We start from the raw sequence: 122997 nt of genomic DNA on the forward strand, positions 1-122997 counted from the left end.
AAGAAGGAAAAACGAAGCAAAACACTTTACAAACTAACAAAACAACAAACGACCGTGAAGCTATAAACGTTAGTGCACACAAAAAGCAACAAACGTTCAACATAGACAATTACCCACCAACACCTAAAGCCTATGGCTACCTTAAATATGGCTCCCAATCAGAGACAACAATAACCAGCTGTCTCTGATTGAGAACCAAATCAGGCAACCATAGACTTTCCTAAACACCTACACTCAACCATAGACATACCTAGACACATACACTCAACACAAACCCATACACTACAACCAACACCCCCTATACCATATAATCACCCAAAACACACACATACCCCATGTCACACCCTGACCTAACTAAAATAATAAAGAAAACAAATAATACTAAGGCCAGGGCGTGACACACTGAGAAAAGACACCCTGAATGGTAAGGCCCCCATCAGTCCCTTGTCCTCTTGACTCACTTATAAGGCTTGCTCTTGTATGTCCTGTATGACATTGACTCTATTGCCTCTTGATAACATATTATTCAAGTTTCCTATCTTTCTTCATCTTTGGTCATTGCAATACAATCAGAACTTGCGCACAATTCTGTCTGAGGAATGTCACACTGTATTCATAGATATTCCTCTCTCCACAAACACTCCAAAGCTCCATAACTCAGGGAACTCACATACAGGGAATCATTTCCCAAAACCATCTAGGATGCTCTTCCCCTGTTATTATTGTCAAGTCACGGCATTGCCTGTTGACGAGACTCACTCAGTCGTATGGGAACTGGTCCGTACAGATAACGAAAAATAAACAGTGCATTTCCAGAACGAAGACACTCAAATGGAGAACCAACAATGCATGTTGTGTTGCTTCCCAACTTTTCATGTACAGATGGACTAAGTGGAAATTTGGAGGACCTCGAACAGTTCAAAGAACAGCGAGCATGTTTTCCTATTTGTTACTTGTGAAGGGTGTTATTGAAACTCCGGCGGAGATGGATAAAGAGGACAGTCGGGGGAACACGTTATCAGTATTTATAATAGAAAGTACATTCCCTGCCCGGAGATGAACATATAGATCCATCCATAATTGATCTGGGGAGTAAGTGAGGGGTCCTGTGTAGTCTGTGGCGGGCCCTCCTATTCACCAACTCTTGTAATGTGATGATGGATGCTCCGCTGGAGCCAGAGATAACACGGAATCACCCAAGAGAGGAAAGACTGAAGCACGGAGATAGTCTGGGAGAGGGAGACCAGCTACTGTAGACAGTGCTAAGAAGCAGAAACAGTGATAAGGAAATAGCTTCATATCTCAGAAAATCCTAAACAATAAGAGGCTTGCAGAGGGAGAGCAGGTCTCACAGCTCTGGTAAGCAGTCCTTCACAGAGTGGGGTGGGCTCTCCATTGTATCAGCAGTGATGGGGTTCCATAAAGGACCCAAAGCATTCCCCAAATGGAAGGCTTCAAAGCAAGAGATATGAATACCCCAATGATGTTAGATTAATGTTGAGCATAATAAGGAATGGAATGGTGAGAGGGATTTCGATGAGAAACAACAAAGAAGGAATTCTGGACACACAAAGAGAGGTCTCCGCAGTCTGCACGTGTGTCATATCTCACACCAGGCCAGAGCAAAAGCCTGACTGCAAAAAAACAAAACACTCCAAGCTCATCCATGAGATTTACCGTCAAAATCCACCTGACAAAGACATCATATAGCTTCCAGTCCCAGCACAGTTCAGAGATCTCAGCAGACCATTGATACCACAGACAGATATTACACGTACCTGTTTGTTCCCAACAGAAAGCTCTACAGATGGTAGAAGGATTTACACACAATCCCTAGTGGGATTTAGGGGAAGGATCAGACTCCAGAAACACAGGAAGCATTGGCGCAAAGTCTTAGTATGGCTGCTAGGTAAACTGCCACCACAAAACATCTAACACTTTTTGGTCTAACTCCTTGTTAAGTCCTGTGTTTCTCTGGCATGAATTATTAATCACAGATAGAATTTGGAAACAGAAAATGGAAAAACAAAGTAGAACCACGATGGGCAAAAAGTACACTGTATGACCCGTCTCTGTTGAAACGCCTAAAGCCGTTATCTGAGACAAAATGCCCTTGGTTTGTATCCTCTCCTCAAAAACCCCTTTAACCTTGTCACGATCGTCATAATGATTGGACCAAGATGCAGCGTGGTGTGTTTCCATCCCTTTTATTAGGAATAGAAAACTCAAAGAACAAAAACAATAACGCGAACCGTGAAGCTCAAAATAGTGCTAACAGGCAACTATACATAGTTAAGATCCCACAAATCACAATGGGGAAATGGCTACCTAAATATGATCCCCAATCAGAGACAACGATAAACAGCTGCCTCTGATTGGGAACCATATCAGGCCAACATAGCTTTATAATTCCCCTAGATAACCCACCCTTAATCACACCCCGACCTAACCAACATAGAGAATAAACAGCTCTCTATGGTCAGGGCGTGACGAACCTCTGTGTTTCTTTATAGCTGGTGTGTATATACACAATTTAAAGAAATGGATTCCTACTCAGAAGGCACGGGGCTGGGCAGAACAAAAAACTTGTGTATCAGTGCTTAGCAGAAATGAGACGCGCAAGACCAAAAAGCTGTTCTGTCTGTTGCTGCTCTTTAGCAGTTCCATTAAGAAGCCATTCATCAGATAATGCATTCCCAGGACGCACAGCTTTCCCTTTCGCCAGTCCCAGTGACTGTGAATTCATCCCGTGGGGGTCATCGCTAATTGAAATGTCATTATGGCTCCGCACTTACATAGCAAAGAGTAGAGTATACCAGTCAAGAGTATACCAGTCAAGATGAAGTGAGGACATGAAATGCAGATACTAAGGGAATATGAGGGGGCTAGTAAGGTTATTGCAGCAGGCATCTTTATGGTCTTTTTGACCATTGTTGACTTCATATTTTCCAGAATCTAACTTGGCAGTCCTTGATGCAATTCAAAAAGCTAACACAGTGTCATGACGTTGGCCTGTGGGTAAGCTTTATGACTCCCCCCATAAATACCTTTCTCCCTTCCCTCTCTCTCTTGAATAGCCTTTGTTAAACATAGAGAGTCTGGGAACATCAAACAAGTGGAGGGAAAGGAACCATATTTCGGTAATAGAACCAGTTGAAAATATGCGTTGGTACTTAATGAATATGATGTCAGTTCGGTTGTCATCTGAGACATTATGACTGATGACAGGACGACATAAACTGTATCTGGGAAAGTCTACACATTATAGTTATCAGATTCACATGGAATTGTTGTGCAATTTAAATCCAATTTAAATGAAACTATTTGTGAAAAGATGAAATGTAATTTTAGCTTCCAAATGAGAGAATTGGGTTATCATAAGATTAGAGCTCTGCTCAATCAGTGGCCCTGTGAAGAGACATGGGTTATAAACTATGAAGCACACCCTTCTCTCCCTCCACTATATAAGCCCTTGACGTAAATGTAACCTCCTGTTCCGGGTACATTAGGATGATGGTCCGATGTCAGAAGGATTCAGATAATAACTACCAAACGAAGCCAACCTCAGCGTGAGCTTTGGTTGCGAATGGTATAAACTTTGAACTCTTATTCGCTACAGAAGTGATACCTCCTAGCTGTTGAGTTAGCAGCGGCCGCTGTAAATGTGGTCTAGGAGAGGACAGACAAAGTATCCCGTCTACCACACAACGACGACACTACAACGTATCCCGTTCACCACCAAAGACACTCTTCAAAGGACAAAGGACTCTGTTGGGCAACACGGCCTTCCATCTACCACCAACCTATTGAAGCGCAGCTCCGAGTAAATATTTATTGCATTTTCCTTTTCCAAATGGGTGGTAATCTAGAATGCATAAGATTCTGTATTTACGATAGAGTAGCTGCCTACGGCCGGATAGAGACATCGCTTCTCCCTTTGTTCTTCAGTCTTCCCGCTCTTTCACTCAAACCCAACCCCCGTTCTTTGTGTAACCAGGTGTCATATCTGTTCCGTCCGCTAGGGACGTTTTCCTTTATGACATAATTTGTAATCAAAGTATGATTCATTCTGTGTATATGTAATTCTGTGTGATTAGTTAGGTAGTTAGTAAATAAATAATTAAACCCAATTTTGTATTGCTGATTCAACTTGTTAGCCAGGGTTCGTGAAGATAACAAAGAATTTACAACTTTCAGATGAGACTGAAATAAAATGACGATTAATATTGACTGCTATTGATGTAAAATATTACTAGGTCTTTAAGAGTTTATTCGGAAGATAACTGCTCTATAAATATTATTTTGTGGTGCCCCAACTTTCTAGTTAATTACATTTACATGATTAGCTCAATCAGGTAATATTAATTACAGAGAAAAGATTTTATAGAATAGCATGTCATATCACTTAATCCGGCATAGCCAAAGACACGACAACAGGCTTGGTGTGGAACACCGATTTTATGATCAGTTAGACAAATGAATAGTGCCCAGTGATCGTTCCCTGTGGCATGCTGTTGTTAAAGGGCCCATAAGAGGACAACTTTACAAACAAGTTGCTTCTCCACTTTAGTGGTCAGTGCTGTAAAACGTGAATGGCCCTGAAAAGAAGCAAGTTGAAATAATGACTTTGTGAGTGTGAGGATGTGTAAAAAATAGTATGAAACATTCTAATCAAAGCTAGGGAAGCAGACGAACCTTGAAGAAATGTAATCCTGGTCTGCATGCTAAAAACACTTTTGCCTTAAGAGCGACTAAACCAACTTGTATGGTTAAAAACGGCCTATGTGGCATCAATACGTCAGAAACATTTATTCTAGTGTAAAAATTGAATGCAAAGTGTAAATAGGATAGTTTTTTGTCATAAATTCAGTATATTTTGTGATATTTGTGTAACTGAGGATGCCACAACTTGCATGAGGGTTAGGTTTTCATTTCAATCCTGCCCACACAGGGCCACCGCGGCTTAATTCACACAGGCAGCCCAATTCTGATATTTTTTCTACAAATTTTGACCAAACACATACAATCTTTTCACATCAGATCTTTTTCTGAGCTGATCTGATTGGTCAAAAGACCAATTAGTGAAAAGAATATATCAGAATTGGGCTGCCTGTCTAAACGCAGCCTGCCTGGCAGTCTAATCACAATTGGCAGTAATCAAATAATCCGGTGCACGCTATCCAATCGCTCACCAGAATCAACCTATAACCAACCATTTATTTACAGACAGCCAAACTAACCATTAGCACGGAGCGCCTCTGACTTGTTAGACAACAAACAAGAAGACGTCGTCGCAAATGTCATGTTGAAAGAACAATAGTTTTTTTTAAATGGCTTGTGTTTATTCCAACTCAAACATTCTCACATTTGTGAACTAACATTTGCATCACAAACACAGCTGTCATCAAAGATAGGCTACTACCCTAAAAACAAGCTGCTACTCTAGAAACAGCTACTACTATAGAAACAAGCAAGGTTAACTGCCTTGTTCAGGGCCAGTAACCGAAAGGTTATCGAATCCCCAAGCTGACAAGGTAAAAATCTGTCGCTCTGCCCCTGAACAAGGCAGTTAACCCACTGTTCCTAGGCCGTTATTGTAAATAAGAATTTAATCTTAACTGACTTGCCTAGTTAAATAAAGGTTACATAAAAGTAAACAAATAAAATATTCTAGAAACAAGCATCTACTCCAAGAACAAACTACTACTCTAGAAACAAGCATCTACTCCAGAAACAAGCTACTACTCTAGAAACAAGCTGCTACTCTAGAAACAAGCTACTAGGTCTAGAAACACGTTTCTACTCTAGAAACAAGCTACTATTCTAGAAACTACAATGTACTCTAGAAACAAGCTACTACTCTAGAAACAAGCTACTAGGTCTAGAAACAAGCATCTACTCCAGAAACAAGCTACTACTCTAGAAACAAGCTGCTACTCTAGAAACAAGCTACTAGGTCTAGAAACACGTTTCTACTCTAGAAACAAGCTACTAGGTCTAGAAACAAGCTACTACTCTAGAAACAAGCTGCTACTCTAGAAACAAGCTACTAGGTCTAGAAACAAGCTACTACTCTAGAAACAAGCTGCTACTCTAGAAACAAGCTACTAGGTCTAGAAACACGCTTCTACTCTAGAAACAAGCTACTATTCTAGAAACTACAATGTACTCTAGAAACAAGCTACTACTCTAGAAACAAGCTACTAGGTCTAGAAACAAGCTACTACTCTAGAAACAAGCTACTACTCTAGAAACAAGCTACTAGGTCTAGAAACAAGCTACTACTCTAGAAACAAGCTGCTACTCTAGAAACAAGCTACTAGGTCTAGAAACAAGCTACTACTCTAGAAACAAGCTGCTACTCTAGAAACAAGCTACTAGGTCTAGAAACACGCTTCTACTCTAGAAACAAGCTACTATTCTAGAAACTACAATGTACTCTAGAAACAAGCTACTACTCTAGAAACAAGCTACTACTCTAAAAACAAGCTTCTATTCTAGAAACTATAATCTACTCTAGAAACAAGCTACTACTCTAGAAACAAGCTGCTTCTCTAGAAACAAGCTACTACTCTAGAAACAAGCTACTATTCTAGAAACAAACTTCTACTCTAGGAACAAGCTACTATTCTAGAAACAAACTTCTACTCTAGGAACAAGCTACTACTCCAGAAACAAGATACTACTCTAGAAACAAGCTGCTTCTCTAGAAACAAGGTACTACTCTAGAAACATTCTACTACGCTAGAAACAAGCTATTACTCTAGAGACAAGCTGCTACTCTAGAGACATTCTACTACTCTAGAAACAAGCTATTACTCTAGAGACAAGCTGCTACTCTAGAGACATTCTACTACTCTAGAAACAAGCTACTACTCTAGAGACAAGCTAATGTTCTAGAAACAAGCTACTGTTCTAGAAACTAGATTCTACTCTAGAAACAAGCTTCTACTTTAAAAGCAAGCTACTATTCTAGAATCAAGCTACTATTCTAGAAACAAGCTAATCTTCTGGAAACAAGCTTCAACTCTAGAAACAAGCTATTACTCCAGAAACAAGCTACTACTCTATAAGCAAGTTGCTTCTCTATATACAAGCTACTACTCTAGAAACAAGTTACTACTCCAGAAACAAACTACTACTCTAGAAACAAGCTGCTTCTCTAGAAACAAGATTCTACTCTAGAAACAAGCTACTATTCTAGAAACTATATTATACTCTAGAAACAAGCTACTACTCTAGAAACAAGCTTCTACTCTAGAAACAAGCTACTATTCTAGAAACAAGGAACCAATCACGTTCACGTTGTCACATGGTTGGTACGGTGGCTGTTTGGGATATCACACACGCAAACACCTCTCGCTCATGGCTTCTTGCATTTCGTAATGAGCAAGCTAAATAGCCAGGCCAAGTCAGTGAGTTCAGCCCCTCCTTAATATAATTTCTGTCTCTAACAGCCAACATAGGATTAATTCATCTAATGTCTGCTGAAAGCGATCTAATGCTAAGGGGACTGCTATTGGCTTTGCTTTGGTAGAGTGCCATAATAAGAACCTTTTCATGAGTGTTGTTGTGCTGAAGTGGGGATTGCACCTGTAGCTACTCCATTGAGTTGGTGCTGGAGAGCATTACACAATGAAGAGGCTGACCCTGTCATTTAAACCCAGCCACTGCACAACGCTCTGTTTGCTTACCTTTCGTCTCTGTCCCCTTTCTTTTCCATATTCAGCATCAATGGTGGCTGTTGTGGCTGATAGTTGTCGCCCATTATCTTTGAACGAGATTAATAGAATTTGCGGTGTGGCCCGCTTTCATGGCGGTAAATCGGAGATGTGAACTGCCATCAATTTCATTAGGGGCTGAAATGCTTCCTCTCAGTTTTTCCATAATTTTCTTCAGAACCTGCCACACTCTAAGCTTTGCTTGTCATCATCGCTTTTGACATTTCTCCTGCTTTATATTAATTTGTCTGCAGTAAATAGGAACATCTCTCAATGTTCTCCTTCAATTCCAGAGGTGTCTGATTGTATTATGTCATTTGGCATTTATTTTCTCCCACACTGCTCTCTTAATAGATATTTAGCCCTTGTTGTAGTTTTATACACAGTATCCAGTGGCGTTGATTGACCGTATGATGACATGTACACTACCAGTCAAAGGTTTTAGAACAGAGTACTCATTCAAGTGTTTTTCTTTATTTTTACTTTTGTATACATTGTAGAATAATAGTGAAGACATCAACACTATGAAATAACACATATGGAATCATGTAGTAACCCAAAAAGTGTTAAACAAATCAAAATATATTTTATATTCGAGATTCTTCAAATAGCCACCCTTTGCCTTGATGACGGTTTTGCACATGCTTGGCATTCTCTCAACCAGCCTCATGAGGTAGTCACCTGGAATGCATTTCAATTAACAGGTGTGCCTTCTTAAAGTTAATTTGTGAAATTTCTTTCCTTCTTAATGTGTTTGAGCCAATCAGTTGTCTTGTGACAAGGTGTGTGTGTGTGTGTGTGTGTGTGTGTGTGTGTGTGTGTGTGTGTGTGTGTGTGTGTGTGTGTGTGTGTGTGTGGGGGGGGGGGGGGGGGTACACAGAAGATAGCCCTATTTGGTAAAAGACCAAGTTCATATTATGGCAAGAACAGCTCAAATAAGCAAAGAGAAACGACAGTCCATCATTACTTTAAGACATGAAAGTCAGTCAAAAACCACGAAGCGCTATGATGAAACTGGCTCTCATGAGGACTGCCACAGGAAACAAAGGCCCAGAGTTTCCTCTGCTGCAGAACATGTATTCATTTGACTTACCAGCCCCAGAAATTGCAGCCCAAATAAATGCTTCACAGAGTTCAAGTAACAGACACATCTCAACATTAACTGTTCAGAGGAGACTGTGTGAATCAGGCCTTCATGGTCGAATTGCTTCAAAGAAACCACTACTAAAGGACACCAAAAAGAAGAAGAGACTTCCTTGGGCCAAGAAACACGAGCAATGGACATTAGACCGGTGGGAATTTGTCCTTTGATCTGGAGTCCAAATTGGAGATTTTTGGTTCCAATCGCTGTGTCTTTGTGAGACGTGGTGTGGGTGAACGGATGTGTGATCTCCGCATGTGTATTTCCCACCGTAAAGCATGGAGGAGGTGTAATGGTTTGGGTGTGCTTTGCTGGTGACACTGTCTGTGATTTATTTAAAATTCAAGGCACACGTAACCAGCATGGCTACCACAGCATTCTGCAGCGATACGCCATCCCTTCTGGTTTCGGCTTAGTGGTACTATTGTTTGTTTTTCAACAGGACAAAGACCCAACACACCTATGCCCGGATTTAATTACTTTTCATGAGAGTGCCATAACAATAACAAGTTATACATTGCATATTGCAAGAAAGATAAAAATCTCACCTTTCTGGTAATTTTTTATTTTTTATTGATGAGATGTACTGAGGTTTGAAGACACAAGCTCAAGTAGATATTACAAATATGATGAAAATATGAAATATCACATATGATTAACTTCCTATTCATGAAAAATGGGTGAATAGGGCTTGAGCTTTGAGGGAGATAATCTACATACAGTACATTTACGATCAACTTTACAAATGACATCCTATAAGATTTCAGCTGCCTTATTACTGTAATAATTAATCATAAAACTAGTGGGTAGGGAAGATTTTCCTTATTTTTGTGGCACAGCTTTCAGTCATTCCTCTCCCTCCCCTTGTGAAACACACCGTGAGTTGGCTAGTGACTCTACAAATTCATTACGATCTCAGCTTTCATGTCCTATAAAAGTTATACATCTGAAATGAACATAAAGTTGTTTTGTTTCACATCTACAAATAATGTTTTATTTTAAAATATTCTAATTCAATATAAAACCTTGTGTGTTTGTTAGGGGCACAACTTTCACTTGCACTAGCATTTTTGTCCCACCCAGTTTTATCATTGGAATGTGATACAAAACGAGGCAACGGTGTGCTTTAGGACCATGCGGACGCCTCCAACCTGTTGTGTAGGCTGTTTGGAGTGTTTATCCAACTGTATAAAAATGTTTTTTTAAAGTTGTGTCGCCCCCACTTCTAAAACTAAAGTTGCACCCCTGGTGATTGTCATAGAACGATGGGATTAATTCCTATCGATGTGTGAGACTCTCAGCTTCCCAATGCTATGCAGCTTGTGATGTACCCTTCCACCACAAATTGACAGACAGTCGGACGAGCTAATGAAAATTTAGGCGGGACTTCCCAGCCTCCAATGGCTGTGGATATGTAACCTTAGAGTCTTCAGAGGTGAACTCAATTGAAACTGGGAAGCGGGGCTATCAGTCAAAACTGTCACAGAGCGAAGTCCTCAAGGCCTGTTGCCTCCTAGGTGGCCTTTCTTATACAGTAAATGTAAGGGCCGACGCCGGAGATGAGAAGCAGGTACGGGGAGTCAACATTTAACAGACATGAAACGAGACAGGCACAGCGTCAGCACACGGGCAAAACAACGACATTCGACAAACAATGCTGAAGCGGCGAACAGACAGATATATGGGAGGTAATGATAGAGGTGATTGAGTCCAGGTGAGTCCAATAATCGCTGATGCGCGTGACGGGGAAGGAAGGTGTTCGTACTGATGTTGGCAAGAGTGTGTAATGCTGGGCGAGCCTGGCGCCCTCGAGCGCCAGGGGGGAAGAGCGGGAGCAGGCGTGACAGTAAATTTGTTCAATTAGCTACCAATTAAGACCTGTGGAAAAACTGCTACCTCAATCTATACGTGTTATAGTCAAAGCCTATTGAATAGAGGAAGGCACTGAGGAGCATAAAGAAACTGCATTAAATATGCACTAAACCATCTGTACATGGTGGCATACGAGGAAACACCAGCTGAAAACCAGATCAACTGATCGATATGCAATGAAAACATTATCACTATTTGAAGGCCTAGTTATGTAGAAGCAACAATATTGCTATTTATGGCCCTAGCATGTTATATATTTTTCTGACCTTCTGACAGCTGCTGAATTACATGACCTTAAAGCTAATAATTTTTGAGACTATGACAATTTTACTTCCTGGTGCGAGAGTGACAGAGACCACCAACAATCCTGTTTAATAATACATGTTTAAATGAGTGAGCTAACCTGGAAGCCTGCCATCCATCTAAATGTAGCATGTGGTGCCCTTGTGGGCCACCAAGGTTCAGGGCAGCTCTGCCTTGAGTTGATGGTGGTGACTTGTAGTGAGCAGGAATTTCCCTGTGTTCATTCAGGCTGCTTGTATAAATCTAAGCCTACATCACTGGGGCCAGGCCTCTAAGTCAACCTCCACTCTGATGCACAGGTAAACACAACACAATTATGTCTCCATCGAATATTCATCAGGACATCTGAGTAGTGCTCCCATGTTGCCCCCATTGAATCGGGCACTTGTATAATTTGATACTCAGCCTGAGTCCCAGACCTATCGAGCGGACCTGGGTGTTCCTGCTGGGGCAGCATTTTCACAGATAAATTTGAGGAGCTTCATATTCTCATACATAATTTGCCACTGAAGTGATCAAGTGAAGTGATCGGAGACGTTATCAGGGAATGAAATTTGAAATCGATCACCTGTATAGGACACACACACACACACACACACACACACACACACACACACACACACACACACACACACACACACACACACACACACACACACACACACACACACACACACACACACACACACACACACACACACACACACACACACACACACACACACACACACAATACAATACAAATTCATACAGTTGTGTACACACCCTAACATAATTTACTTCATGAGGACATAATTGAGTATAAAGTGTTTAATTGTCATCAAACATCAACAGGGCAAGATTAGGCCGATCGATCAAACATTAAAATGGACATTACCACATGGCTGTTACATTAGACGGTCCATTACAACAATGATATTGCATGTATTCCACATATAGTACTGTGTGAAAACAACAAATGCCATCTTTTCCCTCTAAAGCAATCACTATTATTATTGTCTTGCCTTGTGCTCGTTTGTTTTCATTATTCTCAACTAATGAGACAAGCATATTCTTTGAGACAAGCATATTCTCCTCTGCAAGGCACCAAGAGTACACATCATTAATCAACAGCTATGCTTTAATCGTGCGGCTGCCGCCTGGGTTTGTCTGCTACTGTGATAGCAGCTGTCACAATGGAACAATGTGCTTTGGTGCTTTTCCATCAACTCAGACCTCAAACCACACTCAAGTCATGGGGAAGGACCCCTTCCTGCTTCAGCATCTTCAATCAGCTTGTCGTTGAGGTCAATACAGTAGGCTGCTGAATAAAACAATGATGTGGAGAGTCATGATTTATGAAAGTAGACTGAGGTCAGTGCTTCCCTGAATTCTGTGAGAATAAAGGGGCGCTTAAAAGTCTTAATTGACTGCAGTACTCTCTGTCTACCCACAAGCCCTTGCTTCTGAAGCCGCTGCAGGAAGCCGGTTAGGTTGAGCGCGGCGGGGCCACGGGGGACCCAGTCACAGCTGATTGGTATGCAAACGTACAGTATGTTCCCTCCATTCTTTATTGTCCTTCACGGAGAGTTGCTGTGGCACAATAAAAAGTGAGACTGCATTAATCTGCTATTTATTATCCGTCCTCCGACAGGAAACAGAGGAGGGAGAGACACAAACCTGATATTACCATATCGTAATCCAACCGAATGGGCTTAGAGTAATTTAATCATGTATTACGCCGTGTGTACACAGGGTTGACTTGGACGCTTGTAAAAAAATCCCTGTAATGCTTTGGATCAATGTCAATGCTTTCAATGCAGGCAGATTGGTGACCCATTGGATGCTATTGGACAAGGTTAAATAGGTGAAACAGTTTAATTATTTTATGAACTGCAGTCAAGAGCTATAGAGACAAGATTTCAGTAACTCCTCCTAGATGTTTATTATACATTAAATCAATAAGAGCAAATATTTGCCATTTCCTGACTGTGTGATGTGCCCTGCGTTATCACTTAACCTTCATGTAGGGAAGAGCTCGAGTGGTCACTTCCTCTTGCATAATAAATACAGCCACGGCAATCAAAGAATGTGTTGTATTAAAAGCCTGAAAAGTTAAGACCAAAGGATTTTTTATCTGTCCGGGAACACGCTGTCGTTTTCCCATTTTATTCAGCCAAAGCAGCGCTATTGATGTAAAACCAGTAACCCTGGGCAGTAATTACTCTGTGCATTCTTATCGCCGGAAACTAGGAGGGAGGAAAAGACGGGCAAGAATGAGAAAAAAAGGCTTTGGCTGAGGAACTTTTCATCTGGCCTGTCAATCAGGTGGATTGATGCTTCCGGACCACTGTAGTTAACACGTTTTTTACAAGATTAGCTTAAAGAAAAACATATCTCTATGTTTATTTTCTCTTTCACGACTTACAGACAGTTGTTTTGCATCATCTCTTGTTTTGTTGCTTCTCTTTTATGTTTCTTTTAAAAGTATCTTAATTCCATATTTAATAGTCTACGTATATGTTAGTATTATATAGTGTTATTATATATTATTATATACCACCTAACCACTATCAGAAACAACGTTGGTGGGTTTTGACTAGATGGGATACAGCTTTTGTCAGATTTGACTTATCGTAGCAGTTTAGGAGAACTTACGCAGCAGGTTAGGAGAATTAACATAGGGGAATTAGGTTAAGGTTAGGAAAAGGGTTAGGTAAAATGCAGAAATTTTACAAAAGCTGTTATCCTTCTACCCATGAACACGTTGGTGGGGGCAGACAAGTAGTGATATTCCGTATTAGCCACCATAGCCCAGTTGTCTCATAAAGGATACTGTTCTGTACCAGCAGCAAGAGCTACTGTTGTAGGTTACTGTATTTCCTTGATCCCTCTTTCCCTTCAATCCCCAAACAAGTATAAATGCTACAGTTCTGTAGTGCAGGTCAAATATAGATCAGAGATCAGAGCCAGGACCATTGTAGTGGCATTCTAGTGGCTCACTGTTGATCATACAGATGTATGAACTTCATTTCAGCCATTTTGCTACAGCAGGAAAATAACCCTGCAGCAACAGGACATTTGAAAATGTATACGGTTTCTAGTTAATGGAAATCTTTATAGGTGTTGATACATTTTTCCTAAGTGGAAAATACAAACTTTCAGAAGCCTTTTTAAACCTCAATTACATAACAAGTTTTACATTTCTGGCATTGCAGGATCAAATCAAATGTATGTATAAAGCCCTTTTTTACATCAGCAGATGTCACAAAGTGCTTACACAGAAACCCAGCCTAAAACAGCAAGCAATGCAGATGCAGAAGAATGGCGGGTAGAAAATACTCCCTAGAAAGGCAGGAACTCAGAGAGAAAGAGAGAGAGAGAGAGAGAGAGGCCACAGGCAGAAAAGTTGACACTGGAGCAGCACCACAACAAGGTAGCACGTCTGCAGAACAGGTCAGGGTTCCATAGCCACAGGCAAAACAGCAGGAACTGGATCAGCAGCACGACTGGGGACGGGGACAGCCAGGAGTCATCAGGCCAGGTAGTCCTGAGGCATCATCCTAGGGCTCAGAGAGGGGACAGAATTAGATTCAGAGGGAGCATACTTAAGTTCACACAGGACATCAGATAAGACAGGGGAATTTCACTAGATACAACAGACTGACCCTAGCCCCCCGGCAAATAGACTATTTAATCAGGAAAAGTTCTCATGCAACAGGCTGATCAAATTATGATCCTACGTCTGTAGCCATTTACTCATTCTGCAATTCCATCTACAGACTGTCTTCTATGAGGGCAGAGGGGGATATGGAGAGTGAGTCGACAGAGATGGAGTTCAGATAAGACCTGAAGTTGACTCATGATTTTCTTCACATTCTTATTTTAAGTTTCCTGTTGTCTCTCTATCTCTCTCCTCTTACAGATAGACCTGGTGCAAGCCAAACCAAGCATACCCTAGCCATTACCTAAGCATTCCACAGGAAGAGAACCATAAGAAATGAAGTATCCATACTAACTGGGTTAATCAGGTAATTACGCAGAAGACTTGAGGTAGGAGAATGGATCAATGTTCACCAGGTAAGATGTTTATCTTATCTGGTGAAGAGCAGGCTGGGTATTCTCTGCTGTAGCTACATCAACTACCCAGAATCAACGTAAGTGGTGACAATACATTTGTTGACTTCATTTAAATATCCAATATTTGCATTCATGCAGCAGATTATGAGACTGCAAAAAGGCTCTGCTGCTTACTGAGCATGATTAGTACCAACTTCTAGTGCTGCTAAGAACTCCATGTTCTGTTCAGAGGCCAGGGGTATACCACAAAGCAGGATAGAGGAGTTTGCTAGCTAACTTTGGTCAATTCTGAGTTCAACTCGGGATAACCGTTGACACAAAGGTGGCTCATGTTTTAGCCAGGTACATTTCTATGGCAACGAATCCTAAACTCTAACATGCTTCAGGGACGGCTAACGTCATTTAATCCTGAATGAAGTGTCTGAACTGCGAGTTGAGGACCAATGAAATCATATTCCCTCCCCCTCGCAAAGATTGAGTCATCAAACCCTTCATTTGATGAAATCTTTTATTATTCAAATGTTTTATGTGTTAAAAAGAATAATATTAAAATATGTATCACACTGCACACATTTAGTAATAACGGGACACATTTGCAACTCCACACGCAGGAACTTCAGTTCCACTATAAACAATGATTTTATCGATAGTAGTGGAAAAAAAGGGGTTCTCCTTCATTGATAAAACACACCAAAGCACACCAAAGACGGCATCAATGATACGCTTAATAAAACATATCTCCCACCATAGATTAAATTACTTCTCTTTCATTTATTTCATCAAAAATGAAAATGTGGCACTGACTCGCCCATGGATAGCTGTTTCAACATTGTCTCATTGAAGAGTTCGGCTTTCGACTCGTTGGCCAATCCATGTGTGACGTGCACGCGCAGTTACAAGCCTGGCTTGAGTTGGCGGCAGGTGCAGGATCAATATCCACCTTCGTAACACGGATGAAGCCTGAGTTAGACAAACAGGGACACACACAATACACACATGCAGACACACACACACACACACACAATTGCACATCCATACACACACGCATGCACACACAGAGTCAGGGTGGGCCATAATTTCTTTGGAGGAATTGACTTGGTGTACACTAAACAACAAAGGTGTACATGGAAATCCATACATATGATTTATGACAATCCCACCATCTCACGTCCCATTTTTCATCTGCTTTCTCAGTTTTTCTCTACATCCTTTTACAGCATGATGTATACAGTGGGTTTTTCATATGAGTCAACAAACAGAAATACCAATATCTCTTGCACAAACTGGTTGATCTTCAGCATTGCGTAGGACAGAAATAGAGACCTAAACTGAAGTGCTTCCAACAATTCACTGCCAAACAATTTGTCAGACTCAAATTGTAGATAATACATATTTTGTCAATGCAGTTGACTTAGGTGACAAAACATGTCACTTATGCAGTTACGGTCAGCGCATTCAGAGGAGAAAAATGGAAAAGGAATTATATCCTTTGAACCTGAAGGTGAGAAATAGATGTATCAGACTGAGCAGACAGTCTAGACAGTGGTCTACTACTCAGCTACATTATTTCCACCTTTCAGTATTGACTAATGTACAATGCGAAACTCGACCAGGATTCACACAGTAATATTGATCCAACAGCTCGACATCACACATCATTCATTAAAAATAGTTTCAGATCCTCTCTCTTACCATTGCATCTTCTTCTCACCAAGCGTGAAGTTGATCGACTCCTGATAGTTGTTCAACTACTCAAAGAATCTCACCGACTTTACTTTTTCAACTACACATTTCCTGGAGGAGGTGGGTTTATTCAAGGCTCTGTATGGTTATCTGCTCAGGGCCGATAGCAAACACAAGCCCAATATAATGTTTACGGCCATCTTAAACATTGATGTTAGGGGTCCCCTCATGCCAGGGACTGTCACTATACAAGGACATTAAGAGGCACTGTTGCTGGTTGCGTTACTGCAGAGTGATTGTTTCCCCCCGTCTATAGCCTGCATCACTTCACTACTCCTTTCTCTGTACTGTCGTATCACACATCTACAAGTTATTCTCAAAGTATAACAGTGAGGTTATACCGCTGTGCCAATCTGAAGGGATCCCCTTCACTCTCGAGCACTCTATCTGAATGTCCTGAGTGCTGGCCAAACTATTGGGGTAGAGAGAATTCCTAAAGATGTTGGACGGAGGGGAGTGGCAGGGAGGAACAGTGGTGCAGAGTGAGTCTCTCCCTGGTCGCTGCAGGACTCTGCTGGCCTGGCTGGCTTCCCTTTTTTTCCACCTTTATTTAACCAGGTAGGCCAGTTGAGAACAAGTTCTCATTTACAACTGCAACCTGGCCAAGATAAAGCAAAGCAGTGCGACAAAAAACAACAACACAGAGTTACACATGGGATAAACAAAAGTCGGTAACACTATAGAAAAATCTATATACAGTGTGTGCAAATGGGGTAAGGAGGTAAGGCAATAAATAGGCCATAGTAGCGAAGTAATTACAATTTAGCAAACTAACACTGGAGTGATAGATGTGCAGATGATGATGTGCCAGTAGAAATACTGGTGTGCAAAAGAGCAAAAAAGGAAATAAAAACAATATGGGGGTGAGGTAGGTAGTTGGGTGGGCTGTTTACAGATGGGCTGTGTACAGATGCAGCGATCGGTAAGCTGCTCAGATAGCTGATGCTTAAAGTTAGTGAGGGAGATATAAGTCTCCAACTTCAGCAATTTTTGCAATTCGTTCCAGTCATTGGCAGCAGAGAACTGGAAAGAAAGGTGGCCAAAGTAGGTGTTGGCTTTGGGGATGACCAGTGAGATATACCTGCTGGAGCGCATGCTACGGGTGGGTGTTATTATGGTAACCAGTGAGCTGAGATAAGGCGGAGCTTTACCTCGCAAAGAATTATAGATGACCTGGAGCCAGTGGGTCTGGCGACGAATATGTAGCGAGGGCCAGCCGACGAGAGCATACAGGTCGCAGTGGTGGGTGGTATATGGGGCTTTGGTGACAAAACGGATGGCACTGTGATAGACTGCATCCAGTTTGCTGAGTAGAGTGTTGGAGCCTATTTTGTAAATGACATTGCCGAAGTCGAGGATTGGTAAGATAGTCAGTTTTACAAGGGTATGTTTGGCAGAGTGAGTGAAGGAGGCTTTGTTACGAAATAGGAAGCCACTTCTATATTTAATTTTGGATTGGAGATGCCTAATGTGAGTCTGGAAGGAGAGTTTACAGTCTAGCCAGTCACCTAGGTATTTGTAGTTGTCCACGTATCTAAGTCAGAACCGTCCAGAGTAGTGATGCTAGTCGGATGGGCGGTTGCGGGCAGCGATCGGTTGAAGAGCATGCATTTAGTTTTACTAGCGTTTAAGAGCAGTTCCTCCAGACAGCCCAGAGATCCACCCAACTAGCTGTCAGGAACGGAGGGGTCCTGGCACTCATTGGGAATGAGCAATCAGCTATTCACCATGCCCATTAACCATCCCAGTAACCAGACTCAGGGACTTTGAGATTGTAATGGAGAGAGAGAGAGGGCTCTGTTCACAAACACAAACAGACCCCACAGAGACCCAGGACAGCAACACAATTATACCCAACCAAGAGAAAACAAAAAGATAATTACTTGAAACATTGGAAAGAATTTACCAAAAAACAGAGCAAACTAGAATGCTATTTGGCCCTAAACGGAGAGTACACAGTGGCAGAATACCTGACCACTGTGACAGACCCAAAATTAAGGATATCTTTGACTATGTACAGACTCAGTGAGCATAGCTTTGCTATTGAGAAAGGCCGCTGAAGGCAGACCTGGCTCTCAAGAGAAGACAGGCTAAGTGCACACTGCCCACAAAATGAGGTGGAAACTGAGCTGCAATTCCTAACCTCCTGCCAAATGTAGGACCATATTAGAGAAACATATTTCCCTCAGATTACACAGACCCACAAAGAATTCGAAAACAAATCCAATTTTGATAAACTCCCATATATATGGGGTGAAATACCACAGTGTACAATCACAGCAGCAAGATTTGTGACCTGTTGCCACAAGAAAAGGGCAACCAGTGAAGAAATACACCATTGTAAATACAACCTATATTTATGTTTATTTATTTTCCCTTTCGTACTTTAACTATTTGCACGTCATTACATCACTGTATATATACATAATATGACATTTGAAATGTCTTTATTATTTTTGAACTTTTGGAAGTGTAATGTTTACTGTACATTTTTTATTGTTTATTTCACTTTTGTTTATTATCTATTTCACTTGCTTTGGCAATGTAAACATATTTATTGGCATGGGAAACCATGCCAATAAAGCCCTTAAATTGAATTGAGAGAGAGAGAAAGAGAGAGAGAGAGGAAGAAGTGTGAAGGAGAGAGAGAAGGAAGTGTGAAGGAGAGAGAGAAGGAAGAAGTGAAGGAGAGAGGGAGGGAAAGAGGATGAAAGGGGAGAGAAGATATGGTGGGGAAGGAGAGGCAGGAAGAGATACTGCAGGGACTAGAAATAGCGGTGAAGAAATGGAATCTGGAAATGGGAACTGTACATAAATGTACATAAATCAACAAGTCTAATGTCTGTCTGGTGTACTAAAAGCCTGCATGACGTAATAAAATCCTGCATTGTTTGTCATGTGTCTGGCTATGTCTATGTCTGTGTGTGCATTTCTGCAGTATACACATCTAGCAGCAACTACAGCCTGTTTGTCACTTACAATAACATTAAGATGTCATCAGTGTAAAAAATAAATACTTTTGAACATATCTTGAGGGATATTGTATGTACAAAGAATGGATGCCGTATGATGAGTAATGATGGAATTTGTCAGCCTGTGGCAGAAGGATCGAAGGCATTACCATACTTATGAGGTTCATGTGAGATGACACCAGAAAACGGTTTGACAAAATGCGGTGCAGTCTCATTACTTTCTCCTGCACAAACGTAGGCTATTTTATACCCAAATGTGACTGTTATCTGGCTTTGATTTAGAGTAAACAGACCAGCACAAATCTAACTGCTCCTAAATGCCAAATGAGATACAGTCCAGACCACGGGAGGCTGGTGACACCCTTAATTGGGGAGGATGGGCTCGTGGTAATGGCTGGAGCGGAATAAGTGGAATGGTATCAAAAACATCAATGTTTCAATGCCTTTCCATTTACTCTATTCCAGCCATTATTATGAGCCATCCTCCCCTCAGCAGCCTCCACTGGTCCAGACAGGTAAATACTACTCGGCGCAGCTCAGAGGAGCAGCACCGATGCCCCAGCCACACGAAATACACACAAAATAACTGCAATTAGACACAGCATTCAGGGCCAAGACGCTCAGGGGTTTCATAGAAAGGAAGATAAATATGTGATGGTTCCTCATTAGATCTCCATCCCTCCTCACCCTTGAGATAGCCTGGCCTAGGGCTTGTCAGGACTGCCTAGGAAACTCCTCTGTTCTCCAAGAAGAGGAGAATGGACTGCTAACCTCCGTGATCGTTAAACCAAGGGGGTTATAAACGGATACAAAAGCCGTAGCTAAAAACCGGACCATAAGTAGAAAATGGCAAACTCGACCAACTCCCTGATTCCCAATTAATTGTGATGCATGATTTCCCTTTAGATTCTCTCGAAGTGCTTAACATGCTTAATTTTACCACCACTCAAATGTACAGCATCATTAGTGGAATATAAAGGGCCCTGCCATCCCTCTTCCCATCTCCAGTGGTTTGTTATTGCCCTCATCACGCCAAGTGATTTAAACTCATGGCCAAGCACCATCTCTTTTACACCTCCACTGTCCATATTGCTAAACTTTAACAATGGTTGTACAAATGCAACACACTTCTCTGTACATGAGCGGTGAGGCACATCATAAAAGGACATCTTTTTTTTTACATTGGTGTTGATGTGGTGGTGACAGAAAAAGCCTATTACAGCAATGATTTAGTTTTTGCTTAATTGATCATGGAAGAATGACAAACCACATCATAAATGGAACACGTTACAGAATATTTTGTTCTTTCTAAATTGAGAAATGATCTGTATTGAGTTAGTGAGTATAGATTATAGTAATCCATATTGTTTGTGATGGGAAGCCTGGTTTTGGATTTCAACCCAGAGAAAGGCTGATGACAATGGGTTTCTAAGGAGATGGTTCTATGGCTCCTGTTCAGTCATGCCTACTGCCGAGACCAGAGCTGCCTGATGAATGTGTCTCTTCCTGTCTGGGAACAACTGCTACATGCACAGGGAATCATTTTCTATTTCCTTATACCTGTCTTGCTCCACTTGGCACGATTGATTGTTACTTCTCATTTAGATTTGAGACAAAGAGACCCCAGGTTGGGCTGAAACTATTTCATCTATCCCCGCCCGCCTCAGAAATCAAGTTGTATTTGTCACATGCACCGAATACAACAGGTATAGACGTATATACAAGGAGTAGCGGTAGCGAGTTAACGTGCAGGGGTAATTGAGGTAATATGCACATCTAGGAAGGGGTAAAAGTGACTATGCAATCAGGATAGATAATTAACAGACTAGCAGAAGTACATGTGGAGAGTGTGTGTGTGTGTGTGTGTGTGTGTGTGTGTGTGTGTGTGTGTGTGTGTGTGTGTGTGTGTGTGTGTGTGTGTGTGTGTGTGTGTGTGTGTGTGTGTGTGTGTGTGTGTGTGTGGGGGGGGGGGGGGGGGGGAGGGAGTCCAGTGTGTGCATAGAGCCAGTGCAAAAATGTCAGTGCAAGAAAAAGGGGGTCAATGCAAATAGTCTGGGTAGCATTTTAAAAAAAGTACACATACATCGGATAGGTGATTAACTGTTCAGCAGTCTTATGGAGTGGGGGTAGAATCTGTTCAGGAGCCTTTTGGTCCAAGACTTGGCGCTCCGTTACCGCTTTCCGACTTGAGTGGCAGGAGTCTTTTTTTAGGGCCTTCCTCTGACACTGTCTGGTATAGAGGTCGTCGATGGCAGGGAGCTCGGCTCACTTGGGCCGTACGCACTACCCTCTGTAACCCCTTGCGGTCAGATACCAAGCACATGCCATAACAAGCAGGGATGCAGCCTGTCAAGATGCTCTCAATGGTGCAGCTTTAGAACATTTTGAGGATCTGAGGACCCATGACAAATCTTTTCAGCCTCCTGAGGGTAAAGAGGCATTGTCGTGTCCTCTTCACGACTGTGTTGGTGTGTTTGCTCGGTGTGGATGTTGCCTGTAATCCATGGCTTCTGGTTGGCATATGTACAACGCCGTCGTCAATGCACTTATTAATGAAGCCAGTGACGGATGTGATAAATTCCTCAATGTCATTGGATGAATCCCAGAACATATTCCAGTCTGTGCAAGCGAAACAGTCCTGTAGCTTAGCATCCACTTCATGTAACCACTTCCGTATTGAGCTGATACTTCCTGTTTGAGTTTTTGCTTGTAAGCAAGAATCAGGAGGATAAGGTTATGGTCAGATTTGCCAAATGGAAGGCGAGGGAGAGCTTTTTATGAGTCTTTGTGTGTGTACTAAAGGAGATCTAGAGCTTTGTATGAGTCTCTGTGTGTGTAGTAAAGGAGATCTAGAGCTTTGTATGAGTCTCTGTGTTTGTACTAAAGGAGATCTAGAGCTTTTTATGAGTCTCTCTGGGTGTAGTAAAGGAAATCTAGAGCTTTGTATGAGTCTCTGTGTGTGTCGTAAAGGAGATCTAGAGCTTTGTATGAGTCTCTGTGTGTGTAGTAAAGGAGATCTAGAGATTTGTATTAGTCTCTGTGTGAGTACTAAAGGAGATCTAGAGCCTTGTATGAGTCTCTGTGTGTGTAGTAAAGGAGATCTAGAGATTTGTATTAGTCTCTGTGTGTGTACTAAAGGATATCTAGAGCCTTGTATGAGTCTCTGTGTGTGTAGTAAAGGAGATCTAGAGATTTGTATTAGTCTCTGTGTGTGTAGTAAAGGAGATCTAGAGCTTTATATGAGTCTCTGTGTGTGTAGTAAAGGAGCTCTAGAGTTTTGTATTAGTCTCTGTGTGAGTAGTAAAGGAAATCTTTACTTTTAAGAGTTTTTTCACCTCTAGTTGCACAGGTGACATGCTGGTAGAAATTAGGTAAAACTGATTTAAGTTTTCCTGCATTAAAATCACCGGCAACTAGGAGAGACGCCTCTGGGTGAGCATTTTGTGGTTTGTTTATGGCCGTATACAGCTTGTTGAGTGCCGTCTTAGTGCCAGCATCGGTTTGTGGTGGTAAATAGACAGCTACGAAAAATATAAATACTTTTCTTTTGGTAAATAGAATGGTCTACAGCTTATAATAAGGTATTCTAACTAAGTTGAGCAGAACCTCGATACTTCCTTCATTTTAAAGATTGCGAAACAGCTGTTGTTAACAAATATACATACACCCCCTCCCCTGAGGTTCCCTAATGCTGCCCTTCTGTTTTGCCGATGTATAGAAAAAACAGCTAGATTTATATTATACACGTACTTGTTCAGCCACGACTGAGAAACATAGGATATTAAAGTTCTTCAGGTCACGTTGATAGGATAGTCTCGAACGGAGCTCGTCCAGTTTATTCTCCAGTGACTGCACGTTCGCCAGTAGAACGGAGGGTAGAGTCGGTTTATCCACTTTCCGACGTAGTCTCATCGGGTATCCCGCACGCTGGCCTCTATAGCGCCGCCTCCTCCTCCAAGTGTCGGAGATTTGGACCTCCCCCGGGATAATCAATAAATGATGTCATTCGCCTCCGACTCATTGAAGTAGAAGACCTCATCCAAGGTTAGTGATAGCTGTTCTGATATCCAGCAGCTCTTTTCGGTCATAGGAAACGATGGCGGAAACATTATGGATAAGATCAGCGGGAGAGAAAAAATTGCGCAATAGCACATAAAAAGGCTGCTATTCCCTCAAGCTGCATTTTTGATGCAATCCTCAGCCCCTGTTTGTCACAAATAACCTGCACTCGTGTTTGACTGTGACTGTTGGTTGTCCCCTCCTTTCTCTCTCATTCTCCGATCCAAAATTATACCTATAGTGTGGTTGCCAGGCCTGACTTGGCCCCAAATTAAATCCCATCTTCCTAACACTGATATGCACAATTTGGCACAACGGGATAGTGCCCATTCCCATTTCCTGTGAGTTGTTGTCCAAGTGACAATATGAGCGGATGCAGGACAGCATTTCTCATAACAGAACATTTGCATTTTTATGAGTCTGTTATGTGTGTCTGCCGTTTCCTATGAAGTCGGTCAAAGAGAATGTCATCACTGAATGATACATAATCTGTAGCGAGAAACACATGTTTATGAAGCAACTGTCCTTTTGCTGACAAGTACTATTGGCCGATAGTTGTTAACCCTATCAGTCCTAAGACCCCAGCAAAAATTGGCTTTTCATTTCTGATACTTGTATTTATCTGTATGTCCAGCCCTCATATTTAGCCTCGCAATTAAGTGTTTTACCATTTTCTTTTAAGGAACACCAGGGCTACAAGCAGAATGCAATTTGACATAAACAGTTGCATTCCTAAGTTTTATTGACAAATTTCAACAACAACTAAAAATATCAGCCAAAGCAAAAACCTGATAAAAATGAATTTAGATGAATGCTGTAAGAAAATAAAGTGTTTGCTTAGTGGGAAATGACTAACTAGTCAGTGACAACTGTGTGGAGTTTGTGACAGCAACTATGTGAGCTTATTACAGTATTATAGACACTATGTCCAGGGATTTCCTATGACCTTCTATGTAGAAGAACCTCTTCTAACAACTCTTGTAAAGCTTGTGAGCATCATAAAGCAAAATAGCTTTTCATAGATAGCTTTTAATAGTTTGCAGCACAAACTATTCTGACTCTACCGACGTTTTTGTAAAAAAGACCTGGCCCCGGGCCCCTTCGGGATCCGCCCTTGTCTCACAGACACTACTCTAGCTCATCCTCTGTTAATCACACAATGGTTGGTGCAAAATAAATAGGCAAATCCAATGGCACAACCCAGAAGTCTGTAGCTCAAACACACAATGTTTAAAAGCGGTAGAAGTCTAAAATCATGCTGGGGCGACGGTGGGACTCATTGGGTTAAATTAAGTTAATTTTCAAACTTTTTAATAAGGATATGCTGTCTTTGGAGAGCATGACATACAGATCCGGTTCTGTATCAATGGACACAGTGTATTTCAGAGATTTTTATTCAAGTCAGCATGCCATTACTATCCTCACAACTATGCCGCAGAGTGTTTTTAAACTGCTGCTCTAACTAGTAATTAGGGCAGTGTCCTTGTCATGGTAAGTACACCAGAGATATTCTAGTACGGCTCTCTCACTTCCTGATTTCTTCACTGATTCTGGGCTTGTAGTCATTTCTGTTCATCTTCGCAGTCTGCAGTGAAATGGCATAGCCTTCTGCTGTGGTTGATTTTAAAAGACAGGGAGTTTTTACTTTTAAATATCCCCCCGTCTGCGTGCACGGACACACTTTTCATTGTGCACACAAGATGTTTTACCACTGCAGTGAATGTTTTATATTCTTCAGATAATAGGTTAGTCTAAGACGGGTAAGCCGCGGCAGAAACATCACTAAGCTCGGAGGCGAGCAAAGGCCAAATTGGCTCTTACGTGCAGTGTATCGCGGCAACTGTCTCAATAAGTCGCCTCTAAGAGTTTCCAGAACATACACATAAGGTGTATTAACCAGGCTCAGACTAAATGACCTCAACAGTAACACCACGATACAGACTTTAACTTCTCTTTTGTAAATAGTCACAGACAGAGAGCGCTGCACTGCTAAGTGTCATTGTTCAAACAACTTGACTATATTGAATATGACAGACCAATCCGATCCCAATATAGCCTTATGATCCAAAGTAGCAAATACAGATACGGATCTCCTTCCATTTGTTCGTGAACAGAAAGTGAACAGAAAAACCAGAGGTACAGCACGCGTGCACTTGGGGTATGAACACAAATTCATATTTTTATTTAATTTTTTATTTCGCAATTATTTAACCAGGTTAGTTCTCATTTACAACTGCGACCTGGACAAGATAAAGCAAAGCAGTGCGACAAAAAACAACACAGAGTTACACATAGGATAAACAAAAGTACAGTCAATAACACTATAGAAAAAATATATATACAGTGTGTGCAAATGGAGTAAGGAGGTAAGGCAATAAATAGGCCATAGTAGCGAGGTAATTACAATTTAGCAAATTAACACTGAAGTGATAGATGTGAAGATGATGATGTGCAAGCAGAAATACTGCTGTGCAAAGGAGCAAAAAAGTAAATAAAAACAATATGGGGATGAGGTAGGTAGTTAGGTGGGCTGTTTACAGATGGGCTATGTACAGCTGCAGCGATCGGTAAGCTGCTCAGATAGCTGATGCTTAAAGTTAGTGAGGGAGTTATAAGTCTCCAACTCCAGCGATTTTTGCAATTCGTTCCAGTCATTGGCAGCAGAGAACTGGAAGGAAAGGCGGAAAAAGTGGGTGTTAGCTTTGGGGATGACCAGTGAGCTGAGATAAGGCGGAGCTTTACCTAGCAACGAATTATAGATGACCTGGAGCCAGTGGGTCTAGCGACGAATATGTAGCAAGGGCCAGCCGACGAGAGCATACAGGTCGCAGTGGTGGGTGGTATATGGGGCTTTGGTTACAAAACGGATGGCACTGTGATAGACTGCATCCAGTTTGCTGAGTAGAGTGTTGAAGGCTATTTTGTAAATGACATCGCCGAAGTCGAGGATCACTAGGATAGTCAGTTTTACGAGGGTATGTTTGGCATCGTGAGTGAAGAAGGCTTTGTTGCGAAAGAGGAAGCCGATTCTAGATTTCATTTTGGATGGGAGGTGCTTAATATGAGTCTGGAAGGAGAGTTTACAGTCTAGCCAGACACCTAGGTATTTGTAGTTGTCCACATATTCTAAGTCAGAACCGTCCAGAGTAGTGGTGCTAGTCGGATGGGTGGGTGCGGGCAGCGATCGGTTGAAGAGCATGCATTTAGGAAGGAGTAATTTAACGGCATTTAAGCTCATTTGGAGGTTTGTTAACACAGTGTCCAAAGAAGGGCCAGATGTATACAGAATGGTGTCATCTGCGTAGAGGTGGATCAAGGTATCACCCGCAGCAACAGCGACATCATTCATTATATACAGAGAAAATGGTCGGCCCGAGAATTGAACCCTGTGGTACCCCCATATGACAGTCATATGAGGTGAACAGTGACAATAAACAGGCTGATGGTTGTCTATTCTTCTATTCGTCTCACTGACTGCAAGACTGTTTGTGACGACACCCATTTGTCTCTATTGTGAAAACGTTCCATTTAATTATCGATACAGTAGCTTTGGTAAAAAGTGAAATGTTCCAGATATGTAGATCTTCCTGTCCTCTAGCAATCTCAAACAATAGAATAAAGATTTGAGGGCTTCTTTCCTGAGCGGTCACCATTAGCGACAGATCCATGGTTCATCTACTCGGGCAGATTTCAGTGCTTTGTCCAACCTACCATCGCTATCACTTCAATTAATTACTCTCAATTAAGATGCTATAAACCAGCCCTCAATCTAAAGAATTGCTAATAAGCTAATTTAGGGACATTGAAGAATGAAACAGAGATGGTGAATGGAAGATAATGAACCCTAAGCTTGTTGTCAGCCCTGTCTGCCGCTCGTCTCCTCACTATGCGACGGGAGGGATTCAATGATTGACATAAAATCAATCAAGACTTTAAGGTGGAAACTGGAAATATGGAAGATGGACGGACACCTCTACAAAATGGCCAACAAGACAACAAAAGGAGCCATGAAGACAGAGATGCAGAGGTTTAGAACATACTGTTGAAAACAGCTACAAATCGAGCCCGTGTTGTCTAAAACATATACCGTAGGACGACAGCTGTAGAAAATATGATACTGTAAGGGGTGCGTACTGGCGGCAGAGAAGTCAGACGCAGGAGAGCAAAAACTGTGTTTCCAACGGCGCAGTTTAATAACAAAAACCCAACGGAAACCAGAACAATAAATAAATGGGTACAAAACCCGACGCACACCAGACATAACGTGCACAAGCACTTACAATAAACAATACCGGACAAGGACATGTGGGGTACAGAGGGTTAAATACACAACATATAATTGATGGAATTGAAACCAGGTGTGAGGGAAGACAAGACAAAACCAATGGAAAATCAAAGGTGGATCGGCGATGGCTAGAAGGCCGGTGACATCGACCGCCGAACGCCGCCCGAACTAGGAGAGGGACCGACTTCGGCGGGAAGTCGTGACAGATACGAATATTTACAGCATTATGTACTGTAAACACACTATACATTATAGGCATGTCTTATTGCTGAAGCTGAGAGCATGTTAATGGGGCCATGGGCCCTGGGTGGGAAACCAGACAAAGAACACAAAGGCCAACAACTGATCCTTACACAGCTCAGACAAACATAGCGCAAACATAGTGCAAAGAGTGGCTACCAGGTCACCTGACTGACACCAAAATACACCTATTATGGGCTGATGTGATCTCCCGGGTGGCGCAGTGGTCTAGGGCACTGCATCGCAGTGCTAGCTGCGCCACCAGAGTCTCTGGGTTCGCGCCCAGGCTCTGTCGCAGCCGGCCGCAACCGGGAGATCCGTGGGGCGACGCACAATTGGCATAGCGTCGTCCGGGTTAGGGAGGGTTTGGCCGGTAGGGAGGGTTTGGCCGGTAGGGATATCCTTGTCTCAGTATGTAAAAATGTAATAAAATGTATGCACTCTACTGTAAGTCGCTCTGGATAAGAGCGTCTGCTCTTGGCCGGTAGGGATATCCTTGTCTCAGTATGTAAAAAAAAATGTAATAAAATGTATGCACTCTACTGTAAGTCGCTCTGGATAAGAGCGTCTGCTAAATGACTAAAATGTAAATGTAAAATGATGCTAACAAAACGTTACATACACTCATTACTGTCACCCACCAGTCAGAAATCTGAGTGAGACCATTAGGGAATGCTGGAACTAAAGAACATTGCACCTTATTTCTGAAGAAAGCAATGTTCGTCCATGTTGCAACAGCAATACGTTCATGCTAATATGTGTTGTAATTGCATGATAGTCAGGCCCCATTTGTAAACAAGCGCTGTTCAGCAGAGTGCTTATTAGCTGGCGGGAGACTTCGAGAAATGTGATTGGTCATGCTTCAAGCAGCAAGAGCTGTATAACCAATGGAATTGGGTGAATAATTTCAACATCTCATCCCCTTCGCTTTATGTGATGTTTTGCACCTAACTATATTATATTACATGTTTGATTTGGTTATAAACCAAAACAAATGTCCTTCCTTTTCACTGGTGGGTAAAACCAATGAGTAACCTAACAGAACAAATTGTGTGAGATGCTTGTCCCTGGCTTCCATGTAAATGTCTTCCACCTGCCTCTTCATTGATTTGTGCATATTTTGTGAGATGTAGCATTTCACTCTCTCTCTCTCTTTCTCCCTTCACACCTCTCGTCGCCAAGGTCCCAGGTGGATTCAGAGCAGCCCAATTTGTCATTGACTTGTCAGGCCTGAATAAGACAAACTGCTCCATGCTCATTTATCTGTTATAACACCATACCCTGAGGATTCTGGGTCAGGGGCTCACTGAGGGGATACGTACGTTACAATGTATTGCTGATGTTAGAGGTTCATGTAAAAAGATATGATAGTACCATAATATCATGTGTATTCTCTAGGATGTACTGCCCAACAATATTGTAGTGCTCTTCATGTAATGGCTTTCGTCGGTAGAAGGAGAGGAGGACCAAAGCGCAGCGTGGTATGTATCCATATTTATTAGAATACTTCTTCAATACAAACAAAACAATAAACAGACGAAAACCAACGAAGCTACAGTCCTGAACTAGAGGACATAGAACACATGAACGCACGAACAGGAACAATCACCCACAAACAAACAGTGAAAACAGGCTAACTTAATATGGTTCCCAATCAGAGACAACGTAAAACACCTGCCTCTGATTGAGAACCATATCAGGCCAAATGACAACCTAAACATAGAAACACATAACATAGACTACACCCACCCAGCTCACGTCCTGACCAACTAAACAAAGACTAAACAAAGGAAATAAGGTCAGGAACGTGACAGTAACCCCCCCCCCCCCCCAAGGTGCGGACTCCGGCCGCAAAACCTGAACCTATAGGGGAGGGTCTGGGTGGGCATCTGTCCACGGTGGCGGCTCTGGCGCTGGACGTGGCCCCCACCCCACCATAGCTAATCCCCGCTTCCGTGGCCTCCTCGGAATGGCGACCCTCCGAAATAACCCCACTGTACTGATGGGCGCCTCTGGACAGAGGGGCAGCTCCGGACTGAGGTGCAGCTCCGGACTGAGGGGCAGCTCCGGACTGAGGGGCAGCTCCGGACTGAGGGGCAGCTCCGGACTGAGGGGCAGCTCATGACTGAGGGGTAGCTCATGACTGAGGGGTAGCTCATGATTGAAGGGCAGCTCATGACTGAGGGGTAGCTCATGACTGAGGGGTATCTCATGACTGAGAGGTAGCTCATGACTGAGGGGTAGCTCATGATTTAAGGGCAGCTCATGACTGAGGGGTAGCTCATGGCTGAAGGGCAGCTCAGGCAGCTCCTGACTGGCGGGCGGCTCTGGCAGCTCCTGACTGGCGGGCGGCTCTGGCAGCTCCTGACTGGCGGGCGGCTGTGGCAGCTCCTGACTGGCTGGCGGCTCTGGCAACTCCTGACTGGCGGGCGGCTCTGGCAACTCCTGACTGGCGGGCGGCTCTGGCAGCTCCTGACTGGCGGGCGGCTGTGGCAGCTCCTGACTGGCGGGCGGCTCTGGCAACTCCTGACTGGCGGGCGGCTCTGGCAACTCCTGACTGACGGACGGCTCTAGCGGCTCCTGACTGACGGACGGCTCTAGCGGCTCCTGACTGACGGACGGCTCTGAAGGCTCAGGACAGACGGGCGGCTTTGAAGGCTCAGGACAGACGGGCGGCTTTGAAGGCTCAGGACAGACGGGCGGCTCAGAGGGCGCTGGGCAGACGGGCAGCTCAGACGGCGCTGGGCAGACGGGCAGCAGAGGCGGCGCTGGGCAGACGGGCAGCGCAGGCGGCAGCTCAGACGGCGCTGGGCAGACGGGCGACGCTGGGCAGACAGGCAGCGCAGGCGGCGCTGGAGAGACGGCAGACTCTGGCATGCTGAGGCGCACAGTAGGCCTGGTGCGTGGTGCCGGAACTGGTGGTACCGGGCTAAGGACACGCACCTCAAGGCTAGTGCGGGGAGCAGCAACAGGGCGTACAGGGCTCTGGAGACGCACAGGAAGCTTAGTGCGTGGTGCCGGAACTGGTGGTACCGGGCTGGAGACACGCACCACAGGGCGAGTGCGTGGAGGAGGAACAGGGCTCTGGAGACGCACTGGAAGCCTGGTGCGTGGTGTTGGCACTGGTGGTACTGGGCTGGGGAGAGGAGAGGAGGTGGCACCGGATAGACCGGACTGTGAAGGCGTACTGGAGCTCTTGAGCACCGAGCCTGCCCAACCTTACCTGGTTGAATGCTCCCCGTAGCCAGGCCAGTGCGGGGAGGTGGAATAACCCGCACTGGGCTGTGCTGGCGAACCGGGGACACCATGCGTAAGGCTGGTGCCATGTACACCTGCCCGAGGAGACGCACTGGAGACCAGATGCGTTGAGCCAGCTTCATGGCACCTGGCTCGATGCCCACTCTAGCCCGGCCGATACGAGGAGCTGGGATGTACCGCACCGGGCTATGCACACGTACAGGAGACACCGTGCGCTCTTCCGCATAACACGGTATCTGCCCTCTGGGAGGACCAAAGCGCAGCGTGGTATGTATCCATATTTATTAGAATACTTCTTCAATACAAACAAAACAATAAACAGACGAAAACCAACGAAGCTACAGTCCTGAACTAGAGAACATAGAACACATGAACGCACGAACAGGAACAATCACCCACAAACAAACAGTGAAAACAGGCTACCTTAATATGGTTCCCAATCAGAGACAACGTAAAACACCTGCCTCTGATTGAGAACCATATCAGGCCAAATGACAACCTAAACATAGAAACACATAACATAGACTACACCCACCCAGCTCACGTCCTGACCAATTTAACAAAGACTAAACAAAGGAAATAAGGTCAGGAACATGACACTTCAGCCCTGCCCCCGATGGGCCACAGTATGTGTATGGTTATCACATCTGCTTTAGCTGGTCAAGGTCCGGATGATCTGTTGAAAAGTAGAAATAGGTGTTTTGGCACTAGGTTGGGTCAAATGGCTGCATACATCGCAGCCCTCCAGGATATGTATTGATACTGGAGCAGGGAAAAGGGAAAACATATGTTGCTATCCTTCCCCAAAGGGATACGGTACTGTGACTCTGTCTGAACAGCCCAAGGGCATGGTGTCCAGCGGAAGAGAAAATGACAACATATTCCATATTTCCAGTGACATTCTTGAAACCTTGCTAGAATGTTGCATACAGCATTAGTTGAGATGAATCACATTTAGGCCATTATTACTGTAGTTTTTAACTGGTCAATGTGAGACTACAAAGACACATTCATTAAGTTGTATTTAATTGTGATGAATGATAAGAAGGCCCAAAGAGTTCCACCTGACATGTAAGTTACACTGCTGTTAAGAAATTGAACTGATCTGTATTGCCTCTCATCTCCTTGAGAGAGCATTGCTTTGGGGTCTGCTGTAAGTGCAACTCCCTCCATTCTCTCTGGGGGAATTTATTGACGGCTACAGATACAGGATCTTACAGTTTTTTTTACAATCGCTAAGATCCATTTCTCAATACGTAGGTCACTTTTTCAAAACTCTTCACACAGTTCTCCTAACCAACTTTCAGTTTGGCACAGCAGTTCGTTTCACATCCAAAATACACTAAAACTACCAAAACACTTCATACACGTCTCAAATCAACTCATTCTTCCATAACACTAGCAAACGTTGTCACCCAACACGCACACTTTGTCACTCATAAAACAATGACCTAAAAAACACTAACAACCGGTAGCATTACACAATGTTTTCTTTTGTAAAATGTCTTTACAAAACAAGAATGACACCACTCTACCGTTTAGTCATCCAGCATTCATTGCGGCAGGTAGCCTAGTGATTAGAGTGTTGGACCAGTAACTGAAAGGTTGCAAGATCGAATCCCTGAGCTGTCAAGGTAAAAATCTGTCGTTCTGCCCCTGAACAAGGCAGTTAACCCACTGTTCCTAGGCCGTCATTGTAAATAAGAATTTGTTCTAGTTGTCTAGTTAAATAAATAAAATATATATAACATTTAAAAACTTGAAAAATTGTGTCTAGGAGGGACATTTGATCATGTGGATGGTGGTCATAAACCTTCCACCTCCATGAGGAAAATGATTCCTCTATGGGGTTAAGGAATGGAGAGTAAGGTGGGAGGAAATGTGACACCATCCTGGGATGGGCTGCAAACCACTCTGTGACTGCATGGGAGTGGTGAAATGCACACTGTCCCATACAATTTCAAACGTTGGCCGATTTCGCCTCACTGCAACTCTTTCCTCACCTGGCACAACATAGAGGTCACCCAGGAATGAAATGAGACGCTCTGTGTTGTATGGCCCAATTAGTGGTTTGTGTAACCACAATCCATCAGAGGATATTGCTGCACACATTGTGATGTTGGCACCCCTCTGGCCCAGGATATCCACTGTGGCTCTTTTCCCAATCACATTCCTTCCTCGCCGCTGTGTTTTGGCCAAGTTAAAACCAGCCTCATCCACAAAGATGAATATGTAGGATGTTTGCCTGGCTTCAATGTAGGATGACTCTCTAAAATGAATCCACAAGGCAACATAAGTGTTAGCCTATTACGGTAGCTTACATTATAACTAAAAACATGCCATTGTGTTCTCAAAGGAAAGAGTCTACAACTGTTTCAGGAATCTAGAAATAGTTGTTATGCTTACATTGTGAATATTTCCAAATGTAATGTTGTCTGCCAACACTCTGTCCTGAATCTCTGTGAGTTTTATGCCATAGTGTCTGATGACCATATCAACGATTGCAGTTTTCTGAACAGCAGTGAAAATCCTACCTCTCCTGCCTGTGGGAGGCAACCGTTGGGTCCTAAGCAGAAATACAAAAGCAATTACACACAAGTGGGTTTGGAGGCTTTGCTCAATTTACTTCTGTAATGTGCAGTTCAGTCAGATGCCCTTGCAGAATGCACATCTTACCTGTTGTTTTGCCGGAAATTTCTCACAATAAATGCCACTGTTGAGAGTTCCAGATTTGGCTGCACTCTCAGACCAGCCTCTCTCATTGATAGACCATGATTTATTACATTATAAATCATAGTAGCCCTAATCTCATCTGAGACTACAGCTCTTGATCTTCTTCTCAGTCTTCTTCCACCATGCGTACGTACTCCTCTCCCTCTCCCTCTCCCAGCCACTCTTCTTCCTCTTTCAGCCACTTCTCCAGCTCTGGCTGGGTCCATGTTTACATTACAGTACAGCATTATTCCTAAGATGTCCCCTTTTGTATAGATGGTAATGAAATTGAAAGACTAACACCTGGGTGTTCAGCTACAATGGGAATCAGCTGTGGTTGGTCTAATTGTTTAGATAGTATTTCATTTTTTAGATTTGGAATATATTTCAACACGGTATTACTGTAGAAATGTAGCAAATTGCTGTCTTATTCAATGTTGTGTTATGTTAGGTTTTGAACTTAAGTTTAACATTTTTTAAAAGAGTATGTAAACATGTGCAAATTGTCCTGTTGGTACATAGAGTTTTTGTGGTGGCTGTGTCTGAGTGAGAAAATAATTCATGACATTTGAAAGATGTAGTCATTGAATGCATTTTGTGCCAAAGCAATGAAAAATTATCCACAGTTTATCCCACATAGACTGCTGTTGTGCTCACTGTGTGAAGAGTTTAGGAAAAGTGACCTAAGTATTGAGAAATGGGTCCTAGCGATTGTAAAAAAAAACTGTAACTTGATCACTCTTTTGTTGCTGACAATTTTCCTGCACCCCAATGCAGATGAGCTTCCTGATTTAAATAAATTAGCTGAAAACCCACACTAACATACGGTTATATTAACAGTATTGCACTTTTCATGTAACCTACTTTTGGCCAGCTAATAGCCTAACCACCAATCAAGCAACATTATAGACAAAAAATTACAATAGTGTTGCTGCAGGATTATTTGGCTATCACAATATAGGTCAAATTAAGATCCTCTGAGCCCCAGGATTAATGAGTGTCCAGTAACTCCAACACACTGTGTCAACCAGGGGAGCACTTGGACATGAGTATTTGAAGAGGGCCATATTGATATCCTGATGTCAATCATGACACGGCTGCAGACAGGGCTCTAGGGTTCCATTGGGACGCCCCACTATACTCCACCTCCCAAAGGCCTGCTCTTGGGAAAGAAGAGCATTACGGGGTTATTACACCGGACTGGATTGATGGAAGAAAGTTTTCACTCACATGATCCTCTGTATTTCACAACACCGTGCTTGAGAACGTACAGTATGGCTCTGAATACATACATAGTGGAAGAATAGCCCCTTATTTAATATTTTTGGTTCACGTGCGTGTCTTTAACACATCTTAATTTGATGAAAGACAGTCCATTAACAGAAGACACTCTCTCCATCTACCCTCTAATTGAGGCCAACCTTTCAGCTGTCTCTAGTGTGCCACTTCAATATGCTGTTCTTGATCATTCTCCCCTCTTTTAATCCACCTGTTTGAGGTGACACTCTTTACATACGCGTGTAAGACACTGTTTGTGTGGAGGGAGCATGCATCTGAGTATGTGTGGAGGGAGCATGCGTGTGTGGAGGGAGCATGTCTCTGTGTGTGTGTGTGTGTGTGTGTGTGTGTGTGTGTGTGTGTGTGTGTGTGTGTGTGTGTGTGTGTGTGTGTGTGTGTGTGTGTGTGTGTGTGTGTGTGTGTGTGTGTGTGTGTGTGTGTGTGTGTGTGTGTGTGTGTGTGCGTGCGTGCAGTATGCATCAGACTGTTGTCTTATGTTTCCTGGTTCTTGTCAGACTTGATTAATAACACATCTCCCGTAAACAAGAGCATTAACACCAGCTTTTTGTTTGTCTTCCTAATTCACGGTGTTGGGAGATGCTTAGTGCTGACAGTTGTATTTATGATGAAAATATAAACTGTCACTTCACATCTCCAGAAAAAAGCTGACCTCCATGGCTTTATTCGGTTCATGTTTCTTTTCCTCACAGACCCCCCTCTACTTCACATTATGTAAAGTATATTATATGCAGGCATTCCATCCACTTACCGCTAGCCAATTTAACAAACGCTACTTTGCTACACGGTAAGACAGCATTCTTATTTAATGCAGGAGTATATTTTGCAAAAGCCAAAACACCATTACAGTCCACTGTCTTAATTGACAGCTACAGTTAGAACTGCTTCTATCCATACAGTGTCTACTAACCCCTTTCCCAATTTGGCAACTAGCAATAGTCTAACAATAATGGCTTAAAAACTGAAAATTGCTTTTCTTGGAGTAATGGCTTTGTCAAGTTGAAGAGAAAGGAGAGCTGGAAAGAGGCAGTTTTGGGGCAGGTGGGTCTGTTCATGACACTGGGCTGCTTTTCAAATTCCCTCTCTGTCTGTCAATCTTTTACAGGACTTTAAGACAGTCAATGTCTACATTGTAAGTCGCTTGCATTAAAATGTCTCCATAGTGTTGTGATATAGTATACTCCTATATACAATGTTCTCTATCATATATAACACAGCTGATATGGAGGTGTTGTGTGTTGGGAGGAGCACACAGCAGGACTCAGAGAGGCTTCCCCAGTAGATGTCAGTAGAACATTCCGAGCCCAAATGTTTCAACTCCACCGTTTGCTTTGGAATGACCCCCAGAATAACCAATGCCAAGCCTTGTGAAAGGAAGTGAATGGGAATAATAATGAACAATATCATGAGGGAAACAAACAGACAAACACACTGAGAGCTTGCGAACGATAACATCCCTCTTATACAAGATCTAATCGTAGAAAATAATTATTTCCAGACGTCGCTTAGATCATTGTCTCATAATAAAAAGATCCCATCAGCTTCACAATGAATTTGAACAACAAGAGAAGGACTGTACATCTCAAGAGGCCAGAAGAGGCCATTACAAACAATCCTTTGCACCGTGCCTTGTGCTGAAACAACAGCCAGTAAGAATTTTGAGGTTGAGAGGGCGGGATATAGGAGATGACAGTGTAAAGTGTAAAGTACATGCATGTGTCTGTGTGATGGGCTGTACATGTAAACAAAGGCCGGCTGCTGCTCGGTAACCGAGGTGCATGAGCAGTCAGGGTCGTCATGCACCCCAAAATTATGAGGTGGCACAAAGTACAGTGCCTTGGGAAAGTATTCAGGCCCCTTCCCTTTTTCCACATTTTGTTACTTTACAGACTTATTCTAAAATGTATTAAATATTTTTTTCTCTAATCAATCTACACACAATACCCCATAATGACAAAGCGAAAAGAGGTTTTTAGAAATGTTTGAAAATGTATTACAAATAAAAAACAGAAATACCTTATTTACATAAGTATTCAGACCCTTTGCTATGAGACTCGAAATTGAGCTCAGGTGCATCCTGTTTCCATTGATCATCCTTGAGATGTTTCTACAACTTGATTGGAGTCCACCTGTGGTAAATTCAATTGATTGGACATGATTTGGAAGGGCATACAGTACACCTGTCTATATAAGGTCCCACAGTTGACAGTGCATGTCATGAAGTCGAATAAATTGTCCGTTGAACTCCAAGACAGGATTGTGTCGAGGTACAGATCTGGAGAAGGGTACCAAAAGGGCCTTAGTCTGGGAGGTGACCAAGAACCCGATGGTCACTCTGACAGAGCTCTAGAGTTCCTTTGTGGAAATGGGAGAACCTTCCAGAAGGGCAACCATCTCTGCAGCACTCCACCAATCAGTCCTTTATGGTGGAGCAGCCAGACGGAAGCCACTCCTCAGTAAAAGGCACATGACAGCCCGCTTGGAGTTTCCAAAAGGCACCTAAAGACTCACAGACCATGAGAAACAAGATTCTCTGGTCTGATGAAACCTAAATGTTATTATTTTGCCTGAAATCCAAGCGTCACGTCTGGAGTAAACCTGGGACCATCCCTACAGTGAAGCATGGTGGTGGTAGCACCATACTGTGGAGATGTTTTTCAGCGGCAGGGACTGGGAGAATAGTCAGGATCGAGGGAAAGATGAATGGAGCAAAGTACAGAGAGATCATTGAAGAAAACCTGCTCGAGAGTACTCACGACCTCAGACTGTGATGAAGGTTCACCTTCCAACAGGACAACGACCATAAGCACACAGCCAAGACAACTCAGGAGTTGCTTCGGGACAAGTCTCTTAATGTCCTTGAGTGGCCCAGCCAGAGCCTGGACTTGAACCGATCTAACATCTCTGGAGAGACCTGAAAATATCTGTGCAGCAACGCTCCCCATCCAACCTGACAGAGCTTGAGAGGATCTGCAAAGAAGAATGTGATAAACTCCCCAAATAAAGGTGTGCTAAGCTTGTAGCATCATACCCAAAGGTACTGAGTAAAGGCTCTGAATACTTCTAAGAAGTATTTGCTTTGTCATTATGGGGTATTATGTGAAGATTGATGAGGGGAGAATAATTTTTATTTTTATTTTTTTAGAAAAGGCTGTAACATAACAAAATGTGGAACAATTCAAGGGGTCTGAATACACTCCGAATGCACTGTACATGAGGGTGGCTGGGTGCTGGTTGGGGCATTTTGCACTTTTCAAGCACCTGAAACAGCCTTTTCCTGCAATCTAGACCCATAATCATTATGTTTAATTATATGTCAAAATGTGTCTATTTTTCTGCATGTCTAAACATACCTCTTGTGCTTTCTGTATCCTCCTGACTGGTGGTTCTTTTGTTAAAGAAACTAAATATGCTTCTCTGCATCTCTGCTAAAATCTGGGTAAAGATTGAAATGAATGTGAGTCTTATTCAGTACATTTAGTAATTGCTTGTTTTTCTAAAGTGTACCAACCTTGTCAGAAATCATGCCAGCTAAGATAGTTAGACAAGCTAGCTACTCTAACTTGATTGATAGCCTGTATGCCATCAAAATTGCTTGGTGACTAGTAAGTAGTATTACAAAGAAACAACAACAATAAATAAAAAATGAAACGACAAATCTGAGGACGCCCATGTGCTCCCTATGATCTTGACGCCTCTGTGCGCAGTCAATGCTGTGCTCATAGAGCATGAGGAGGCATTGTTCTGGGGTAGGTTAAGTCGTTTTAACCAGCGGCTAAACAAATCTCATATCACTGAGAGTGGTGTGCAGTTCAGCACGTACGGTCAAATGGCTAAACTCCTTTTAATCCTCCTCTGCATAGGTGTGTTTTGAAGACGATCAGCCAGCAGCTTTACCTTCTTCTTGACTTTCTCCCCCAGTTTTCTTGCTCACGCGTCGTGTGCGCTCTCCATGGTGCTGAAAGGCATCCACGTAATCCGCTCAAACAAACAGCCTTGGCTACCCAGACGACATTTCACAAGTAATGCAAATCAATTTTAGGCACATTCAGCGCACAAACAATGCAACCATGAATGGACATATATCATTTGTGTAGTATATAATATAATTATCACGCAGTTTGCAACTCTGCATACAATCAGTGCATAACATCACCGTCGGTTTTGTTCGTCAAAAAGCAAGACAGGTACGCAGTGGATTTCACCGGCAACAAATATTCTATGAAATTCTGCACTGTGCACCGCCCCCCTCTAACTCTCCAACTCTCTCTCTCTCTGTCTCTCACATACGCTCTCTCCTCCCTCGCCACTTTCTCCAGCCAAGAAGCCAGCTTTGCCTCCCCAGCTTTACTCTACAAGCATGTCCTCAGACGTGCAGCCGTGTGATGAAGCGAACCAACTAACTTCCAGAGAGCACCGGATGAAGGAAACCCGCTGCACGAGTAGCAGAAAAGCCTGAGAGCAGGTAATTAACTCAACAACATATGTCCCGCAAATCTTAAGGATGTTTGGTTAGAGAATGGAGAGAAATGCGCACGATAAAAATTCGCTCAGTCAGTGTACCGGCGCATAACATTCATGTGTAATGTAATCGTGCAATCTTTATAGTAGACTGTACCTTTGGAAGTGTTTATATCAATTTACTTGGGATACATGTATAATGTATCAACATCAGTCGTGGCAGGATACTGACAGAACTTTGTGCGCAACAAGCAAGGTTCGACTTGACCTATGGTATATGAGGGTCTTTCTTGGGCATTCACTACATTATACTGAATCAACCGATGCTATACAATACACAATGTCGTATAGGAGTCATATTTCCTATCGGAGGATGTAATACACGTGTTTATCAGTGACATGGGAGTGGAGATGGTTTGCGCTTTAGATATAGTCATCTGCATATTGTGCCATGCCATGATGCGGAATGGAATTGTCACATTGCGCAATGAAATTCAGCTTAGCAAGTAAATAAATTATCATAGTGCTATGGATTGCTTTCTATTACCTCCTGTTGTCGTCAATATTGGAAAGATTCTCTTTTATTTTGGAAAAGTAAAAAGTATTTTATTCTCATATGATCCATATCTTCTTTTCAGTGGATTGTTTCTGCATCCAACAAAAAATGAAACGATATATACAAGGGTATACAATGTTACGATAATAAATCTTTAATTCGTTGTCTTAATAATTACAATGATCATACATGGAATATTATATTTTCCACCATTTGCATGTCTGTTGCCGATCCATCCATGGAACGATTCCTTTCTCTATAGGAATGGTATTGCGCATCCCCGTGCCAGGCACCTCTCCAGGAAGACAGCAAGCATTTCGTGAGAGTTGGCTAATTGTTTTTCAAAGCAAGTTCAACAGTATCGAATTTCCCGCTTGGGCTAGTACAACTGTATTGCGTTAAGATGTTATTCTATTGTGCAACACAAAGAGTGTATACCATTTAAATTGCATTGATTTGTGTTTTGTATATGTTAATGTGTTTATATATTTAAAATAAAAATATAAAATAATCGTAGTCATTTTGCAGTGAAGTATGAAGCATCCGGAAGTTGACGCATGATTTTGACTCGATGTCCTTGATTTGGAGACCTTCATACCTCGTGTGCAAATACGATTCTGTCCATACAGAATGGTATTGCTGTGTCCCCTACCCCACAAAGGAAGACAGGGAATAGTTTGTCGATTTCGTCGTCAGCTACCATTAATTTATGCATCCCACCATCATAACGATAAATGGACAGCACGCTGCATGAACATACGTGCTGGAATATGTTAAAGAGAGGATCTTCAATTATTTCACCCAATGCGCAATGAGTTTACTCGTGGTTGTTTTGCAGTGGTGGTGAGAGAAGGGTTACGATTTAGTGACAAACAACAGGGTTTGTTCGACTGTGATGAAGCTGCATGTCTCACTGAATGTGCGCGTAAAAGCGCGCTTGGCACTGCGTGAGCAACCCCGAAGGATGCGTTTGGAATATGGCTGGTGTATGTTGACACAGATTAGCAGATTGTATGATTGTATAACTGACAGCATTAACAGGATTGAAATCAGTGAGTGACTCCAGATTTCTCAACAGATCAGATAAGGGGGCTTGCCTCATTATCTAGGTTGCATGACGTGTTCCCGAAATTGCGTCAAAGTGTTCCCGAAACTTGCGTCAAGTTTTGAAATGAGCCACTGCTTTTGTGTTTTGAGGTCGCTGGAAGCTGGTGCAATTCCTCACGATACCGTCACAGTCGTGTCAAGCTTTTTGAGGTTGGAAAATAAGAATGTGCTTTGCATCGATTACCATCTCCATGTGATGTATGGGTCCCTGTGATCTCCAATAAAAAAACTCTGGTCACGCAGTGGGAGAATAAATGTGCCTGGCTATTCATAAATAGCCCCATAGACACAGATAAGGATATGCATTTATCAGATCAGGTTAAGGACAGACTGTCTCGACTGTCCCATCTGTAACCTGTGAAATATGATTGTTTCTGATCGAGTTGATAGGTGATGAGAAAAAAACATTCTTTATTTTATAGGTGAAGAATCTGTGCTGCATTACTTATTGGTCTCCCAAGTCTAAATGACGTTGGCCATTTAACAGATTGGATAGGGGGTGAACCCTTTGAAGACGGATGCAAATGTACCTCTTGCTAATGTGTCTGGTGTGTTTGATTAATTAGTGCACTTGATGCATTTGAGGTCCAGGTGCAGGTTGAAAAACGTGGTCATCATTTATAACAAAAAGGCATGGACTCTGCACTCTCTCTTTTACTTGCGTAAGTGCGCTGGTAATTATTAGGAACAATGTTACCCTGAATTCATTGTTGAAATTAATTGGTTTTGTGACATAAAGACTGCGCAGACAACACTAGACCAATTGAATACTGAATAATTGTTGGTAGTGGTTTGGTTCTTGCAAAGTGTATTTGGTTCTGGTACAGCTTGGCTGATAGGGTGCATTCTGGTGCTCACAATTAAGAGCTTTTAACAGAATGGTTATTTGCATTGCCTTTGCGCAATATTCGCAAAATAACATGCACGAGTAACCTAAAGTCAGCAAAAAAAGAAACGTCTCTTTTTCAGGACCCTGTCTTTCAAAGATAATTCGTAAAAATCCAAATAACTTCACAGATCTTCATTGTAAAGGGTTTAAACACTGTTTTACATGCTTGTTCAATGCCCCATAAACAATGAATGAACATGCACCTGTGGAACGGTCGTTAAGACACTAAACTTAGGACACTAAAGAGGCCTTTCTACTGACTCTGAAAAACACCAAAAGAAAGATGCCCAGGGTCCCTGCTCATCTGCGTGAACGTGCCTTAGGCATGCTGCAAGGAGGTATAAGGACTGCAGATGTGGCCAGGGCAATAAATTGCAATGTCCTCACTGTGAGACGCCTAAGACAGCGCTACAGGGAGACAGGATGGACAGCTGATTGTCCACGCAGTGGCAGACCACGTGTAACAACACTTGCACAGGATCGTACATCTGAACATCACACCTGCGGGACAGGTACAGGATGGCAACAACAACTGCCCGAGTTACACCAGGAACGCACAATCCCTCCATCAGTGCTCAAACTGTCTGCAATAGGCTGAGAGAGGCTGGACTGAGGGATGGTAGGCCTGTAGTAAGGCAGACATCACCGGCAACAACGTTGCCTATGGGCACAAACCCACCGTCGCTGGACCAGACAGGACTGGCAAAAAGTGCTCTTCACTGACAAGCCGCGGTTTTGTCTCACCAGGGGAAATGGTCGGATTCACGTTTATTGTTGAAGGAATGAGCGTTACACCGAGGCCTGTACTCTGGAGCGGGATCGATTTGGAGGTGGAGGGTCCGTCATGGTCTGGGGCGATGTGTCACAGCATCATCGGACTGAGCTTGTTGTCATTCTAGGCAATCTCAATGCTGTGCATTACAGGGAAGACATCCTCCTCCCTCATGTGGTACCCTTCCTGCAGGCTCATCCTGACATGACTTTCCAGCATGACAATGCCACCAGCCATACTGCTCTTTCTGTGTGTGATTTCCTGCAAGACAGGAATGTCAGAGTTCTGCCATGCCAGAGAAGAGCCCGGATCTCAATCCCATTGAGCACGTCTGGGACCTGTTGGATCGGAGGGTGAGGGTGGAAGAGTGGGGTAAAATCTCACAGCAAGAACTGGAAAATCTGGTGCAGTCCATGAGGGGGAGATGCACTGCAGGACTTAATGCAGCTGGTTGCCACACCAGATACTTACTGTTACTTTTGATTTTGACCCCCCCTTTGTTCAGTGACACATTATTCCATTTCTGTTTGTCACATGTCTGTGGAACTTGATCAGTTTATGTCTCAGTTGTTGAATCTTGTTATGTTCATACAAATACTTACACGTAAAGTTTGCTGAAAATAAATGCAGTTGACAGTGAGAGGACGTTTCTTTTTTTGCTGAGTTTAGTTCAATTTCCAGACGAAAATATGATTGTTTTTTGTACAGCACTGCCATGTACAGTACAGACGCGGAATACATTCTTTTTCAATATGATGTGCTTGCCATCAGCTATGGTGCAGATCAGACACACACCATAGCTTCAGATTATTTGTATCCTACATTATTGTGTGAGCGAGCTTTTGAGAGGGTGCGTATTTTCTACCTCGTATTTCCTGTCACAAACATCACATTTCTGAAAATATACAAAGGCCCTGATATATAATTGCTGAAAAGCTTACTCAACTGATTTTTCCTGATTCCCTCCTCCACCTTAGGTGGGGTGAGCAGCAGTACAATTGTATAATCTTTTACAGTTTAAGATGAATTAGGCTGCATGGTCAATGGGTCACGCAGCACAGTCCTAGCAATTTGTGCTTAAAAATTGCACAATTCTTTAAGCTGTCAGTGAAATCCATACAATATGTTGTCGAATTATCCACAGGTAAATACTTTAGCTATTTTCTTAATGGTTATCATACTTTATGCAAGCTGTGCCGAGCGAGGTGGTTTTAGAAAGGACACCTTGTTTTTACCACTTATGGTAGCATCTGCTGGTATTTGCATGTACTGCTTCAGTATTGATTTACTGAGGTTACACATCGAGGACACAATCACTACATTACTGTCAATATATTCCCATCATTATACATGATCGATATCACATTAGAGACGCAACCACTAAAGATTAAGCATCATTTCCCTGTGCCGTTGTGGTTTATGACCATGATTATCTCATACTGTACTGTAAAGGCATATACTAACCCTTAGGGTAACACGCTGTATAGGGCTCATAACCTATATTCTATAGACTTGGAGAGCTGTATCAATGTGAATATGTTACGCTGCATATTGGCTGCTGTGCATGACATGCTGGCTTACTAACAATGTGAGTAAAGAGGAAGAATGGGATTTGAGTTTGTGTGTAGGGAGGTATTGATTTATTCATTTTTACCTATGAGGTAGTTTTTTTAATACGTGTTTATTTTTGTTTTACACTCATTCTCCAACGTATCTACACCAACCATGAGATAGATGTTGAGTTTGTTCAAAGTCATCCCACTAAAGGTGGGACATATTGACGGGCTATATTTGGCAGAGAGAGTTACCATTCAGTGAGATGCTATTTGTGTGTTTTCTCTATAGGGGCATCCCAAGCTGACCCCATCCGGAGACTTCTTCCTGGGCTGAACACAATGGAGACTGTTTGACAGTGGAAGTGGAGGTTTACTGTACAGTAGCTCAGCTGGAGTTCCTCACCCCTTCATGACATGCAGTGAGCCGATGCCACCAGCAGGTATGGTGGACAATTGTAATTAAGATTAATGACCTATTGTGATTTTTAAGTTGTTGCTGCTCCAGAACCTATTAGGTAATTAGACTTTTCCTAGATAGATTTCATGTTTTGCATATTAACCATCAATAGAGTTATGGTCTGTTAGGAGAGCAGCAAGTGTCTGCTTGAAAGGGGCCACTTGAACAGCTCTTGAAGTCACACAGGTTCCCTGCCTCACTTGATAGAGCAGCTGTTTAGGAGCAGAGTAAACTAAGGTAGCAGATGTAAAATAAACACCTGAGCGGGGTCCACACATCCAGTTTTCAGGGGGAAAGGAAGCTAGGTTGAAAATACTGTATCCCTGAAAACAGGATGTTTCCCCGCTGAGGGTGGTTGTTTAATACAATTGCAAAGTTAACACATAATGCACTCCTAGCTTTGCCTATATGTTCCCACCATGTGTGCACCATGTATGGTCACTTTTAAATGAACCTAGGCTCTAATGGAACGTTCGAGAGGCTGGCACCAGGGGTGCATTTGATATAGCAGCGAGGAGCAAAGGTATATTTTTAAAAGTTTACATTTAGTCGGTTATGTGTCTGATTCAACGGACATAGGCCTTTAGAGCAGTAACCCACCGGTGGTGATCGAGCAGTGGTGTGGTGCACATCAGTGGAGCTGAGAGATGGCACCAGTTGAAAGGAATGCCTGATTATCACGCTTTCAACGACAGCAGGCTGACATATCTACCCTGAGCTTTTAATTGTATTCTTATGCAATTAAAATGTTATTTTTGCTTTGTATGGATAATCTGAGGCAGCAGCGATGGAGGCTTGTTAAGGAGGAGGATGTAATTAAGCTAAAATGGGAGAATGGAATAAGAGCATGTGCAAACCTTCCACTCTTAACGTTCCACACAATGGAGCGGTAAGGAAGTCCTCTCTAGACGGGTTCTTGAGCAGCTACATTGACCATGCTAGTCACCACCACTCAGAACACAGAGATGTGTTGAGATACAGCATGCCCATCTCCGGTCCAAATAAGTACTTACATTGCATGCTTTCCTGATGCAACTCTGTAGCCTATATTCTGTAACAATAGGGTTCTCGCAAGCCTGAGATTCAGCTCAAGGAACACCGAAAAAAACGGACAATCAAACCTGTCACGGCAAATACAATCCAGCTGAATTGTGCTGTCATAACAGCAGTCATTACACCTGGTGCAGGTGATGGGTTATTTATCTGACGTTGAAGGAGTCAGAACTTATATAGGGTGTACCGGAGGAACTCCACAGCACTGAGTGATGCTCCTCCAGATCTTTGTCTAGCACTGTGAAGTATGGATCAAATAAAATAGTGTCATTGCATTTCCTACAAAGACTATTGGAGGTCGTTGAACTAAGCGGTATGTTGTGTGTTTTTTTCTTCTTCTGTGCATAAAAAAATGTTGAAGAGATGTAGTGACCCTGTAATTGGTTGTTAAACCCAAGCTTGCTGTTTAGTATTTCAGGGCTCTCTAGTCAATATGGTGGTGAATTACACTCCCTCAGATGAACCCAGTGATGATTGTAGTGTAAAAGCTTGATAGAATATATCAGAAGCCATTACTCTTCAAAATTGGTTCTAGGTGATCTGTTTAGTGCCCCACAGGGGGAGACCTGAATACATTAAATCATGCAGTTTGGCATTTATTGGGATGACTTATGTACTGGAGGAAGCTCTGCAGGGTAGTCCCTAGCTGGCACTGCCACAAAGTCATACAATCGGATTTTAAACGTAACCCTAACCGTAACCTTAACCCTTACCAAAACTATAACCTGTACTACACTGCTAACCTTATGCCTAACCCTAACCTTAAATTCAGATCAAAAAGCAAATTTTTATTTTCATGGTTTCTTAACAATATATAGCCAATTTTGACTTTGCCGCTGGCCCGTCTAGTGGAAATCGCTCAGCTCCGCCTCCAGGACAAGATTCATCCCAATAAGCGTCAACATGCTTTAATCATGGCCGGAGAAACTGTAAGATCTGTTGATATCATTGTAATGAATCATCCACGCTGTATCTCTCTCTCTAAGTCCCTTTGCTGGTCTCCTCCCTCTGAAATAGGCAGGCTTCTAAAAGGTTGCAGTGTCTTTGTGGTGCACCGTGACTCTGTTCCATTCTAATCTAGAGGGTTCACTGCATTACCCTTGGGCTAGCAGCTAGCCTATCAGCTATTGTTGGGACACAGCTTAGAGATGGAAGAAAGAGCTTCCCCACTGCTGTCTGTAAACAGTGCCGAATCCTTTGTTGTACCATAACAGAGAACCAAGACTGCTTAGTAATAGTAGTACTACTAAGTAGTAGTACCATCGATATCACAATATATTTTTCTGCCTGTTTTCGGTTCTCAGACACAGCTGAGGAAGCCTCAGGTGTTCCTAAGTCCTGCCACTCATCCAGTAATAATTCCGGCTCCCATTCCCGGTGCTTAATTGCACTAAGCCTCGGCACCGGATAAATCCGGCCCTGCGCTTCTAGCTCCATTATTATTGGCTCCATAAACATTCAGCACTCCCCGCTCCCGTTGGAACCATGGCGGAGCAGTGACATTGTAATTTTCCAGACAGATCTAATTCCTCCATGATGTGGGATTGGAAGATTGGAAGACAGAAGACATGGAGAGACGGAGAGATGGTTTTCCCTTCCTGCCTTCTGACCTCTCACACACAGGTTGGCTATTGGAGTTACATTTGATGTCGAGGGTCACAGAGAATGAGTCCAAAAGGGGAAAGTACTGGGGGTGATTATGATTATTTTTCCCAATCCCCCCCTAGACTCAGTAGGTAGACAATGATACAGCCAGCCTGGCTCATCTGGCTGTTATTGTTATCAACTCTGCCCAGACAGAATATACTGCTCTATAGGGACGTTTTCCATTACAGTGCTACTGCTGTTGCTGCTGCTGACCCTGTGGATGTTTGTGAGGGAGCCTTGTGTCAATTTCTACTCTTTCGGGTCATGAACACTAACGAGCAATTAGACAGGAAGAGGGAAGATGATACGAGGCTGAAAAATGTCTCCCTAAAGTCCTGGTGAGTTTGAGCTCTTTCAGGCAGAGTCTGACAGGACTGGGCCTTTAATCATTCACAGCCACTAACAGGACCAGTGAGACTGTCTGAATGAGTTTGTGTCATGTCAGAAAGAAGGATAGCATCTCAAACATTTGACATACACACTCCAGGAAGCACGTAAAGATACACACACACTTACACTCATGGTCACACAACACACTGACACACACACACACACACACACACACACACACACACACACACACACACACACACACACACACACACACACACACACACACACACACACACACACACACACACACACACACACACACACACACACACACACAAACTCCTATGCCCGTCCTTTTCTCTTCATTCACCATTCCCTGGATCACCGTCATCATCTGGTGCTTTCTAGAACCTAAAAGTGTTCTTCAGCTGTTCCCATAGGAGAACCCTTTGAAGAACCCTTGTTGGTTCCAGGTAGAACCCGTTTGGGTTCCATGTATAACCTTTTCCATAGAGGGCTCTACATGGAACCCAAAAGAGTTCCACCTGCAACCAAAAAGGGTTCTCCTATGAGGACTGCTGAAGAATCCTTTTGGAACCTTTTTTTCTAAGAGTGTACCTTACAATGATGACCTCTTTATCCTGAATACTGGGCTCCCCACAAAGGTTGACACTTCTACCAAGGTGATAGGTTACTCATGTGTATTTCTTTAATTAATTCATAATTTCCCCTGTCCTAGTGGATCTGTTGTTTTCCCATCCTCAGCCATTCACTTTCAAGAACTAAGTGTTTTCAGCCCCTATTTAAAGGACTAACATGGTTTTAAAGGTCATTCTCACACTTTAAATTCAATTGTACCCCTAAAAGGCCTAAACATCTTAATTACAAATCCTATTATTGTAAACTTTATTAAATTCTCTGTTCAGTAGATACTGCCAAAACATACCATTGAAAGGAAGTGGCATGAAATTACAGCATCAATCCATTTTTCCATTTAGTCCTGTTGCGAGCCTCTTGCAACATACTGTAAATACTATAAAAAAATTTAGGGAATGTTCAGAACTGCAGAATTTGTCAAAGAAGCAAAATTGCCCATGCAATTTTACAAAGCACTTGTGCTTCTCCTATCCCAGTGTCAGAGGGGAAAAAAAGGCAATCTGTGAAATTAAACTTCAATTAGAGTAGTGGAGAGACTACTGCTTCACACAAAAGCTCCATTTTATACAGGCCTACACGCTCTCACCAGCTAAACACAGGCTCTGAAGATAATGACGGAATCATAGCAGAGAAAAATGCTCCTGTCCAAGACGCTGGCTAATTTAAGGAGCAGGAAGGGAAAGGGAAAGGGGGATACCTAGTCAGTTGTACAACTGAATGCATTCAATTGAAATGTGTCTTCTGCATTTTTTGTTGTTGTCAGCTCTGGGATTCGATCCAGCAACCTTTCGGTTACTGGCCCAATGTTCCTACCCCAAAAGTGGTGTATCATGTTGAACACGTGTTAAAACCGAATAATACTAATGCAGGCAATGATCATTTGAGGTTACAGATTCAGCGGTGTCTCAGTTTACTCTAGTGTATTTGTGAGTGCAGACCTGTTTATACTGTAGCTTCAGGTATAACTCATCTCACCTTTTGTTTCTTTTTCCACTATGGTGTGTAGTAAAGCCCAGTTCTTTTATGTGCTCAGCTGGTCAGATTTACTGCGGCTGTCCATTCTGTCTAACTATACGTAAACGCAAGACAAAGTCCAGATAATGGTTGTAAAACGGCTGTCTTGTTAGTCCTGGATGGCATTTCGTAGATGTCTGTTATTTTCTTATTATTTCTCAGAAAGAGGAAAGATGTGTGTCTAGCTGTGCCCGGGGGGACAGTGGAGGGAAATCACTGGAGGATGTAGATATATCCCAAGGAGGAAGAGAGACTGGGACGAAGAGAAAACAGGGTCATGAGATACTTCCACTATCAAAACAAGACCAGGACGACTCCAGACATGAGATTTCAGAGACATTTCCATAAGCCATAAGCACAACATTTCCGGATCATCCAATACCTAGATATCTAGCTAACTTTCTCAACCTCAGGCTGTCAGTGAGAGAAACTACCAGCCATTTGGCCTATAGACCTGCTGCAGACAGATCCATGGCTAGACCTGACATTCATGAAGATACCATTGTGGACAAAACTCTTTCCAGGTGGCTGAATTGACATTTGGAATAAATGCCATGGAGAAGGAGTGTATTTCAGTTACTTGTGTGTGTTTTAGGAACTGTGCATGCCTTCCCCCCGCTGATTCAATGTGGCATTTATGTGCGAGTTCTGTGGGTTTATGAAAGGATTTATTATTTCCGTTATTATCTTTAGACTCCCCGTTGAGTCAGTTAGCCGTGTCAAACTGAACGGCCCGTCTGATATGCTGTTACTTGAGTTGACAGAGACAAGGTTGCAGAGGGAGTCCAGAGAATACAGTGTGTCAGGGATAGATTCTCAGTGTAGTTCCACACTCCGTAATTCACACCCTCTGACAGACCTCTCCAGAAACCGTCCAAGAAAGGAGTCAGTATGCTGAAGAAATAGAACAAGAAGCACAACCAGAGAAAAACTCTGGGCTTGTCAGACCAGGTGGAACAAAGACGAGTAGAGAACAGTGAACAGGCAAGCGAGGGATAAAAAAAGGAATTCCAGGACAAAATCAGAGGGGCTTCAACTCAGAGGCAAGTGATAAATGGGAGCTTTTAGAATGCAGGAGACAATGTTCTCTCTGCTTCAACGTGTTCCGTGAACGTGGAGGTGGAAGGTATTTGGGTATTGTCCTACTTGTCTATCTCATCATTCAGGATGGTGGCCACCTGGCCATAGATATATCAGACCAGATGCCGTGTGATGAGTGTGTCTGTGACATATTGGCCTACGTACTGAGGTGGCGGTAGGTACAGACAAAATCCAATGTCCTTTTTTTAAAATCATGTTTTGCAGTTTTTACTAGTCAGTCCCCATCCTTAAATACCCCTGGCTTTCATTAGAGAAAAACCTGCAGCTCGTTTCAACAAGCAAATCCTGCTGTGAGTATAAACAGCAGGCTGCAATGCTGTCTTTGTTGCAGTTAAACAGCACTACAGGGAAAAGGGAGGGATTGGTTGCCAAAGAGTAACTACTTTCTTCTGTAAATAACAGAACGTCCGTGGATATATAACAATAGGCTTGTATAAAGATGAATACATGCAGAAAAAAGTTGACTGCGAAATCTGCTCTGCTTTATTCCATCAGACAAACACTGTGTAGATGTAGTAGGCTAAACGTAAGTGCATTCAATGCATTCTTTACTCCACAGACGTTGGTTCTGAATTGGCTGGTGTTGGCTGAGTGGTGCTGTTGACCCAACTGCCTCATTTTGCCTTTAAGGTCACTCAGATCCTTCTCATTATTATGTGCATGGTGAGAGAACATTTCTGCGAGCCAGTGCTGACTCACTATGGTCTTGCTTATTGACTGAAGTCTGGAGGCGTGTTACAGCTTCCACAGTTTTGGGCAGTGGAATGACAAACTGCACTCAAACTCTGCTCAGTGATAATGTCAGGAGAGAGCATTACGCCTAGGTGACATGAATGAGAATCATTTCTTTTTTAAACAATGACTAACATTTTAACCTGTGTGAACAGGATGACAGTGGCTTAGACTTTGAGGATCAAACGCAGCCACTTTTTGTCTATGATGGAAAGGTCTCCAGAGTACAGTAGTAACACTATTACTCTGCATCAGCCTTCCTAGTTGACTTCCACCTGATTTGGAATATGTCTCCATAGATCCAAACCAATATGGCCTACTGTCTCTTAGTGTGTTGACAGTGACTCCCCGGTGGGCGGTATCAACCTGTGAGCAAAATGATGTTAAACAGGCTGGATAGAATCATTATGTCTGCCATCACATCAGGCATCACATACCTTGGTTAATCCAGAGGGAACCGGATTCTTATACCGAGTTAATAGAGAATTAAGATGTGTTGTTTCGTGGCTCTGGAAAGAGATCCCAAGGGGGCGTCTTTCCAATTATCTATTAACTTGTGATTTATTGGTTCAGTTGTTCTCCTTTCCATCCCAACCTGACCTCCTTCCTCCTCTGTTTCTGCTCATTATTATCCCTCTCCTCTCCCCACAGTCGCCTCATATTTCCTGTCTGTCTCCATCTCCCTCCCTCCCCTCGTGTGGTCTCTCTAGCTCTGCTGCTCGCCTTAGCGCAGTGATGGGCTTTTCCCATGCAGCTGGTTCTTAATGGAGGCCCTGCTCCAGAAAGCTGATGTTAATGTTGACTGGGATCACCGACTCTCCTCCGAGGCACAGAGTGGTGAGAAATGAATGTGCTACCTCCAGCCGGCCTGGCCCAATAACTTCTCATATATGGATCCGGAGGCCTGAACGGGGCGGAAAGCGTACTGTTTGGGTGTAGAGGAAGAGGGAGGGGGGGGGGGGGGAGGAGTAGGGTGTTTTATGATAGGATGTGTATGAGTGTATACTGATGTCTTAAGAAATGAAGTTGGATGATAGCACGTCATGAAGGATGATGGAGGGTTAGTACATTTGGGAGACGTCCATGCCTGACAGGACAGTGTGTTAACGAAACAGGGAAAGTGGGCCTGTTGCTCCCTCAAGTATTGGTTTGTCCATCTTGCTGTCAACAGCATTGACAGTCAGCCTGCTCTGCCATGCCAACTTCCCTTAACCTCACAACCCTGTCTGACAGCCCTGGAGATGTGCTCTGTTCTGAGAAAGAGAGGTGTGTGTGTGTGTGTGTGTGTGTGTGTGTGTGTGTGTGTGTGTGTGTGTGTGTGTGTGTGTGTGTGTGTGTGTGTGTGTGTGTGTGTGTGTGTGTGTGTGTGTGTGTGTGTGTGTGTGTGTGTGTGTGTGTGTGTCCAGACGGTGCGGTTAGCCTCATTTACATCAGAGGATTGGTCATGACAGTGACCCTCGCTGACGAACGTAAGCAGACAGAGATTCCCCCGTCTGTTTTCTTCACGTTCTGCCATCAGTCCCTGGATCAGAGTCTGTAAAGCAGCCATCCATGCCACACCCTCGGTGACAGCACAGGGAAAAACACGTCATCACGCCACACATTCCCCGGGATGCGTATCCTGCCAGCCTTGCTATGATCTACACAAACCAGACCAGGCATCCATTTTAGATTGAATGGGGTGGCGCTGGTTCCATCCTGATTGGGTGACGTTCTAGTGTCTGTGTTATTTGTGACTGTTGGAAGGCCATGGTGTGCGAGACTCAGATACGCATAGTGACTCATTCCCCAGTGCTTAGAGCCAGGAAAGCCCCATCCGTCATGCAAAGATCACCCTTGTCCTGTCTCTTTGAAGTGATGGTTGGATTTGGTGAGGCAGGACACAGTGCCTCCGGTGTGAAAAGGTTCTACTACCGTGGGGAAACACATTCAAAAACGCAACAACGTTCCATACGTATGTATGAGACCAGGTGTGTAGCCAGGAACCCAGCCAAGTCCATCAACTTCCAATTCATCCGTGCTTGGGAGCAATTCAGTATGAACGTGGCTTTTTAATCTTTTCTTGGGAAGGTGTGGTAACCCTTGCTCTCACATAAACCCACAGGGGAGCAACATTAATCAAAAGAACACAGAATGGGTTTGATGGATTGGGTTGATGATTTGAATTTCCCCTTAGATATGACGTTTTTATTAATTTCATCTGTGGGTTTAAATCAGTGGAACGTCCGTTAGAACGATGCCCAGCCATCTAAATTGCATGCAGGACTCAAAAACTGGAGATTTATCGTCTTCCTCCACTGGCCTGCATGAATTATTTATTACTCAATGTCTCTCACACAAACCCCAGCAGCTCTTTAATCCACACTGATATTAGCCTGCCTGACTGTATATTGGTGGACTGAGAGACATATAAAAACCAAACTGCTGCGACAACATCTCTCTCTCTCTCTCTCTCTCTCTCTCTCTCTCTCTCTCTCTCTCTCTCTCTCTCTCTCTCTCTTTGTCTTCAGTTTATCATGCAACTTTGAAAAACTTGGATTACGTTTTATCTCAATCCTTTGCCCGGTTGACCCAATGAGGCGTTGTGCAGGCAGTGTGAAGAATGAAGAGGTACATGGTCTTAGATTGTCCTTTGAATTACCTGTTTCTGTGAATGTAAGATTGGGAAGGAGAAAGAGGCTAGCAGACTGGGGGGATTAGGAAGGGCTGATTCCCAGAGTAAAGGCTGTCAATTTGTTTACTGTGAGGAGATGTGATTGAGCATGTCTGCTGGCTACTTGGACCACAGCCCCGCGTCTCGCCAGTACAGGGATTGATTGAGTCGTACCTGCCTAGGGTTCCGTTGGCCCTGCGCCCGTCCACAGGCCACGTTCCCTCTCCCTGCCCAGTCTGTCAGACCCTGAAGTTATGACATCATGAGCCCCCTCATAAGGCACCTCCATTGTTTTGAAATGAAGGGACATCAATTTCCCAGGCTCCACTGCCCAGCGGATGATTTGTGAGTACTATTATCCTCAGAAATCATTCCGGAAAATGGCTGCGGAATGGAGAGAGTTTGGGAGGGGTGACTTGATGCATGGACATGGTGTCTAAGCCACCTGTTTTGGCCAGTTCCAATAGTGGTATTTCACACTTTTGGGGTCAAAACCCCACGTACACATAGATCTACTCAGATTACAGAGTTCATGATTATTAAGCGACTATTTTTGCCCTGAAAGTGGCATTCAGAGAAAAATATGACTTTGTAGATAGGACTGCCAGCTAAGAGAGTGAGAGATGGAAATAAATAGTGAGACAGAGGCAAAAAATGACCAATCAACGGGATGTCAATGGAGCATTTCCAGAACATTCTCTCTTGCCGTTTGCAAAAGCAGCTGACCTGGGTGCCATCCAGTTGACAGCCAAGGTTTTCATATCGAGGCTTGACTAATTCATTAGAAAGCCATCTGAGTCCCAGAACGTTCCATTGTTAGAACCTGAGTGAGAAATAAACTGCTGACTATTCGAAACACGCCTTCCAAACTTGATCACAATGCATAGGTAATGCATTATGCATTACGATTTCATTATGAATAAAAAAAAATTGTACGGAAAGCGTGTGTGAAATTGTTTTTATTTCCTTGAAGACTACCTAAACATGGCAACAAAATATGGAAATGTAAAGATAAAGTCACATTCACATTTCAAGTCTGCCCTAATTCAATCTCCTCTATTTCCTTTTCAAAACATTTGTCCGCATTTCAACTCTAAACTTTAACGGAAGTAAGAGTCTGAATCTATTTAGCGTCCTTTTGGGAAGAAGCAACTTACAGTACTTTTTCTTTCAGGAGCCACTCAGCTCGACACAATACGTGGTCAAATGCAGAAAGTTATCAGTGAGGTGCAGGAACGTAAAGTCCTCTTCACCACTCACTGAAGAATTCAATTCTCCCGCATGGATATGACAGCAGAGGGCTATTCTGCACAGGCAAGATAAACATTACAGTGGAAAACAGTGAAATAATAAATGCTGAAGGAATATGTTGGGATATTTATCTGAAGGGCCTGAAGATAGGGCCGAGGTGGGGAGAGGACTGAGGACAAATTAGTTTTTGCCATTGGCAGATTGTGACTAGACCTTCTGAATACTAAACATACTAGTTCCTTTTGTTTTCTGATAATCCATACCAGTGCGTTGTTCACTGTAGATGACAACACAATGTCCTGGGAGTGGCACTGATGTTGGAGATGGGATGTTCTGAGCTCATTAACAAGGGAAATTAATTTACTAGGTTCAGTAGTTATTCCCATATTTTCTCTCGTACACAACAGCGTTTGCGTTTGCGTTTACTATGGCCATTGTTAATGGCAGGAAATTAGAAAACAAAAAGTCAATTTTAAAATAAGTGTTTTATCCATTAAACACAAACCAATTCTCAATGGAAACGGAACCAAACAATGCAAAATAGCAATATCTAATAAGAGCCAATGAGATGCCATCGGTATTGCAGCAATTGCAACGTCAAACATACAAACTGTACAAGTTCTCACAGAGTTCAAATCGACAGCATAAACAATGCATTCATTCACACAAAAAAGCTGTATATTCCTATATGTTCCTGCCAGGAGTTTACAGGAAAGCTATGAGAATTGCATCGTGTAAACTACAAAGGGAACAGAATAGCCTAAATCTCTGTCACTGTAGTAACCTCTGACCTCAGATAGTATTACATCAGAGTTGAGAGAGAAGATGTCCTCTCCATCCGGTAACCTTTGTTTAACCCAGATATTCTCGCCTGCTTTTCCAGGAATATCCCCTGCTATTCCTCTTGCAGAGGGAAATGTAATTTTAGAAGGACTCCCCGCCGGAATTCTTTCTACTTGTGAATGTAATTATATTATCTCAGAGAAAACCCCTCCTCCGTTCTTTTCCCATTAGCTACTAAACCTTTGGGAGTGCCACCGTTGATTCACTCTACTGCCTGATGATGAGTTCATACAACGCTCCACACGCACCGTTCCTATTTCTCACAGCCTTCAGATGTTTAGGTCTGATTTACATAGATTTAATACTGGTAGGTTTGAAAGGAAAGTCCAGTATTGCCATCAAGATTAGCCTGATCAAAGAGGGGTCGTAATTCAATCAAACCTCACTGTGCTTAATGGTGAAAGACAGCAGTTGGCCATAATGTGTGAGCTAACCTTTATGACACGGATTGAATATTTATTCTTATAAGCCATCCTGTGGCTGGCTAACCCTCGCACCATTCTCTCCCAGGCTCTCCCCTGAACTTTAGGCAGAAATCTTTTTATCCCAGTATAAAGTCGGAGCTCAGCAGAATAGACTGCTTTCCTCCAAAGGATGATGAACACTGTAAAAGCCCACTTTTCAATAGCAGGGATTTCTAGGGGGATGGGATGAGGTTGAATAGATATGCAGAGGCTGCATGGTTTTGTCCGAGAGCACAGAGTGAACAGACCTGCTTATCAGGTTTTAGATAATATGTGAAGAAAAAAAAAAATCCCCTGACCTCCGAATGTCATTATCAGGCCGGTTTACTAGCCTGTAGTATTCACTGCCTGCTTCCTTTAGCTATTAAAATGGGGGGTCCATTCTCCAACTGGCCGTTTCAGTAGTCAGACAGCGGGGCAAAATAATCTCTTTGATATTCATCTCGCATTGAGCTAATTGTGCAGTTGTTGGGCTGTTTACGCATAAATCTGAAATTGCCTCATAAACAGATTACATGGGAAACGTACAAGAGGGAAAGCGTTTGATTGAAAAGTTGCAATAGAAGACTGGTTGAGTGGAGGTTTTATGACTGTGAACAATTATATATGCTAGTTCCAGAGAAAGATTCAGTAAGCAATCACCCCTCTTGTCAATGTCTTCCACTATTAACATAAATGAATCCTTCAGTTCATTTAGCTAGTTTCTGTATGGATGTCATGCTTGATGATTGCCAGTAGTCTCCAGTGTTATGTACAGAGCCAAATTCTTTTGTATTCAGTTGATGAGAGAAGAGTCTCTAAATCAAATCAAGAATATTAGAAGTCCAAAATAGAACACAATGCATTTTCCAAACAGCACTACGCAAGATCAACAGCTGTTTCAACATAATCTTCCTCCCGCATGCTAAATTAATCACACACAAAAAAAGAGTTGATGTAGTCAGCCAGGAAAACATGGAATACCGTAATTCATGGTATCAGTGTATTGACTGCTCACTTGACCAGCTTCATCTGAACCTGTATTAGTCATATGTATGACAACACTATGAGTGACAAGGTCAAGGACAACAAGTGCCAGCCAAGGTTTCTACCTGCGCCAGGGTCAACTACTAAGATGTTTGCATTGTCATTCTCTAAATCACCTCGCTGGCGTTGTGACGGGAAAGGCCTTCCGCCTCCTCGTTCTCCTTAATGAGCGCAGTTAACACAAAGCAGGAATATACTGGGACATACTGAGTGGGAGAGAAAAACAGAAAGCAATGCTAATAGCTAAGTAAACAAATGAATAACTGGAGCGCTCGGCCCTGGGGTTAAACAACAGACCCCTCTAATCACTCTCTTTGATTCAGTTGCATTGGTATTCATACAGGGAGCAGCCGAGAAGATGTTTTGTCTGAACACAGTCAACTCCAGCCCCCAGTGTCTGAGCTGATACGTTGGAATGAACAAGCTGCTGCAGACATATTCACCCATGGAGAAAAACACCAAAACGCATCTCTACGGTATGTGCCTGTAAAATAGCATGCACCACTTTCTTAGACAACTGCAAGCAACTCATCTGTGACGGATGAAAGGTTGCTGAGAGCATTTGAGGTTGATCAATATCTAGGGAAGGCAGTCTGAGAATAACAATTCAAGTAAATACAAAGATATCCATAATTTTAACAAATATACAGAGATATGGAATAGAGAGCAGTCAGAGCTCTGCATTGCAGAGATGTAGCCTATCGTCACACACCAGCAGAGGCTGATTGACGAACAGCTTTTCCAAATGGTATAATCAAGACGTTATAGAAGGAAGCGAGCAGAGACAAGCACTACAGCTGGTAGGAAGGCACAAAGTAGACAACAGGGAGAGCTGGTTAAGACGTCAGCTAAGAGGTGATTCTCATTGACGAACATTTTAGAATAGACCCTAAGATCTATAACAGCCCCAGAACCCTGAGAGTCAAGCCTCGTCATACTGAACCGTGATAGAGCAGCAGCCCATTCTTGGAACAGGCCCTGGCAGTTGGCGCTGAGGGACACCGAATACTAGAACATTGCATTGTGGGTGCTCCCTCCCGAGTATTTCAAAATGGAAACACTGGCAGGTCTGTTTAATGGGTTATGCTTTCTATGAGGTATTTTCAAAGCACTTAACATGGTTCATAGCGGTGCAAGCATATTTTTCTGTAAAATGAGAATTATACTAGTCTCTAAGGGGTATCAAATGGAAATGCTAGAGTCTTTGGACATAAAACAGAAATTTCACCAGGGAGTGCGTGAGGGGAAATTGCAATGACTCTAAAAACATAATATAAATGGATTCAATCCCCCATTGTTCATGATGCAAACTATTCTACCCGGGGGGTGTCCAAGGCACCCCCTGGGTAGAATAGCGATGAAAACATTTGCATGGTTATACCAGAGACAATTTGAAGTATAACTTCATGTCTCCTATTTGCCGCATATAAACATCTCTCTTGAGTTTATCGTTCTCTGCAGAATGTCATAGCAAGCTGTTGTGCAACGTTAACTCACAGTAAGCCAGTGCATATGGAAACATCCTATTTAGACACCCATGGAGGTCTGCTATACTGTGTGAGCATGCTCCGCACCTATCTGCAGTCTGCACCCCTCTTCAGGGAGGGCTGAGCTGAGAGATTTCCCAGATAAATGGTTCTGTCACCCAGTCAGGACGCCGTAGAGGCATGTCAGAGAGACAGAGGGCCTCATTAAGACGTCTTATAGCCAGCGCAGCACATCAGCTCCCCTGACCCTTCTGGAGCTGTACTGACTCAGGAGGGGTGATGATGGCAGGCATCCTCTGAGTACAGAGAGCCCTCTGGGCCTTCCTACTTCACCACCTGTACTCTACCTACCGGCAGGGGAGAGCGAGGAGCCGCTGCCATATTTATAAGGGTGATTCTGAGAGAGTAAAGGGGTAGGGTGTAGTTTCTCCGTTATATCTGCTACCTGAAAGCAGCTTTTTTACGGTTGAATGGGGTAACTTAAACTAACCGCTTAAATATACAGGCATTGGTGGTAGAAATAGCATAAGCTTACTTTTACGTAATATCTTAAATCTGCCTAATCAGAATCAATTTAATACACTGTTTACCTCAAAGGCCTCTGTTTACCACTGAAATCACAGGGGGGTAAAGTCTAGATTGTAATTAGTTTCAGATGTTCTGCAGCTAAACCCTAGTAGATTCAGTTCAATCTTGAGTTGCGTATTCTCAGCTACAAAGTGTAATAGAGTATGTACAAGTGATAGGCTACAGTCTAAACCTTGCCTCAACCACCAGATGACCTCTAATCTACTACAGTAGTTCAGATCATTATGTTCAACACCCAACACAAGGACACCAGCTCTGACCTCACAAACCCACTCAGTCACATAATCGTACACACACTTTCATTTTTACACATGACCCTCCTGTACACACAAACACACACAAAGGCACACACACACAAAGCGATGCACCAGCCAGGCCCAGAGTAAATCAGCGATGACTGTCTGTTGGGACAGGCAGGCAGCTTTATTAAATCAAAGCCCCCTCCCCAGAGGGCAGGGTAATTTATGAGGGAAGATTAAGGTGATGGAGTACGGACAAAGACAGCAGCCACAGCCAGACAGGATCCAGGGAGAACCACAGAGCACACATTATAGTCCTGATGGGCATTCTCACTGACATATAGATAACTCTCCAAGCAGGACAGATGCAGCTTGCGCCACAGACAGAGAAGAAGAACTCAACTTTATTGGAACTCAGCAGAAGCTGCCTCCTTATGTCTTCCATCACCATATCGCTACTTTACAAGCTGCCTCACTTGTATGTTTAGTCAGCTAGCAATCTGCATCAGGAACTAACCAGATGTTGAGAAATATAGCTTATGTTCAAAATAGAGAGGATGTGCAAAACACTAATGTAAGGCCTTGAATGGTTTCTAATATTCCCATCAGCAAAATAGGCGGCCGGAAATGTCATGTCACGTAATCTCTCTGAATTTCCAGTATCGTCATCATGTGACTGTCACTGTCAGAATGGGGTGTTCCCTGAAGAGCCAGAAATACCTTAAACAGCGGAATAAGAACTTCTCACAGTGATGCAAAATCCTCCAACACGTTCTACATGATCAGCTCCCACCAGAGTGTACTTTCCTTTATGTTTGTCTGATTCGACTTCTCCTATTAGCCTAATGAATGAATTATAGCCACAGAAACAAAGATCATTAAGCACATTTTCACCAGGGGACAAATCATTTGGACAATGTGACGTTGCCCAATGTGAAGTGAAACGATCTGGTTCTACATATGGACTCTACGTTATCTGCATTGAAGGGAAAATGACGTCCATCACACCTGTCACGCCTCAAGGGTGCCATTTAATCTCTGAGGGGCTTTGTGAGTTCTTCACTGCCTTCTTGTTTCAGTGTGATTACTCATAACAGGCAGAGTAGGATATTGTCTGGCAGAATGTGTCGTAATGCGCACACCCGCGTCCCATAAACAGAACACGATATCATATTTGAATCTGCTCTGGGATGACAGTGTACAAAACACGACTGTAGCCACAGGGCTTATGTCTCATCTAATAACTGGTGTCTTTTTTATTCCTTATTTGAATACCTTGTGTTCTTTAGCAGCCTGCGGTTCGGTTCACAAGCAGGTGTTACATTCATTCTTCACTTAAGGTAGAGTCCCAGGAGTGTTTTTAACAGGCATGTAGCGGCTGGTAAAGAGCTTTCAAAAGTCTTTTGATTTCTGCAAGGTGCTGCGACACAAAATTAGCATTTAAACATCAGGCTGCCTGTTAGCGCCACATAGGGAACTATGGGTAACGGAGTGCTCAGGGGAAATGTTCTCAAAGTGGCATGGTTTTATAGATGTGGCATGTTGAACTTAGACCATGCTCATTTACATGTGAGACGGCCAAAGCCACTTTTGCATATCATAATTAGCTTAGTTCAGTGGAGTGTATGTATTATGTAAATCGTGGGTTACAGGTGCTTTAGGGTTGGAGAAGGAGATTCAAGCAGTAGGACTGAGAGAGAAAATCCCATGGCGGTTACATGTTCCACCCTTGCACCCTTGAACAAAGTCCCTGGCCTTCATACGCAACTGTAATTATCAGTACTACTCATGAAAGTATTCAAGCAACAAACACCTCCCTTTCACCACTCCTTCTCTCTTAAAATATCTTGAAACTCTTCACAACTAATGTTTGGTATGTGAAGGTGGCTCTACTGTTAGCATTGGCCCCTGCTCCATTCATCTCACTAGTGCTATATCTAACAAGGACACCCAGAATGTAACGACAAACAGAGTGCTGGATCATGACTGCACGCTAATGGCTCCTCACTCCAAATGGACTTTCACATCTGACCCAAGGAAACCTGTCCATGTTGTCTTCGAATGAGAAAGACGTTTGGTCAAATATATTGGAAATGGAGCTTCAAAAGTGTGCATGCTCGTATTTGAAGTTCTTTGTCAAGCAAAGTTACATATTGCCTATGACCCAGTTTTTATTCATGGCAAATAGAGAAGATTATCTGTTGGCCAAAGCTCACACCCTCAAGCTTGGGCCATTAACATCCGTCCTGTATCTGAGCTAAGCAGATATTTAATGCTTGAGCTCTGTGTATTTTCATGTGTGAAATTTCGCAGCCTTAGGTTGGCTTAAAAATGTGCACAGTCCACGGCCCGTGTTTAAATCTCAACCAATGAGTTACAGCAACATAAGGGAGACCCTAAATACTAAATCCTTTATTTGGCTACACAGAACTAGTTAACTTCTAACTGACAGTGAAGCATACACCCTGCTGTGTCGTTATGGATTTAAAATGTACATACCTTGATGTTTATTTGAAAAGTAATATGTCTGACCTGGTATATTGCGTGTCGTTTGCTTAGATCGTCTTTATGAATTTTTATCGGAAATAGAATCTTATAGACTTCATGGTCGGTAGATCATTATCGTCCTCCTCAACAGGCTGGCAGGTTGTATTTCATTATCTGAAATATGTGTGTGATATATGGGAAATTATTAATTCACTCAACCTCCTCACTTCTACACATAACCTCCTGAGAACGTAAAGACAACTTGAGGGCAGCTAGAGGTTGATCCATTTATTTAGAGTACCGAGGTATAGGACTGTCTTATTTTGCTATATATTCTTGTAAAATAAATGGCTAATCTCAATGAGACTAACCTGGTAAAATAAAGGTAAAATAAGTAATTCTTCTGCCATTCCTCTGTATAATTTCTTGATGTTAATCTTCATAAGTGCCTGAGGAATGGGCTTGTCAGTCACTGCAGTATAGTTGTGAGGTGTTTTTTATTTAACTAGGCAAGTAAGTTAAGAAGAAATTCTTATTTTCAATGACGGCCTAGGAACAGTGGGTTAACTGCCTTGTTCAGGGGCAGAACGACAGATTTTTACCTTGTCAGCTCGGGGATTCAATCTTGCAACCTTCCGGTTACTAGTCCAACACTCTAACCACTAGGCTACCTGCCGCCCCGTGTGAGTGTGTGTGTGACATTCTGAAGGTTGATGTGGAGATTATCTCTGTTCATCTTGTCACTGCTCATTAGAGTGGTAATGTGGAATTTCAGAAGCTTGTTCAAGCTCTCAGGAGACAGAAAAGCATCTCATATGGGGAGAAAACTGACTAGTCGCTGAACTGTATCAATGGCTGTCTAAATTAATTTGGCTAGCAAAGCGCAGTAAAAGTGTCTAACATTTAAACGGCTATTTCCCCAATTCCCACAACATTCATACACACTGATATCGCTGATATCACCTGGTGTGACTTACAGTTGAAGTCGGAAGTTTACATACACCTTAGCCAAATACATTTAAACTCAGTTTTTTACAATTCCTGACATTTAATGAGAGTAAAAATTCCCTGTCTTAGGTCAGTTAGAGTCACCACTTTATTTTAAGAATGTGAAATGTCAGAATAATAATAGAGAGAATGATTAATTTCAGCTTTCATTTCTTTCATCACATTCCCAGTGGGTCAGAAGTTTACATACACTCAATTAATATTTGGTAGCATTGCCTTTAAATTGGTTAACTTTGGTCAAACGTTTCGGGTAGCCTTCCACAAGCTTCCCACAATAAGTTGGGTGAATTTTGGCCCATTCCTCCTGACAGAGCTGGTGTAACTGAGACAGGTTTGTAGGCTTCCTTGCTCGCACACGCTTTTTCAGTTCTGCCCACAAATGTTCTATGGGATTGAGGTCAGGGCATTGTGATGGCCACTCCAATACCTTGACTTTGTTGTCCTTAAGCCATTTTACCACAACTTTGGAAGTATGTTTGGGGTCATAGTCCATTTGGAAGACCCATTTGCGACCAAGCTTTAACTTCCTAACTGATGTCTTGAGATGTTGCTTCAATATATCCACATAAATTTCCTTCCACATGTCGCCATCTATTTTGTGAAGTGCACCAGTCCCTCCTGCAGCAAACCACCCCACAATATGATGCTGCCACCCCCGTGCTTCACGGTTGGGATGGTGTTCTTCGGCTTGCAAGCTTCCCCCTTTTTCCTCCAAACAAAACAATGATCATTATGGCCAAACAGTTCTATTTTTGTTTCATCAGGCCAAAGAACATTTCTCCAAAAAGTACAATCTTTGACCCCATGTGCAGTTCCAAACCGTAGTGTGGCTTTTTTATGGCGGTTTTGGAGCAGTGGCTTCTTCCTTGCTGAGCGACCTTTCAGCTTATGTCGATATAGGACTCGTTTTACTGTGGATATAGATACTTTTGTACCTGTTTTCTCCAGCATCTTCACAAGGACCTTTGCTGTTGTTCTGGGATTGCACTTTCGCACCAAAGTACATTCATCTTTAGGAGACAGAACGCGTCTCCTTCCTGAGCGGTATGACAGCTGCGTGGTCCCATGGTGTTTATACTTGCGTACTATTGTTTCTACTGATGAACGTGGTACCTTCAGGCCTTTGGAAATTTCTCCCAAGGATGAACCAGACTTGTGGAGGTCTACAATTTTTTTTGACTGATTTCTTTTGATTATCCCATGATGTCAAGCAAAGAGGCACTGAGTTTGAAGGTAGGCCTTGAAATACATCCACAGGTACACCTCCAATTGACTCAAATTATGTCAATTAGCCTACTATGCTAACAGCAATGTGTTAGCATAGTGCTTCACATCAACAACAGCAATGTGTTAGCGTAGTGCGTAGCGTAGCGTAGCGTACACAATTAATCTTCTCCTTTCCCCCCTCTGATAACCAGGTGGTGAATCGCATCTCTGCATGTCTGGCAGACATATCAGTGTGGATGACGGATCACCACCTCAAGCTGAACTTCGGCAAGACGGAGCTGCTCTTCCTCCCGGGGAAGGACTGCCCGTTCCATGATCTCGCCATCACGGTTGACAACTCCATTGTGTCCTCCTCCCAGAGTGCTAAGAACCTTGGCGTGATCCTGGACAACACCCTGTCGTTCTCAACTAACATCAAGGCGGTGACCCGTTCCTGTAGGTTCATGCTCTACAACATTCGCAGAGTACGACCCTGCCTCACGCAGGAAGCGGCGGAGGTCCTAATCCAGGCACTTGTCATCTCCCGTCTGGATTACTGCAACTCGCTGTTGGCTGGGCTCCCTGCCTGTGCCATTAAACCCCTACAACTCATCCAGAATGCCGCAGCCCGTCTGGTGTTCAACTTTCCCAAGTTCTCTCACGTCACCCCGCTCCTCCGCTCTCTCCACTGGCTTCCAGTTGAAGCTCGCATCCGTTACAAGACCATGGTGCTTGCCTACGGAGCTGTGAGGGGAACGGCACCTCCGTACCTTCAGGCTCTGATCAGGCCCTACACCCAAACAAGGGCACTGCGTTCATCCACCTCTGGCCTGCTCGCCTCCCTACCTCTGAGGAAGTACAGTTCCCGCTCAGCCCAGTCAAAACTGTTCGCTGCTCTGGCACCCCAATGGTGGAACAAACTCCCTCACGACGCCAGGTCAGCGGAGTCAATCACCACCTTCCGGAGACACCTGAAACCCCACCTCTTTAAGGAATACCTAGGATAGGATAAAGTAATCCTTCTAACCCCCCCCCCCCCTTAAAAGAGTTAGATGCACTATTGTAAAGTGGTTGTTCCACTGGATATCATAAGGTGAATGCACCAATTTGTAAGTCGCTCTGGATAAGAGCGTCTGCTAAATGACTTAAATGTAAATGTAAAAAAATGTAGTGCTTCATATCAACAACAGCAATGTGTTAGCATAGTGCTTCATATCAACAACAGCAATGTGTTAGCGTAGTGCTCCATATGAACAACACTGATATGTTAGCGTAGTGCTTCACATCAACAACAGCAATGTGTTAGCATAGTGCTTCATATCAGCAAGAGCAATGTGTTAGCATAGTGCTTCACATCAATAACAGCAATGTGTTAGCGTAGTGCTCCATATGAACAACACTGATATGTTAGCGTAGTGCTTCATATCAACAACAGCAATGTGTTAGCATAGTGCTTCATATCAGCAACAGCAATGTGTTAGCATAGTGCTTCATATCATCAACAGCAATGTGTTAGCGTAGTGCTTCATATCAATGACAGCAATGTGTTAGCATAGTACTTCATATCATCAACAGCAATGTGTTAGCATAGTGCTCCATATCAACAGCCTCACTGCTAATGCTGAGATAACAGAGGACACAGTATCAGTCCACCCTGCCAGCCACACATTCCCTCTCAGTTCAAAGGTCTTCTGCATCTCTGATGGAGATAGAGGTCTGTGTGTAAATGGTGCTGCGGTGCTGCAGTGGCAGTGTCTGCCTCTCAACAGTGGTGTTGTTGGTGGAGCTGCAGCATCAAAGCGGTGGTTTGTTTGCCGTGTGAGAGGGAGCACTTCCCAGAGGACTGTCAGGTCAGTGTGGTGCCGTGCTCGTCGGCTCCCTGGCAGGGATTGACAGGAGAAGGCAGCGCAAGTGCTGACTGAGAGCTCAGTGGGAGTGCCCTTCCAATTAGCAGCCAGTAACCTTCCAACCCTGCCCTGTTTTCAGCCCGGCTCCAAGAACAGACAGGGACACACACGTAAACCCGGGCACACACACACAGACACACAGATCTATTCACATTGTTGAGGAAAACTCATTCCAAGGATCAGGCAGAGCTCATGATCAAGTTAATACGAGTTTATTCAAGCAATTGCAAGGGAGATCACACTCAGGATAAACCGGAGAGGAACTGAAAAGTTACAGAATCACACAGGACGATATACTTCTTCTACACAAAGAGCTGCTTGCCTCTCCTAGGGGAAGGCAAGTTTACATGAGAGATAAGGGGGACTTGGCTCCACTTCCTTAATGCATTGAACAAACAAGAACAGGTTCTAACCCGTTCTCACAGCCTGCGTGTCTAAGAGAGTGGAGTGATGAGTTCTGTAAAGCCTATTCAGATAGAAGAAGAATTTGGCCTTGTACTGGGCCTCTAGTACCCGAAGCGATAAGGAGCCAGCAGCAACTCACTCCTTTGTACGGTGTGTGAAGAGGGTACTGGAAAGTTATGGAAAAATACCAGTTGATACAGTACATATAGTACTATTCAACTCAAGTGTTTACATAGCAGAACCATTTTCCCCCAACACCATCCACACATGTACAATGTTCAATGGAATCCTTAAGGCAAACAACTAACACTAATCTGTAGACCCAAACACCCTGCACCTATACCTCTCCCAACCAACAGGAGGCTGATCTGTTCATGAAGATGAATCTCCATTGCTGAGGGTTGTGGTCCAAGACGCACTTCATTCCATCTCATTGGAGTGGAGCACTCTGCAACCCACGGACAGCTCATTGATCAACACCAGTAACATGTGTCATATGACTATTCACCTATTAGGAAGAGGGGTGACACATAAAACGAATTGTTCAAATTCTGTGATGTCCCCCCAAAAAAGTAGTCATTTCCCACTCTACGTAAAACTCTTTGGCCATTTAGTGTTTTTCTTAAGGCAGTGTTTTGTAGTGTTATGTGAATTATGCAATATGCTACGCTTTTTAGATGGTCACTCTTGTATGTCATTTCTATGAGCAAAGGTATATATTTTTTTTACAAAAAGGCTTTGACAATGAAAAATGTAACCTTTTCAAGACTAGGCTTGCAAGTGTGCTATTTACAGTTATTTACTGAATGAATTTCATTACATTCTAATGCTGGAGAGGAACCTCTGCGGTGTCCAAAGGCTTGTTGGTAAACGCCAGCATTTTATTTTTATCAAGCTCAACCTTCATGAAGCATTTAATTCAGCCTAGGCATTCTTAGTTGTTTTTTGGTTGTTGCTGTGTTTCTCCCTCAGCAGACTGTATTGATCGTTATGTTGAATCCACTGTGAGAGAAGCAGAGGAGAGCTGGTATCCAATTGCATTCAGTCAGAGGGAAAGTCGCATTGATTGTGCTTAAAGTGACAAGATTGAGGAGGCCCATATTGAGCGTTATTGTCCCGGTAGAAATAGAGTGTTGGACAAAGGGACAGAGTGCGGATGGTTCCCCGAATGTGAATGGGTTGAAAGCAATGAATCAATCCTGGTGTGACTTATAATACATCTAACAGTACATCACACCTTCATACTGCTGGACTAGTGTATCCAATGACAGGCAGACATGGTGATTTAAAGAGACAAGAAAACACCATGGAAATAAATAAGGCCTGTGCACATGCAGGGTGAGAGGTCCTCAGTGCTGCTTGTAATAACATACTGTTGAGCACATGCACTGACTGAAAGGGTATTTCTTCTCAAAGGCAGGTGTTGGAGAGGCTGGGTTTTCATGGGATTTCAGGGATTCCGCCTCTTCTCCTCCTATGATCATCCATCAGGTGAAATTGCTTTCTCCCAACATTAAGCTGTCAGGCTGAAAATAACAGATGAAGCCTGGCAGAGAAACACATGATTACTGGGTAAAAATGCTCTGCCGTGCAGGGGCCTGTGACCTCCTTCAGAGGGGCTCAGTGGAGGGAGAGAGTATTCCAGGACTAGCCCAGTTGTACATGGTTATACGGCAACGTCGCCTTTGTATTACTCCTCATAAGTGTGTTTTTAAAATGGATTCCTGTGTCATTTGGCCCCGGTAATCTTAAGGGCCACACTTTGCTGAAATGAGCAAGCCTACTCAGTGAAGGTCCAAGGCTGTGTGTGCATGACTGAACCCGCTTGTTGCTGCATAATCCAGGTCTCTGGAAGTCTCCATGAGAGGCATCCAACGCCTCTCCCTCCTAGCTACCCCCTTATGTTCAGCTGATGTCTAGGCTGGCTGTCCATCGCTGGAATCTTAATGACACAATGAGAAAATTCTCAGCTGGCTAATTGTGCCATGATGTAAAGAGGTTGAGTATGGGGTCTGGAATCTGAGACAGAATCAGGATAGGGGAGGTGGCAGATGTGGACATGTCTCAAGAGGGATATTTTGACTTATGTGAAATAGACAGACGGAGGGGCAGAATTAAGATGTGAGGTGAGAGGAAGATGGAGAGTTGAGAGTGTTTAGAGGTAGAAAAAACAGGTAGAGGGAAAAGAGAGCAGCACCTTTAAATAACTGTCTGCCAGGAGCCGGAGATCCTTGCTTCAGTTATCTCTGTTTAGTTTACACTGCTTTAGCCTCTCACCTACAGTGTCCACAGGTTTCTGCTTCTGTCAATGTGTGCGCCGCATAGCCAATTAGGCATGGAAATGGGAGAATTAAAGCAGGTTGCATACTTAAACGCTGATGTGATTAACACCTAGTGAGCAGATTTGGCATATTTCAATGTGCAAGGTTAGAATGCTATGGAATTGTACGCCACAATATATCTCAGCAGCCTAAGATAACAATGGCTGGAATTCAGTTTGGATTCCGGACCTGGCAACGGCTGTACGTCACCACCAGTTCTGTCAATGGAAAATAACGAAGGCTTTCAGAAATTGCTGCCTTTCAATATGAGGACACCAGAAGCATGCTAGCTGAGCTCATTACTGCAAGTGGTTATTGATTCATTGATACTTACAGACACTTTTGACTTATCCATTGTCTGTCTACTACTTTGTGAAGTATTTCAGCTGTATCTTCCTGAAGAAAATGTCTTCAAACCGGGTCACTTTTCTAAATAGAGATGGTGCAGTAATATTTACCGGGAAAATATTCTACTGAACCCTGGCTTTTGTTATGCTTGATGTACTGTATATTGAATATGTCCCAACAGCCGTCTCTACATGCACAAATAAGACATGGCGGTGTATCATTAGAGGAGTGTGGGGGCGGCAAACGGAAATGTCTGCTGCTGTCCTCAATCTTGTTCTTTTTTAGGAGCACTGTACTTACAGAGAACATTTTAATGAATGGAGCACAGGAAAGAAACAGCATTGGCAGTCACTATGGGTTGACGAACAATGTTTCTCATGTCATCTTAGTTGATAGGCCTTGAATGGAATGCCATAACACACAGCACCCTGAGAATATTCACAGAAACAGGGTGGGATGCATGTTAGGGTAGTGGAGATTATTGAATGGTAACAATTTCCTGATTATACTGTAAATCTCTACTCCAGGCCACAGAGCATTAGGACTTGTTTCCACCGTTTATTTATACCCTCTCATACCAATATCAGCTTACAGAGTTCTATACAGAACACCCTACCATGACAAAATGGAAATCAATATCAAACTATTATTTCTATACAACTAGCTCTATGTGGCCTTATCAGGTCTGTTGCATAAAGGGCCAGCCACCACTCAGCCGATGGGTTTATGTCCAGTGAAGCCTGCTTATTTGTGATTGAAACAAGTGGCCGTGAGGCATTCTCTCACTAGATAAATCAGATGTGACAAACAAATCTCTATTGCCCTACCGCGCTTTTGTGTGTCTGTGTGTGTCTGTGTGTGTCTGTGTGTGTATGTGTGTGTGTGTGTGTGTGTGTGTGTGTGTGTGTGTGTGTGTGTGTGTGTGTGTGTGTGTGTGTGTGTGTGTGTGTGTGTGTGTGTGTGTGTGTGTGTGTGTGTGTGTGTATTGTGCGTGTGTGTGTGTGTGTGTGCTTGTAATAAGTGGTTGACCCGTGCTTGGGTCATTTCCCTCCTCGCTTTTAATTAGGTTCTAAATGTCAAGATATGAATCCCTCTGCTGTTTGAACCGCTATGTGTGAGCAATTTGCTGTGGCTCAGTCTGCCAAAGAACTGTTGTTTATCTTTTGTTTCTGGTCGACCCGGTGGACAATTATAAAGACGTTCTAAATGGACACAACGGCAAAGAGAGAAGAGAGAGGACGGATGTGTGGGAGGGTGATTGAAAAGCTTCTGCCTTAGGCTGCTTTGATCTCTGACCTCTATTCCTTCAGTGTACAATACCACCGTTGCAGGATATATGTGCCATGGAAACTACCCAATTAAGGTCACGTTTCATCCACATGAAGACTATTGTATGGTTGAATTAAAGCTGGGAGAATAATGAGCGAAGGTAAACAGTAATTACAGGAACCAAGTCATTGATTACAGTCAGGTATGCGAGTGGCCTGATGGGGATTTCTTCATAGGGGAATGTCTCAGAATATCTGCTTGATTGGGCTATGCCGCTAAACACATTTACAGGCTTACACGAATGCTGGAAATAGGCCTAATTTGTCATGCGGGATTCAGTATCACCATAATTGTGAACAGTGTATCAACGCATAATATGGGTTAATATAATATTATTTTGTATTTTACCCCCTTTTTCTCCCCAATTTTGTGATATCCAATTGCAATCCAATTACGATATTGTCTCATCGCTGCAACTCCCTCACGGGCTCGGGAGAGGCGAATGTCGAGTCATCCGTCCTCAGAAACATGACCTGCCAAACCGCGCTTCTTAACACCCGCCCGCTTAACCAGGAAGCCAGCCGCACCAATGTGTCGAAGGAAACACTGTTCAACTGACCACCGAAGTCAGCCTGCAAGCACCCGGGCCACAAGAAGGAGTCGCTAGAGCGCAATGAGCCAAGTAAAGCCCCTCCCGGCCAAACCCTCCCTTAACACGGATGACGCTGGGCCGATTGTGAGCCGCCTCATGAAGGTCACAGCCGGTTGTGACAGAACCTGGGATCGAACCCGGGTCTGTAGTGACGCCTCAAGCACTGCGATGCAGTGCCTTAGAACTCTGCACCAGTCGGCAGAATATTATACTATTCTACATAGTATTAAAATACAGTATATTAAATGAATGTCTCCCCCCTCCATTGGACTGTTATTGAGGCATAGGATTTATGAGAGTTCCTATCCACTCAACATGTGACCAATCAAACGTTGCCATCTATTCCCTTTGTGGGGATTAATATATTCCCAGAGTCCAGAGTCCAGTGAATTATGCATGTCCTATAGATTTGGCCTCCACATGGTGAGGAGGTGAAGCCATGATTGGACCAGCCTCTAACACATTAAGGAGGTTTCCACATGGGCATATAAATAGCCAAACAGCCCAATAGTGACACTTAAAAAAGCCCACTTGTATTAATGAAAAAGGTTATTGCATCATCAGTGGATTGATCGGGGTCACTGATGGGTAATGACAGGCTAGTTGCTGTGGGAACAGTGATAGCAGTCCAATAAAAGTTAGATCAAGTATGAGATTGGCTCATCCCAGCAACATCTGAGGTGTACAGTCACACAGCAGACATCAGGTTCAGAGTGCTCCACAGCACTGGTAAAGAGTAGCCCAACAGGACTGTCCAAAAAGATGCATCTGTAACACCCAAAGAGAGTGACTGGATATGCTACGACCTGTAACATCCAAAGAGAGTGACTGGATGTGCTACGACCTGTAACACCCAGCGAGAGTCACTGGATGTGCTACAACCTGTAACACCCAGCGAGAGTGACTGGATGTGCTACAACCTGTAACACCCAGCGAGAGTGACTGGATGTGCTACGACCTGTAACACCCAGCGAGAGTGACTGGATGTGCTACGACCTGTAACACCCAGCGAGAGTGACTGGTGTGCTACAACCTGTAACACCCAATGAGAGTGACTGGATGTGCTACAACCTGTAACACCCAGCGAGAGTAACTGGATGTGCTACAACCTGTAACACCCAATGAGCGTGACTGGATGTGCTATAACCTGTAACACCCAAAGAGAGTGACTGGATGTGCTACGACCTGTAACACCCAAAGAGAGTGACTGGATGTGCTACGACCTGTAACACCCAACGAGAGTGACTGGATGTGCTACAACCTGTAACACCCAAAGAGAGTGACTGGATGTGCTACGACTACTCTTCCTCCAGCTATTTCTTATTCAAGTTTAGTGTAGAAAAGAAGCCCAAAATCCGCCTTGGAAAGACATTAGCTTTGAGTCAATCTAAATGGGCCCCTAGCTGTACATTAATAAGAAAACGTATTGAATTATCTATCCAGGCTGTTTGTCTTCTGAGACAGGAGTGTGCAGCCATAAAGGGACTCCAACAAGAGTCTGTTAGCAATAGCATTAGCAGGGGGACCACGATAAGGCCATACACTTGTGGGTCATTACCATTCATCACCACTATTATAATTACAATGCCACAATCATAATGGCCCAAGACCAAATATTGCGTCTGTGTTCAACACCAATTGTATGTACACATAATCTTCCATTACAAGCCTTTAGCTTTCCTTCCGAATGAGTTAAGAAATGTAAAGGAGTCACGCACACTACAATTTGCATGTGACATCAAATGAGTGTCTAAACTTGTAAAAATTCAATTTTCCGGGTGACTTACCCACTTAGAGATGTCAAAGCCGATGCTGGAAGACCAGCCATGAGGTTTATTGAGACACTTGGCCCTCAGAGTGTGGTGCTCATGTCTGATCTCGGAAGAGTCTGATCTTGGCAAAGTGCAACGCAGATATTTTGGGTTTATATATATATATATATAGAGAGAGAGAGAGAGAGAGAGAGAGAGAGAGAGAGAGAGAGAGAGAGAGAGAGAGAGAGAGAGAGAGAGAGAGAGAGAGAGAGAGAGAGAGAGAGAGAGAGAGAGAGAGAGAGAGAGAGAGAGAGAGAGATGGCTCCCTGCCTTGCATTCCCAGAGATATCTCCATTTAAAATAATTCACTTCCTCCAGTATTAAAGGGGTCCAGAAAAATGTGAGTCCAGATCCTCTTTACTTGTGTGCTTTGCTCATTTACAAAGAGCTACAAAACGGTACAACATTGGGTTGATGTTAAATTAATGACAACCTCTCCTGTCATAAACGATCTAGTTAAGCATATCAATCGAACAACTGTCGTGGTAATTTATAGATGGCAGAAAGTGAGTGATCAGCAGGGAGTCTAAAAATAAGAGACAGCACCCTACCCTTCCCCCGAAACTCTCATCTCCTCGTTCCACTGCATTCTGAATGAAAGTGGATTGTTCCAGGCAGGGTATAGTGCATGCAGCCGTCCTTTAGATGTGCAGGTTGTTATGGTGAAGGAGGAGGAACAACAACAAGCTTTTCTTCCAGCTCATTCATAATCACTGATAACAACTGGAAATCAAAGGGAAGCTATGCACTCTGATATTTCAGGAGAAAAACATGGACGTTTTGGTGACTTCTGGTTCTTACTAATGAGGTGGGGATTCGAAATGTTCACCTTCAATACAAGATTAACACTACAGAGATCAGTAGGAATCACAAGACACTGAGTGGTGAGAGTACCTCAACTTTCTCTCATATCATTATTTAATCCAAGGTTAGATTAAGGTCATCAAATTGTATTTACATGAATAAGTAAAAGAAAGAAACGACTGCCAATGCAATTATTAACTAAAATCAGCAAAAAAAGAAAAGTTCCTATTTCAGGACCCTGTCTTTCAAAGATAATTCGTAATAATCCAAATATCCAAATGACCCATAAACACTGAATGAACATGTACCTGTGGAACGGTCGTTAAGACACTAACAGCTTACAGACGGTAGGCAATTAAGGTCACAGTTATGAAAACTTATAACACTAAAGAGGCCTTTCTACTGACTCTGAAAAACACCAAAAGAAAGATGCCCATGGTCCCTGTTCATCTGCGTGAACGTGCCTTAGGCATGCTGCAAGGAGGCATGAGGACTGCAGATGTGGCCAGGGCAATAAATTGCAATGTTCGTACTGTGAGACGCCCAAGACAGCGTTACAGGGAGACAGGACAGACAGCTGATCGTCCTCGCAGTGGCAGACCACCTGTAACAACACCTGCACACGATCGGTACATCCGAACATCACACCTGCGGGACAAGTACAGGATGTCAACAACAACTGCCGAGTTACACCAGGACCGCACAATCTCTCCATCAGTGCTCAGACTGTCTGCAATAGGCTGAGAGAGGCTGGACTGAGGGCTTGTAGGCCTGTTTTAAGGCAGGTCCTCACCAGACATCACCGGCAACAATGTCGCCTATGGGCACAAATCCACCGTCGCTGGACCAGATAGGACTGGCAAAAAGTGCTCTTCACTGACGAGTCGCGGTTTTGTCTCACCAGGGGGGATGGTCGGATTCGTGTTTATCGTCAAAGGAATGAGCGTTACACCGAGGCCTGAACTCTGGAGCGGGATCGATTTGAAGGTGGAGGGTCATCATGGTCTGGGGCGGTGTGTCACAGCATCATCGGACTGAGCTTGTTGTCATTGCAGGCAATCTCAATGCTGTGCGTTACAGGGAAGACATCCTCCTCCCTCATGTGGTACCCTTCCTGCAGACTCATCCTGACATGACCCTCCAGCATGACAATGCCACCAGCTATACTGCTCTTTCTGTGTGTGATTTTCTGCAAGACAGGAATGTCAGTGTTCTGCCATGGCCAGCAAAGAGCTCGGATCTCAATCCCGTTGAGCATGTCTGGGACCTGTTGGATCGGAGGGTGAGGGCTAGGGCCATTCCCCCAGAAATGTCCGGGAACTTGCAGCTGCCTTGGTGGAAGAGTGGGGTAACGTCTCACAGCAAGAACTGACAAATCTGGTGCAGTCCTTGAGGAGGAGATGCACTGCAGTACTTAATGCAGCTGGTGGCCACACCAGATACTCTGTTACTTTTGAATTTGACCCCCTTTTGTTCAGGGACACATTATTCCATTTCTGTTTGTCACATGTCTGTGGAACTTGATCAGTTTATGTCTCAGTTGTTGAATCTTGTTATGTTCATACAAATACTTACACGTAAAGTTTGCTGAAAATAAATGCAGTTGACAGTGAGAGGACGTTTCTTTTTTTGCTGAGTTTAGTTCAATTTCCAGACGAAAATATGATTGTTTTTTGTACAGCACTGCCATGTACAGTACAGACGCGGAATACATTCTTTTTCAATATGATGTGCTTGCCATCAGCTATGGTGCAGATTTCTGTTAGTCACATGTCGGTGGAACTTGTTCTGTTTATGTCTCAGTTGTTTGAATCCTGTTATGTTCATAGAAATATTTACACATGTTAAGTTTGCTGAAAATAAATGCAGTTGACAGTGAGAGGACAATAATTTTTTGCTGAGTTTGCATACAGTGACTGCTCTAGTGACAGAACCCAAGTCACAACTCACAAGTTTACATGTCCTTCAACATGCTCCATAATTCTTCAACATGCTCCAACATGCTTCAACATGCTCTAACATGCTACAACATGCTCCAACATGCTACAACATGCTTCAACATGATCCAACATGCTACAACATGCTTCAACATTTTTCAACATGCTACAACATGCTTCAACATTCTTCAACATCCTTCAACATGCTTCAACATGCTCTAATATGCTTCGACATTCTTCGACATGCTCCGAGATGCTCCAAAATGCCCCAACATGCTTCAACATGCTTCAACATGCTCCAACATGCTTCAACATGCTTCAACATTTTTCGACATGCTTCGACATGCTTCGACATTCTTCGACATGCTCCGAGATGCTCCAACATGCTTCAACATGCTCCAACATGCTTCAACATGCTCCAACATGCTACAACATGCTTCAACATTTTTCAACATGCTTCGACATGCTTCGACATTCTTCGACATGCTCCGAGATGCTCCAACATGCTTCAACATGCTCCAACATGCTTCAACATGCTTCAACATGCTCCAACATGGTTCTCAGAGACACAGCAGGGACAGTGGCCAGCTCTGGGAATGGGGAAAGTGCACCCGTCTAAGTCCTGAATGTGAGGTGTCATCATTTGATTCATGCCTGACATCATCGTGTGTTTCGACTTGAGCAGCCTGATAAACTGACATCATCGTGTGTGTTTTGACTTGGGCAGCCTGATAAACTGACATCATCGTGTGTGTTTCGACTTGGGTAGCCTGATAAACTGACATCATCGTGTGTGTTTCGACTTGGGCAGCCTGATAAACTGACATCATAGTGTGTGTTTCGACTTGGGCAGCCTGATAAACTGACATCATCGTGTGTGTTTCGACTTGGGCAGCCTGAGAAAATGAGAGAAATTGTGTGTGTTTCGACTTGGGCAGCCTGATAAACTGACATCATCGTGTGTGTTTCAACTTGGGCAGCCTGATAAACTGACATCATCGTGTGTGTTTCGACTTGGGCAGCCTGATAAACTGACATCAACGTGTGTGTTTTGACTTGGGCAGCCTGAGAAAATGAGAGAAATCGCTGATGGATGGCCGACTGCTTCGGCGATAAGCCTCATGTCTCTCCTTGGCATAGGTGATATATAGAAAGACGGGATTCTTCTTCTTTTTTGTAAATCAGAGACCTTGTGGGTGTCACTTTGGACACGATTTCCTGTTACTCCCTTATACTCTCATTGGCTGCCTTCCTTCTCACCCTCCCCCAAGAAATGATGATTGGCAGTGGTTGGATGAGGGTAAGATGCAGGCTACAGTCACACAGAGATAGATACATAATTCATTTCTTGCAGATAAGCCAGATGATATAGTACCAGATGATACGGTGGCATACTCTTCTGAGAGCCCCGAACTGCATTGTGAACCACTGTCGCTGTGGTGTCATATGCAAACCTAAACGTTTAATTAACTCAGATGTACCCAAATATAATATGTGAGAACAATGTGGCCCTGTATACAAGCACATTGGTGTGACTGTTAGTCCCCCTGGGATGGGTTTGAGACAGTTCAAATCTACTGTCCTTTACAACAAAACAGATTAGGCCAATAGGATACAAACAAAATGTGATTTCAACCTCGACTGATAAGTTGATGTTTAATTTAACACTTAAACATGACCTTTTTCTCTGTTATTCTTATAACTTCCAATGTAAGCAACAAGCGTAGCATGCCACCAACACACAAGACTACTAAGCCATTCACAGCCTCCTCTGTCCCAAACTAAAGAAAACAACTACTATAGCTGCCTGGACATTAAGCTCCTTTATTGCAAAGTGAAGTAACTGAAGCAATGCTACTTCACACAAATTGCAAGCGATGTCTCCCAATTCAAATGAGCTGCCAACCGCTTGACTCAACATAAAGCTTAAAGGCACACTTGAAGAAAAATGTCTAACTGGGAAAGTAATTACGTGCTCTGAATGATGTGCTAAAGGGAGGAAAGAAGAAACTAAATGACAAGGTGTTGAATGTTTCTCTACATCGGCCAGCCATGTACGTGCTAAACATACACATGCATCACATAGAGTCCCTGTAGTGATACGCTAATGGCACCTTATGGGTCGTGACCTCTCCATCTTACTGTCAACACATTACACTTAACAGACGGACATCAGTACTTATTTAGAAAAGCAATAGAGTATTGATATCCTGCTCAAGACTTTAACGGAGGGTGCAGGGCAGTTTAGCTGCTAACCTTATGATAGACTTCTTAGACATGGAGTTTAAATGGTTAAACAATCTCAGAGACAGGCAAGCACTTAATTACTTCTCACATCCAATCCATTTAGCAGAGAAGCAACATGATAGCGCTCATATCGCCGAGCAAATTCAGTCTGCGTAATTACAAATCAAATGTTCATCCATGTACCATTAAGAAGGTCTCAATCTCCCAGAGTTCATTTTCATCAATGAAACTCAAGACATGTAACCGTATCCACAGGATTTGGTAGGAAATGAAATGTCAATGCCCATATGACGGGAGAGAATGAATACCATTCCTCATATGAAAGACATCTAGACAGGGAGTAACAGGGTGAATGGGGTGGTAGACTTACTGTCATGGTTTGTCAAGGCCGAACTCATTGAGGATGCAAACATACTGTCATACTTCCCTTCAGGTAAACTAATCTGGTCATGTCAGATATGGGCCAAACCAGCTATAGCCTATTATGATTACCATCATCAATCATTTCAGCATTATGTTGAAGAATGTAGACTATCAATGGTACTTAAACATTCCAGAGCAGCATGGGACACAGTCTGACCTTCATAAGGGGACAAAACATCTACCTGTCGAGAAGCTCTTTGTTTCTATAAACACACTCTTCCTGAACTTTTAGTGAAAGTGTTTCGTATTAAAAGTATCATGTCCCTTTTGGACACTGCAGTTCACCTTTCCTAATCTCTGTCAAACACCTTCCTCATCTCGCGGCTGTAATTACGTGGCTCTGTTCACCACAACTGATTTGGCGGCCCTTGTAATCGCATTAAGTGATCCCTGCTTCTGAATGGATGCAACAGGATGGACATTGTCAAGGAACTTTTCCCAAATGCTTAGAGGGTGGAAGAGTGCCAGAGAGGACTATTCCCCCTCTCTAATTGTCTCGTTCTGTTGTTATATTGGAGCTGGTTAACCTTCAGCTGACAGGGGTTTGTTATCCTGCATTGGCCATCTTACTTTGCCCTGTACTGTGCAGTGTGATGGAGTAGTGGTTCCTTCCACTGGCACTGGATTTTGTAATGGAATATAGTAGAAAGGATGGATCTTTATAGTCTTGGTGCCTCCAGGAAGTCTTCAGGGGCTGATCATCAATCTGTGTATTTAATGAATAAGCCAACCTGTCATAAATAACAAATTGACAGAATGACGAAATTAATGAATATGTGGACAGATGAGTGACGTTGAGGTAGAGGGAAACAGGGGGGTAGTCTTGATGAGAATAAGATGAGCTGGGTAGCCTCCGAGGCCTCTGTCTATCCAGGTCAGGCAGGCAGGCCAGGCAGGCCAGGCAGGCCAGGCAGGGGGAGTGGAGAGGCTGACTTAATTGGATGTGATCAACGTTTCACATGTGTGGTCATTTCTCAGATGCCCTCTCTTTGACTTAGGCATAATGGAAAATTGCTATCCTCTCACTAGCCATTACCCTAGGCCCCCAATCATCTCAGCCAATCAGTGGGTCTGATGAGAGAAAACCCCAATGTCCGGTCAATCCATTAAGCGAAGTGCAATTAAGAATAGAATATATAGGCCTAGCTCAAGGCATATGAAAATGAGTTGTATGGATTTTTTTTGCACAATATTGTGGAGGACTTGTTTGACGGCTTTGAAACCATATCAGATTTGAGTTCATCAAAAGATATTATAGGCTATATTGAAATGCCGATGGGCAAGGCACATCGAGTAATTTAGGGATTCAATATCAGTGGCCAAATGTTGCTGCATTTCTCTGAGCATTACTCAACCCCATTAGCTTCACAACACCTAGTCATATTCAGGCTAATTGTCACGGGTGTTGTAAGAAGAGGACCAAGGTGCAGCGTGGTGAGCGTACATACTTTTAATAGTTGATGTCGCCAACAAAACAATAAACAATACAAAGCAAACCGTGAAGCTTAAGGCAATGTGCCATCAAAACAAAGTTAACTTCCATGTCCATTCGTCCTTTTTACCACAATGCTTGGTCCGTTGGTGGTGGGAAGTTCTGTCACAGCTGTTGAAAGGAGAGGACCAAGGTGCAGCGTGGTCAGCGTACATTTTCTTTATTAAATCAAAATGACGCCGAACAAAACAATAAACACTACAAAAACAAACCGTGAAGCTCAAAGGCTATGTGCCATAAACAAAGTCAACTTCCCACAAAGACAGGTGGAAAAAAGGGATACCTAAGTATGGTTCTCAATCAGAGACAACAGCTGCCTCTGATTGAGAACCACACCCGGCCAAACACAAAGAAATAGAAAACATAGAAATAAAGAAACTAGAATGCCCACCCTAGTCACACCCTGGCTTAACCAAAATAGAGAATAAAAGCCTCTCTATGGCCAGGGCATGACACTAATAAACTGTGTTAGTGTTCTGACACAACGCCAACGAGAGGGACAGTATGTATTTTTATCTAACCACGTCTACGGCAGTTCAAGAACAATATTCCCTAGTGTCATCCAACAGGGCTGTCTAAATAGACAAGCAGGCCTTTAAATCTCCTTCTTGTTGCTTTGGCATAGCTATCTGCTCTGAGTGTCATTCAAAAGAAATGCTTGATGGTCTGATGAATCGTTCTCTGAGCTCACTGGCTGCCCAACAGAGGGCTGTAGGCACAGACTGAATCCTAACATCGTAATCTACCAGATAATTAACGTATCGCAGTATGGAATGTGATCTTGTTGATGCCTTTTCTCTGTGACCAAATAGGTGCCAAAGGAAAAAGGCATTAGACCTAGTTTTTCGGTATTTCCCCATTTTAAATGTGTTTTTGACAGGTAGGTAGAAATGGAAAGCACTTTGGTCAGCGCTGGGAACATTGGCTGCTCATGAACCTGATGTATATTACTGTCATGTCTACTCCCGTTGCCCCGCTCCAGTGCTCGACGTCGCCGGTTTACTAACCACCGGTCCTGGCAGCCCATCATTACACAAACCTGGCAACCCTCATTACGAACACCTACGCCCCATCATGAGGCACACCTGGACTCCATCACTACCCTGATTACTCCCCCTTTATCTGGCACTCCCTAGCATCACTCTTCAGGCAGTATTAATTCTGTGTTCATGTCCAGATGTGGCTCTTGTTTTGTATCACTATGATGATGATGATGATGATGATGATGATGATGATGATGATGATGATGATGATGATGATGATGATGATGATGATGATGATGATGATGATCATCATTATTATTAATAATAAACTCACCACTTGCTTCCTGATTCCCAGAGTCATCGTTACAATTACAGCTGCCTGCAAAAGATACGCTGGAGGCGCTCCTATCTGGTCACCAGCTTTCATTCGTACATGAATAAATAAATAAAACAACGTTTGGAATATCAATCTATCATCTGTACGGCAAGAGATCTGCCGAATGCATCTAGATTCATGTGTGACCTATACATACAGCACTTCCATCCCTCGAAGTTAACAGAAAATATGGGTAGACAACCTATCTCAGGTATCAATGTTAAACTGGTATCAGTACCAGGAGCCAACTGTCAATCAGATAATCTGCAACATCCGCTGAGTGCAGAGTCTCCCATCTACACAAGCATGTAGAATACACTATCATATGTCCACACGGATTCCAGATGTCACCACCATGCACCTCATTGTTACACCCGAACACTTACACGTGTCATTCCATTTTCTGATTGCTTGGATTATTAGGCTGAGAGATAAATTCTTCTAAAGCAGCGGGAGGGGAAAAAATATTTGAAAGCACTGTGCTAAGAGCGTGCAATGACCCATCACTGAATCCTGGCCTCTTTGCCTGTAGTGAACCATCACTGAATCCTGGCCTCTTTGCCTGTAGTGAACCATCACTGAATCCTGGCCTCTTTGCCTGTAGTGAACCATCACTGAAGCCTGGCCTCTTTGCCTGTAGTGAACCATCACTGAAGCCTGGCCTCTTTGCCTGTAGTGAACCATCACTGAAGCCTGGCCTCCTTGCCTGTAGTGAACCATCACTGAAGCCTGGCCTCTTTGCCTGTAGTGAACCATCACTGAAGCCTGGCCTCGCTGCCTGTAGTGAACCATCACTGAAGCCTGGCCTCCTTGCCTGTTCGCTGCAGCCTCCCCCTCGTCATGCACAAAGCCAGTGCTTTTATTACTGCAGGGGTCACTGATAATGATCCTTTCATGACTCTGTCTCAGAATAGAGAGGGCTGCCCACTAACCCTGCTACTCAGCTATCCACAGGCAGACATTATATATATATATATATATCTTATATATATTTATATATATATATAAGAGAGAGAGAGAGAGAGAGAGATCACGGTTCATTTCCTGTACACTGCAGATTTGGGCCTGTGACCCGCGACAATACACCAATCTAAGTGTAAAACATGCATATTGAAAACCTGGGTAGTACCTTTGACCTTTTCCTTTTTGATAACACAACGGTTGCTCAAGAGGGATGGTTATAAAATGCAACACCCCCCCCTAAGGAGTCCTCAATAGTTTCATGTAAAACTTGTATACAGGCTTGATGTCCATTCTTTTTCTCTTTCCAACCCAGTCACATATGATAAGGAAGCAGTGTACCAATGCCAAACTTGGGGCAGGGAACTGTCCAGCTGGACGGTTGCCTGGTAGTGGCCAACTCCCTCTCTCCCTTTTTCCCACGCATAGCACCGAGCGCTTAGCACCAGTTTATCAAACCAGCCACAGCATGAAAGTGTGACGGCGGGACGCTGGCAGATTAAAACCACACTCCGCTCCATCACTGCCAGAATAAATGAATAACTGAGTATAATAATATATATGATAATAATCATAACACCGGGTCACAGCCAGATGGAATAATCTCATTTCCTTACCTCACCCAAACAAACAATATTTCTTCCCCGACACTGCCCTTCTAAATGTCCTGCATTTTGTCCCAGCCTAGGTGCGTCCAGTGTGTTAGGCCATGATATTATCCATTTGTAACACTAACATTATGCCATATCTGAAAGACTGCAGTCACCCTGATTACTGACAATTGATTTCATTTGTATTGGCTGGCTCCTGTAACCAATTTACTATTGAACGTTTCTCATACCTCTGTCATCTACGCCTGATGAGCCTAAACTCGCCTCCCTTCATGGCCAAAACACCCCCCGCAATTACTGTTTGCTGTCAAGCCAATACAGCAATTGCTTTCATCCGGAGATAAGAGGGGAATGTGTTAATCAACCGCAGCCAAGACGAAACCCCACCTTTAACCTACGCTTTGTTAGCCGTCTTCATTTGGAAATGATCAGATTAATAGGACCACCTAAGAGTTGGCTGCTCAGCCCTCCTCATCACATCGGCACTGAGCAGATTCAACACAGTCAGTCTCTACACTAGGCCCAATCATACAGCTACAGCCTGATGCTAATCTCCTAACGGGGACGAAGGCTCCGAGAGAGAGAGAGCCCTTATTAGGCTGATTAATCAGACCTCAAATGGGATTTCCTAATCAGATTATGAGAAAGCACAGCTAGCTAACCAGGGAGACGGAACGGCTAAGAGAGATGGAGAGTGAAAAAAAGTGCAGGGTTTTTATCAGGGTTTATCATTTATTTGGATTTTTTTTGCCTTGATTTAACTAGGAAAGTCAGTTAAGAACAAATTTTTATTTACAATGACGGCCTACCAAGAGGTAAAAGGCCTCCTGCGGAGACGGGGGCTGGGATTTTTTTTTTAAACACAAGACAACAACACAGCATGGGTGCAACACAACATGAAAACAACACGGTAGCAACACAACATGGCAGAAGCACAACATGGTAGCAGCACAAAACATGGTACAAACATTATTGGGCACAGACAACAGCACAAAGGGAAAGAAGGTATATACAACAATACATCACGTGAAGCAGCCACAACTGTCAGTAAAAGTGTCCATGATTGAGTCTTTGAATGAAGAGGTGGAGATAAAACTGTCCAGTTTGAGTGTTTTTTGCAGCTTGTTCCAGTCGCTAGGTGGAGCAAACTGAAAAGACGAGCGACCCAGGGATGTCAAATCAAAAGCACATTACATACATAGGAGAGGTTAGGGTTTTTACTTGGACTTGACATACATAGGAGAGGTTAGGGTTTTTACCAGGACTTATCATATATAGGAGAGGTTAGGGTTTTTACCAGGCCTTATCATACATAGGAGAGGTTAGGGTTTTTACCAGGACTTATCATACATAGGAGAGGTTAGGGTTTTTACCAGGACTTATCATACATAGGAGAGGTTAGGGTTTTTACCAGGACTTATCATACATAGGAGAGGTTAGGGTTTTTACCAGGACTTATCATACATAGGAGAGGTTAGGGTTTTTACCAGGACTTATCATACATAGGAGAGGTTAGGGTTTTTACCAGGCCTTATCATACATAGGAGAGGTTAGGGTTTTTACCAGGCCTTATCATACATAGGAGAGGCTAGGGTTTTTACCAGCACTTATCATACATAGGAGAGGCTAGGGTTTTTACCAGCACTTATCATACATAGGAGAGGTTAGGGTTTTTACCAGGACTTATCATACATAGGAGAGGTTAGGGTTTTTACCAGGAATTATCATACATAGGAGAGGTTAGGGTTTTTACCAGGACTTATCATACATAGGAGAGGTTAGGGTTTTTACCAGGACTTATCATACATAGGAGAGGTTAGGGTTTTTACCAGCACTTATCATACATAGGAGAGGTTAGGGTTTTTACCAGGAATTATCATACATAGGAGAGGCTAGGGTTTTTACCAGGACTTATCATACATAGGAGAGGTTAGGGTTTTTACCAGGAATTATCATACATAGGAGAGGTTAGGGTTTTTACCAGGACTTATCATACATAGGAGAGGTTAGGGTTTTTACCAGGACTTATCATACATAGGAGATGTTTAATTGCTGAGTTGCTGAGTTGCTGAGTTGTGCTCATGAGCAAGATCTCTCTGGCTGGAGAACCTCCTCATACGTATATCCAGTACATGGGGAAATTTACGGAGCGGCAGGTAGCCTAGTGGGTAAAGTGCTGGACTAGTAACTGAAAAGTTGCAAGATCGAATCCTTGAGCTGACGAGGTAAAAATCTGTCGTTCTGCCCCTGAATAAGGCAGTTAACCCACTGTTCCTAGGCTGTCATTGAAAATAAGAATTTGTTCTTAACTGACTTGCCAGGTAAAATTTAAAAAATCTGGTCATTTCTCACAGGCAATGCTGACAGTGCCCGTGTCTAACTGGGCTTAATTCTACTATCAGCATGTTTTTACACCTCACAGTTCCTCAGGGGGCGAGGATGGCTTGGGAACGGACCGCAGTCATACATGTAGATATACATGACTATCGACACCATATACTTTATATGTACATAGTTAACCTTACCTCATAGTTTCACATTGAGTATAACACATTACAAGAGAGTAGTTTGAGGCCTGACTCCTAAAATGTTGCAACTGCCAAGCATTCATAACGCATAAACAAACAGAAATCCATATTTTCCTCTGCGAGGGGATCTATATTGAGTAAAAACCAAACTTCCTGGAAGTAAGTAGCTGGTGGCAGAAGCTACACTTCCTTTGGCACAGCTCAACAGTGGACAAGGAGAAATCACGCTGAGACATGATGAGAGAATAAACAAGCCAATCAAAAACTCTAAAGCAAACCAACACAACCTAGGGAGCATTTTAAAGAATGCTAAATATCCATTACTCACCTCAAATTAAATATCTATACTTGTTTAATCTGCTCTTTTTTATTGGGGAGACATTTAATTCTCAAGCACCATTTGTTGTGTGGGGATAAGCAGGAATACCTGGAGTGCTGTGATTGAAACCGGTGAATATAAAAGTTGAAGGATTTCAACAGGTGCCTTAGTTTAGCATTTAGGTAAACAGGAAGCAATGCATCTCACAACTGCCCAGAATAGAGCGCAGTGTTTCACCTTGGCCCATTGAGGTTCTCAGCAAGAGTCATTCCTAGTGTAATGTGTGACTTTTAGCTTAAACGATGAACACGCAGAGCTTAGAGTGTCCCTGCACATTGTTAAAATGGTGCTGGAACTGACCCTGTGTATAGTTTGCTTACTTACTTTATTGTGTTCTTCTTATTTCTTATTTGTATATCTTGTGTGTTTTTGTTCTACCTTGTTATTTTTAGTATCACATTGTTATTGATTACTGCATTGTTGAGTTTAGATCAGTGGTCACCAACCTTTTCTGAGTCAAGATCACTTTCTGAGTCAAAATGCAAGTCTATGCAACATTAACCAATTAAAAACAGTTCTGTAGCAATGAGGTTTGTGCAGTAGGCTATAGACCCAATACATTATCACTGCATATAGGCTAAGCTTGAATTTCCCTGCCAATGTTGTTCTTCTCATATTTCAAAATGGTAGGTACATGATCACACTGGTAATAGATTATGTGTGGTATTACTTGTGAGGCACAGCTGAGTGAGCATAACAATGTGCTTATTTTTTTACTGGACTGATGGCCTGCACCTGATGGGTCCATCTGAGGAATGGAGGGAGCAGCGGTGAGGCTGCCTCTCACCAGACTTACCGTCCCTCCTCTCTCCCGCCCTCCGCTGAGAAAAGGGGACACAGTCTTCCAGCTGATGATGAAACTTAAGTCACACTATTACTTCTGCTTCATGCACCAATTCATGTTGTTACTCCTATGACCAGAGAAAGTGAAATATTCCTCGATATGTAAAAAGACACAAGGCACTAATAATAACAACCCGAGCTTATCGAAAGACTTAGCTACTCATTCATTACAGCTGCAGTGCTGGTTGTAGCGTGAGTGGAAGTAAGGAGAATGTCCATTTTATGGCTTATAACAGTGCTGAACGAAGTGTTGACAGTGCTGAATAACAACTTAAACTTGAACTTACTCATAATAACAGCAGCTCTTTGCTGTATTCGTTGTCTCTCTCTAGTCATGGTTTTAAAAGTTTTGAATTATCACACATTATCAACTTTGCTGCCTTCCAGGCTTCTTTTTACAGTCTATGGCATGAGGAAACTGTGCAGACACGGTGATATGAGCTATCTGATTGGCAAGCGGTAGGCCTATAGGTGCACTTGATTTGCTCAGTGGGCCTGCCGAGAAGGCAGAGTTCTACCTTCAGACACATGAAATGGTTGAAAATGGGAACACTTTGCCTTCCCGGCGCTAGGGCTGCTGAATCAAATACCATCAACACTGTGAATAGAATCAAAACAATGCAAGGCTTTATCATTGGGTTTTTTACAGAAATGTTTGGTGATCGACTAGGAATGTCTTGGCGATCGACCAATTGACTGGTTGGTGACCACTGAGTTAGAGCTAGCAAGAAAGGCATTTCACTATACTTATGCATGTGTCATTAAAACTTTAAACTTGAATGATGCATGTCATTTGTAATGTGTGACGCCTGTGTCGTTACCAGAGCTATACAGTGTACAGTATACACACAGCTATACCATATCAAATCACCTACACTAAAAGTTTCAACTCATTTACCTGCACATGGTTCCAGTCTTTTTTGCTCGTTCCCTTTTCAAACTAATCTGACCTGGTGAGTGGTGGTGCCCTATAGCAGCATTGCAGAACTATCTTTAGGTATACCAGCAAACACAGCTACTTCTGTTAGGATGACATTTCAACTTGATTGAAGTGAAAAGGTTACTTACTTGGAAATCAAGGTTGCAGACTTCTTTCAGGCAAATGGCAGAGTTGGAACATTTTCTTTACTCCATTGATGGTCTAAGAAAGAGAGAACTATTAGCTGGGATATATTACAAGCACAAAAGCGCAAAATTGTGCTCCAAGAAGTACAGTGAGTAGGCGAACACTTCGAAAGGCTTACAAAGTGCCTTTGAATTGCCCAGACAGTCTGAACGAAAATAAATACACGTATTGCATTTCTTTGTTCCTTTTGAAGCTTTCCCGGTAAACACTGGAACATCTAACAGCTAGCGTTCCTGGGGAGAGCGCATGTTATTACCATAAAGGAAACAAGATTAACTCTTTTTTTAAAGGGTCATTTTCATATTTTTTGCGTGTGAAGGAAGTGCTGCTATACTGTAAACACTTATATACATTACCGAATGTATTGTACAATAATAGATCATCTACCATCACACTATGTAAGAAAACTACTAAAAGAAATATTAGGGATTATAGACTACAGATAAAATGGAAGTACCTCACAGTTCAGCTTGTCAACTTTTCTCTGTGTTTGACTGATTCTGTATCATTACACTGGTGGGTTGGCCTTGCCACCAATGGCTGAGACAGAAGTGAATTTAATCTCAAGAGACAAGGACTCTTTCATTCTGGTCAATTATAATTTTTCAGTTACCCTCATCTGAATCGCATTACAAAGAGTGGGATCAAAACCACAGTAATTTCTCTATGAATGATGGATCCTCATCTGGCTTTTGCAGAAAGGGCTGCATGCATTTGAATTAATCAGAATCTATCATCTCCCCCACCGGAGTAATAGGTCAATTGTGTTCAAAGCTTAAAAGTTAGAGAAAGAGAATTCTGCCTCTTTCATTTTTCATCACTTGTATTACCATGTTCAAAAGGGGCTACTGGCCTTTGTGAGGCAATGTGGTACTTCCATTGTCACATAAAACAGCTCTTAACGTCTATCATTTACAGGTCTCTGCCGATCACGTACTGTAGCCGCAGATGGGTCTGACTAATACGACAATGCAGCCTCCATTGTCCTCAGAGCTCATTTAGCTTGGAAAATGTCACATCATTTTCACAGCCCCATCTCAGAAAACAAGATAGGCTACTGATATGAAGTCTTTCCATCCAGCTCTTCTCCCCCCATGGATTGACCATTTCTCTTAATGTCCAGCCTTTTGCTTGCACTGTCTTGTTTCTTAGAGTTTGATCAATATCAGTTTGTAATGTTTGTTGTTTACCCTATCTTGACTGGGTGTTGCCAATGAATCTCCCCCCTCTCTCTTTTCTGCTCATCCTCTTACAAAGGAAAATTGGCAGAAGCATTACAGACTAACAGTGAAAGATAGGCTAATCCATCAAAAAACCTTTACTCTAAGGATTATGTAAAAATGTTCCACCATTGGAACCTCACAGCTAATGTAACGGCATTGATATAAATGCTGACACTGTCATGAGAGGAAGCAATTACACTGTGTTCAGATCAGAGTTTCTGAAGTTATAGATTTTAAACTGCAACTATTGTAATTAACCAAATGTACCAGAAAACAACCCTTAGTTCCTGTCTTTCTAGTCTTTCAGGCGGCTTCCTCAGACACTCTTAGAACCTCCTGACTTCGGCAGTGACTGTGAATAACTTCATTGATATGTTTGACAATGAAATGAGTCAATGATCTCCATTAGTAAAGATATCAGATTTCCGATATCAGATTTAGATATCAGATCAGATCAGATATCAGATTTTTTTCATCAGAGTAGTCTCCTGATGTTTGTTTAGACTTGCAGCAAGAAAGCTCTTCCAACAGGCTCTGATACATTTAAGAAACCAGTTGTGCAGAAACATGCTTTGTCACAATGTACTTTTGTAGAAGAGAGACATTCCTTGCCGGCATTTCCTGAGGTCCCCTAAAACGTAATGTCTGATTGCAGCTCTATGCTCTTTCTTAGTTAATTTGACATAACGTACAAGTCCTAGTAGGACTCTAATCAGCAATCGATTTCTGCTGTTACAATGTATGCTTTGTTCTGCATAAACTCAAAAAGCAAGACTGGTAATACACACAGCTGTCACCGCCGTTGAATGAACTGGACCAAGGTGCAGCGTGGTGAGCGTACATTTTCTTTTATTTACATGAAATGACGCCGAACAAAACAATACACACTACAAAACAAACCGTGAAGCTAAAGGCTATGTGCCCTAAACAAAGTCAACTTCCCACAAAGACAGGTGGAAAAAAGGGTTACCTAAGTATGGTTCTCAATCAGAGACAACAATAGACAGCTGTCCCTGATTGAGAAACCTACCCGGCCAAAACATAGAAATACAAATTATAGAATATAGAATACCCACCCCAACTCACACCCTGACCAAACCAAAATAGAGACATAAACAGGATCTCTAAGGTCAGGGCGTAACAACAGCAGTCATTAGCTCAGAGTAAGGTCTTTTTTTTAACAAATCAATTATCATTGCGCAAATAGGATACCTTCAATCAGTCTGCAATTAACTTTTTGTAACTGCTAATGAACCATGAATAAAGTTCAGTATCCTGCTTAGCAACAGCTATGCTCTGCATTTTTCATCATCAATTGGGTCAAGTCATGTCTCTCCAAAACCTTGTTTAGCACAAACCAATACTCTATAATGTATGTCAACGTGCTAAATGTCAAGCATGTTGACTGGGGATGGAAAGCCCAGAACAATGGAACTACCGGTAGCTGGTACATACATCTACACATGAATGAATGTGGACAGGTTGACATGATGTGTAGCGACAAGACGTGTTTCCTCACTGAAGTGTCACCTGTATGTCTTCGCTTCCTGTCTCTAACCCTCCTGGTGAAACCTCAGGCTGTTGGCATAGTAGGTAGTGAAAGGATCACATGTGTGAATTCTCATGGAGATTTCATGCCATGCCTGCTGTACACATGCAAGACTGTCAGGGCATTCAGGAAAGGTGCTGCTAGTACACCCCAAAGCAAGATGCAAACCAGGACGAAGTTCGTACGAATCAACTAAAGTAGAGCAAACAGCTAGGAGCTGAATACATCTGTTCAAAAGGAGAAACAGTAATGTTTAGCTAATTTTGGTTCTGTTGAATAACAGAAGTGGTAATCCTGTTGCCTGCTGTGTGCAAATCGGAAGTTAGATGTGCTCTTTCAGAGCAGGGTTCTTCTCTATTCTGAAGAAATGGTGTCGATGAAACAGGGTTGCAGTCAGAAGTGCAGAACTATCCAGGTCAAAGAACTGCCCATTTCAAGGCATTTCTGACCAGAGGCCACATTAACTCAGAACTGACATCACCGATTAACAGAATCAGATTTGACAGCAAGTTTCCTTCAGGCCGGGTCCCCTGACAAAGTCAGCACAACAATAACCTTCATCAGAGTCAGTGCTGTAATGAATGCTTTAGCTGCTGGGCCTTGATTTTTGATTGGCTCTGGGCTTTGTTTGACGAGATGCTGTGTTGGGCGCACTGTCTTGGCTCCTACCAATCCGCAAACCCAATTAGCCGTGTCTCGAAGGGCATGAGAGTGGGGTTCTACATGCCAAAGTCCGGCAGCCTGGTGGCTCTGGAGATTATGGGTTGTGCTGTCCATCAGAACACTGGGGAATGCAATTCTGCAGCCGAGGAGAAGAGAGAGCAAGAGAGCTGAGGGGGGCTAACTTTGCAGCTGAGACCTTGTGTCTTCAAATTGCCAAAGCGCCGCATCATAAGTTCTTGTTGCATCCACATTCCTAATTAATAAGGCTGATTTTGTTCTGGCTTCACGGCTTATTGGTTTGTCCGTCCCTGTTGAAGAACTGTTTGCTTGTGGTCCCATGAAAACCTAAGACAAGACTATATCGACCTCATAAATACAGAGGCTGATCTTCCTCAGTGGAAAGTCCCTTGATCGTACTGCTTACCTGGCTCAATTATAGAATTTGCTCATACATCTCTGTTGCACTTCCTCCCCTGTGGCCGTTCATGTTTTAAAAGCAAACTATGTGATCATTGTCTAAGAAATCAGTCACTATTAGTAAACTCTGTGAACATCATTTAACAAAGCAGTAACCGTTTTGGACAGCTATTCCTGTAATGCAAAAAAGTTGAGAGAAAAGTGGGAAACTGAAGTGTTTAATATACAGCATGATTAATTTATGACAGTGCCTGTGAAATATATAGCGGGGCTTCCGAGACTGAGAGCTAATTGGAGTTTGTTTTTGAGCAATTTTGAGAGGCTTGTTCTGACATTGTCAATGAGTATTAGGACATTCATAAGCATCTTTTTGAGAGGACTTGATCAAGAATACCTGGTATTGGTGAAAATATTTAACCGTTGTCTAAAGTGTCATAATGTTGGGTCAATAGAGCAAGAGTAATAAGCAATAAGCAATGTTGAGTGACTGATGGAAGCTGATTAACACACTATGCAGGCGTGTTAAGGTCAGGAGAGCAGACAATGTGAGAAATCCCATTAACGGGCTCTGAGGTACCGTGTGAATTCCATCTTCTTTTTGACTCTGTGCTAATAGCAACATGCGTGGCCAGGTTACATACAACCTGTCATGTATTAATCTATACTGAGGCTTTTGCATTGGGAGGGGAATGAGAGGTAATGACAGTAAAATGAAGCAGAGATAAGACCTACCTAAGTGATTTCTGTCACAATCACCCTCTCTGCTCCCACTTGTCCTGACATCGCCTCTCAAAGTCTTAGTGTCTGTGATTGCTGTGCATTGGGAATCTGATGCTTGGATCAAGGTTGTATTCTGTGGATTAGCATCCTTCAGCCTGTTTCATTTCCAGTCACACATCACACCCCACATGGCTTTGGGCTGGAGATTACTGCAAGGGATGCTGTCGCCCACTTGTCTGGCATGTGGCACATTTTGTTCCTCCCTTATCTGACACAGGTGAAGTTGTCTCTTTACAAGTGTTAGACAGATTCTAATGCAGGTCAATGACCACAGAAAACCTTCATACATCAATGAATCTTGAACCGCAATTCCCACAACCCACTGTGAGGAAGCTAGACAGGTTGCAAGTGTGTGTCCTGGATTGTACCTGGCGGTAAGTAAATGAGTCAAGCTACAGTTCAAAAGGTGCGGCTCAGAGACAACTTGACCCTGCTGAAAAACTGCCAAGTAATGTGAACAGGGTAGTATGGTTATAGGTATTCCCTTTAACTATAGCACATTTTCCCTAGACCTATTCCTATGTGTTATACATCTATTCTATGTGGCCTGTGACAACGGGAGCAGCCAGGAAAGCAGGCAAGAACATACAGGTGAATGGAACAACCTGCTCAAGGACGATGTAGTTTGGCTTTGTCGTCAAGCTCTGCGTCAAAGGAGAAAGGGAGAGGAAGAGGCTGAAAATATGAAAACAATGAAGTGGAACAAATCCAACAGGCCCATGTTTTATCTCCTTCCTTTCGTCTGCCTTTCCTTCCACTCCTGCTATCGTCCTCCATCTTAATGAGCAGCAGAGCTTTCCATCTACGGAGAGTGCAGGAGCAATACATCACAAGCAGGACACAAAGGGGGGACGGGGAGAGGACAGGACAGGAGCGTGGTGACGGCGATGCTGGCAGAACACTATACAGGGCAATTAAGATTGAGTAGACAGCCCCGCTGATTCACAGAGAAGGAGTGAGAGTGACATCATGGCAAGGAGAATGACACAGACGTCCTGTGTTCTCTTTAAAGAGGAAGCCTATATATTTTTTTAAGTATTAATGCTATGGTGTGAATTTAAATGATTGCTGTTACTCTATTCAGTTTACAAGGTTAAGATTCCATTTGTGATTGAAGTAGGATAAACTCCATTATACTGATTATGTACAGTGCATTCAAAATGTATTCAGACCCCTTGACCTTTCCACATTTTGTTACGTTACAGCCTTATTCTAAAATGGGTTAAATTGTTTTTTTTCCCTCATCAATCTACACACAATACCCCACAAAAACTGGATTTTAGACATTTTTGCAAATGTATTAAACATAAAAACTGAAATATCACATTTCCATAACAATTGAGACCCTTAACTCAGTACTTTCTTGAAGCATCTTTGGCAGTGATTACAGCCTCGAGTCTTCTTGGGTATGACGCTACAAGCTTGGCACAACAGTATTTCGGGAGTTTCTCCCATTCTTCTCTGCAGAATTCTCAAGCTCTGTCAGGTTGGATGGGGAAAGTTGCTGCACAGCTATTTTCAGGTCTCTCCAGAGATGTTAGATCGGATTCAGGTCCGCGGTCTGGCTGGGCCACTCAAGGACATTCAGAGACTTGTCCCAAAGCCACTCCTGCATTGTCTTGGCTGTGTGCTTAAGGTTGTTGTCCTGTTGGATGATGAAACTTCGCCCCAGTCGGAGGTCTTGAGTGCTCTGGAGCAGGTTTCCATCGAGGATCTCTCTGTACTTTGCTCCGTTCATCTTTCCCTCAATCCTGACTAGTCTCCCAGTCCCTGCCGCTGATAAACATCCCCACAACATGATGCTGCCACCACCATGCTTCACCGTAGAGATAGTGCCAGGTTTCCTCCAGATGTGACGCTTGGCATTCAGGCCAAAGAGTTCAATCTTGGTTTCATCAGACCAGAGAATCTTGTTTCTCATGGTCTGAGAGTACTTTAGGTGCCTTTTGTCAAACTCCAAGCAGGCTGTCATGTGCCTTTAACAGTTGAGTGGCTTCCGTCTGACCACTCTACCATTAAGGCCTGATTTGGTGGAGGGCTGCAGAGATGGTTGAACTTCTGGAAGGTTCTCCCATCTCCACAGAGGAACTCTGGAGCTCCATCCGGTTCTTGGTCACCTCCCTGAACGAGGCCCTTCTCCCCCGATTGCTCAGTTTCGCCGGCGGCCAGCGCTAAGAAGGGTATTGGTGGTTCCAAACTTCTTCCATTTAAGAATGGAAAGGAAAGGAAAGGGGGATACTTAGTCAGTTGTACAACTGAATGCATTCAACTGAAATGTGTCTTCCGCATTTAACCCAACCCCTCTGAATCAGAGAGGTGCGGGGGGCTGCCTTAATCGACATCCACGTCTTCGACGCCCGGGGATGATGGAGGCCTCTGTGTTCTTGGGGACCTTCAATGCTGCAGAAATGCGTGCCTCGACACAATCCTGTCTCTGAGCTCTATGGACAATTCCTTCAACCTCATGGCTTGGTTTTTGCTCTGACATGCACCGTCAATTGTGGGACCTTATATGTGTGTGCCTTTCCAAATCTACAATCATGTTTCCACAGTCAAGTTGTAGAAACATCTCAAGGAGGATCAATGGAAACAGGATGCACCTGAGCTCAATTTCGAGTCTCATAACAAAAGGTCTGAAAACTTATGTAAATAAGTTATTTCTGTTTTTAAAAACCTGTTTCCACTTTGCCATTATTTTTTAAGTCTGAATACTTTCCGAATGCACTGTATGTGTGAGAGGACTCTGCTTGTGCTGTATGACAGTTAAATCATAGTACCTACCAGCAAGTTGACATCTAATAACACATTCTAGGAAAGACTGTCCCCTGAGTACCATGCTGAATCCAGTGTGCAATTCACTGTGCATTCTCAAATAACACTTGACTCATCCAATCACCGAGATGTCCTGGCTGTTCATATTGGCATAAACCCTAAAGTACTCCATGAGTCATGACTTTGGTATTTTGGTGCTGAGAGTAAAACCACTCAGACGAGGCATTTCGAATGGCCATAATCTACTAAAGGAAGCATTCCATCTTGACCTGAATGCATATCTCTTGTCCTTGTCTCTCCCATAAAGTGGATAGTGCATTGAGTCCTCCACATCCCACACATTATGAGACTGAACCATGCACTGTACAACAACTGACTGCACTCGTACAATAAGGGCTCATTACCCAAAGTCAATTGATGTCCTCAATGTAACACATTCAGAGAGAGAGAGGAAGAGATGAACTAATGCAGTGAAAAGGCAATGCACAGAATGAGACTAGAGTCGCTATAGATCCTCAAAACCACCATACTAACGATATCATACCAGTATTATCAACATTCAGCGACCAATATAAATAAAAAATTTGTTCACACTTCCATTTCGCCAAATCATCACATTCCAAAGTCCTTACGTAAACTACATGACCAAAGGTATGTGGACACCTGCTCGTCGAACATATCGTTCCAAAATCATGGCCATTAATATGTGGTTGGTTCCCCCTTTGCTGTCATAACAGCCTCCGCTCTTCTGGGAAGGCTTTCCACATTGTCTGTGGGGACTTGCTTCCATTCAGTCACAGGGGCATTAGTGAGGTCAGGCACTGATGTTTGGCGATTAGGCCTGGCTCGCAGTCAGCGTTCCAATTCATCCCAAAGGTGTTTGATGGGGTTAAGGTCAGGGCTCTGTGTAGGCCAGTCAAGTTCTTCCATACCAATCTCAACAAACCATTTCTGTATGGACGTCGCTAGAATCACCTAGAATGTCATTGTATGCTGTAGCGTTAAGATTTCCCTTCACTGGAACAGGGCAGAAATTTGAAGAAGTGACTTGTTGGAAAGGTGGCATCTTATGACGGTGCCACGTTGAAAGTCACTGAACTCTTCAGTGGCCATTCTACTGACAATGTTTGTCTATGGAGATTGCATTGCTGTGTGCTCAATTCTATACACCTGTCATCAAAGGGTGTGGCTGAAATAGGCGAATCCCCTAATTTGAAGGGGTGTCCATATACTTGTGTATATATAGTGTACTGTAGATTGCTCTATTCATAATCACTGAAGACTTTGTTCATCAGATTGGAGGATGTGCTCCTTCACACCAGGTGTGATTCATTTCCATAATCTAATTACTGGACCAAATTGTTTCCATTAATTCCCTAATTCCATGTTGCTCCAAGTTTGTTCCCAGCATCTGTAAAAGATCCAGACACCTGTTCCTCTACCTGTACCCGTGAGACAGCTGGCTCTGGACCTTCACAGTAGAACATGGCGTAATGGAACCAAGCTTTATAGAAGAGGCCTCAGCACAGGGCAGGGCCAATGGGTTATTTCTGCAACGTGATACGACTACTGAGCCACAAACACCCATGAGACAGAGAGTGGAGAGGCGGTGCAGCACCGTGTGAAAACCACAATGAGCCAGCGGCAGGCCCGCTCATTGCCATGCATAGTATGGATTGCTGTGGACAGCAGGAGAGTCCCCCTGCAGTATAAAAAAGGAAACGGGATATATTGTCATTCTCTACGGGAGCGTAGTACCTGGGAGATACGCTCAGCTGATGACAGTGGCCACGTAGAGCGTTACATTACCAAGTGTAATGGGTTTCATGACCGTAGCCTCAGCCAAGCACAACACTGTAGTGATTCTGTTTTCCAGGATACCTCGGTCTTCTCCAATGAGGCTGAACCCAGCACTACATCTTGCTACATGCCACAGCAGGATTTACTTATCTTTCGATTCAAAAACGAATATTAGTTTTTTTGCCAGTCATTAGCACTGCCGGGAAGAATACTGCAAATATAGTGACAAGCTGATGGGATGTGTCTGTTTTTAGAGTGTTAGCCCATCAAGGTGTAACAGTGACAGTTACCATTGTGCACATTTTTTCCGTGCCATTACCCCCTCCCAAACATGATGCCTGTCCTGGCAGTTGTCGCCTACGGCACTCCAGTAGAGTGATGACCTGGCTGCCAGATGTTGGCGTTAATATGTCTGCCTGTTGATAATGAGCTATTTCAGGGGTGCCGCTACTGTCCTTGTAGCCCAGTGGAAAACATGGCACATCTTTCTGCCAACAATGACACCTGGGACATTTTCCACAGAGGATGAGCCAAAAGAAGATTTAACTAGAGATAATAACTCTTACTTTCTGCCGTGTCAGAAGTCTTGCTGTGTTATGAAGTCTGAACATAGGCCTAATTTGACTTAAGTATCCCTGTTTGTACAGGTCTGCATTCTTTCAGTGCATAAACAATGGTTGTCCTAACCCCAAAAACATGGTATCTAGTTTAGATTTTATATGATCGCAAGAGTACTGAAAACGCACCGAACTTCACCAATAAACAAAGAATGGAAAGAATGCTAATTACTGCTCATCTAACACAGGAAACATACGTCCAGTGTTTTTCAGTTGCAGGTAAATTATGAATGCAGTAACATGTAGTGAAAGGCAATATTGGTAGCATTTGGTAGTAGCGTGATTGTGTTTGTCAAGTGGCGGCAGTCACACGGGGGACACTCAATGTGACAGGAGGAAATTGACTCATCTGCTTGAGGACTTTTTTTTTTGTCATTAGAATTTGGGCTGTGTGCATCTTGGTTTTCCATAGCAATTTTGCCAAATCACTGCGATATTTGACCTGGCTCAGAAACTGTTACCAAGTGAAAGTAGGCTAAGGGAATAGGTTATATTTCTCTTGCCCTTCATCTTACAAAAACAACTTTGCATATTCATACAGTCATACTGTGGTGATTTGCATAACTGGGTTAGGAAGGACTACATTAGTTAGTCCTATAGTTAGCTAATGCTTCATCTTCAGGAATGACCTATGAGTTGAACCTTTGCATTACATTGTCCAAGGTCTATTTTGTGGCATTTGATAAGTTGTTCCTGTATAAAGAGCTCCTCCTCTAGTGCTGTAAATCAGCACAGCCCTATTGGTGGTGTGGTCTGACAGGATGACAGAGGTCGTACATGACACTGTCATTTTTCACAGATGGCGTTGGAGAATGCTGTAGAAAACTAGCCAGAATATCAATAGGCAAATCTATGTGCATTCTTAGAGAGCCGTGCAGACAGGGGAGAGGAATAGAGGGCACCTTCCTTCTACTTGCCTCTTCCATTTTTGTGGTAATGCTGCAATTAGTTGGTTGTAATTTTGGGTAGTGCATGTGTGACATAACTCCACCAGTCCTATTTATGATATCATTCACTAAAATTCTACCTTTTTTTAAAATTTCTTTGAAAAATATGTTTTTTTAATCAATTAGTATATTTGAGTTTAACCACAATATTTGTCTTATTATTCGTTCTGTCTTTTCAGGTGGATTAAACTGAAATTGCAACCAACTTTCTAAGGCTTGTTTAAAAAATAATGATATTTTGGAGATTATTTCCTTTTCAAACAACAGAAAGTGAGCAGGTGTAATCTGAATAAAGGGAAAAGGGCCATTCTTGAACATAGGATGAGACATTCCTACCAATTTACTAGAGAACCAGTTTGGATTTAAGTATAACGTTTGTATGACTGATGCCTTTAGTGAGAGGTCTAATGCTTTAATATTTAATCATTTCTGCCCTCCGAATTCATATTCGTTATATAAATAGGCCCTTTTAATTTTGTTTGGCTTGCCATTCCAAATAAAATTGAATATTTTTTGTTCATATATTTTAAAAAGCAGGTCACTAGGTGTAGGCAAAACCATAAGCAAATAGGTAAACTGTGAATTGACTAAAGAGTTAATCAGGGTGATTTTTCCACAAATAGACAGGTATTTTCCTTTCCATGGTAGCAACATCTTATCTATTTTTGCTAACTTTCTATAAACATGTATCGGAGTGAGATAATTTCCTTCCTTTGGGATTTGTATAACGAGTATGTCCACATCTCCGTCAGACAATTGAATTGGTAAACTACACGGTAATGTAAAATTAGCATTTTTTTTGTGATCCAATACGTAATATAGTACACTTAATCCAGAGAGGATAGGAAAAATATCTAGATCCTCTATGAGGCCGTGGAGAGATTCTAATTGTGGTTTTAAAACAAAACATGAATCATCAGCGTACAATGACACGTTAGTTTTTAAGCCACGGATTTCTAATCGCTTAATATTATTGTTTGATCTAATTTTAACAGCTAACATTTCGATGGCAATAATAATAGATATGCCGATAGTGGACAACCTTGTTTTATTCTCTAGATAGTTTAAAACGTTCTGAGATGTAGCCATTATTTATTATTTTAGGGTTACTATACATAACTTTAATCCATTTTATAAGAGATTCCCCAAAATTGAAATATTCTAGGCATTTATATACAAACTCCAGTTGTACTTTATCAAAAGCCTTTTCAAAATCAGCTATGAAAACCAGGCCTGGTGTCCCCAATATTTCATAGTATTCTATTGTTTCCAGTACTTGTCTTATATTATCTCCAATGTATCGTCCATGTAAAAAACCTGTCTGATTAGGATGAATAATATCTGACAATACTTTTTTAATTCTATGCACCAAGCATTTTGCTATGATTTTTGCATCACAACACTGAAGTGTAAGAGGTCTCCAATTTTTTAATTGGACTGGATCTTTATACAGTGGGGAGAACAAGTATTTGATACACTGCCGATTTTGTAGGTTTTCCTACTTACAAAGCATGTATAGATCTGTAATTTTTATCATAGGTACACTTCAACTGTGAGAAACGGAATCTAAAATAAAAATCCAGAAAATCACATTGTATGATTTTTAAGTAATTAATTTGCATTTTATTGCATGACATAAGTATTTGATCACCTACCAACCAGTAAGAATTCCGGCTCTCACAGACCTGTTAGTTCTTGTTTAAGAAGCTCTCCTGTTCTCCACTCATCCCATACTTTTCCCACAAAACTTCATCTAAAATTGTTGAATGAGTTTCCTGTTAACAATAGATATTATGTTCCTTCTCTTTTAGCCAGGTAAATATTGATCGTTTTTTCTTATTATCTGTTAGGCCATTATAGTTGTAATTGGCTATACTTATTTCACCACTTATCATAATGAGACACAACTTTCAATTCTATTTATCAAAATATATGTTTGTAAATGTACCATTAAAAAGTAACATGATGATTGAGTGTCTGTATAGCTGTATCATGATATTATGAAGACACTTGCCAGTTGGTCTGTGCATACTTTGAGTACACATCCTGGTAATCTGTCTGGCCCTGCGGCTTTGTGAATGTTGACATGTTTAAAGGTCTTGCTCACATCAGCTACGGTGAGCGTAATAGACACAGTCATCCAGAACAGCTGGTGTTCTCATGCATGCTTTGCTTGCCTCGAAGTGAGAATTAAAGGCATTTAGCTCATCTGGGAGGCTCGCGTCACTGTGTTTCTTCTTGTAGTCCGTAATATTTGTCAAGCCCTGCCACATCCAACGAGTGTCAGAGCCTGTGAAGTAGGATTCAATCTTAGTCCTGTATTGACGCTTTGCCTGTTTGATGGTTTGTCTGAGGACATAGCGGGATTTCTCATAAGCGTCCGGATTAGTGTACCGCTCCTTGAAAGCGGCAGCTCTAGCCTTTAGCTCGGTGCGGATACTACCTGTAATCCATGGCTTCTGGTTGGGAAATGTAGGTACAGTCACTGTGGGGACGACGTCGTCGATGCACTTATTGATGAAGCCGGTGACTGAGGTGGTATACTCCTCAATGCCATTGGATGAATCCCGGAACATATTCCAGTCTGTGCTATCAAAACAGTCCTGTAGCGTAGCATCCTCGTCATCTGACCACTCACTGGTACTTCCTGCTTTAGTTTATGCTTGTAAGCAGTAATCAGGAGGATACAATTATGGTCAGATTTGCCAAATGGAGGGCGAGGGAGAGCTTTGTATGCGTCTCTGTGTGTGCAGTAAAGGTGGTCTAGAGTTTTTTTTCCCTCTCTGGTTGCACATGTGACATGCTGGTAGAAATTAGGTAAATGGATTTAAGTTTGCCTGCATTAAAGTCCCCGGCCACTTGGAGTGCCACTTCTGGATGAGCATTTTCTTGTTTGCTTATGGCCTTATACAGCTCGTTGAGTGCGGTCTTAGTACCAGCATCGGTTTGTGGTGGTAAATAGACGGCTATGAATAATATAGATGAGAACTCTCTTGGTAGATAGTGTGGTCTACAGCTTATCATGAGTTATTCTAACTCAGGCGAGCAATACCTAGAGACTTCTTTAATATTTAACATTGCGCACCAGCAGTTATTGACAAATAGACACACACCCCCGCCCCTCGTCTTATCAGACGTAGCTGCTCTGTCCTGCCGCTACATGGAGAAGCCAGCCAGCTCTGTATTATCAGTGGCGTCGTTCAACCACGTCTCGGTGAAACATAAGATATTACAGTTTTTAATGTCCCGTTGGTATGACAGTCTTAATCATAGATCGTCCAGTTTGTTTTCCAATCATTGCACGTCGGCCAATAATACGGAGGGAAGTGGTCGTTTACCTACTCATCGGCAAAATCTTACAAGGCACCCCGTCCTACTCCCCCTTTTCCTCCATCTTTTCTTCAAGCTGATGACGGAGATTTGGGCCATATATCCTTTGAGTCGGAAAACATCTTCATCCAGTACACGGTGAGTAATCGCTGTTCTGATATCCAGAAGCTCTTTTCGGTCATAAGAGACGGTTACAAAAAAAAAAAAAAAAAGGAGCCTGTAAAACGGCAGCCATCTCCTCCGGCGCCATGTTTCCTCAGCATGGAAATGTCTGAGCAGGTGTGACAAAGCATACAGTTCACAGGCGCCACTGAAGTGGCAGAGTGGACACAAAGCGCGAGGGGTTAATGGAGAGTTGACAAGCAGTAAATGACATTCAAGCCTGTGGAAAAACACTCTGGGGTGTGCAAACACTGTCTGCTGTCCTCTCCAGAGAACATTGATGGGCCATGTGGCAATGTACGTGTGTAGAAGATGGAAGTGTGTTGTCTGTGTGTGTGTGCGTACATGTGTGTGTGTCTGTGAGAGTGTGTGTGTGTGTGTCTGTGAGTGTGTGTGTGTGTGTGTGTGTGTGTGTGTGTGTGTGTGTGTGTGTGTGTGTGTGTGTGTGTGTGTGTGTGTGTGTGTGTGTGTGTGTGTGTGTGTGTGTGTGTGTGTGTGTGTGTGTGTGTGTGTGTTGTGCATGAAGAGCAGAGTAACCTTGATCCTCCCAGATAGTATGTGACACCTCCTCATCAGCTTGGGTCAGTCCCCACAGTGAGGGTTAACCGAATCATAAAAACACCTCTGCTCCATTGCTTCCATTACTTTAGATCACGTGTCAAACTCATTCCACAGAGGGCCGAGTGTCTGTGGGTTTTCGCTCCTCCCTTGTACTTGATTGATTAATTAAGGTCACCTATTAGTACGGAACTTACCTCACCTGGTTGTCTAGGTCTTCATTGAAAGGAAAGAACAAAAACCAGCAGACGCTAGGCTCTCCATGGGTTGAGTTTGACCCCCTGCTTTAGATGAAGCCTCTCTACTCCTTAGAAGACGAAGAGTCCACAACCTGACCTTTACATGCCACTTCCTAGAAATTACATTCATCCTGATTTACCACAAATGATACTTCCCCTATACCAGGTCTGTCAAAAATGGAAGAGGCAAGTAGAAGGGGAAACAAGTAAGGAACTTGTATGTCGGCCCTGTATTAAAGAACATAAATGGTTAAATAAAAGTGTGTTTAAAAACATATTCCAATTTCATTTAAGGACCAAAAAACTGACAGCTGTGCCATATAAATGGCAAAATACTTGGGAAGAGATTTTCGATGTACCCATTACATGGCACATGGTTTATGAATTGATACGCAAAACAACGGCGGTTACAAAACTTCGAATTTTTCTATTGAAATTACTATACAAAATTCTTGCAACCAATAGAATGTTATATACAGTGGGGAGAACAAGTATTTGATACACTGCCGATTTTGCAGGTTTTCCTACTTACAAAGCATGTAGAGGTCTGTAATTTTTATCATAGGTACACTTCAACTGTGAGAGACGGAATCTAAAACAAAAATCCCGAAAATCACATTGTATGATTTTTAAGTAATTAATTAGCATTTTATTGCAAGACATAAGTATTTGATACATCAGAAAAGCAGAACTTAATATTTGGTACTGAATCCTTTGTTTGCAATTACAGAGATCATACGTTTCCTGTAGTTCTTGACCAGGTTTGCACACACTGCAGCAGGGATTTTGGCCCACTCCTCCATACAGACCTTCTCCAGATCCTTCAGGTTTCGGGGCTGTCGCTGGGCAATACGGACTTTCGGCTCCCTCCAAAGATTTTCTATTGGGTTCAGGTCTGGAGACTGGCTAGGCCACTCCAGGACCTTGAGATACTTCTTACGGAGCCACTCCTTAGTTGCCCTGGCTGTGTGCTTCGTGTCGTTGTCATGCTGGAAGACCCAGCCAAGACCCATCATCAATGCTCTTACTGAGGGAAGGAGATCTCGCAATACATGGCCCCATCCATCCTCCCCTCAATACGGTGCAGTCGTCCTGTCCCCTTTGCAGAAAAGCATCCCCAAAGAATGATGTTTCCACCTCCATGCTTCACGGTTGGGATGGTGTTCTTGGGGTTGTACTCATCCTTCTTCTTCCTCCAAACACGGCGAGTGGAGTTTAGACCAAAAAGCTCTATTTTTGAATCATCAGACCACATGACCTCCTCCCATTCCTCCTCTGGATCATCCAGATGGTCATTGGCAAACTTCAGACGGGCCTGGACATGCGCCTGCTTGAGCAGGGGGACCTTGTGTGCGCTGCAGGATTTTAATCCATGACGGCGTAGTGTGTTACTAATGGTTTTCTTTGAGACTGTGGTCCCAGCTCTCTTCAGGTCATTGACCAGGTCCTGCCGTGTAGTTCTGGGCTGATCCCTCACCTTCCTCATGATCATTGATGCCCCACGAGGTGAGATCTTGCATGGAGCCCCAGACCGAGGGTGATTGACCATCATCTTGAACTTCTTCTATTTTCTTCTATTTTCTAATAATTGCGCCAACAGTTGTTGCCTTCTCACCAAGCTGCTTGCCTATTGTCCTGTAGCCCATCCCAGCCTTGTGCAGGTCTACAATTTTATCCTTGATGTCCTTACACAGCTCTCTGGTCTTGGCCATTGTGGAGAGGTTGGAGTCTGTTTGATTGAGTGTGTGGACAGGTGTCTTTTATACAGGTAACGAGTTCAAACAGGTGCAGTTAATACAGGTAATGAGTGGAGAACAGGAGGGCTTCTTAAAGAAAAACTAACAGGTCTGTGAGAGCCGGAATTCTTACTGGTTGGTAGGTGATCAAATACTTATGTCATGCAATAAAATGCAAATGAATTACTTAAAAATCATACAATGTGATTTTCTGGATTTTTGTTTTAGATTCCGTCTCTCACAGTTGAAGTGTACCTATGATAAAAATTACAGACCTCTACATGCTTTGTAAGTAGGAAAACCTGCAAAATCGGCAGTGTATCAAATACTTGTTCTCCCCACTGTATATGGGCGATTCAATCTTCCCAGCTCTGCAGATTTTTGCTGTGAGGAGGCAGAGTCATTAGATCATTTATTTTGGTATTGTCCATATGTAGCTCGTTATTGGTCACAGGTCCAGGAATGGCTGAAGAATTGCAACATTTGCCTAGAACTAACGCTGCAGATAGCAATACTGGGTGATCTGAAAAGCCATAGTCAATCAATCAATAATATAATAATTATTTTAGCAAAAATGTACATTTTTTATTTACAATCTGTAGAAGCTATGAGGTTCAGTACTTTTGTCAAGCATCACAGCAGTTTGAAAAATATATGGCAAATAGAAATCCAAAATGGATGGTGTTGAAAGATAGATGGGAGGGGTTCAATGAAGCTGAAGGATGGGACTAATAACAAGATAACCAATGTAAAACATACGGGGTCTGTAAAATGTATATAGGTTCAGAAATGTTGTGAAATAGCACAGTTACAAAGAGAAATCAAACTGGATGGACATCAGAAATAGAGGAAGGACTAAAAACAAACAAAATATAACTATTGTAAAATAGATTGTGTCTGTAAAATGTGTATAAGATGTATAAACTGAAGGTAGAAGCCTAAGTGTTATTGTTTATTAGTTTACTCCAATTGGGGGAAGGGTGGTATATTCTAAAAAAAAGTATGGATGTCTATATAGGTATGTGTATGTATATATGTGTATATGTATGCATATGTGTATGTATATGGATATATATATTTACCCCAAAAATATACGGGGGATTGGAAATGATGCAGACAATTACATTGATGGAAGCAACAATCTTTCTGCAATATTAAGCTGCTTCACCCCTTAATTTTTCTTTTTTTTAAGTGTCTTTCTTCACTGACATTTTCAACCTCACCCTGACCGAGTCTGTAATACCTACATGTTTCAAACAGACCACCATAGTCCCTGTGCCCAAGAAAGCGAAGGTAACCTAGACCCACTCCAATTCGCATACCGCCCTAACAGATCCACAGATGAGGCAATCTCAATCACACTCAATCCCACTATGACTGCGTGGCCAAGCACGACTATAGGAAAAGGAGGGCCGAACAGGCCCCCATTAACATCGACGGGGCTGAAGTGGAGCGGATCGAGAGTTTCAAGTTCCTTGGTATCCACATCACCAACAAACTATCATGGTCCAAACACACCAAGACAGTTGTAAAGAGGGCACGACAACACCTTTTCCCCCTCAGGAGACTGAAAAGATTTGGCGTGGGTCTCCAAATTCCTCAAAATGTTCTACAGCTACACCATTGAGAGCATCCTGACTGGTTGCATCATCGCCTGGTATGGCAGCTGCTCGGCATCTGACCGTAAGGCGCTACAGAGGGTACCCCAAAGCCATAAGACTGCTGAATAATTAATCAAATGACCACCCGGACTATTTACATTGACCCCTCCCCTTTGTTTTTACACTGCCTCTACTCGCTGTTTATTATCTATGCATAGTCACTTTACAAATTACCTCGATTAACCTGTACCCCTGCACATTGACTCGGTACTGGTAACCCCTGTATATAACCTTGTTATTGTTATGTAATTTTCTTGTGTTACTTTTAGATATTTTTTTCATTTAATTTTATTTAGTAAATATTTTCTTAGCTCTATTTCTTGAACTACATAGTTGGCTCTCTGCGCTACGGATCCCTTTAGCGGGATCATTTTCCTAAACAACCGCTGTATTGCAGGGCTCAAAATATTACAAAAAATATTTATAATCATGCAATCACTTTGATAATCTTCGGATGTTTGCACTCACGAGACTCCCAGTTACACAATACATTTTATTTTTATTCGATAAATATTACTTTTATAACAAAAAAACGCCATTTTGGTTGCGCGTTATGTTCAGAAAACCACAGCCTCGTTCCGGGCCTGAAAGGCAGAAGAAAATTCCCAAACGTATCAGATTCAAAAGTATTACTAAAAATATTTATAATCATGCAATCACAAGTGAAATATACCAAAACACAGCTTAGCTTGTTGTTAATCCACCTATCGTGTCAGATTTTGAAAATATGCTTTACAGCGAAAGCAATCCAAGCTTTTGTGAGTGTATCAATCAATGCTAGAACAGCTAGCCCCAAATTAGCATGGTCACGAAAGTCAGAAAAGCAATAAAATTAATCGCTTACCTTTGATAATCTTCGGATGTTTGCACTCACGAGACTCCCAGTTACACAATAAATGTTATTTTTGTTCGATAAATATTACTTTTATAACAAAAAAACGCCATTTGGGTTGCGCGTTATGTTCAGAAAACTACAGCCTCGTTCCGTTCAACGAAAATTCCAAAAAGTATCCGTAATGTTCGTAGAAACATGTCAAATGTTTTTCATAATCAATCCTCAGGTTGTTTTTAACATAAATAATCAATAATATTTCAACCGGACCGTAACCTATTCAATAAAAGAGAGAAAGAAAATGGAGAGCTACCCCTCTCGCGCGCAGGAACTAATCAAAGGACACCTGACTAGTTTTGAAAAATCTCGCTCATTTTTCAAAATAAAAGCCTGAAACTATGTCTAAAGCCTGGTCACAGCCTGAGGAAGCCATTGGAAAATGAATCTGGTTGATACCCCTTTAAATGGAAGAAAGACGGGAAATGAAACACAGATTTAAAAAAAGAAAAAATCACTTCCGGGTTAGATTTCCTCAGGTTTTCGCCTGCAAAATCTGTTTTGTTATACTCACAGACAATATTTTGACAGTTTTGGAAACTTTGGAGTGTTTTCTATCCTAATCTGTAAATTATATGCATATTCTACGATCTGGACCTGAGAAATAGTCCGTTTACCTTGGGAACGTTATTTAAAAAATTAATAATAATATGACCCCTAGCTTCTAGAAGTTTTAAGGATTTGTAAGTAAGCATTTCACGGTAAGGTCTACACCTGTTATATTCGGCGTATGTGAAAAATCTAATTTGATTTAATTTGACGACTGCTTGCCTGCCTCCCAAGCTGTTTCCAATATCCGAGAGACATCTTTCTATGGGAGGTATATAAAGGCCAAAACATCCCATGAGAAGCAGATCACGCTCTGGGTTCAAATGTATAGGTTTCTCCAGGCTGCTGTCAAGAAACAAGGGAAAGGTCATGTGGCTCACATTCTGATTACACTTGGTTTGATACTACAAGGAAAACTTAAATGAAATGAACGCACACCGTATCAAATAGACTACAGTCGTAGCCAAAAGTTTTGAGAATGACACAAATATTAATTTCCACAAACTTCGCTGCTTCAGTGTCTTTAGATATTTTTGTCAGATGTTACTATGGAATACTGAAGTACAATAACAAGCATTTCATAAGTGTCAAAGCCTTTTATTGACAAATACTTGAAGTTGATGCAAAGAGTCAATATTTGCAGTGGTGACCCTTCTTTTTCAAGACCTCTGCAATCCACCCTGGCATGCTGTCAATTAACTTCTGGGCCACATCCTGACTGAGGGCAGCCCGTTCTTGCATAATCAACGCTTGGAGTTTGTCAGAATTTGTGGGTTTTTGTTTGTCCACCCGCCTCTTGAAGATTGACCACAAGTTCTCAATGGAATTAAGGTCTGGGGAGTTTCCTGGCCATGGACCCAAAATATTGATGTTTTGTTCCCCGAGCCACTTAGTTATCACTTTTGCCTTATGGCAAGGTGCTCCATCATGCTGGAAATGGCATTGTTCGTCACCAGACTGTTCCTGGATGAAGAAGTTGCTCTCGGAGGATGGGTTGGTACCATTCTTTATTCATGGCTGTGTTCTTAGGCAAAATTGTGAGTGAGCCCACTCCCTTGGCTGAGAAGCAACCCCACACATGAATGGTCTCAGGATACTTTACTGTTAGCATGACACAGGACTGATGGTAGCGCTCACCTTGTCTTCTCCGGACAAGCTTTTTTCCGGATACCACAAACAATCGGATAGGGGATTCATCAGAGAAAACGACTTTACCCCAGTCCTCAGCAGTCCAATCCCTGTACCTTTTGCAGAATATCAGTCTGTCCCTGATGTTTATCTTGGAGAGAAGTGGCTTCTTTGCTGCCCTTCTTGACACCAGGCCATCCTCCAAAAGTCTTCGCCTCACTGTGCGTGCAGATGCACTCACCTGCCTGCTGCCATTCCTGAGCAAGCTCTGTACTGGTGTTGCACCGATCCCGCAGCTGAATCAATTTTAGGAGACGGTCCTGGCGCTTGCTGGACTTTCTTGGGCGCCCTGAAGCCTTCTTCACAAGAATTGAACCGCTCTCCTTGAATTTCTTGATGATCCGATAAATGGTTGATTTAGGTGCAATCTTACTGGCAGCAATATCCTTGCCTGTGAAGCCCTTTTTGTACAAAGCAATGATGACGGCACGTGTTTCCTTGCAGGTAACCATGGCTGACAGAGGAAGAACAATGATTCCAAGCACCACCCTCCTTTTGAAGCTTCCAGTCTGTTTTTCAAACTCAATCAGCATGACAGAGTGATCTCCAGCCTTGTCCTCATCAACAGATCACACCTGTGTTAACGAGAGAATCACTGACATGATGTCAGCTGGTCCTTTTGTGGCAGGGCTGAAATGCAGTGGAAATGTTTTTGGGGGATTCAGTTAATTTGCATGGCAAAGAGGGACTTTGCAATTAATTGCAATTCATCTGATCACTCTTCATAACATTCTGGAGTATATGCAAATTGCCATCATACAAACTGAGGCAGCAGACTTTATGAAATTAATATTTGTGTCATTCTCAAAACTTTTGGCCACGACTGTACATACAGTAGACGTAATCCAGTGATTGAAGATTATAATCTTCATGAACGCATTCACAAACGTCTTTTTAATTTCCGATTACATTTTCTACGATGGCATCCACCAACTCGACAAGTTCACAGCCATTAAACGTCCAATGACTAACACCACAATGCTCCAATAGCCTATAGGAATCACAAACACAACATACTGACAGTTTATTGATGTGTGGGTGTATTCAATACCATCTCCCATTTTGCATGCACTTAACACACACTTAACACGCCAACATTTACCTAACCAGGTGGTCAACCTCACAGCAGCAGTTCAAAATCCACAGGAGCTCAGCTGAGATGAAAGATCAACATTTCATCTGTAAACAATTCCAAAACACTTTCATTCAAATGGGTTTGTACAGACAATAGGGCACGGACACAACGCCTAGTACAGTCTAAATGCTGTTCTGACTGATTTTCACATCATAACATTTTCAGGTGTGTGTGTACATATTGGTGATTTGAGCAATATGTATTCTGATTCTGACATTCTTTCCACTAAAAGACAACTTTGATCCTAAGACAACCACTTTAGATAGATTTGCAGACATTCAATATAAGCATTTATTTCCCCATGACTAACTGCACTGGAATCAGTCTGCCCTTAAGCTCAGCAGCATTAGTAACTAACCTGATATGTTCTTCCTGGGACAGACCCATGTATATAACACTGAGAGGAGTGTTGAACGTTATTGATCCGGGGGGGGGGGGGGGGGGGGGGGGGCTAGTGGGTGTGACCAATGGTGTTTTAAAGCTTATTTCCTGCAATTCTATACATTTTGCCACGACTTCTGTCATGTTCTTATGCTGAGTGACTCAAACATTATAACAAAATGAATGGGGTTCTCCTTGACATTAATTTAGGAGATTGTTAGTTCTCATGATCTGTTTTTCTACATACTTTATATCTGATTTTAGTCATTTAAGTGTACACTGAAAACGTTTTACTATCCCGGAAATAATTTTCGGCTGTGGTGCAGCGAGGAAGGCCTGTATATTCCAGGCATGCCTCGCCACAAACAGCGCTGTAAACAAAGGCCTTAACCCTGTGTATTCCAGGCATGCCTCGCCACAAACAGCGCAGTAAACAAAGGCCTTAACCCTGTGTATTCCAGGCATGCCTCGCCACAAACAGCGCAGTAAACAAAGGCCTTAACCCTGTGTATTCCAGGCATGCCTCGCCACAAACAGCGCAGTAAACAAAGGCCTTAACCCTGTGTATTCCAGGCATGCCTCGCCACAAACAGCGCAGTAAACAAAGGCCTTAACCCTGTGTATTCCAGGCATGCCTCGCCACAAACAGCGCAGTAAACAAAGGCCTTAACCCTGTATATTCCAGGCATGCCTCGCCACAAACAGCGCAGTAAACAAAGGCCTTAACCCTGTGTATTCCAGGCATGCCTCGCCACAAACAGCGCAGTAAACAAAGGCCTTAACCCTGTATATTCCAGGCATGCCTCGCCACAAACAGCGCAGTAAACAAAGGCCTTAACCCTGTGTATTCCAGGCATGCCTCGCCACAAACAGCGCAGTAAACAAAGGCCTTAACCCTGTGTATTCCCATGGAGGGCAGGCAATAAAAACGCATCTAATCATCTGAAACAGGGGGTAACTGCCCTGGGCTTTACCTTGAATCAGTGCTCGGAGATGGGAATGAGAATCTGTACCCTGGGGAGTCAGCGTAATGCAGCACTTTAAGTGCAGCTAAATAACCCGTTCCCCTGTAATCACATTCGCTTGCATGTTTTATACTGAATCAAGATTAAATTATGTTTGTATGTCTCCCAAGACATAGGTGAAGTCAGAATATCACTTGTGAATCTAACAAATGTGACCTGGAAAACATTTTGGTCAAAAACGATCAGTTTGATTTATTAGATTTCGGAAAAAAACTTTTCTTTTCGTTTTGCATACTGGTGATCTGACTTGTTAGACAGTAAAGAGAAAGGGAAGGATACCCACACAAATGCAGAAAATGGGAGAAGTTGGCCCTCCCTGCCTCCCAAAGGGCACAGGCAATTTTCAGCTCTAGTGATCCAGCTCCAGGAGCAGCAAAGTCCAATGGTGGAACAATACTCAACTCATTTATTCACACATCCACCCCACAGTGGCAACTGACTCTCCTTGGCATTTTTTAAAAACATACTAAACATGGGGAAATGGGGACAGTGGAAATCAATGACATGGGAGATGGGACTACACCACAAATCACAGGATGGCAATACAAATATAGATATATTCATTAAAAAATATGTTTTAGCCAAGGAGAAAACAGTGTACATGACAGGGCAATAGAAAACAAAGTCAACGACTGCAGGGGAGATGTCATTATTCACCTCACAGGCTTTAATGGCATCATTATCTCCCTGTCACGTTTTGTGTCTCAGCACCAATCGCTGAGGGATATAGAGTGAGTTCAGAAATGATTGACACCCTTGATAAAGATGAGCAATAGACTGTATAAAATAAAGATTTAAAATACTGAGCTATATTGTATGCTGAAAACAATGGAGAAATGAATCAGGAATAATGTGAGTGAGAAAGTTACACTGGGTCAAAGATCATACCCCCAAGACATACTAACCTCCCCTGTTATTGGTAATGGTGAGAAGTGAGCATGTGTCGTGACTCGGGGGTTGGATGTAACTCTCACTCCTGTTGAGCTACAGCTACTTCTGGGTGGGAGGGAGCAAGAGTCCATAAAGGCTGGAATTCATCGTGAAAATCTGAAAAACAGGAAGGAGAGGGCCAAGCAGCTCCGCCCGCGGTCAGCCAGGGATTGCAGCATCAGCAGGCTTACTTCCATTGTCAGCACCTTCACCTTCACCCAAAAGTGGAGCCGGGGGAATTACCAGAACGGGGGTGTGTGCAGTGAAACGTGAACTTCCACTAACCCCCTTATTTGAAGTCCTTCTGGAAGAAGACAATAACAACGAGGACTGGGGGTTTGGAGAGTCCATTATGGACCAGATGTTACCAGTTTTAAGGGAGTGATTGAATGAGTGGAAATGACAGTATTGTATGAATTTGATGTAACCGGTTTGTGGGGAGGAGTGTGTAATGGAGGCTTGAATATATAAGTCTTTGCAGGTTAGAAGAGGTCTGCTTTCTTTGTTTCAGAGACAATTTTTTGGACCTAAAGGTTTTTTTTCACTTTTCGGGAACACTGTTGTTGGGGGCTGAGCCTTTTTCTGAATTCTTCTAAGACATCAGTTAGAGGTAAGCCTCCGTTCTTTTACCCACACGGGCATGGTCATATAATTTGTATGTTTCTTTAGGAGGAACAGGATTGGGTTGGATACCTTAGGATTGGCTAGGGTATCCATAGGACAAGTAGACTGATTGTAAAGGGCTTTGCTTAAATAAAAAGAGGGGGTGGATTTCATCTTGCGGGCCACTGACCAAAATAAGGGCTTCCTCTCTTTGTTAACGTGTGGGCCCATGCTTGGGGTGTGTATAGCAATGTCTAGGATGTTAGGCTAAGGCATGACACGGTGACTATACCATTTAGTCTCATGGGACTTAGGCATGACACGGTGACTATACCATTTAGTCTCAGTCTCGTGGGACTAAGGCATGACACGGTGACTATACCATTTAGTCTCAGTCTTGTGGGACTAAGGCATGACACGGTGACTATACCATTTAGTCTCGTGGGACTAAGGCATGACACGGTGACTATACCATTTAGTCTCGTGGGACTAAGGCATGACACGGTGACTATACCATTTAGTCTCGTGGGACTAAGGCATGACACGGTGACTATACCATTTAGTCTCGCAGGACTAAGGCATGACACGGTGGCTATACCATTTAGTCTCAGTCTCGTGGGACTAAGGCATGACACGGTGACTATACCATTTAGTCTCGTGGGACTAAGGCATGACACGGTGACTATACCATTTAGTCTCGTGGGACTAAGGCATGACACGGTGACTATACCATTTAGTCTCGTGGGACTAAGGCATGACACGGTGACTATACCATTTAGTCTCAGTCTTGGGGGACTAAGGCATGACACGGTGACTATACCATTTAGTCTCGTGGGACTAAGGCATGACACGGTGACTATACCATTTAGTCTCGTGGGACTAAGGCATGACACGGTGACTATACCATTTAGTCTCGTGGGACTAAGGCATGACACGGTGACTGTACCATTTAGTCTCGTGGGACTAAGGCATGACACGGTGACTATACCATTTAGTCTCAGTCTCGTGGGACTAAGGCATGACACGGTGACTATACCATTTAGTCTCGTGGGACTAAGGCATGACACGGTGACTATACCATTTAGTCTCGCGGGACTAAGGCATGACACGGTGACTATACCATTTAGTCTCGTGGGACTAAGGCATGACACGGTGACTATACCATTTAGTCTCATGGGACTAAGGCATGACACGGTGACTATACCATTTAGTCTCGTGGGACTAAGGCATGACACGGTGACTATACCATTTAGTCTCGTGGGACTAAGGCATGACACGGTGACTATACCATTTAGTCTCGCAGGACTAAGGCATGACACGGTGACTATACCATTTAGTCTCGTGGGACTAAGGCATGACACGGTGACTATACCATTTAGTCTCGTGGGACTAAGGCATGACACGGTGACTATACCATTTAGTCTCGTGGGACTAAGGCATGACACGGTGACTATACCATTTAGTCTCGTGGGACTAAGGCATGACACGGTGACTATACCATTTAGTCTCGTGGGACTAAGGCATGACACGGTGACTATACCATTTAGTCTCATGGGACTAAGGCATGACACGGTGACTATACCATTTAGTCTCGTGGGACTAAGGCATGACACGGTGACTATACCATTTAGTCTCGCGGGACTAAGGCATGACACGGTGACTATACCATTTAGTCTCGTGGGACTAAGGCATGACACGGTGACTATACCATTTAGTCTCGCGGGAGTAACGCATGGCATGGTGACTATACCATTTATTCTCGCAGGACTAAGGCATGACACGGTGGCTATACCATTTAGTCTCACGGGAGTAACGCATGACACGGTGACTATACCATTTAGTCTCGTGGGACTAAGGCATGACACGGTGACTATACCATTTAGTCTCGCGGGAGTAACGCATGGCATGGTGACTATACCATTTATTCTCGCAGGACTAAGGCATGACACGGTGGCTATACCATTTAGTCTCACGGGAGTAACGCATGACACGGTGACTATACCATTTAGTCTCGTGGGACTAAGGCATGACACGGTGACTATACCATTTAGTCTCGCAGGACTAAGGCATGACACGGTGACTATACCATTTAGTCTCGCAGGACTAAGGCATGACACGGTGGCTATACCATTTAGTCTCACGGGACTAAGGCATGACACGGTGGCTATACCATTTAGTCTCACGGGACTAAGGAATGACACGGTGGCTATACCATTTAGTCTCACGGGACTAAGGCATGAAACGGTGACTATACCATTTAGTCTCGCGGGACTAAGGCATGACACGGTGGCTATACCATTTAGTCTCGCGGGACTAAGGCATGACTATACAATTTAGTCTCGTGAGAGTAAGGCATGACATGGTAACGGGGAGTAACTCCAGGTCCACAGGTGAAGGGTTTGTGACGCTCACCCGTAGTTGTAAAACAAATTATTTATTTAATAATAACAGTTGCCAAGCGGAGAACGTATACTCACCACTCTAGTTTCCCTGGTCTTATAGTTTCCCTGGTCTTATGGTTTCCCTGGTATTATCTTTCCCCTAGTCTTATAGTTTCCCTGGTCTTATAGTTTCCCTGGTCTTATAGCTCCCCTGGTCTTATGGTTTCCCTAGTCTTATAGTTTCCCTGGTCGTATAGTTTCCCTGGTCTTATAGTTTCCCCTAGTCTTATAGTTTCCCTGGTCTTATAGTTTCCCTGGTCTTATAGTTTCCCTGGTCTTATGGTTTCCCTAGTCTTATATTCCTGGGAGAGCCTGATGAACTACGGGTCGCCCTACCCCTGAGCTGGACACCCCACTGAGTGTTTTTTAGTAAAAAGGTTTCTTCCACTCCAGCTGTCGGCCGCCGAGCTCTACACCACTGGTATCAGTGGGTTGCTGGGATCGGGACTGGGCTGGAAGGGCAATGCCTGTGGGTAATAGGCTTGAAGCAGGGATAACCTAGGCCAGCTCATTAAGCTCAAGGGGGAGGCGTGAGTTGGGCAAGACACATGTCTTGGGGGTGTCATCTTTGACACTCTGTAACTTTCTCACTCATCATTATTCACAGGATTATCCGTAATTATGGTAGCATCCAACATGACACAATACATTATTACCATTCATTTCTATTAGGCACAAAATAATAATAAACACAACCAAAACAAAGGCAAAGGCATCCAACAAGTTTGTAGTCACAAGGTTGATGTAGTCATTACGTGCTATGAACATGGGACGAAAAACGAAACTTTTGACTACTTTATTTATAAGGAGGGGTGTCAATGATTTTGACCCCTACCTTTTAGAGAGAAAATAAATATTATTTGTTGAACACCGTCTAGGTCACATTTTATTTGGATAGTCCGGATACTTTACAGATGGTCATACTATCAACAAATTATCTGTTGATAAGCAACTGCTTGCTAAGGTTAGGGTTAGGGTTAAGGTTAGGTTTAGAATGAGGGTTAAGGTAAGGCTTAAGTTTAGGGTTAGGATAGGGATTACGGTTAGGGTTAGGGTTAGGGCTAGAGTTAGGGTTAGTAGATAGTTAGTTGAAATGTTACTGATAGTCTGTAGAGCATCTACAAATAAAGTGTTACCCATTTAGTCAAAGGAGCAGCCAGACTGCAGCCCCGGGTCAGGCATGAGGCATCTGTGTCCCATCCTCTCAAGGGAAATGTCAAATACTGACTGGCTGGGCTCCCTAGAGTGTGAATGCAATGTCTTCAGCAGGGTGATGTCACCATGACAAGGTGAGGAGACATTTAGAAAAAGACGTTCTCTAGAGGCCCTTAAGCAACATTTATGTGCCATGGTTCTACAGAGAGGGGATTTGTGACTGTCTCTATTTGATTCCGGAAGGGCAATGCTTTGGCTGTTATGGCAGAGATTTCAGGTGTGGGACAAGGCTTATGTTAGCTGGAGGTGGACAAAGATGTGCCGAGGGACATACTTACTCCCCCATTCTCAGTCTCTCCTCACTGAATCATCCACTTCCTTTCTCTAATCCACTTCTCTCTAGTGAGCCACAAGTGTGTCCTGTTTGTATTGTTGGATGTTTTAACATATAAATAGGTGGACTTAAACATTTGATGGTGATTAGTCCAGTTTAGCTCTGTGGCTAATGCAATGATTAGGGATTTCTGTCAGAGCAGATAAGTAAATTACTGTATCGCTAGTTATTCAGAGGCTGTGTTCAACTGTTAAGGGGCAAAGGACCTAAGATAGAAGGAGTTGTTCAGTGTCAGTTAGTGAGCTGTCAGCCAATACCTCCTCATTAAGTGCCATTCACATCAACTAATTGTGCATGGTGACAGTCAAACAGGTCCCTGAACAATCCAGTATCACAAAACAACTACTCAAAGTGACAAATTACTCAGAGACAATCTGAGTAACTCAGTCAGATGCTGTACACCAAATGAGATCGCCCATCAGCTGAACCGTTATTAAACTGTCAGAGATGTAGCAAACATGCAGAGCCTCCCTCTGAGAGCATGTTCCCTCCAAACACTTTACCCTGAGACTGGTAGCTTCGTCTGAGGCAGGCTAACAGGATAGACTACAGGCCACGAAACAAGGTAAAATACTAGGGGCCTGAAACACATGGATCAATTTGTCTTTTCTTTGAGCTGCAGAGCCCGTCCCCCAAACAGCTGGATATAATACTACCAGCTCTTACCTGCCTGAAACATACGTAGCTCATCAGGTACAGGGTGAAAGCATCAAGTGAAATGGTGGAAGGAAGAGCATAGTGAGAGAGTGTATTGCTACTGTAGATGAGGGGAGCTCCTGCTAGAACTGCATGGCCCTGTTAGGCCAACACTTAATCACCACCTACCAGTAATAGATTTCATTGCATGTAGGATAACCTAACACAACACAAGAGAAAAATGTATTGGTCTGTCAATTCAATAGCTTTTTTGTAAACAATAGGAGGAAATACATCTCATTTGCGGTGTTGTTTTCTTTTGTTGAGACAAAAAGGGTCTTCTCTTGTAACTGTTGTCAGTGTGTGGCTTCCTCTCCAACTTCTGGTTGTCTCGTTGTCCTGTTGAAGGTATCTTCTCCCATGTAGGCTACAATACTTTTTGTTTACCAGGCCTGTTTTCAACAGCAGTATACCACCAGCAAGTTGTCGAATGTCTTGTTTTAACTTGACAATCTCATTAGTCCTTGTCGTTGTTTGTAAACAACTTTGTTTTCATAGCACATCTCCGCTAACCACCTTGTCGCACACATTCATTATTATTAAATAAAGATACACGTTAAGGACGTTATATGTGTGGAAGTAGCCCTAGTTTTCAGTAGTTTCCCCAAATTCAAATTTTGATGGATGCATGTAGGATAGTTAATTATCTAATCCATTGTTTTCCTCTGTTTCCCTCCATAGGTGCAAAGGCGATTCAACGCCTGAACTCCAACTGAATAGAAGAACATCCCCAAGACCAGATGCAATGGAGATGTTCAATTTCACCAACTTCACCTACTGGAATGCCTCAGAAGGCACTGACACAGGGCCTGTCATTGAACCCGAAAGCCCATACAAGACTGTGGAGGTGGTGTTCATTGTATTGGTGGCTGGGTCCCTCAGCCTGGTCACCGTTATTGGAAATATCCTGGTCATGCTTTCCATTAAGGTCAATAGGAACCTACAGACGGTCAACAACTACTTTTTATTCAGCCTTGCATGTGCTGACCTAATCATCGGGCTGTGTTCCATGAACCTGTACACAGTATACATAGTGATTGGCTACTGGCCCTTAGGGCCTGTGGTGTGTGATCTGTGGCTAGCATTGGACTATGTAGTGAGTAACGCATCTGTCATGAACCTACTCATCATCAGTTTTGACAGATACTTCTGTGTCACAAAGCCCCTCAGCTACCCTGTCAAAAGGACCACCAAGATGGCAGGGATGATGATTGCTGCTGCCTGGGTCCTGTCCTTCATTCTGTGGGCCCCGGCCATCCTATTCTGGCAGTTCATCGTGGGCGGGCGGACAGTGCCTGAGAGGGAGTGTTACATTCAGTTCTTCTCTAATGCAGCAGTCACCTTCGGCACGGCCATCGCAGCATTCTACCTGCCCGTTATCATCATGGTCATTCTCTACATACAGATCTCTATAGCCAGTAAAAGCCGGGTGAAGAAAGAGACCAGGAAGCCGTCAGGGCCCAACCCAGAGGCCCTGTCCCACGAGCAGGCAAGGGGCAGTAATACTGCCAAGCCCATCAACAACAACCTGACAGCAGAGGACACAGAGCAGGGCACGACCCAAGCCAAAGATGACGTGGCCAACCAGCACGAAGGTAAACTGCAGAACGGCAAGGGCCCATCCACCACGGGTGGAGAGGGGGAGATGGAGGGTGAGGACGGGGGTAGGGAGAACTGTGCCCACGGAGAGGAGAAAGAGAGCTCCAACGACTCGACATCTGGCAGTGCAGCTGCGTCCAACCACAAAGAAGAAGAAGCAGTGCCATCCAGAGCAAACTGCAACACCGAGCTCGTTCAGCAGCCAACCCGCCACCGGGCCAAGGCAGGCGGCTCCAAACTCACCTGCATCAAGATTAACACCAGTTCTCTCAAGGGGGACTGCTACACGCCCTCCAACGCCACGGTGGAGATCGTCCACGCCACGGAGAAGCAGAACCACGTGGCGCGGAAAATCGTGAAGATGACCAAGCAGCCACCCAAGAAGAAGAAAGCACCACCGTCTCGGGAGAAGAAGGTGACCCGTACCATCATGGCCATCCTGGTGGCCTTTGTGGCCACCTGGACCCCTTACAATGTCATGGTGCTCATCAACACCTTCTGCTCCAGCTGCATCCCCAGCACGGTCTGGACTATCGGCTACTGGCTGTGCTACATCAACAGCACCATCAACCCCGCCTGCTATGCCCTCTGCAATGTCACTTTCAAAAAGACATTCAAACATCTCCTCCTCTGCCAATACAAAAACATTAGGTCAGCTAGATGAATATGGATGGGAGTGTGCGTGTGTGCATGTGTGTGTGTGTGTGTGTGTGTGCGTGCGTGCGTGTGTGTGTGAGAGAGAGCGAGAGAGAGAGAGAGAGAGAGAGAGAGAGAGAGAGAGAGAGAGAGAGAGAGAGAGAGAGAGAGAGAGAGAGAGAGAGAGAGAGAGAGAGAGAGAGAGAGAGAGAGAGTTTATGATGTGGTCCCTTTCCTTTGTTTTTACTCTACGGCTCATAAGAGAACTTGTATCCTGCAGCCATGTTGGGTTTGGCTCTGATGAATGAGATTTGTGATGCAACTGTTGAGACATAAGACTTACAAAGAGGCGCACAGCCACGAGAACAAATAGACCGAACTTGAAAAGGACAGTTGGATAGAGAGCTCTGCACTGCACAAGACGAATTCTAAGGGAAAATAGGGCTGACTGAATTCACAAACTTCCCGTTTGAAATTCAGTGTAAAATAAATAAATAAATCTATATATCAATGTATACGCAAAATGTAAATGTGTGTGTGTGTGCATCTGTCTGAGCGTGACAGAATGATCCATCACACAGTTTCAGTGGAGATGTCCGCCAGTGAAGACAGCACAAGGACATACAGTACATACTACAAACTGTTATCTGTATGCTGGTGGCTCTCTGTGTTGGCAGCACACAAAGCAGAGCAGCTTGTCTAAACTGCCTCTCTGGCATGTTCATATACGACTGAGTAACATGGCTGGGAGCCCTCCTATCTCCAGGGATGGACCATAAGTGGCCCCTGAAGGGCATAGCAGGACAGAGACCAGGCCTGGCCAGGGTCACCTCTCACCACAACGCAGGACTGAGGTTAGGAAACTTGTTTGAAAAAGTAGATTCTTCCCACCAAAGAAAAAGGTGGAACATGGTAATGAGTAAACAAATAAATAGATAATGTAAAAATACATCCAAAAAGGCATTGTTCAATTACATTATTTAGCTAGCTATATGTTTTCCACATCATTTTAGATGATCAGCGATTTGATCTCTTACAATTCATTACATGATGAATTTGATGTTTATTTGATTGTATATTAAGATATTTATTTTGTCAGATAGTCTACACTCTTAGAAAACAAGGTGCTAACTAGAACCAAAAAGGGTTATTTGGCTGTCACCGTAGGAGAACCCTGTGAGAACCCCTTTTGGTTCCAGGTAGAATCCTTTTGGATCCAGTAGAATCCTTTTGCGTTCCATGTAGAACCCTTTCCACAGAGAGTTCAACATGGAACCCAAAAGAGTTCAAACTTGTAAACAAAAAGGGTTCTACCTGGAACCCAAAAGGGTTATCCTATGGGGACAGCTTCAGAACCCTTTTGGAGCCTGTTTTCTAAAAGTGGGTTTGCTTGGAGCTTGTAAATTCATTCAGAGGGTGGCAGTTGGCAGGGGCTTGGAGCCAAAGCCTATTCAATTATAGAGAAAGGGATCTTGTGCTTTTCCAGGGGTGAGTTGTATATTCCTCTGAGATTGGATTTTCAACATAATTTGATCCCGCTATGTTGCAGATGTTACAGCCTGTGACAAGAGCCTGTTGTATGTCAGTCCTGACTGATAATGAAGAGAAAGATTGAAGAGGATTGTATTTTTGTCTTGCTGTCGTCAGAGGTGGTTTGTATTCGATAGGTAGGGGTTACCAAGGTTGTAGAGTGATTGACAGAGTGTCATATCGTGGAGATTTAGAGGTTATTTCAGTGCATGTTTCTGTTGTTACCCCGGAATGGGGTTAAATACCAATAATCACAGGCCATGGCCTTGTGAATTATAAGGGCTACTCGATGTTAGATGTACTAATTAATCTACATCTGTGTGTGTGTGTGTGTGTGTGTGTGTGTGTGTGTGTGTGTGTGTGTGTGTGTGTGTGTGTGTGTGTGTGTGTGTGTGTGTGTGTGTGTGTGTGTGTGTGTGTGTGTGTGTGTGTGTGTGTGTGTGTGTGTGTGTGTGTGTGTGTGTGGACGTGTTTAACTATTAGTAAATAAACAAACATTTGACCAACTGGGGACATTTTGTTAGTCCCCACAAGGTCAAATGCTATTTATAGGGGGTTTAGGGTTAAGGTTAGACTTAGTGTTAGGGTTAGAATGATGTTAAGGGTTAGGGTTAGTAGAAAGGGTTAGTAGCAAGGGTTAGGGTTAGGAGTGTGTGTGTGTGTGTGTGTGTGTGTGGACGTGTTTAACTATTAGTAAATAAACAAAAATTTGACCAACT

The 122997-nt window shown here is 43.1% G+C and overlaps 1 protein-coding gene across 3 annotated transcripts; it reads left to right on the forward strand.

Moving 5' to 3' along the window:
- The first annotated feature begins 39978 nt into the window (after nt 1–39978).
- On the forward strand, nt 39979–121118 carry LOC139565922 (muscarinic acetylcholine receptor M2-like). Of its 3 annotated transcripts, none has more exons than XM_071386616.1 (3): nt 39979–40126; nt 45292–45442; nt 119195–121118. In XM_071386616.1, exon 3 carries the CDS (start codon nt 119259–119261, stop codon nt 120774–120776), a length of 1518 nt encoding a protein of 505 aa, XP_071242717.1. In that variant the 5' UTR covers nt 39979–40126; nt 45292–45442; nt 119195–119258; the 3' UTR covers nt 120777–121118. The 3 variants fall into 3 exon arrangements, with proteins under 3 accessions (XP_071242717.1, XP_071242718.1, XP_071242719.1); XM_071386617.1 differs by lacking the exon at nt 39979–40126 and adding an exon at nt 48029–48135 and having other exon boundaries at nt 45327–45442; XM_071386618.1 differs by lacking the exons at nt 39979–40126; nt 45292–45442 and adding an exon at nt 113556–113834.
- The last annotated feature ends 1879 nt before the right edge of the window (nt 121119–122997 follow it).

This window comes from Salvelinus alpinus, chromosome 37, assembly GCF_045679555.1.
Source record: "Salvelinus alpinus chromosome 37, SLU_Salpinus.1, whole genome shotgun sequence".
Classification (NCBI taxonomy): Eukaryota; Metazoa; Chordata; class Actinopteri; order Salmoniformes; family Salmonidae; genus Salvelinus; species Salvelinus alpinus.

What these genes read in the sequence shown, in the direction of transcription:
- LOC139565922 (XM_071386616.1), top strand. Translation starts at nt 119,259, where the DNA reads ATGGAGATGTTCAATTTCACCAACTTCACCTACTGGAATGCCTCAGAA.